Source organism: Peromyscus maniculatus, chromosome 13, assembly GCF_049852395.1.
Source record: "Peromyscus maniculatus bairdii isolate BWxNUB_F1_BW_parent chromosome 13, HU_Pman_BW_mat_3.1, whole genome shotgun sequence".
NCBI classification, from domain to species: Eukaryota; Metazoa; Chordata; class Mammalia; order Rodentia; family Cricetidae; genus Peromyscus; species Peromyscus maniculatus.
Genome location: NC_134864.1, coordinates 15,094,306 through 15,238,484, shown reverse-complemented (window position 1 = coordinate 15,238,484; position 144,179 = coordinate 15,094,306). Strand labels below are relative to the sequence as shown.

Here is a 144,179-nt window from a genome sequence, read left to right as displayed (position 1 = left end):
AGCCCTTTAGTAGAGACAGAAGGGCCTGGTAGGTTTTGACCCAGGCTTTCCTGAGACCATCCTGTGTTCTCTCTCTCTCTCTCTCTCTCTCTCTCTCTCTCTCTCTCTCTCTCTCTCCCCTTCTATCTACCTATTTCTCATTTCTCCCTGCTCAACAGTACCCTGTGGGAGTAAGAGGGAGCATGTATCCCTCACTCCTTATGGAGTTTGCTTTCAATGTGGCAAGGTTAACCATTTGGGCAAGAAAATGGACTGCTTAACAATATGCTGTATAAACTAGACATGTAGGACCTACAGGAAAGTGACTGCTAAACTTTGACAAAACAAGACAGGATGGTCTTTCAGGTTCCTGCTTCACAGAAAAAACTACTAGACATTCTGCAGGACACAGAGAAAAGCAACTGATGAACTTTTCCAATATAGGCAGGACAGTCCTTCAAATTTCCTGCTTCACTAAAAAGTGTGCCAGAGACTCCAGGCCCATAGGCTGAAGATGGATGCCCCAACAATACAATGCGTAGCTGTTCCTATAGCCAGATGTCCTTGCCATTTCTAGAATTTTGGAAGTTGCTTACAATGCACTTACCATTTACTCAGGTAATTTTATATCTTTTGATAGAGTCAAAGACTAGATAGTTATAATTTGTTTTCCTTAGTTATAATAAAAGGTAAATTAGATATGAAACTTTAGACTCACAAAGATAGGATAGATGATAGAGCATTTTCTTTAATTTTGCCAAATACATATAGACTAGATATTACAACTATGATTCTTACTTGATAACTGTTTTTGTTGTATATAATTTTACTATGTTAAAGTTAAAATCTTTCTTCTTGATTAGACAGAAAGAGGGAAATGCTGTGGGATGGTCTTTCTGTGTGATGTAAATAAGTGTTGCTCTCACTGGTTGATAAATAAAGATGTCTTGGCCAATAGCCAGGCAAAATAAGGTTAGGTGGAGCATTCAAACTGAAGACAGAGATGAAGGAGGATGGGGTCAGGGCAGACGCCAACCAGCAACCCAAGGAACAAGATGCCAGAGAACTGGTAAGCCACGGAGCACATGGCAATAAATAGATTATTAAAAATGGATTAATCTAAATGTAAGAGCTAGCTAGTAATGAGCCTGAGCCATCAGCCAAACATTTATAATTAATATAAGCCTCTGAGTGGTTATTTAGGAATTGGTGGGCAGCATAGAACTGTCCATTTGCAAAGTAGAATGAGTGTAAGAGCCAGAAATGGTTGATGACTAACTAGGAAATAGTTTCCTCTGGACACAGCAATGCACATATGAATTCATAGAAGGTGCAATAGCAATCACAAAAGCTATGTGAGGCCCAAGCCAGGCCAGTCAAACCCAAGTGAGGTCCAAGCATTGGGACGGGACTGGAGCACAAAAATACTACTCCTAGCCATTGAGCTATTGGAAACAGCTTCTGAGAGAGGGAGAGACAGCTTTCTCTGAGTGTAGCCACTAGTAAGTTGACTATGCTCCAATGGATGAGCATATATCCAAGAATATTTGTGTGGAGGAAACCAGTCTTGATAGACATAAAAAGTGAAAAAAGACTTAAAATTGGGTGGATAGGGCAGGGGGTTGGATCTGGGAATGGTTGAGAGACAGGGAGTAAACCTGATGAAACACATGATAACAAACCACTGAAAGAACTTAAAAATCAATTAAAAAGAATAAATAAATGAATAAAAAATTCAGAGATAATAGATCTAGCAGAGCAAAAGATTCCCCAAGTTACCCCTTTGATCTCACACAAGTCACAGAATCTTCTAGTTTGTTCCTATCTCAAGACCATTGCATCCATTTGCTCTTGTGTGCTTCTACTGAACTTCTTCTGTTATAATCCTTACCACTTAGAGAGATAATTATTTATTCATGCTTTTCACTATATCACTTGGCCTTTAGCAGTATGCATGCTGTTCTATTCAGTTTGTATACATAGCACTGGATATGGTCTTAGAAGACAATATTATTGACATTAACACTGGATGAATAATGTGCAGACAAATAACACAGTCTGGATATGGTATTGAAGGTGCAGTATTGAAGTCTAACATGATCCCAAATACTCGGTCCAGCTCAGAAGAACTACCTTTTTTTCCAAGGGAACTTTTAAAAATTGTTTTTAAAATAACTCTTTTAAGCAGCTAGGAATGATTCATGCCCAAACTTAAAATTAAGAAATACTTTTTCAAGAGCTGAGGAGATGGTTCAGTGGGGAAAATATTAACTGCTGAAATGAAGGGACTCAAATGCGGATCCCTTGCACCCATATACAAAAGACAGGCAGGCATGGGGAACAACTGTTCAGTACCAGTGCCAAAAGAGGGAATCCCTGGGAACAAGCTTGCTTGCTAGACAGACTAGATAATCAGTGAGTTATGGGCTCAGCAAGAGACCCTGTCTGAGTAAATAAAATGGAAAATTATGAGGAATTCACCTAAGGTCAAACTCTGGCCTCTTCATGCATGGATACACAAGTGTCCGTGTACTTATACACATGTACATCCACATATATGAGAAAATGCATACACAAATGCACACATACCACACATGTATATACTGTACCTCACATTGTTCTGTGACCTCTAGATATGCATGCACATGTGAGTATACAAGCATGTACATGTGCATGCGCACACATACATATATACATATATATATATGCATACATATGCACACACACAATGAAAAAATGATTTTTTGTAAGAAAATCCATGAAAGTCTGGTAAGAAGGGTAAGAAATGAGATTGTTTCATTTCATTCTTCTCATATTAAAAAGATGCTGTTCTTTTTTTGTAAATCTAGTAAAGAGCAGAGAGATCCTTTGTATCAGTCATATCAAAGGCTTTCTGCTCTTCAACACTTCACATTCTTCCTCAGCCACTTGTTGCTGCTGATTTGGTGTCTTCTCCAAACACCTCTTCCATTCTATTCATGGACTTAAGAGTCTCTTCAGAGGTGAAGCCATGGGAGTTCTGGAGTTTGGGAGCATGCCTTCTTGAGGCAGTTGCATGCCAAAAGAAGTAAGCCTTTCAGGGAAAGGAGCTATTTATAAAAGACCACTTAAAATATGATTCCATCATATGCAAGTCCAGAATAGCTTAGTATTTGCATAGGCCTGAGAGGTGGACTCAAGGATATGAAGAATGATGACTGTAGTATAAAGCATTTTTAAGTGATGGGGTATTCTAAATTTTACCTTGATTATTGTATATCTCTGAATAAACCAAAGCTAATAAATTGGGTTTCATTTAAGTAAAGCTGTCTAAAATAAAAACAAAATCAAAATATGAACAATCTATTAGAATAAATCTAAATGTGAAGCTGCTGATTCATACAGGAACTGCTAGATAGTCCAAGATACTATGGCTTTATTACTATTATCCTCCTTTGTAATTCAGTTACTTTATATCCTTGTACAATGCTGAAGATTATAATTTTATTGCAAACCAAAAGACCAAGTTTCCATCAAAGATGTTTTTATATTTTGTCATATTGTTGAAGCTCTTCTACCAGTCTTCTTTCTTCGCTACATTAGAGTGTCAAACTCTAGATTTTTCATTACATGAATTAAATATGAGATTATTCTGTGAATATGTTTATAGTGCCAACAATAAAAAAATTATTTAAGACATACTGGATATTATCCTTTTAAAAACTCTTCATCTATTTATTCTACATGAAATATAGGTGAAAGCTTCTAACTAGTATATTCAAAGGAAAATTATTTATAAATACTGAGGCATAAAAGTAACATTAGAATTATATTTATTATGTAACTTCCAAGTATAGATTTACTTTCATCTGACTTACAAGAAATATGTAACTTATACATATGCATGTGTATGCTTATACACAAATTATAGCTCTGAATGTTCTTCTAATAACAATATTTTTTCTTTAATATTTAATAATAAAATACTATTTACCTGTGTACAAAAAAAGAGACAATGTCTATATCTATACTCCACTTGATCCTGACCAAAAGTAAGAAAAGTGTACCATTATGAAATAATAAGATATGTGGATATTTGATTTGTGAAGATCACCATGTTATTTCACAGCCTTTGCTAGAGCTATTCATCATGAAAACAAACATTATCTTTGGCATATTCATATAATTGAACCTCTCACATGCATATAATTTTATTGGAAAATCTTATCAATATACATCCTTAAAAATAGGACAAGAAACCAAGTTTCTGTATACAGGATTAATTTAGTATTAAAACATTCAATATGAAGAATCAAAGGTCCTATAATAATTCAACAATGAATTTGACTAAATTCATCCTTTTAAAAAAAAATTTATTGATTGTGTATACAGAGGTATACATCTCATTATGGATGAAGTCATTCATTTTTAAACGTATAGTTAATTACTTCTCAGAAATGTACTGTATTAGTTTGCTACCTGATGCTGTGATAAAACACCATAACCAAAAGCAACTTGAGGAAGAACTCTATTTGACTTATAGGTTACAGTTCCTCATTAGGGTGAAAGACCCCCACTCCATTATGAGGATATGGGGCGTTGGGCCGATGAAATGCCCCCCCCCCCCGTCCCAATAACTTAGCCTAAGAAATGCCATTCTGAAGGAATCAGAAAAACAGGAGTTCACAGCTGTGGCCAGCCATCCGGCCTTGAGAGAGACATAACTATGGCCAGCCATCCGGCCTTGAGAGAGAGAGATAACTGTGGCCGACCATCCGGCCTTGGGAGAGAGATAACTGTGGTCGGCGGCCTTGGGAGAAAAACAGTTGAGTCAAATCAGGATATTTTATGGCTGGCCCCCTGGCCTTGAGGAATAAGCAGCTGGGCTGGAAAAACACCCACTATACCCTGGGCAAGGCCAAGTCAGCCACATATCAAACTTCTGAGAATTAAGAATACGACCCCAAGTTCACCCTGGCCTTCTTTGAAACAACCAATAAGAGCCCCTGTAACTATGCTTCTCGCTTCTGTAACCGCGCCTCTGCCCCTGGGATCCTATAAAAAGTCCCCCTTGCCCTAGGAAGGGGCACAAGTCCTCCAAGAGACTTCGCCCCAGGTACCTGTGTATCTAAATAAACCCTCTTGCTGTTTGCATCTGATCTGTGGTTTCGGCGTGTTCCTTGGGTTTGGGGTCTCTCCTGAAGGAAGATCTCCCCTGGGGGTCTTTCAAGGGAAGTCAAGACAGGCAGTGGAGGCAGGAACCTAGAGGCAGGAACTGAAGCAGAAGACATGGAGGATTGGTTTGCTGCTCATACCTTGATCAGTTTGCTTTCTTTAACATTCAGAACCACCTGTCCAGGGCTGAAACTCTCCCTTTCCAACAAGTGTGGTCCTCCTGCATTAATCATTAATTAAGAAAAGGCTCTTCAGACTTGCTTACAAACAATTTGGTGGAGCATTTTCTCAAATGATGTCTCTTTTCCCAGATAACCCAGGCTGGTGTAAACTAGCCAGGATATGTGCAGTTGCGTAACTATTATAAACCTGCTATTGGATACTTAAGCCTTCCCCCAAATCTATCTGTGCCCTCTTTTATTCAGTCTCTTCTTCCTAACCGCCGTCAAACTTCTGAAGTCTCTGTGTATTTTTTAAGAATGTCATGGACATCTCATAGCGTGCTGTCTTGTGTGTCTGATTTCTTTCTCTCAGCATTGCACTTTGAAGATTCATCCTGTTTTATGCAATTCCTTTCTTTCCACTGCTGTTACTGTTCCATGCTGTGTGTGAAGCACAGTTTGCTCTCCAGCTGATGTGCAATTTTTAGTTTGGGTGCCTATAAATAACGCTGCTAAAAACATGTGCACATTGATCTTTGTGTAGACGTATGGCTTTATTTATCTTGGATACCCACAACAGACTGGAATTTCCATGTATTATAGTAGTAAAAGAACTTGCACGACTCGACATTAAGAAACAAATTAGTAAATAATAAGCAAAATATTTGGACAGGTAGTTTGGCAAAGATGATATAAAGTGAGCTAAGAAGCATGTTTAAAAGAGGTTTACCATTATTAGTCATTAAGGGAAGGCAAAAACTATAATGATTGATGGTCTAGGGAGATGTCACATTCGGAAAATTGCCTGTTATGCAAGTATGAGGACCTGAGTTGTTATCCTCAGCACCCAAGGAGGGGGGGGGGAACAGTTAAGGCTTGAGTCTGTAACACACTTGAGCATCAGTAATGGTGGAGTCGGGGTGGGGTGGGGTAGGGTGGAGAGGAATGAGACAGGGATAAGCATATTCCTAAAGTTCATTGGCCAGCCAAGCTGAATTATGAGCTTTAGGTTTGGTGAGAGACCCCATCTCAAAGAACAAAGGTGAGGAGTGATTGAGGGAAGAAATCCTTGACCCTTGACCTCCACATGTGAGTGAACATGTACCTGCATGCACAACGGCATCCGCCCACACAAACAGTACGTCTCCTTCAAAACATACACACACACACAATAAGTAAAATCTACTACAATGTGCAACTGTATGGCTATTAGGACGAGTAAAGTAAAAAAGTAGCAAAGCTCCAACCAGGCGGTGAATGAAGCCTGCTGAATTTTCATGGGCAGAGCCCATGGGTGGAGCCAAAAAAACAGTTTCACAGCTTCTCAGCTACTTTAAGCAAATGGCTCCATCTAGTGTATACTTGGGAGGGAAAAAAAATCAAAATAAAAATGTTTTTGTCTTGCAGTTATTAAAGCATTTTCACTTTATTTTGAATCTTTCTAAATAGCAGTTTATGATTTTGTGGTAGAAAAAGACAAAGAATACTTACGTAAAATGAAATAAGCATCTTACTAAATACTGTTATTTTGATCGATGACAGAATAGGAAGGAAGTACTCTATAATGTGGGGTAAGTCCCAGAGGCTGACCACTGAAAACACTTGTTTTCTCTAAAGTAAAGTGGAAAGTTGAAAGAGAGTTCCATGAAAGCAAGGGACATCACTGCTTCTGAATTCACAAGGTCTTATTTTCCATTTTTTTATGTTAGTAATAGTAGTAAATGTTATGGTTGGGATGTTGAATGTGCTCTATGAGATATATATCAAAGGCCTGGGCTCCAGTTGATGCCCTTACTAGGCACTGGTAGGAACTCTAGAAGGTGAGGCCTTGGTAGGTAACACAGGTCAGTGGAGACATGGTCTATAAGGGCATTTCTTGTCCTCTACCCTTCTTCCATCTCTTGGCTTCTTTCTCGACATGAAGTCAGCCACATTATGCTGCCACTGTTCTAGCTGAATGATGTTCTGTCTTGCCCCAGGCCTAAAAGCAATTGAGCCACCTGATTGTGGATAGAAACGTTTGAATCTAGGAGACAAAATAAACTTTCCCTCCTCTTAATTTGTGTTCTCTCTCAGGTATTTTGTTACTGGAATGGAAAATTGAGTAGAACAATATAAAAATGAATGGGGAGGAGGATGATTTGTAGCTCTTGTTAAAAATATGTTATTTTATTTTTATTTTTTTCATTTTACATACCAACCACAGTCCCCCTTCTCTCCCCTCCTCCTGCTCCCATTCTCACCCCCTTCATCCTCAGAGAGTGTAAAGCCTCCCAGTAAGGAGTCAACAAAGTGAGGCAGGACTAAGCCCCTCCCCACTGCATCAAGGCTGAGCAAGGTGTCCCACCATAGGGAATGGGCAGCAAAAAGCCAGTTCATGTACCAGGGATAAATACAAGTCCCAAGGCCAGAAACCCCACAAACAGACTAAGCCACACAACTGTCACTCACATTAAGAGGGCCTGGTTCGGTCCCCTGCAGGTTCCCCAGCCATCTATCCAGAGTCCGTGAGCTCTCATTAGCTTGGGTCAGCGGTCTCTGTTTCCCCATCATGATCTTGACAACCCCACCCCTGCTTGTGCAATCCCTCCTCCCTCTCTTCAATTGGACTTCAGGTGCTGAGCCCTGGGCGGGCCTAGCTGTAGATCTCTGCATCTGCTTCCATCAGTCACTGGATGAAGGCTCAATGATGACAATTAGGGTAATCACCAATCTGATGATAGCGGAAGGCCTGTTCCGGTACCCTTTCATGATAGAGGCCCTTAAAGAGGAAATAAAAAATTCCCTTAAAGAAATCAATAGATTTGTAGCTCTTTGACCCCAGATCCTTTATTCAACTGCTCATTTATTCCTTGAAGTTTAGTTTAGCATTTAGCATATGCCAGATACAAAACCAGGCCCAGCACATAAAGACTGTTAAAGCACAGAGCCTATGTTATAGAAGTTCACTTATATTTTGGTGTGTGTGTGTGTGTGTTGTGTGTGTGTGTGTGTGTGTATTCAAGCTGCAATAAGTGTGGGCACAGATATCTGTGTGTGCCTGCAGAGGTACATGTTAATATGTGTTTGTATGAATATGAGGGTCAAAGTGTCTTTCATGATCACTCTGCATTTTCCTTACCATGGCAGGGTCTCTTGGTGTGGCATTCACTTCATCCACCATGCCATCTCCCAAGGCCTCCAAAGTTAATTATTGATAAAGTCTCATTGATCTTATATGAAATCCATGTCCTATCCCAAGTGAGCAAAGACAGGAAGACCTTCATTAATTAAGAAAGGGGTGAAGTTTTCTTTATACAATTATTCTTAAATTACCTTAAGAAGTCACTATTTTCAGGTACCTTAGTACCAGCAGTTCCCACACACTTTCACATCACGTGAAGCACTGGGTACAGGAGTGCTGACTGGTGGAAACAAAGTGGAATTTGATCCTCAGTAGTCTGTAATTCGAAAAGAAACTCTAAAATTAGGTGGAAGGACTTTAAGGAAAGTCTCTACTTAATGGATAGAGAATATATTCTTAAATGGATGCATACAGTGAACAATACCCCAAGATCCAAAATGTTGAAGGATGTAGAGTATCCTAGAATTAGTTCCCCTGAGATCATGGTATCATTTTCTCCTGTACATACTCTGAGAAGTAAATTTTTTTTTTGGGGGGGGGGGTTTCGAGACAGGGTTTTTCTGTGTAGTTTTGCACCTTTCCTGGGACTCACTTGGTAGTCCAGGCTGGCCTCAAACTCATAGAAATCCGCCTGCCTCTGCCTCCCGAGTGCTGGGATTAAAGGTGTGCGCCACCACCGCCCAGCGAGAATTAAATTTTTGAAGGGATCTACATTAGAAAAATAAGCATTTCTATAGTCTCTACTACACAGAGTTTTAAAATACACAGTGTGTTTATATTTTGTAAATGAGACTAAATAATTTACTGAGATGATCAGGACACAATCATCTCCCATGTAAATGCTGGACTCGGGAGGGGAAAGTCCTCACAGCAGGTTTCAGAAATCCATTCTTTGTTCTGGATGTGCATTTACCACTGGGCAGCTGTTTTACTGTTTTTTAAGAGACATTGTGACTTGGGAATTGTTTTCATGCTCTGTTTAGTATGGTCATCCCAAATGGTTGGAAAGCCTCATGTTTCTGTTTCTTAGCAGCATCTGTCCCTAAAGACCAGTACTGGCCAACATCATGATGTTATTCCCACTGTGGCCATGAGTATTCAAGGGCTAAATTGTTCCTCATATAGTTTAAATATGTAGTGTTTGAAATGTTGGATACACTGCTTATGTTTAATATTATAGGGATACCCCAAGTATTCGTAGCATATTAACATACATTGCTTGCTAATTTATAGATTGCTTTTTTTCTGTAGTATGCCAATTTGCATAACAAAACATTCAGTGTAATTTTGACTAAAGTATTAAAATAGTGAACGACAAAAATATGCAACTCTAACCTCTGTAAGAAGTAGTTTATGTGCTCTATTAATAGAAGAAAACCTCCATGTATTCCAATAATGCTTAGCCATAAATTACAGGAGATTTTAACTATAAGCCTTTACCCTATTGTAAATATTAGTACATGTACATTTTTGGTAAAACACTGTGCAAAAACACTGAATAGCTTCTAATGGGCAGCAGCTCCCTGTGTGACTGCATCCACAGTCTCTTCTCTCCGTGGTGTAGTCAAGGTTTCTATCCTGCTTCAAGTCTTTTAGCAGGCTTTGTTTGAAATGAATTCATGTGTTACACATTTCCTCCCAGAAAGGAAGTCAAAGAACATTACATGAGGACACCCTTGCCACATCCTCATAATCTAAGAAGCAAAAGTTGCTTTCCTGAAGTTAATGATGAGGAAAGTGATGCCTGGTGAAGTTAAGTGGCTGAATAGAAGTTCTTTAGTGTGGTGATATTTGATTTGTGCTGAATTGTGGTAATATTTTATTTGTGCTTTGCTAAATAAAGTTTGTTTGGAGATCAGGGAGAAAAGGCCAGCCAATTTAAGTAAACAAAGTCAGGCAGCACATGCCCTTAATCTGACCACTTATCAGGCAGGGTCTCTGTATGTTCAAGGTCATACTAGAGAATAGAGCCAAGTGTAGTGACACACGCCTTTAATCCCAGTACCAACCATTGAGACCCCGGGATCTGCACAAACAGGCAGTGACAAGGAAGTGAGGTAGATGGACTAAGAGCCAGTGAGAGGGCAGAAAAGCAAGGCATATAAAGGCATGGGTAGACAGGAAGTAGCTCAGTTAGCTGTGGCTTTCTGTATTTCCCTGATCTCTCTAAGGCTTTAACCCATGTTTCTGGCTCCGTGTTTTTTTTTATTTAAAAAGACCATTTAGAAATTCGTCTACACTTCAGTGGTGCAGATCTGACTCTCTGCCTCCATTGCTTAACAGGAACCAGAGGGTAAACAGTTGTGCGACCACAGCCACAGCTTCCACTTCTGCAGGTCGCAGCGCGGGACCAGCACTGATGCAGGGGCTGTGTCAGGCACCTGAGTTTACAGCGCTCTGGAGCAAATCAGCATTTCTCCACAGCTCTCTGCTTAGATGCCTCTTGTGGAGCAGGATTCTTAAAACTGTGTCTGTTTGCGCCATCAAATTATTGCCAACTCTTTTCTAACCAGGGATCAAGGAAAGACATATGAGGAGGATCAACAAGGATAACTCTTTTGTAAGAATTTTATAGGAATTTACTTCCACAGTTTTCTGATAGTGATATAGCCCTCAAAAAAGATGTTCACACAGTTGATAACCCAAACTCTTAAAAATTTGTTTTCAGACAAATATATTTTAATCATATTTTCCCTTCCCTCAGCCCCTTCAGATCCTCCCCACCTCCCTACATACCCTTTGTCTTATTGGTAACCAGAAGTCCTACTGCTTTTTGACCACAGAAGATTGGGTTTATCAAGACTCCTCATCCCTATTCTGATTATCCAGCAGAGGGCACCATGGTTCACAGTTAAAAAGAAGAGAAGAAAAGCTGAAGCCTGCAGGGATCTGGAAAGGAGACATTTCTTGCATGATTGACATTTTCATTGAAGAAGGGAAGACTGCAAATTAATGGAAAATTATAGATTAAACAGCAGTAATTTTATTCATGTTTCTCAAAATAGATACATTATGAAATTTAAAGTAATGAGAATTTCCACTGTTCAGTATTGTTCTAAAAGCTCCACATTTAAAAGTATACACATGCATGTGTGCATACACACGCGCACACACACACACAGACACACACACACACACACACACACACACTTTAATCATGAAGTGCAGCCTTTACATGTTTATCCCTCTTCAACAAACATTTTATAGGTGTAAACTCCCATGCACAGTCTGACTCGGGACCCTTGTCTTTGCTACTCATCCACAGTATCTCTCCAAGACAAGGCCCAGGCAGGAGCCCATCTGTGAGATATGTTAGTGAGTCTAACTCAGTTTCCTACACCCATGTGGTTACCCCATAGGACCAGCCCTATCTAAAAGCCCCATATGAACACCCTCTTGGCTAATCTCACTGCCCTGTGACCCCAAGCCACTGCCACCAACCCTCCTATATGGATCTCCAGGCTCAGACCCAAGCAGGCATTGCATCCCCCAGGGGAAATGAAATTATATAGACAATACAGGATTTGCAAGCTGAATTCAATAAAGAGATACAAATAGTGAATTAAAAGGTTTTATAAGAATAACTGAATAAGTACTTTAAAAAACAGAGAGTATGTATTATGTAGTTAAATTCCATCTAGTATATTAGAGAACCTAAAATAACTTTCAGCTTTTTTTCTCACTGTCCCTTGAAAAGGGTTTGTATACTGACCAGGTATCATCTGATGAACATGGACCTTTAATAATGTTCTACAAGTGTTTATGGGGCAATGGCAAATGTAATCCATTATCCTGAGAACTTGGGTTGTTGTGGAATATTATTTCAACTATGTAAATATGTGTTACATTTGTGTATGCTGTGGAATATTGTTTTAACTGCATAAAGATGTGTTATATTTATTTATGCTGCATTTATTTAATGATGTAAGGTATGCTACATTTGTATATGCTGCAGTGGTTTAATTATGTAAAGATGTGTTGCATTTATTTTACCTTGCCTGCCTAACGTACCTGATTGGTCTAATAAAGACCTGAATGGCCTACAGCGAGGCAGAGAAAGGATAGGTGGGGCTGGTGGGCAGAGAGAATAGGTAGAAGGAGAAATTTAGGCAAGGAAGAGAAGGAAGAGAGAATGAGGGAGAAAGAGAGGGACAAGCCCAGGTCCAGAAGCCAGAGATGCCAGCCAGACATGGAATAGGACATGTAGAAAGAAAGAAAGGTTAAAAAGCCCTGAGGCAAAATGTAAATGAAGAGAAATAGGTTAAAATAAGTTATAAGAGTTAGTGGGACAAGCATAAACTAAGGCCAAGCATTCATAACTAATAATAAGTCTCCATGTCTTGATTTGGGAGCTGGTTGGTGGCCCAAAAAAGGAAAGCCTGGTATACTTGGGTTATGGAAAACACCTTTAATAGCCATGTGCAGGAGGCAAGGCAGGTGAATGGGTTGGAGATCAACTTGATCTACATAGTGAGTTCAAGACCAACCAAAGCTAAATATGTAGTAAGACACTGTCTAGGAAAATAAGACCGTAAAGTAGTAAAAACATAGAATAACTTTATCAAGATACATGCAGTTCTAATCTGATGAATTTCCAACAAAATGGCCAGTTAGTCAAACAAATTAGTGCAATCTCACCTCAGGACCTCTTGCCTTTTACCACCCCTTCCCTCCTCTCTCTTCCCCTCTCCTCACAGACTCTCCTGATCTTCCCCATGTGTTATCACATTGTCTGACTGAATTGTTAGGCTATTTTCAAGAAAGTAGTCAAACCGGCCTGCCACTTAGCTTGTTTCCGCTGCTCAGTACCTTGTGTCTCACTTCCTCCCTGTCCAGATGGCGAATTTCCTGCTGTTCAGATTCATCCCCTGAGTTCCTTTCTCTCCCTGGAAGTCCTGCCTGTCCTTTCCTGCCTAACTATTGGTGGTTCAGATCTTTACTAAACCAATCAGAAGGTGCTTTGGCAGAGGCACATCTTAAGAATGTATGAAAAGATTATCCCATAATATCACATGAATGCTAAATAGAATCAAAATGTGGAATTTACAGTTGAAAGCCACACAGAATTAGTGAATTACTGAAGAGTTTGTGTAAGTTAGTATTGAATTTAGAAACCATACTGCATGCAGAGAAAGAAAGGAAGGAAGGAAGGAAGACAGGCAGACAGAAAGAAAGGAAGGAAGGAAGGAAGGAAGGAAGGAAGGAAGGAAGGAAGGAAGGAAGGAAGGAATGTGGGGGTATTGTGTTCCCCAAAATATTGTGTACCTTAATAAACTTACCTGGAGTCAGAGAACAGACAAGCCACTAGTTAGGCAGTGATAGCACACGCCTTTAATCCTAGCATTCCAGAGACAGAAATCCCTCTGGATCTCTGTGAGTTCAAGGCCACATTGGAAATAGCCAACATGGTGACACACACCTTTAATCCCAGAAAGCCAGCCTTTAATCCCAGGGAGTGGTGGTAGAAAGTAGAAAGATATATAAGGCGTGAGGACCAGAAACTAGAGGCTTTTGGCTGGTTAAGCATTTGGCCTGGTTAAGCTTTCAGGCTATGGAGCAACACAGTTCAGCTGAGATTCATTCTGGATGAGGGCTCAGAGGCTTCCAGTCTGAGGAAACAGGACCAGCTGAGGAACTGGTGAGGTGAGATAGCTGTGGCTTATTCTGTCTCTCTGATCGTACCAGCATGGACCCCAATAACTGGCCTCGGGTTTGATTTTATTAATAAGAACGTTTAAGATTCCTGCTACATCTGGCGCCCAACGTTCGTGTTACGAATTCATGAAAAAGCTGTTTGCCTGTGGCCTTGTGAGCCGCAGCTCAGGCCCAAGCTACACTCAGGCGGTTGTGGTGGCGCACACTGGTAGGATTTGCTGAAGGAGACAGAGGCAGGAGGATCCCGAGTTTGAGCCGGCCTAGGAGGCTTGGGAGAAGCTTTGGCCCGGATTGAGCCACAAACAGTGGTGGGACCATGGAAACAGTGGCTACTGCTCCACGTTGCCAGCTCCTTCTCATCGTGTTGGTGACTGCGGTGATGCTGCTACCTGGGACGAAAGGTTTACTGCTGCTGGTTCAGAGAAGAATTGCCAGGACCATCGTGTTACAAGAAAGCATCGGCAAAGGTCAGTTTGGAAAAGTTTGGCAAGACAAATGGTGGGGAGAAATTGCTGTGAATATTTCCTGTACTAGGGAAGAATGTTCATGGTTCCGAGAGAGAGACATTTATCAGACTGTGATTGCTCCAAACCACAGAGGAGGCACAAAAAAAAAAAAAAAAAAAGTCTGCAGGAAACCATGACCATGCCTAACAGTGACTGAAATCTTCAAAAAGATGACAGGATCCTACAATGATGATTCCACACGGACTATGATAAAGCCATTAAGCCGATTAACACCATGGAAAAATCGACTTTGGACGACAAACTGGTCAGAACAATTTCGAGAGGACTAGTTGAGATGATCCAGCCTGACAGACTACTCAAACAGGGACTTGAAACAAGCCCTGAACTTTCCTATTATCCAGAGACTGGACAAACGATACAGGACTTGATGATTAACCCCAAAATTTTCTTTTCAAGATTCCCTAAAGATATCTTCACCCCTAGAAAGCAAAAAGAAAAAGAAAATATAGATATGAGATAGATCATCGAATCTACTCTGAGAAGAAGGATAAAGAAATAATAGGATAAATAGGTGGATCATTGAATCTACACTGAAGAAAAAGGGGAAGATATAAAAATGACAAAAGGTAGACTACTGAATCTATTATGAAAAGAAAAAAGAGAAAATATGGATATGATAAGATAAAAAGGGAGATTATGGAATCTACTTTTAAAAAGGAACTACTTGTTTTAAATAAGATAAGTAATGAAAATTTTTTGGTCTGAGTTTATCAGATGTTACTGGACTGGACATTGTTAATATATATAATGGAGTTTTTTATCTGAATCTGTTAAATGTTAATGGACTAGACATCATTAATGTAATTTTTGGCTGTATATATTATATATGCTTATTGGATAGTTTTTCTTGTATTAGTTATAAGCTTTTTTAATTTTAGACAAAAAGAGAGGAGATGTGGGGGTATTGTGTTCCCCAAAATATTGTGTACCTTAATAAACTTACCTGGGGTCAGAGAACAGACAAGCCACTAGTTAGGCAGTGATAGCACACGCCTTTAATCCTAGCATTCCAGAGACAGAAATCCCTCTGGATCTCTGTGAGTTCAAGGCCACATTGGAAATAGCCAAGCATGGTGACACACACCTTTAATCCCAGAAAGCCAGCCTTTAATCCCAGGGAGTGGTGGTAGAAAGTAGAAAGATATATAAGGCGTGAGGACCAGAAACTAGAGGCTTTTGGCTGGTTAAGCATTTGGCCTGGTTAAGCTTTCAGGCTATGGAGCAACACAGTTCAGCTGAGATTCATTCTGGATGAGGACTCAGAGGCTTCCAGTCTGAGGAAACAGGACCAGCTGAGGAACTGGTGAGGTGAGATAGCTGTGGCTTATTCTGTCTCTCTGATCTACCAGCATGGACCCCAATAACTGGCCTCGGGTTTGATTTTATTAATAAGAACGTTTAAGATTCCTGCTACAAAGGAAGGAAGGAAGGAAGGAAGGAAGGAAGGAAGGAAGGAAGGAAGGAAGGAAGAAAGAAAGAAAGAAAGAAAGAAAGAAAGAAAGAAAGAAAGAAAGAAGGAAAGAAGGAAAGAAAGAAAGAAAGAAGGAAAGAAAGAAAGAAAGAAGGAAAGAAAGAAAGAAAGAAAGAAGGAAAGAAAGACTAGGAACCAAGGAACAGATAAAACCTCCACAAGCACACCACTTGAGGCCTACTTCCTCTTATTGGGCCATGCCTGTTACATTTCCCACAATTTCTCACAGTAACTCCACCTGGGAACCAAGAATTTGGCACATGGGCCTTTGGTGAGCATTTGATATTCCAAGCATAATAATCCCCAAGTCTGCTTTTGAGAGCAAATCTTAGCCATCCAGAACTTTATCTTTTGTAGAACAGCAATAAATGCTTAATGGATTACAATAAGTCTACATGGTCAGACTAATGTAGTCAGAAAAATGTTGTTTGATTTCTAATCTTTGAAAGCTGTGTTTTTCTCCTTAAGGTCACCTGAAAAGTCAACCGATGCCTAGGCAGTTGCTTATTGCTTTATCCAGGTACCAAGTAAATAAAGAAAAATCTCATTGTCTTGTACTCTGCCTTCTCCTTTACCATCCACTGACTTTAAAGGAGAAGATCTTCTTTAAAGAAGAAGTACTATTTTTATGAATAGTACTTGGGGGATGAATATGTGACAGGGGAAGTACTGGAGAAGTCAAGAGGAGGGGTGTGATAGATACATCTACAAAATGATTCCATATCTAAGGCTCGGGGAACATTGTATAAGAGGGGGTCGAGAGATTGCAGCAGCCAGCACATCAGGAGTTTACTTTGAGATTGTGTCTCCCTATAATGTCAGAAGCTACACCTGTCAATCCTCACCAACATGACCACCCAAATGTGAGGCAAACAAACACGACACTAATGACCATGCTAAGCTTGATGGGGAAAAGCCAACGAGACATCAACCCTATAGAAAGAACTATAGGCAACTGGGGAAATCTGGGAGCAGGAGAGGCTATCACCCTAGGGAGAAGCACAACCAATTGGTTACTCTGTTCCAAACATTCAGCTCTGAAAACATACACACAAGTAGCATTATAGGGACTAAACAGGTTATATTTAGTAATGTATATAACATATACATATATGCATGCAATAAGAATTAATTACAAAGAATCCATGAATTTGAAGAACAGAGAACGATATAGGGGAGGGTTTGGAAGGAGAAAAAAGAAGGGAGAAATGTTGAAATTAAATTATAATGTCAAAAATGAACAATTATTTGTAAATTCTTTATCAATTATGACACTATTTGAAATTTTCAATAATATTTTTATTTGAGGAGAGGACTATAAAAAGAGTACTTTGCTTTACATTACTATAGAAATGCAACTAAAACAAAATAAATCACAAATGTGGAAACTCAAAAGAGACTTTTTTTTATTTATTTATATTCAGAGATGTAGAAACAACATTTTGCATCAATGCTGGGCAAGCACTCTGCCACTGACTTATATCCCCCAGCCGCATCACATTACTCTAACAGGACTTGACACCATATATTTATGCTAAGCCATATAGAAATCTTTGAGTTTAATGGGAGAAGAATTACATTATTTCATAAGTAAAAACTTTAACATAGAGAGATTATGTACTTTAAAAATGTTAAAATTGACAAGTTGCTTTTCAGTTTTTAAATGACAATTAACCTACCAAAACAATTTATGAATCCCTGGCTTAATTACAGTAGACAACTACTTGCCTACTTACAGTGCTAATCTAGTAGCTGAATCCTTGTTATTGATTTTGCTGTTGAAAACTGGGTATAGTCAATTGTCCTCTGTGGCAGTGCATTGTAGAAGGGACAACATAATTATCTCCACTAACTTCTAATTTGAATTTAGTTAGTGACTTATGTAGTCTTCTTTCAAGTTCATAGACAGCAACTAATTTATCAAATCAAGCAGATAAATCATGCACATTTGAATGTGCACTGTTTTCAAAACCAAGAAAAGTACACAGAATAATGAATATTTCAAATAGCCAGTTCCATGAACTTTGTGAAACAACCATTTATAACAGAAACATCAGTGACTACAATAATTTAACAAAGACTATTCGTATCATTTGTTTATTGAATGAAAAGTACATTGAAGTTCTAACCCATACACTAAAGCACATCAATCATATATTCTCTTCTGTAATGTTCACATCTTCAACGGTGTTCTCAACTGCCACTAACCCATTTAATACTCATAATATCTTAAGGAGATGGGAACAATTATTATTTCCATTTCACAGAAGAAAAACCCAACCTAGGACTACCTTCCTGAAGCTGATTGGGACCTCTTCATCAATTATTAATCAAAACAGGCTCCTAAGATATGTCTACAGATCAGGTTGATCTATTCAGTTTATCAAGTGAGGCTTCCTTCTTGGATGACTCTAGGATATGTCACGAAGACAAAGTTAAATAGGACAGGGCTGATAAAGTGTTATATTATTTAAAGAAAGGGAGATATGCTCCAAAACCTTTAAATGTTACCAGAATTTAGGTGCAATTCAAAGCTACATGACTAAACACAAACCCTAAAAATCAAAATGTTATTGTATTCTTCTGTGAGGGTATTAATGCATTTCAGGTTTAGATTAGCATTCTCATTCAACTATTCTTTAAGTCAGAATAGGATGTTTTTCTCAATTATTTTTAATTATTAATTAATTAATTTTTAGTTTATTCTTCTCTCATATACCTCCTCTTCTCCTCCCAGCCCCACCTCTTCCCTATAAAGCCTCACCCTCAGATCCACTCCTCTTCCTTTCCTATCAGAAAAGAACAGGATTCCCAGGGATATCAACCAAACATGGCATGTCAAGTTATAATAAAACTAGGCACAACCCCTGTAAATGGAAGTTTCTGCCCAGCCAGCAATTCCAAAATACCTAGCAGCTGCTTCCCAGATTACCACACAGAGGCTTATATTAATTATAAATGCTCAACCTGTAGCTAAGTCTTATTACTAACTAGCTCTTTTTTAAAAATTTAATTTAATTTTACAGTACAATGCAGTTCAACATATCAGCGACAGATTTCCTTGTTCTCCCCCCTCCTGCCCCCCTCCCCTTCCCCCCAGCCCACCCTCCATTCCCACCTCCTCCAGGGCAAAGCCTCCCCCGAAGACTGAGATCAACCTGGTAAACTCAGTCCAGGCAGGCCCAGTCCCCTCCTCCAAGCGACCCTGCAAAAGCCCCAGGTTTCAAACAGCCAACTCATGCAATGAGCACAGGACCTGATCTCACTGCCTGGATGCCTCCCAAACAGATCAAGCCAATCAACTGTCTCACCCATTCAGAGGGCCTGATCCAGTTGGGGGCCCCTCAGCCATTGGTTCATAGTTCATGTGTTTCCATTCGTTTGGCTATTTGTCCCTGTGCTTTATCCAACCTTGGTTTCAACAATTCTCGCTCATATAAACCCTCCTCTTTCTCGATAATTGGACTCCCGGAGCTCCACCTGGGGCCTAGCCGTGGATCTCTGCATCCACATCCCTCAGTCGTTGGATAGGGTTTCTAGCATGACAGTTAGGATGTTTGGCCATCCCATCACAAGAGTAGGTCAGTTCAGGCTGTTTCTCGACCACTGCCAGCTGTCTATTGTGGGGGTATCTTTGTGGATTTCTGTGGGCCTCTCTAGCACTTTGCTTCTTCCTATTCTCATGTGGTCTTCATTTACCATAGTCTTCTATTTCTTGTTCTCCCTCTCTGTTCTTGATCCAGCTGTGATCTCCCACTCCCCCAAGCTCTCTTTCCCTCGACCCTTGCCCTTCATTACCCCCACTCATGTCCAGGCTGTTCATGTAGATCACATTCATTTCTCCATCTTTGGGTGATCCCCGTGTCTTTCTTGGGGTCCTGTTTTCCAGGTGGCCTCCCTGGTGATGTGAGTAGCAGTCCAATCATCCTTGTTCCACATCTAGTATCCTCCTATGAGTGAGTACATACCATGTTTGTCTTTCTGAGTCTGGGTTACCTCACTCAGGATGATTTTTTCTAGATCCATGCAATTGCCTACAAACCTCATAATGTCATTGTTTTTCTCTGCCGAGTAGTATTCCATTGTGTATATGTACCACACTTTATTTATCCATTCTTCAGTTGAAGGGCATCTAGGTTCTTTCCAGGTTTTGGCTATTACAAACAATGCTGATATGAACATAGCTGAGCAAGTGCTCTTGTGGTGTGATTGAGCATTCCTTGGGTATATGCCCAAGAGTGGTATAGCTGGATCTTGGGGGAGATTGATTCCCAATTTTCTAAGAAAGAGCCATATTGATTTCCAAAGTGGTTGTGCAAGCTTGAATTCCCACCAATAGTTCAGGAGAGTCCCCCTAGCTCCACATTCTCTCCAGCATAAGGTGTCTTCAGTGTTTTTGATTTTAGCCATTCTGACAGGTGTAAGGTGGTATCTCAGAGTTGTTTTGATTTGCATTTCCCTGATGATTAGGGATGTTGAGCAATTTCTTAAATGTCTTTTAGCCATTTGAGTTTCCTCTGTTGAGAATTCTCTGTTTAGTTCTATAGCCAATTTCTTAATTGGACTGTTGGGCATTTTGATGTCTAATTTCTTGAGTTTCTTATATATTCTGGATATCAGCCTTCTGCCACGTGTGGGGTTGGTGAAGACCTTTTCCCATTCTGTAGGTTGTCGCTTTGCCTTGTTGACCATATCCTTTGCTCTACAAAAGCTTCTCAGTTTCAAGAGGTCCCATTGATTGTTTCTCTCAGTGTCTGTGCTACTGGTGTTATATTTAGGAAGTGATCTCCTATGCCAATGCGTTCAAGACTACTTCCTACTTTCTCTTCTAGCAGGTTTAGAGTAGCTATATTTATGTTGAGGTCCTTGATCCACTTTGACTTAAGTTTTGTGCACAGTGACAGATATGGATCTATTTGCAGCCTTCTACATGTTGATATCCAGTTATGCCAGCACCATTTGTTGAAGATGCTTTCTTTTTTCCATTGTACACTTTTGGGTTCTTTGTCAAAAATTATATGTTCATAGGTGGGCAGATTAATGTCAGGATCTTCAATTCGATTCCATTGGTCCACATGTTGGTTTTTATGCCAATACCAAGCTGTTTTTATTACTGTATCTCTATAGTAGAGCTTGAAGTCAGGGATCGTGATGTCTCCAGAGGTTGTTTTATTATACAGGATTCTTTTGGCTATCCTGGGTTTTTTGTTTTTCCATATGAAGTTGAGTATTAATCTTTATAGGTCTGTGAAGAATTGTGTTGGTATTTTGATGGGGATTGCATTGAATCTGTAGATTGCTTTTGGTAAAATTGCCATTTTTACTATGTTAGTCCTGACTATCCATGAGCATGGGAGATCTTTCCATTTTCTGACATCTTCTTCAATTTCTTTTTTCAGGGACTTAAAGTTCTTGTCATATAGGTCCTTCACTTGCTTGGTTAGTGTTACCCCAAGGTATTTTATGTCATTTTTGGCTATTGTAAAGGGTGATGTATCTTTAATTGCCTTCTCAGCTTCTTTGTCCATTGTATATAGGAGGGCTACTGATTTTTTTGAGTTGATCTTGTATCCTGCTATGTTGCCGAAGGTGTTTATAAGCTGTATCAGTTCCTTGTTGGAATCTTTGGGGTCACTCAAGTATACTATCATGTCATCTGCAAATAGGGAAGGCTTGACTTCTCCCTTTCTGATTTGTATCTCCTTAATCTCCTTATGTTGTCTTATTGCTCTGGGTAGAACTTCAAGTACTATATTGAATAAATATGGGGAGAGTGGACAGCCTTGCCTCGTTTCTGATTTTAGTGGAATTGCTTTGAGTTTCTCTCCATTTAATTTGATGTTGGCTGTTGGTTTGCTATATATTGCCTTTATTATGTTTAGGTATGTTCCCTGTATTCCTGATCGCTCCAAGACTTTTATCATGAAGGGGTGTTGGATTTTGTCAAATGCCTTTTCTGCATCTAGTGAGATGATCATGTGTTTTTTTCTTTGAGTTTGTTTATATGGTGTATTACATTGATGGACTTTAGTATGTTGAACCACCCTTGCATCCCTGGGATGAAGCCTACTTGATATGGTGGATAATTGTTTTGGTGTTTTCTTGGTGTCTGTTTGCCAGTATTTTATTGAGTATTTTTGCATCAATGTTCATGAGTGAGATCAGTCTGTAGTTCTCTTTCTTTGTTGTATCCTTTTTTGGATTAGGAATGAAGGTAATTGTAGCCTCATAGAAGGAGTTTGGTAATGTTCCTTCTGTTTCTATTGTGTGGAACAAATTAGGGAGTATTGGTATTAACTCTTCTTTGAAGATCTAGTAGAATTCTGTGCTGAAACCATCTGGTCCTGGGCTTTTTTTGCCTGGGAGACCTTTAATGACTGTTTCTACTTCCTTAGGGGTTATTGGGCAAGTTTTCTTCTATGATCTTATTGAATATATTTTCTGTGCCTTTGAGTTGGTATTCTTCTCCTTCTTCTATCCCTATTATTTGTAGGATTGGTCTTTTCATGGTGTCCCAAATTTCTTGGACATTTTGGTTCGTGTCTTTGTTGGCTTTAGTGTTTTCTTTGACTGATGAATCTATTTCTTCTACCGTATCTTCAACACCAGATATCCTCTCTTCCATCTCTTGCATTCTGTTGGTTATACTTGCATCTGAAGTTCCTGATAGTTTACTCAGGTTTTCTTTTTCCAGTATTCCCTCTGTTTGTGTCTTCTTCATTTTTTCTATTTCCCTTTTCAGGTCTTGGACTGTTTCCTTCAATTTTTTTTCATTGCTTTTTCATGATTTTCTTTCAGTGCTTTATTGTTTTCTTCCAGGACTTTATTTGTCCTTTCCTCTAGTTTTTTATAGCATTCTTCCCATTTTTTTTTGTCTTTTCCTCTATAAAAGCCTCTACCTTCTTCATGATGTTATTCATAAGGCTGTTTTCTTCTGCTTCTTCCAGTTTTTGATGTTCAGGTCTAGATGTTGGGTGAGGGCTAGGTTCTGGTGATGCTGTATTGCTCTTCATTTTGTTGTATGTACTTCTGCCTTGACATCTGCCCATCTCCTTGTGGTAAGTTCTTGGTTTTATCAGGGCACTTGGTTCAGACAGAGCTGACAGATTCAGGAAGTCTCTCTCTTGTCCAGATGGGAGCTCTCTTGTCCAAATGGGAACTCCGGGGCAGGATGGGATGCTGTGGGATGTTCTGTATGGCAAAGGTGTTGCTCTGATTGGTTAGTAAATAAAACATTGATTGGCCAGTAGTCAGGCAGGAGGAAGTATAGGTGGGACAAGGAGGAAAAGAATTCTGGGAAGTAGAAGGCTGAGTGAGAGTCACTGCCAGTCACCAGCAGGACAAGCAGCATGTGAAGATGCCGGTAAGCCACAAGCCACATGGCAAGGTATAGATTTATGGAAATGGATTATTTTAAGATATAAGAACAGTTAGCAAGAAGCATGCCATGGCCATACAGTTTGTAAGCAATATAAGTCTCTGTGTTTACTTGGTTGGGTCTGAGCGGCTGTGGGAATGGCGGGTGACAAAGATTTGTCCTGACTATTGGCAAGGCAGGAAAACTCTAGCTACAATGGGAGCTCTTGTCCAGACAGGAAGTCGGGGGCAGAATGGGAGCTCTTGCCCAGACAGGAAGTCCAGGGCAGCATGGGCACTCTTGTCCAGAAGGGAAGTCCGGGGCAGGATGGGAGCTCTTGTCCAGAAAGGAAGTCCAGGGCAGGATGGGAGCTCTGGTCCAGAAGGGAAGTCTGGGGCAGGATGGGAGCTGGGGGCCAGTCTCTAAGTCTCTGGAAGTGGCTGGGGTCTCGGGTGGATGGGCGTGGAGATTGCAGGGTCTGCGGGGGATCTTGGTGAAGGGAAGTCTTCCCAGTAAAGCTAGAAGGGAACCTGTCTAGTGGCCAGAACCTGGGACCCAGTTGGGTAGGTTTCCCTGGAGTGGCTGATGCCCAGGGATGGGGTCTAGGCTAAGCCCAGACACTCACCTCTGGTCCAGAAGGGAAGTCTGGGGCAGGATGAGAGCTGGGGGCCGGTCTCTAAGTCTCAGGAAATGGCTGGGGTCTAGGGCGGATGGGCGTGGGCGCAGGGTGTGGAGATTGCAGGGTCTGTGGGGGATCTTGGTGAAAGGGAGCCTTTCTGGTAGGGCTAGAAAGGAATCTGTCCAGTGGCCAAAACCTGGGGCCAAGTTGGGCAGGTTTCCCTGGAGTGGCTGGTGCCCAGGGATCCTAACTAGCTTTTATACTTAAATTAACCCATAACCTTGTCTATGTTTAGCCATGTGGCTTGGCACCTTTTCTCGGTAAGGCATTCTCATCTTGCTTCCTCTGCATCTGGCTGGCAGCTTCTGACTCCACCCTTCCTCTTTGTAGCATTCCTAGTTTGGTTGCCCCACATGTACTTCCTGCCTGGCTACTGGCAAATCATTGTTTTATTAAACCAATTCAAGTGACAAATCTTTACAGATTTGTGTACAAGATGATTATTCCACAGAAATCCCCTCATATCAATGCTGATGAGGCAACACAGTATGAGGAAAAGGGTCCCAAGAGAAGACAAAAGAGTCAAATACAGCCCCTGCTCCCACTGTTAGGAGTCCCACAGGAACACCAAGCTACACAACCAAAGCATATATGCAGAGAATATAGGTCAGACCTATATAGGCTCCCTGATTGTTGGTTGAGTCTCTCTGAGCTCTAATGAGCCCTGACTAGTTGACCCTGTGGGCAGATTTGTTATGATGTCTTGACCCCTCTGGATCTTTTTTTTTTTTTTTTTTTTTTTTTGGTTTTTTGAGACAGGGTTTCTCTGTGTAGCTTTGCGCCTTTCCTGGAGCTCACTTGGTAGCCCAGGCTGGCCTCGAACTCACAGAGATCCGCCTGCCTCTGCCTCCCAAGTGCTGGGATTAAAGGCGTGCGCCACCAACGCCCGGCTCCCTCTGGATCTTATAATCCTTCTTCATCCTCTTCTGCAGGATTCCTCAATCTCTGCCTAATGTTTGTCTGTGGGTGGTTGAATCTAGTACCATCAGATCTTGAATGAAGCCTCTCTGAAAATGATTATGCTAGGCTTGGGTCTACAAGTATAGCATATTATCATTAAGGATCATTTAACTGACTTTTTTTTTGCCAATTGTGTTTGGTTCTATCCTTGGTCTCTGGGCTAACCAGACTCTGGTTCCTGGCCCTCCAGGAACCATGTCTGGCATGGACTGTTTCTCAGCATGAATCTCAATTTGGACTAGTCATTGGTTGACTGGTCCCACAAGTTCTGCACTACCTTTACACTAGCACATCTTGTAGACAGGACCAATTGTAGGTTGAAAGTTTTGTGGCAGGGTTGACATCCCACTCCCTCCTCTGAAAGTCTTGCCTGGTTACAGAAGATGATCAATTCAGGTTCTATATCACACATTACTAGGAGTCTTCACTAGGGTCACCCTAGTGGATTCCTGGGTGTTTGTATTACACTAGGTTTCAACTACACATTTAAAATGTCCCCCAATTCCAGTTGTCTCTCCCAGTAGTTTCTCCCTTAACCCCACTAACTAATTCATCCTGTTTCCATCACCACCTGTCCCAGTCTTCCCAAAAAATCTGTTCTATTTCCCCTTCCTACAGAGATCCACACATCCCCCCTTGGACCCTCTTTGTTACTTAGCCTCTCTGGGTCTGTGGATTGTAGTATGATCGTAGTATCCTTTACTTTACAAGTAAGAGCCAATTATAGGTTAGTATATACCATGTTTGTCTTTTTGGGTGAGGGTTACCTCAGTCAGGATGATTTTTCTTTTCTAGTTTCATCCATTTCCCTGCAAATTTCATGATGTTATTTTTTTAACATCTGAGTAACAGTCAATTGTGTAAATGTACCACATTTTCTTTATCCATTCTTTAGTTGAGGCAAAAAAAATCTAGCTATTGCAAATAAAACTGCTATGAACATAGTTGATCAAGTGTCCTTGTGGTAGGATCGAGCATCCTTTGGGTATATGCAGAAGAGTTGTATAGCTGGATCTTGAGGCAGATTGATTCCCAATTTTCTGAGATTTCCAAAGTGCCTGCACAAGTTTTCACTCCCAGCAGCAATGGAGGAATGTTCCCTTTCCTCCACATCCTGTCCAGTATTAGATGTCACTTGTGATTTTTTATCTTAGCCACTCTGACAGATGTAAGAGGGCATCTCAGAGTTGTTTTAATTCCCATTTACTTGATAGCTAAGGATATTGAACATTTATTTAAGTGCTTCTTGGCCATTTGAGATTTCTCTGTTGAGAATTCTCTGTTTAAATCTGTACTCCATGTTTTATTTAGATTATTTGGTTTGATGATGTCTAGTTTTTTGAGTTTACATATTTTTGGATATCAACCCTCTGTCAGATGTGGGATTGGTGAAGATCTTTTCCCATTCCCATTCTCATAGTCTAAAGGTAGATTTTTCTCTTGATAAAGGAACAAAAAAAGTGAACATCTTGTTTGTAAATAGGTATCTAGTAACTAGTGGTAAACTTGAAATGGTAGAATTCTTTAAAGCCTAATTCTAGGTAGCCTTAAGAAAATGTATCTTAATTATTTTTGAACCTGTATTCACTTTGCTTTTTTCAAATATCTTAAGTTATATTTTCTTTTTCAGAGCTGCTTCTTATTTGGGGCTACTTTTTTTTTTTAATTGAGGCGTAATTCATAAAAGGATATATTGTTTTGATGAGATTTTTTACAACTGTGGCTGGATGCTTTCTTTAGTCTTCCAAGAAAGGCCATTTTACTTTTTTAGAGTTACTTTTTAAAGTCATGAGGTCAACAACTTGGACTACTATGCATGTAAGTGCTAATGCAAATTAAAGCCCAAGTTGACCTCCAGCAGCAGTTCATTCTATGTTGACAGTGAGAGAACACTTTGCCTGTTAGGATACTGTTACTCGTGGACTGAAATGCTGAAGAAACCCCTCCCCCTATTTTGTTTTTTGCAAAAATCAAGGTATATTCTAGGGTTTCCTGGTTGACCTCAACAGATAAACTGAGATGATAGTCTTAGTTCAGAAATGATCTGAATGTAGATTTACAGTCTACGCGTACAGCTGGCTAAGTGAGATTGCTTTCACAGTTCTGCATGTATCCCATCGGCTCCCCATTAGTCACTGAACTCTTAAAACTGGTATTGTAACATTATCACAATGTTTTGCGCCAATTTTTTAAACTTTACAGTGCAATATGTGTTCCTTTTCTGAGGCAAACCAAAGGTATATTTCTCAAGGTTCTGCTGCTATCAGCAGCGTTGATGGAGGATTTTTTTATACATTTGTAATAGATAGAAATAAACCAGAAAAAAAGAAGAAAAAAAAGTGGTGGAGGAAAAGGTGAACACTGCAAGAATACTCAAAAGGGCTGAGAGTTGCAAACACCGAGAATGGCTTTGCATAGTAAATGGAATAGAAAAGCTCTGAACTATAGCTTACTTTTCCTGGTTTGATCTGACAGAATGATTGAATGCTTTTGTACAAAAATCAAAGCCTTAAAAACAAGGATTTGGTGAGATTGTAAAATGGTGTGCCACTTTGGCAAAACAGTTTGGTGGTTGGTCAAAATGCAAAACATTGTTACTCTGTTACTCAACAATTCTACCTTTAGGAATATATCCTGAAACTACTGAAAATGTGCACCTATGAAACATGTATATGAAGGTTTACAGCAGTGTGTTGCTAATAGTAAAAAAGTTAAAACAACTCAAATAGCTATCAAATACTGGAGAGAAATAAAACGCGGCTTATTCATACAATAGAATATTATTAAGACATAAAAATGAATGGGAAACTGACAGATTAAATGACTTTGGTGAACCTTCATAATTTCATTTGTAGATCTTTCCATTTCTAATTTATAAATACATTTGGGGTTATAAATTATAAGTGTACTGCCTCCTGTCAACATTGTATACTTCTATTTGATGATTTCTGTGTCAAACATTATATGGAAATGTTTCCAAGTATTTTCTGTATTAACTGTGAATGAATAGAACAAAATAAATTGCCTGTGATGGAAAAAAAAATATTGTGGATTTACTTCTGGGCTTTGATTCATTTCTACAGATCAGCCTGTTTTTATGCCAATACCATGTGTTTTTTTTTATTACTATTACTCTGTAGTACAGCTTGAAATCAAGGGGGTGGGTGATACCTCTGGGAGTTCTCTTATTATACAGGATTGTTTTACCTATCCTGGGTTTTTGTTTTTTCATATGAAGTTGAATATTGCTTTTTTAAGGTCTGTAAATAATTGTGCTGAAATTTTGATGGGTCTTGTGTTGAATATGTAGATTGCTTTTGGTATGATGGCAATTTTGCTATATTAGTCCTACCAATCCATGAGCATGGGATATTTTTTCCATATATCTTCTTCAATTTCTTTATTAAAGACTAGAATTTTTATAATATAGTATCCAGCCACTTGACTAAAGGTGTTTTTTAGCTATAGGAGTTCCCTGGTAGAATTTTTGGGTTGCTTGTGTATACTATCATATCATCTGCAAATAAAGATACTATAATTTTTCCTTTCTATTTTGTATCCCCTTGATCTCCTTTAGTTGTCTTATTGCTCTAGATAGAACTTAAGTACTACATTAAATCAATATAGAGAGAGTGGACAGAGTTGTCTTGTTCCTAATTTTAGTGGAATTGCTTTGAGTTTCTCTCCATTTTAACTTACAGAAACTCAATTTGATGCTGACTATTGGCTAACTGTATATTGCCTTTATTATGTTTAGGTATGTTCCTTGTATCCTTAATCTCTTCAAGAGTTTTAACATGAAAGGATGGTGGATTTTGTCAAAAGCTTTTTCTGTATCTAATGAAATGATCATGTATTTTTTCTTTCATTTTATTTATATGGTGGATTACATTGACAGATTTTTTTATAGGTTGAATCATCTCTGCATCTCTGCAATGAAGCCAAATCATGGAATAATGATTTTTTTTATTTGGTCTTGGATTCTGTTTCTGAGTATTTTATTGAGTATTTTTGCAAAAATGTTCATGAAAGAAACTGGTCTGAAAATTTCTTTATTGAGTTTTTGTGTGGTTTGGATATCAGGGTGAATGGCCCCATAAATTGACTTTGGTAATGTTCCTTCTGTTTCTTTGTTTCTGTTACTTTGTGATTTCATCTTAGCTCAGTATACTCAGAATAGTAGATAACAAACAAATGCTGGTGAGGATATGAAAAGTAGAGAACTCTCACAAACTTTTAGTAGCAGTTCAAATTGGAGCAGTCCCTATGGAAATCAGTTTTTCTGTTACTGAGAAAAATATTAATAGATATATCATATTGTGGGGCATACATGGGCTGCAAAGAGGGTGCTAAGAGAAATGCAGACAAATAAAGCTTAAGCTTTAAGCTGTTTACAAACAGAGTAGATACAAAGGATGATGTGGAGAGGAAGTTAGTTTAAACTGTGCAGAGAATAGATTCAAAGGATGACTAAAAGAAAGTTAGCTTGGGTTGTTTGTATGTAGATTAAAGACAAATGATAAAAAAAAGTTAGCTCAAGTTATTTATGCTAAGATAAGATACTAAAAAACAAGAGATGGTGTCAGGACATAAACAACTTGTAAACAGGGTGACCTTTAAAATGATTGGTTGGTTCCTTGTGGGGCAGGTCCCCACATCAAATGACTCCTAGGATTACACCCAAAGGATTAAATTTTCTACAACAGAGACATGCTGATCCATGTTCATAGCTGCTCTATTCCCAAAGCTAATGCATGGACACAGCCTCGATGTCCATCAACTGATTATGATAATGAAAATGTGGTACTTATATACAATGGGATTTCATTCAGTTACATAGAAAAATAAAATTCTCAAGTAAATAGATGGAGCCAGAATACTGAATGAAATAATCCAAACCCAGAAAGATAATCGTCACATGTTCTCACTCATATATGGGTCTTAATATCAAATCTTGACATGGTGTTTGATTTGGAGTTCCTGTAGAATCCAGGATACTAGAAAGGGATTGTTGGTGGGAGGCAGGAGAAAGAAAGACTTTAAGTGAGGGGATGATATGACACAGATGATATAAAGGGGACAAAGGTAGGAGTGAGGAGGGAGATTTACATGAAAAAATGCATCCTCCAGACTGGGAAAGAAATTTTGCCAGGTGTTCAAAAGATATTAACATCCAGAATAAATAAAAAATTAAAACACTTGAAAACTAAAGGAATATATAATCCAATAAGCAAATGGGTGAATGAGTTGAGCAGGCATTTCTCAAGATACTCAGAACCAATAATTAATAAATGAATTAAAATATATTATCCCCCACATTATCACCAGCACTTGTTTCTCTTATATTGGTGTTAATTATTTTGACTAGAGTGAGATGAAATCTCAATGTAGTTTTTGTTGGTAGTTCCTTAATGAATACAAATATTGTTTTTCTTTATGTCTATACCAATATCATGCCCTAATTCACATTACCATATCATTGAAGGAAAATATTACATTTAATCTGAGGATTTAACAGGACCATATTATCTATCCTATTCAAAGGAATTTTAAGAGTCAGTGCAGTCACTACAGAAAACCAAGAAAAATCTGCATAGAGCTATAAAAACAGTATTAAAAATCTACAGAGACTGTCCCATAAACCTACATAGCCCTAAAAACCTTGAACAAAAAGAACAAAGCAAGAGATATATCTCCTGTGTTCAAAATATAATAAGTTATTTTGCCATATAGATGCTTTTCAGTTTCATAAGTTTCCATTTATTAGTTGATAGTTTTAGTGCCTATACTATCATGCTATTCAGTTCATAAAGTGTTCCTGTGTCAATGAGTTCAAAACTATCCTCTACTTTCTCTTTAATTAGATTTAGGGTATCTAGACTTATGTCAAGGGTCTTGATCCACTTGAATCTGAGTTTTGCTCAGGGTTATTCATGTAGATCTATTTGGATTGTTCTATATGCAGCCACCCAATGTGGTCAGCACTCTTTATTGAAGACATAGTATTTTTTCTAGTATGTACTTTTCGTTTCCTTTTCAAAATCAGATTTCCATAATTGTGTGAATTTATGTCTTGCTCTTCAATTAAATTCCATTGATCAACAAGTGTTTTATGCCAATACCAAACTGTTTTTTTTTAATCATGATACCTCTATAGTACATCTTGAGAGTGGGGATGATGATACCTTGAGAAGTCCTTCTGTTATTCAGGATTTTTTAAATATCCTGGGATTTTGTTTCTTTGTGAAGCTGAAAAATTGTCTTTTTAAATTCTGTGATGCATTAGGTTAGAATTGTTGATGGGGATTGCATTGAATAAATAGATTGCTTTTGGTAGAATGTCCATATTCACTGTATTAATCCTATCTATCCATGAGCATGGGAGAGCTTTCCAACTTCTAAAGCCTTCTTCAATTTTTTTGTTGGTTTTTTTGTTGATGATATCATTTTGAATATGATATCCATATTCACTGTATTAATCCTATCTATCCATGAGCATGGGAGACCTTTCCAACTTCTAAAGCCTTCTTCAATTTTTTTGTTGGTTGTTTTGTTGTTTTGTCTAACCACCACAATTGTTTTGTGGTGGTTAGACAAGATTCAGGGTGTTATTTCAATTTCTGTGTATCTTCTTATGCTTTGTGTCTAAGTATGTGGTCAGTTTTGGAGAATGTTTCATGAACGGATGAAAAAAGAATTTTTTTTTTTTTAGTTTGTTTCAAATGTAATGTAAATATCTTTTAGTTTGTTTGCTGTATGATGTCAGTTAGCTCTTGCATTTCTATGTTTAGTTTTTGTTTTGATGACCTGTGTATTAGCATGAGATTGATGTTGAAGTCACCCACTACCATTGTGTGAGGGGCAATATGTGATTTTAGCTGTATTAGTGTTTCTTTTAGGAAGTTTGGTGCCCTTGAGTTTAGTGCACAGATGTTAAGATTTGCAATATCTCCTTGGTTGAGCTTTCCTTTGATGAGTATGTAGTATCCTTCTCTGTCTTCTGAACAATTTCAATTTGCAGACTATTTTGAGTTATATTTAAATGGCTACACTGACTTGATTCTTGAGCCCATTTGATTTTAATATCATTTCCCAACATTTTACCATGAGGTGATGCCTAACTTTAATGGTTAAGATGTGTTTCTTGGGGGTAGCAACAAGATGGATTTTGATTTCGCGTCATTTTATTAGTCCGTGTCTTTTGATTGGGGAATTGAGATCATTAAAGTTAGAGTCATCAGTGAGTGAGTAGTCTCCACTGATTTCTGTTACTTTGAGCTATTATGTTGGCTCTTCTCCCTCTTCTGGTGTAATGGTTTGAGACTGCTCATTTTACATTATTTTGTTTAGTTTTGTTTTCTTGGGTGTAGTTAACCAGTTAAAACTGAACTTTCACTTATAGGGCAGGATTAGTAAATAGATTCTGCTCAATTTGGTTCTATTGTAGAATGTTTTTCTTTCTTCATCTACTTTGATTGACATTTTTACTGGGCATAATAGTCTGGGCCAGCATTTGTGGTGCCTGCAGAACAATCAGCCACGACCTTCTTGCTGTTAGAGTCTCTATTGATTAGACTTATGTTATTCTAATGCGTTTGCTTTTCTGTGTTACTTGGTCCTTTTCCCTTGCAAATTTTCACATTCTTTGTTCTGCACATTTAGTGTTTTGATTATTATTTTTCATGGAGAATTTCCTTCCTAGTCTTTCTATTTGGTGTTCTATATACTTCTTTTAGTTTGGTAGGCATCTCATTTTTTCATTTTTTTTTTTTTGAAAATATTTTCTGTGCCTGACCTGTGTTTCTTCTCTTTCCTGCATTCCTATTATTGGTAGATTTAGTCTTTTCATAGTGCCCCAGATTTTCTAGTTATTTTGTGTCTGGACTTTTGTAGCTTTAACATTTTCTTTGACTGGCAAAATTGGTCAAAACTTCATGAGTTTTGACAACATATCTATGTCTTAAGAACAAAGATCATCTGTGCTGGAAAGTCACCCTCTGCACATACATGACGCAGGTTCATCCTAGGAAGGAAGCTGATCTGAAACTGTGTTTTTATACAAACAAGTTACATAAACCTTCTCTCAAATAAAATTTTTACCCCCAGGAATGTAAGTTCTGATCTGTGCACACTTCCTTCATTTAAAGTGGAATATAGTACTTCCTTCCTGTTTTTGGATGGGGATGAATTTTTCAGGACAATCCTTTCTCACTGTTATAATTTTCATTCTAGGCCATTGTTTGATTCCTTGTATTAGGATTCTCGGTTGTTATTCCAGCTCTTCCAGCACGGGAGATATAGATATATCTTCCCATGTGTCCTGGTTTTATTATTTATTTAATATTTCAAAAGATTTGTATCAAATGAGATTATCCATTTGTAGAGACAGCACAAAGAAGCAAGCCTGGAGATACTGGAGTTTCTCCTCTCCTATGCTTAAACATTTATTTTTCCTTGTTTCTTTTAAAAATATTTTTATTTCAAAGAGTCATTGATCTGTTTTGAGGCCCCTGGTCTCCACTAAATAATTGATGCTGGGCCCCCACTAGGGCTTCCTGCACATCCTGCTGCTATCCTGTGTAGTGGAGATCTTACTGCTTTGGGTCTGCAGGTCAGGTCCCTTCACGTGCTCCAGCAGATCATAGATGGGGTTGATGTTGGGGCAGGCCAAGTCACAACCCTGGGTTGGGGCCTGAGCAGCTGAATTTTTTGTCTGCCAGATGAGAAATGGGGGATAGTGATTCTTTGCAATGGACACTTGCAAGTAGAGATGTAGGTACAAAGGGGGACAAAGCATGACTTCTTGGGTCGCACGGCGGCTTCAATAATGAGATTTTTAATTCTTTCCCTTTTAATTTTTTTCATTTTATTTTCTTCCTTTTTTTCTCTTAAATTTTGTTTTATTTGGGGGAGGGTGCAGGGGCAGAGGGCAGATGCGAAGGGACAGGGGATGAATGGGATCAGGATACATGATGTGAAGGACACAAAGGATAAATTTAAAAAAAATGTTTTATTAGTTAATTGAACATTTCGTCCAACATGGTTTGATTACACTCACCTCCTCTCTCTTTTCCGCCCCCTCTCCTTTCCTTTTTTGTTTTCTTTCCTTTTCTGTGATACAGAGAAGACAGAATACAATCTTGGAACTTTGGCCACGTCAGTCAACCCTGCCGTAGGGACGTTAACTTCCTGCACCGGAAGTAACGTTCCCTGCAGAGGTTAGAGTGTCAGCAACAGGGTTAGTCACTTGAGCCCACGGTGTGCACAGGTGCCTCGAAACACACCTGCGGTCTCCACGGAGCTGCGTTAGATAAGTCATGACGCAGGACCCGGGAAAAATGCAAGGTGCCAAGAATAAGGATCAGTTGGAAGAAGGCCTTGGCACAGACAAATTGGAGGTAGAAAAAATCAGTAAAATAACCCCCTATCTGAAAACAATTCCAAGTGCCATGACGAAGTTCAAAAATCTCCAACTAGAGAAAAATCCAAGTCCCCCCACATTATCAGATCCAAAACACAGTGCTTCCCTGGAGGGGCCATTTGGCGTGGGACCTCTAGTTTTTCCTTCTCTTCAACGTTTCAACAACATTGACTTCTTCCTGTTTTTGTACTTTGTGTTGGTCGTAGCTCATGGTAAGTTGGTGGAGCAGAGTTGCTCTTAAGTAGTAGACTAGGCTGGCATACTGTGTGAAGGGAAGGGTGCATGGCAGAGCATGAATGGAATCAGAATCAGTTAAGGCAATCCTCCTGTGCCCTTGTCTCCAGTCCTTGGCCACATGCTTTGGCAGGGTGCACACCACGCTTCTGGTCTCCAGATACAGAGCTGAGAAGGTGGTATTGGTAGTTCATGTTATTGGATGACCAACTTGAGTTGTGGGTTCAATTTCTTGGAGATTAAAGCGGAAAACAGCGTAGCCATCATGAGGTGGTTTCTGCTCACAATTTTGAAACTCTGACAAGGCAGCTTTCTGTCTGGATTTTGTGCCTTCATCTTTAAAAGAACGTGGAATAATTTACATGGAATGTATACTTTTTTGTAAAGATTTAAGATGCTCGGAAATACTCAAGTTCAAGCACAGAATCCTAGCTATAGAACAAGGTTATATTTAGAAATCCAAGCTGGGTTCCAAATGTCTTTCTAGTTTCAATTAAAAATATGTAAACATCCACTGTATTATTTATTATTTTTTTGTAATTGATATATAATGCATTTAAAAAGAGAGATGAGATGATAAAACCATAATTGATCTTTAATAAGCTACTAATAGAGGTAGTTAAAATAGCTTCTAATATTGAAATAAAAATATTTCATGGGGATTAATGAATTAATTCTTGTCTACAGATTTTACTCATTTATAGTATTATAAAAATTATATCAGTGTAAAGTTTTCTTTGAATGATTATAATGATGATATGTTTTGTCTATTAAAATACATTATATTGACTTCTGTCATTATTTTGAATTTTTAGGTATTGCATTTGCTATGGTTGATCTGAGTTTTAAACATTTGGAGAAGAAATTTTCTCTGTCAGAGGAAGAGAAATACATAATGGATTTCAGTGATTATATTGCATCCTTCCTGGTAGCAATAATCGTGGCATACTATGGGGGCATAGGAAACAGGTCAAAATGGTTGGCAGGTGCTGCCCTCATGTTAATAATTGCTTCAATTATTTTTGCTGCCATTTTCTACAAGTATGAAATTATAAGACCAGCAGAAGAAAGTGAAGGTGATATCATATATTAAATCAATATTTAAATAATTGGTTCAAGGAATTTAAAATAAGTCATGATGTATGTCTGTGTTTCCTTCCTTGCATATGTAACCATGTTTATTGACCAACTTCTGTAGATCTCTGATTTACCTTACAGAAAAGATTCCTAGGGTAGGAATATTGTAGGGTAATTTGTAAAATTATTCCTTTTATACAATTTGATGTGTGTTGAAAATCTCTTGAGAAATCTGGTGGTTCATTTTATCTTCCACAACCTGCTTTAATTACTCCCTTTATTCCCTTTGTAGCACAGACCCAATAAGTTCAAATACAAGAATAAGCCTACACATACAGAAAGATTAACTTTTCCAGTTACTCTTACCATTGCAAAAGTTGGACGCTACTCTGATTACTATTTGAATCTGTAAAGATAGTGACTTTGTCAGGTTGTTTATTGTTTGCTCTGCAATCATTTCACTTTTCCTAGTAAATAAGATATACTTGAAATGTTCTTGGAGTATATTTCTAACACTATTGTCCCAGATCCTTCCTTATCATATACAGTCTTTTATGTACATGTAAGGCTGGGTTTTAGCAAGACATGATGAATAAGAGAGATGTATCTATGTGTGTATGTATATAAATGTTTTTGAAGTTTACAGTGTATGATATATTTATGGCATTTATAAAATATTAAATTTAAAAAGTGGTTAATATGAAATGCAACTATTTTAATATTAATATAGTTATATTGTATATAATGCATACAGATGTAAGAATTATATATTACACATATGCTTGTAATATGTCTCTTATATTTATAGAACTGACATTAGTTTGAATGAGAAGATGACATGAAAAAAAGGGATTGAAAATCATTTCATTTTTTTTTCTGAGACAGGGTGTCTCTGTGTAGCTTTGTGCCTTTCCTGGAACTGACTCTGTAGCCCAGGCTGGCCTTGAACTCACAGAGATCCACCTGGCTCTGCCTCCCAAGTGTTGGAATTAAAGGTGTGTACCACCACCACCCGGCTTTGAAAAACATTTCATTCCTTTGTTCTTTTAACCATATTCTGGTCAGAAATGATGGGATCCTCAGGGACACAGCTGTCTTGATTAATATTAAAATTCCTATCAGTGCTTAAGAGCATGTACTACCCTTTTAGAGGACTTTAATTTGGTTCCAGACATACATATCAGGAAGCTAGGAACCACCCATAACTACAGCTCTAGGGCACCTGGGACACTCTTCTGGCCTCTGCTAGCATTGGTTTACACACACACACACACACACACACACACACACACACACACACACACACACACAAAGATTAAATATAAATCTTTAAAAGGTGCTAAAAATTGGTGCTGAAAAGGAGTCACAGCAGTAACTATTTTTTTCTTCCACTTGAATCTTTTCCATGTCATTTACATTTTGTTTTATTTGGGATTACAGGCATAAACCAGAGAGCTTCTGCATTTGTTTATTTTATCTGCCCCTCTTCTCTTATTGACATGTTTCCTGATTTTCTTTTATGCTCTTCCTTTTTTGTACATTCTTTATTAGATAGATACTGGGCTCATCTTCCATTAGAAGTTCTATGAATCTCTTTGGTATCCTCCATCCCTTCCCATTTTCTGTTTGTTATCTGCTCCATGATTCCATCTGTTATCTTCAAAAATAACTGGTTCAACTCAACCTTGTGCCTCAACACACACGTAGACATCATACTTCACCACACCTTGAAATAGCCAACACAACATTTTTCCACAAATTCCTGAAAATACTCATACTACATTGTCATCTTTGTTTTCTAGAACTTATATAAAGTGACCATCCACATATCTGTCTCAGCAGGCATACTGAGCTAAGCTTTATGGTGATGGCTATGAGTGCTTACAGCTTACTTAGAATAATGGCAAACTTTTTTCACTGGCGCTTGAGGCTAGTGGCACCTGCTCTCTCTGATTCTCCTAGTTGCTATTTCCCTTCCTTTGTAGCTTGTTTTCTCTCTGCCAAAAAGACAAAACCGTTCAAGCCTCCTCCAGTGAGTGCTGCCTTCAGCTCTCTTCTCTCATTGTCCTTAATCTCCTGCTTGTTAACCTTGAGAGTGAATCATGCACCTTCCCTTTACTTAATGCCAGGCTGCTGCTGAGTTCTGTGATACATCTGCTGCTGCCAAATGGAAGTGCTAGCTTCTTCACAAATGGATCTATTTACCTGAAAACTGTCTTAGTGCACACTCTATTCTAACCTTTAAAGGGAATTTAAGTTTTCTTACTGAACTTCTACTATGTCCTGTCTTGGATGGAAAATGATGTTCTAGAGGAAAATTCCCTTATTTTCTTGACATTGAAATTTTAATTCAGCTTACACTTTCATATTAGTATTCCTCATTTATTCCCTCTGGTTAAAATGAATGAGGTGTCCTAGAGTGATCATTCTGTGTGCTCCTGTCTCATACATTGTCCCATTACTGATCCTCTTCTACCGCTATCTATAAGTTACTCTTCTTTATCAGTTCTCACTAACACTTAAATGCAACCAAAAACTTTTCATTCCATTTTAAAATTTCAAATGCTGCCTTATTTGTTTTTTTATTAAAATAAAATGATACACAAGTGTCAATGATAATTACAGAAGAAACATAAGGAACAACTGTGATAGTAATAGGAACATTCTAATAAGATTTTTGTGTATTATTTGGATCAATACTGAAAGACCTTACTTGGAAAGATTAGAGGAATACAAACTAAGAATTGTGACTGTTGCATGCTTAGCCATAAATAGTTCCTCTAAAGCCCACTAGAAGAATGAAAGAACCAGATGAAATGGAGGGTGTGGGAAGTAGTGTGAAATGCTACACTTAGGCACAAAATGGTCATTGTAATCTTGAACTCGTGGAAGCTGTAAGTATCTTCACACAAATTATCCAATATAGTGTCTATAAACACCTTATCATAGAGGAAAAAGGAGATCACAAGTCCCCTTGCAATCCTGGAGATTTATATATAGCTAGATGTTGGAGAGAGAGAGAGAGACAGAGAGACAGAGACAGAGACAGAGACAGAGAGAGACAGAGGGAGAATTCAGCAGTGGAGTCCCTGCCAAAGTGCCAGTGCTTCTACAAGCAACCCTTCTCCCACTATCCTGTAACCAATTCCAACATAACTCATTGAGTCATTAAAAAAGAAGAACATGATTGCAGAAGAAGGTTCTTGTTAGGAAGAGGAAGCCAATCAGAGGGAGAGTGAGGCAGACAGAAAGAGATAAAGAGATGAAATGGATCAGGACACATCATATACATGTATGAAAATTTTATAAAGAAACTAATTGAACACAGTATGTATTATTTAAAAAGAAAATGATGAACATGATGAGTTAAATCATAGTTTTAGGGACGTCTTCCCATTTGCTATAGAGTTATGTATTATTCCATAGAAACTAGGTAAAATATATTTTAATTAATGTAATAGGTTGTAAACCTCACTTTAAAAGTTATTGGTGGCACACACCTTTAATTCCAGCACTCAGGAGGCAGAGCTGGGAGGATCTCTGTGAGTTCGAGGCTAGCCTGGTTTACAAAGTGAGTTCCAGGAAAGACACAAAACTACCCAGAGTAACCCTGTCTCAAACAAACAAACAAAACAAAAAACAAAAAAAGTTATTCTACAATACTATTTCAACAACATGTATTAAATTTCACCCAAGATGGTAATGGTGGATATGGTTTAGTATCAGCTACTTAGCTCTACCAATCTACTAGCCAGTATAAATGCAAAATCCTTATAATCATGTGAGTAAGAAAAATGAGAAATAACATATCATCCAAAGATTTTTAAAATGGATAGATGACCACATATTAACAAAGGAAATCTTTTTGACTTAATGTCTTATTTATGGTTCCATATGTACTTAGATGTTCTGTTGCTGTGAACAAATGCTGGACATAAACAACTTAAATGTAGGAAAGCCCTGCTTTAGCTCATGGTTTCAGAGTGCTCCCTTCATGGTGGCTAGACTCCAGTGACTCTGAGCCCATACCAGGCAGAAAACTGGGAGTGTGCAAAGAAGGCTGTTTACCTCATGGTAGAAGACAAGCAGAGTGCAGACAGGAAGGGGCTAGGACAAGATATTCCTGTCAGAGACCAAGTGGTGTCTTTTTCGTACAGTTCTAGGAACCTCTCCAAATAATATCCACAGGGAATTATGCATTTGGTGTTTGAGACGTTAGGGAGGTATTTCATATATAAATCATAAGAGCATATATCATAGAAGCTTGTGGGTCTAAAATAAGAAATTATTTAACCACAGTAGCACACGTATAATTTAAAGATTGCCAAATAAAGGACCATGAAACTAAACTCAGGTGGTGAATTTTAGCAATTCAGATCATCCAGGGCACTGCAAGTACTTTTATTCTGGAGACAAAAGTCAGAAGAACAGGATTCAAAGTATAGAAAAAATAAGTGCATATATATGCATAGATGTATATGTATATAAGCATATCTGTGTACAGGTAATTGTAATCCTATGCATATAAACAATCACATTGTTTCATTATATTGTGTGTGTCTCTTCCAGTGTTCCCTCACATCTTCTTTTATTGTGCTACTTCCATTTAGAATATGATAGTTGATTATATGACTACACTCAAAGCAAAGATATTAAGTAAAAGAAAAAAGTGTGGTGGTAGCAACTGCAAGTTATTTGTACATTTAATTTCAAATTCAATTCAGTAAAATGTATTTCTTATCTTTCAAAAGAGTTGTGCATAGAAGAAGAAGACAGGACAATGACAGACTGTGGCGGAGTATGGATACCATACAGATCAAAATTTATCTATCTCTTCGTCTTTGCGCAGTGTCTCCATGGAGTGTCAGGGATGCCTCTTTATATCCTTGGCGTGACCTTCCTTTATGATCATGTTCCTACATTCTCTGCTGGCCTCTATCTAGGCAAGTTTGTTTTTTTTCTAATATACATGGACCAATTTGAATATTCATCAGGTTTCTGTATGTTTCAACTGATACAGAAGTACTACTGGCCCTGTGATGACACCACTGTACCGAGTAGTGAAGACTTGTGTGAATCACTTCAAAAATTACATTAATCTTCCTAATTTTGAGATTTGCAGCACTAGACAAATCATCTAAATGTCTCTGAGAAGACTTAGAGAAATAGAAAATACATATATTTTAAGTGACAAAATTTTCTCTTTTTTCTCTGTTCCTCTTTTCCCTCTGGGAGAGAGGGAGGAGGGTGGGGGAGGGGATTACCTGGGAGGGGAGGGTGTAATGGGGGCTGGGGAAGGAGAGGGCTAGATAGTTGAATATAGTGTCATCGTTTCCACTTACAATGTCTTATGCAAACTGTGTTCTTAAGTAAACATTGATTCATCCCCAAATAATTTACTTAATAGCTAGTAATGGACTCTGGTCCTGGTAGGCCAGAATAAAGAGGTACTTTCATAGATATATCTAGTTATCATTTTTTAAAATATAAACTTAGTTTGTACTTGCTTTGAAAATGTCTCTAGTGAGCTATTAGAAGAAATATAGTTTATTTATGTTCATACTGAATATAAATGTATTTACTACATTAAATAAGATACCATTAAGTTCATAATTAAATTTTCTGAGTATCTAGTACTTGATTACATATGAGGATATTCCACCCAGTTGTACTGTCAGGTAGTAGTCTATATGGCTCTCTGACATTGACCTAGGTATGATTAACATTCACATTCAGACACTGAATAAAGCAGATGGCCTTTAAGAGCAAGTGTTTCATGCAAGCAATGTAAAGTCCTAAACCTGCAGACTGACTGTTCCCAAAGAAGCGGTGACTGTGGCTCAGGACCAGCATCAACTATAAGACTAGGATCCATTCTTACATGAATTTCCCACCAGCCTCCTTCCCTACTAATTTGGGGTTTGTTAGAATCAATTCCAGAAAGTAGCTCCAACATTTCTCTTTCCACTACTTTCTCCCCTACTTCTTCCCCTCTTTTCCTACCCACCTTCCCTCTCTTAAGTAATAGAGAATAGCATGAAAAACATTCAGCTATCACAGATTATTCAGTAGTATTTTGTATGACCAAGTTATGAAGCTGTTTGGTGCTGTGTTCATTTTCAAGCTGTCAGTGATGCTGCACAAGTCCTGGGATACACGCTGGGTTTTGCAATAGGAGCGCGTGGTGTTAAACGTTCTCAGAACGAAACTTTGAGTGGACTGTAAGTTGTACTATTTGCTTTTCTATTTAGTTTAGGTTGTATAGAATATTTGTTGAATAGATACCATACTTCATAAATAACGCCCATTTAATAGGTAAAGTTTCAGAAAATGTATGTAACTATGGGTGGTGTACATTTATAGTGTACATTTGTATTTTTTACTGTTTGAAATGTAACTAAAACCATTACATAAAAGTTCACTAACTTTTCATGTGTTGTTAAAACATGCATTATCGCCGGGCGTTGGTGGCGCACGCCTTTAATCCCAGCACTCGGGAGGCAGAGCCAGGCGGATCTCTGTGAGTTCGAGGCCAGCCTGGGCTACCAAGTGAGCTCCAGGAAAGGCGCAAAGCTACACAGAGAAACCCTGTCTCAGAAAACCAAAAAAAAAAAAAAAAAAAAAAAAAAAAAAAAAAAAAAAAAAAACATGCATTATCCATTCAATACAATAGTAACAATTATATGCAGGATATATAGTAGTTTTAATCTTATTCATTTTATTATTTAATTAAAAGTTTTTTCATATCATATATTCTGATCATATTCTTCCCTTACACCAAACTCCTCCCAGATACCACCCCTAGGCACATGAGATGCTTATATTATTTCTATTTCATTCATTGAAAAAACAAAACAAAGATGAAACAATCCTCACATAAACACACAAAAATGAAAATCAAAATAAATAGGCAAAAGACCATTAAGACAAAAAGTAAATGATAACACAAAACAAAATGAAAAAACGTTAAAAAAAAAAAAAAAAAAAACAAAACCTTGAGTTCATGAGCCCGGCTCTGGAATGTTGCTGTTATACACAGTGACACTCTAATGTAGACAACGTATTGTGCCTTTGCAAATGGGCATCCATTGGAAACAATCTCATGGTTAGGACTGGGACCTCATGTCTCTTTCCCCGTCTCAGTGCTGGGACCCCATCTTGGGCCAGTGCAGCTCTTCTGTGTGTTACTACAGTCTCTGTGATTTTTATCTGTGCATCCGTCCTATTGTGTCTGGAAGATGCTATTTCCCTGCAGTTATTCATCCCTTCTGGCTCTTACAATCTTTTCACCTCCTCTTCCATCCAGAGTCTTGCAACCTAAGGGGAGGGGTTTGATGAAGGCATCCCATTCAGGACTGAGTGCTCCAAAGTCTCTCTCTCTTTTCACATTATCCTGTTGTGGATTTCTGTGTTAATTACCCTCTACTGCAAGAAGCTTCTTTGATGTGTGTTGAACAAGGTACTTATCTACAGGTACATGATGATGTTATTAGGAGCCATTAATTGCTATAGTCCTTTAGCATAATGATATTATTAGGTTTTCCCCTAGGTCTATGACTGATCTTGTCTCAGGTTCTTGGCCACTTTAGCAGTGTCAGATATGGGTTCTATCTTCTGGAGTAGACCTTAAATCCAATCAAAAAGTTTTTGCGTACTCCCCAAACGTTTGTGACACTATTGCACTAATACAACTTGAAGGAAGGGCAGTGTTGTAGGTGACAAGGTTTATAGGTTGTGGATATTGATGATTATGTTTCTCCTTTGATACCATGCAGAGTACTTTCCAGCACCATGAATGCAAGTCAGTAGGGATAAAACCTCTAGTTAGGTACAAGCTCAACTTTTCCATTATTGATGACATAAGCTAAGTGCTGCCTTTTGCAATTGGGCCTATCTAGTTGTGGAGAGCAACTAGTAGCCTTGGTAATAACTTATGATGTATGGGGGTTTCATGGCATGCCTTTTGTAAATGGATTGACAAGATTTAACTTATTCCTAGGACTTGATGGGCATTGTTTCCTCAATTATTTGATGACTCCTTTTGGATTCCTTTCATATATGTATATATTTTAGGAAGCTTCTAGAGTAGTAGGTTTCTATATGTGATTTGAATGGCCGTTAGCATTAGATGTTTCTTCCCATATTTCCTCCTTTATCCATCTCTACCATCCCCTTCCCTATTTAACCCTCCCATTCTAGTTTCTTTCTTACCTATCCATTACATTTTGTTGTAGTTCACCTGTCTTGGGAGATCCTCTCCTCCCTCCTGATCCTTTAGTAGGTACCTAACCTCTGAGTTATTGTTATTGAAGCACACATTTCAAATGCTTGAGGGCTAATGTCTACTTATAAGAGAAAATATATTGTACTTGTGTTTTGGGATCTAGGTTATCTCACTAAAGATATTATTTTTCTGGTTCCATCTATTTATCTGAAACTTTCATAATTTCATTCTTAATGGATGAATAATATTCCATTTTGTAAATGTACCAAATTTTTTTGTCTGTGCATCAATTGATAGACATTTAATGTTTCCACCTTCTGACTGTGATGAATACAGTAACAATGCACATAGATAAGAGCACATTACTATAGAGACCTTTGAGTATATGCCCAAGAGTGATATAATTGGATTCACATAGATTGACCACCAGTTTCCTAAGAGAAACACCACCCTAATTTCCATAATGGCTTATTGGTATACACTCCATCATGTGCTGTCATTTGTTTTATTGATCATGACAGCCTGAATGGTGTGAGATGAAATCTCAAAGCAGTTCTTATTTGCATTTCCTTGATAAATACAGTTGTTGAGAATTCTTTAAGAGTTTTTTCCAACCATTTGTGTGTTTCATCTTTTAAGATTCTCTGATTAGATCTGTACTCCATTTTTAAAATGAGTTAGGTTTTTGATGATCAGTATTTTAGTTCTTATATATTTGTAGATACTAACATTCTATTAGACATAATTGGTAAATATTTTTACTTAATCTGTTGACTGTTGCTTTGCTTGAATGATTGTGTGTCCTTTGCCAAACAGAAGCTTTTCAGCTTCATGTGGTCCCATTTTTATTAAAGTTTGTTTTAGTGACGTAGCTACTGGAGTACTTTTCATGAAGTTCTTTCCTGTGTCAATGAGTACAAGCCTATCCCCCCTCTCTCTTCTGTTAGGGCCAGTATATCTGGTCTTATGTTGAGGTCCTTTTTCCACTTGATGTTGACTTTTATGTAGAGTGACAGATATGAATGTATTTGCATTCTTGTATATGCAACTATCAAGTATTACCACCAGCATTTTTGAAGACACTATCTTTTCTGCAGTGTATAATTTTTGTTTCTTAGCAAAAATTCCAGTGTGGGTACATGTGTGGAATAATGTCTCGGTCTTCAATTTGATTTCATTGATCAGTATGTCTATGTTTATGCCAATACCATGATGTTTTTATTACTCTAGATCTGTAGTACAACTAAAAATTAGAGATGGTGATATCTTCAGCAATTCTTTCAGTATTCAGGATTATTTTACGTGTGTGTGTGTGTGTGTGTGTGTGTGTGTGTGTGTGTGTGTGTGTATAAAATTGAGGTTATTTTTTAATTGCAAAGAATTGTGCTGGAATTTTAATGGTGTTTTTGTTGAATCTGCTGTTTGCTTTTGGTAGGATGGCCATTTTGGTAGGATGGTCATTAATCCTGATCCAGGAGCATGGGAGCATGGAAGATCACATCTTCTGTCTTCTGTCATTTTTCTTTATTTATTTTTATTAAGAAATTTTTTATTCATTTTACATACCAACTACAGATCCCCCTCTCATCCCTTCTCATGACTCTGCCCCAAGCCTTCCCGCCATCCCATGCTCCATCCCCTACAAAAAGGAAAGGTCTTCCATGGACAATCAACAAAGCCTGGTACATTCAATTGAGGCAGGTCCAAGCCCCTCCCCTTGTATCAAACCCGTAGGTAATGGGCTCTAAAAAGCCAGCACAACATGCACCAGGGATAGATCCTGATCCCACTGCCAGGGGCCCCTATAAGATGAATTGCCAAATGGTCTTATTAATAAAAAACACAGAGCCAGTTATTGGGGTTAGAACAGAGATCAGAAAAGCAGAAAGAAGCCAGTCATGTTCTTACCACTTGGGAATCCTCAGCCAAAGAAACCTACTTCATGTATACCCATGCCTATATGTCTTTCTGTTCTGCATCTCACTTCTTCTCTTCACCCAGCTACATCACTTCCTGTCTGTCTCTACAGACCTCCAGACCTCTATGGTTAGTCCTGGGATTAAAGGCATGTGTTACCATGCCTGACTCTGTTCCCCAGTATGGCTTTGAACTCACAGAGATCCAAATGGATCCCTACCTCCTAAATGCAAAGATTAAAGGCATGTGCTACTATTGCCTGACTTATATGTTTAATATAGTGGCTGGCTTTTTCCTCTGATCCTCAGATAAGCTTTATTATGGTGCACAATATTTTGGGGGACACAATATATCACCACTTACATCTGGTACCTCTACCTTTATAGCAAGAATTTACAAAAAAGCCACTTGTGGCCTTACAGGCCCTTGGCTTAGACCTGAGCTGCATGACTCAGGCCCAAGCTACACAAGGCCAGAATCTCTACCCCATTAGGGTTTGAGTCTCTTTGCCTTATTTTCTCCTGGTGGGTAGTGGGCTCTCTCTGGATTTCCACCCCAGACTGCTACCATACTAGGTAGCTGTTTTGAAACTCTCTTGGACTTCTACTATTCTACTCAGTCAGCAGATTTGTTGAATCAATTAAGATATCTTAAAGGGAGAAATTAGTTAAAAGAGAATTTTTTTCCCACATTAAAAAATGGGAAACATTTTTACAGTGGAGGGATTTTGCCTCTGTTTTATAATACATTAGGCAGTCTAAAAATGGAACAATTATGAGAGGAAAATTAATATTGATGGAATTAAAATAACATCAATTGTGAATATTGTTTGTTTGAACATTTTTATTTTAACATTGAAAAGGATGGTCAATTTTCTAAAATAAAAATTTTAGAAAAACTTGTTAAAACATATTATAGAGAAATTCAGACCCAGAAAGAAGAATTTCAAGGTGAACCTATCTCAGCTTTGAATTATATGGTTATAGAGAAACATCTTAAGGTTACCAGACAGCAAACATTAATCTACCTGGTAACCTCACAGGAACAGCCAAATGCTCAAGGCTATGTACAAGCTAACTGCACTCCAGTGGAAATGTTAGATTTAAGGAGAATTAAAGAAGCTATAGTATCATATTGTATGCACTCTACATTTGCAAAGCAGATGTTAAACTTGTGGTCAACTTGTAATAGAATTATCTCTCAGGACTGGAAAGATTTGTTTACAATCATAGAGCATACATCAGCAATCATAGAGGCTGAGCCAGAGTTACAATGGATGACCTGGTGGAAAGAGGAGGCAAAGACTATAGAACAACAATGTAGACCTAGAGGTATGGAAATTTCCCAAGATGAACTTCTTGGAGAAGGCGATTACACTGATCTACAAAGACAATCTTTATATGATGTCCACACCCTAATTCTATGCTGCATGGCAGACATGAATGTGTGGAACAGAATTGAAGAAGCAGGGAAGAAAATTGAATCATTTACAAAAGTTATATAGTGCTCCAGAAAAACCTTCACAGATTTCTTACAAAGGCTGTCTTCAGCAATAAATAGAATGATACCAAATTCAGAAGCTGGAAAAGTAATCATTGAATCTCTGGCTTTTGAAAATGCTAATGCATAATCCGAAGAGGTAATTAGACCGTTAAAGGCAAGATCAGCATCCTTGGAGGATTGAATCACATATACAATTAATATTGAATCTCATTACCATGATGATATGTGGATAGGAGAGGTGATTTCCAGAGGTTTGAAGAAAAATAACAATGTCAGATGCTTTAATTGGGGTAAACAAGGCCACCTAAAAAGGCACTGTAAACAGGGAATTCCTAGAAAAAATGTTTCTTAAAGGAACAATGGCAACAGAACAGCCCTCCCTTCTGGATTATGCAGAAGGTGTGGTAATGGCAAACATTGGACTAATGAATGTAGATCAACAAGGGACAGACAAGGTAATCCTTTGCCTGTGCCATTGGTAAACTCCCAGAGGGGCCTCTTACACATCCCCATGGCAAATTAAGGTCTGTCCTTTCCTGCCATCATAGAAGAAACCCATTCCCAGAGCAATTAAATCACCAAATGGCTATTGAAAAAAACAAACAAAGCAAAACAAAAACAAACAAACAACAACATACTGCTCAGGTTGATAGAGCAGTTATAGCAGAGAGGACAGAAAATTCAGGAGAAATCATAAGTGACTCTTGGCAAACTTCAATAAATGAGCAAAGACCAAAATTAAAAATACAAATAAATATTGTTCTCATGGAGAGACTTGTAGACACAGGTGTGGTGTCACAATAATTGTGCCAGAATCTTGGCATCCAAATTGGCCTCTTCAGAAGGTAAATATTTAGCTGTTAGGGATTAGAACATTATCTCAAGTGAAACAGAGGACAAGATGGATCAAATGTATAAGGCCAGAAGGACAGAGAGGAAAATTAAAACCTTATGTGTCTAATTACTATAAATTCATACTATTACTATGAATTTATGGTGCCATGATCTATTACAACAATGGAATACCCAGATTAACATTCCTCCAAACTCAGAAACAATCCATAAAGTATCAAGTGTTTCTGAGAAAAATATTAGAAGATATTATAAAGAATAGTCACCAGCCATTCAGATTGTACAAGACCGTGGCCCAATAGCTGCTGATCTTTTGAAGACAACAACAGCTCTACCTTTAAAATGATTAATAGACAAGCCTGTATAGCTTCAGCAATGGCCTTTAACAACAAAGAAACTAAAGGCCTTGGAAGAGCTGGTACAAGAGAAGTTAAATGCTCAGTATATTGAAGAACCAACCAGCTCTTAGAATTTTCCTATATTTGTTATTAAAAGGAAATCTGGTAAGTGGACAATGGTAAAAGGAGTAAGAACAATTAAGAAGGTAATTCAGCCAATGGGATTCCTACAATCCGGGAATTCCTTTGCCTACTCTGTTACCTAAAGAATGGCCTCTTACAGTTGTCATTTTAAAAAGACTGTTTATTCTCAGGACTTTTACAAGAAAAGGACAGAGAAAGATTTGCCTTCACGGTGCCTACTTATAATAATTCTCAGCTGGTTAAGAGGTATCAATGGAGGATTATAGATGTAACCAACCATTTTATTAAATAAGAAACACAGAAATAATGCAAAAGAGAAAGCCGAGAGGTCAGAGCTCAGAGCCAAAATCTCACCCTTCCGCCTGCGGTGTCCCAGCTTCCCGAATGAGGGCCCCTTTTCCTGTCTGTTAGTCTATTTAAAGAGACAGAACAAGCCACAGCTATCTCACCTCACCAATTCCTCAGCTGGTCCTGTTTCCTCAGACTGGAAGCTTCTGTGTCCTCATCCCAATAGCTCTCAGCTGAACTGTGTTGCTCCAAAGCCTGAAAGCTTAACCAGCCAAATGCTTCTAGTTTCTGGTCCTCACGCCTTATATATCTTTTTGCTTTCTACCACCACTCTCTGGGATTAAAGGCTGGCTTTCTGAGATTAAAGGCGTGTGCCACCACCGCCACACTTTTGCTATGGCTCTAATAGCTCTGACCCCCGGACAACTTTATTTATTAACATACAATCAAAATCACATTTCAGTATAATTAGATTACCACCACAGAGGATTCTCCCACAGCGAATGTTGAATAGCCCAACCCTGTGCCAATATTTTGTATAATAGCCATTAGAAGTAATATGTAAACAATTTCCTAAATCTACAATTTATCATAACATGGATGATATTTTACTAGCTGATTCAAGTGCAGATACTTTAGGAAGAGTGTTTGAAGATGTAAAGAAAATTTTGCCTTGTTGGGATCCTGAAAAGGTACAAAGAAGAGATTCTATTAATTGTTTAGGATATGAAATAGATCTACAAGAAATTAGCCCCCAAAAGGTGCAAATTAGGAGAGAATGATTATGAACTCTTAGTGACTTTCAAAGATTATTTGAAAATATTTCCCATCTATGAACTGTTGTCAGGTTAAAAAATGAGGAACTGCGTAATTTGTTCAAAATCTTAGAAGGTGACAAAGACTGAAATAGTCCAAGAGAATGATCAGATGAATCTGAGAGAGAATTGGCCTTGGTGAAAAGAAAGTACAAGAAGGACCTGTGGATTGTGTGCATCCAAAGCTTGATTGCATTTTGGATATTTTATCCTCTAAGCATTCTCCTACAGAAATTTTAATGCAGAGTAAAGATACTGGGTATTTCTACCAAATTAACCAAATAAAAAATTAAAAACTTATGTGGAAAAGGTCTCTGACTTAATTTTAAAAGGAAAATGGAAACTTCTTCAACTAGCAGGAATAGGCCCAGCAGAAAGTTTTGTACCTTTAACTAAGGAGGACATTGAAAAATTATGGTCAGAAAGTGAACTTTGGCAAAGAGCTTGCATAATTTTGGGAGAGATTAATGGCAAATATCCAAAAAAGCAATAGAATTGAATTTATAAAGAGACCTGATGGGAATTTGCCTCACATTGTATGGGAAACACCAATATCTGGAGCTTGTACATTTTATACAGATGTAAACAAATAAGGAAAGGCAGGTTACAAATCAGAAAATTTAAGTAAAGTGATTCAAAGTCCTTATAATTCATTGCAAGAATTAGAATTGTATGCTATTCTTTTGGTATTAATGGATTTTTCAGAAACTTCCAACATTGTTACTGAGTCTCATTATGCTGAAAGAATAGTATTACATATTGAGACTGCAGAATTTATCCCTGATGAGTCAGAATTACTTTACTCTTTATTCAGTTACAAGATATAATCAGGTTTAGTAAGCATCCCTTATATATAACTTACATCTGATCCCATATGGGTCTGCCAGTTCCTCTAGCATGAAGTAATGATGAGATCAATAAACTATTGATAGAAAATGTACTGAAGGCCTCAGAATTTCATAAAAATCATCATGTTAATAGTAAGGTTTAAAGAAGATTTTTCCATAACCTGGAAAGAAGCCAAGGATATTATAAGGAAATGTTCTACTTGTTCTTTTTACCATCAGACTCCACTACCAGCAGGATGTAACCCAAAGGGTACACAGAGGAATGAAATCTGGCCGATGGACGTGTTTCACTTTGTAGAATTTGGAAAACTGAAATATGATCACCATACCATTAATGCCTATTCAGGATTTCAATGGGCAACTGCTTTGAGTTCTGAAAAGGCTGATACTGTAATCACACATTTGCTAGAAGTTATGGCCATCATGGGTATACCTGCAGAAATTAAAATCTGACAATGTTCCAGCATATGTCTCTGTTAAAATGAAACAACTTTTTGCTTATTACAAAATAAAGCATATTACAGGTATTATGTAAACCTACAGACCAAGCAGTTATAGAAAGATCCAACAGAACTCAAAAGGATATGCTAAATAAACAGAAAGAAGTAACAACCCCCTAGAAATAGATTACATAATGCTGTATTAACTTTGAATTTTCTCAAAGGAATAACAGCTGCAGAGAGACATTGGATAATAGAAAAAAACTACAGAATTAAATCAGCCTATATACTTTAAGGATGTGCTGACCTCAGAATGGAAACCAGGATATGTATTATGTTAGGGATGAGGTTTTATTTTCTACAAGAGAAGAAAAGCCATAGATACCATCAAAATTGATAAAGGTTCAATTTGAACAAGAGAGACATCTTAATTAGAAGAGGTGATAGTTAATCAACCAGCATGACCATTCTATTTGAAGTAACATAACACTAACAAATGGTTTTCCTTTAGTCAGGTATAACTTGCCAAAAGGGAAATTTCCCAAAGTTAGGGTTGGGGAAGGGTTTCTGTTTTTGTCTTTCAGGAGAATGAAGGCAATGGAATCTGAAGAACACTGGACAATTGAGACATCTGAAGAAAAAGGACAAATCATCCAGAAAAAAATGACTCGAGAAAAATAATAAATTGGTCTAGTGGTATATCACATACAAATTTTATGTCTTCCTAAATGTTTGTTTCTGATCTTCTTTATAGACATTTAACACAAATGATCTTTATGTAGTCCCAGTTCAATTAAAAATTAAAGCTGACTTTGGAGTTGGAGAATTGCTCCTTCCTTCTCTAAACCGAAGCATGTTTGTGAAAAGGAAAATGCAAAATCTCTGTATCATGTCAGAAGAGCCATCTGATATTAGACAGAAGAAAACAAAAAAAAAAGGGCGGGGACTATTCTATTGCCAATAATCTCACAGTTTTTTGGTTATATTTTGACTCTTTAAAACTTTTCCTAAGGTATGAATTTTATATCAAAATTTATAAGATTTATATATATATGTATATATATATTAAACTTGTGTTATGATATTAATCGTCATATAGAATACTAACTAAAAAGCTCCATCATTTTGTTTTTGAGTCTCTATCAGTTATATGCAGGGAATCATGACCATGCCTAACACCAAATTTGAAGTCTCCCAAAAGATGATGTTGCCCCAAGATAATTCCATAAGGATGATGATAATACCACTAAGCTGGCAAATACCACCCAAAGATCAGTTTTGGACTACAAACTGCTCAGGAAAATTTTGAGATGGCTAGCTCAGATGATCCAGGCTCACAGAATACTCAAGCAAGGACTTGAGAGAAGTCCTCCACTTTCAGATTATGCAGAGACTGAACAACAAATGATACCATTAACTCTCCCAGAACTTGACCATTAACTCAAAATTTTTCTTTTTAGGATCCCCTAAAGATTCCTTCACCCCCAGACAACAGGAAGTAATTTAAGAACATTTCCAAGAGGCGGGGTGGGTGCTTTTTGGATTTTCAGTGGGTTTTGGCTATTTGTCATTGTTTAGGAAGGCTATTTACAAGTTGATATTGTTAATGGTCAGAAAAATGTCTAAACAAAGGAGATTTAAGTTATTGTTTGAAAAAAAAAGAAGATAGAAGTAGATTTTGAATCTACTCTGGAAAAAAATATAGAAATGATAGAATAAAGGGTAGATTATTGAATCTACTCTGAAAAGAAAAGGGAGAGGATATACATATGATAAGATAAGAAGGTCGATTATTGAATCTACTTTTAGAATGCAACTACTAGTTTTAAATATTTTACACTGGATTGAGTTTTTGTATATTGTATACAAATTATGTAATATTGCTATAAATTTGAGATTGATTTATATAGATATGATAAGATAAAGAGGTAGATTGTTGAATCTACTTTTGGAAGGCAACTACTAATTTTAAATATTTTACATTGGATTGGATTTTTTATATTGTATACAAATTTTGGATATTGATACAAATTTGATATTGATTTTGTTAGAATATATTTTACATATATTTCTAATCTTGTTCAAGGTATTGTACCTATACAGTTCATTTAACAATGTTATGCAATTTGCTAATCCTTGAAAGTTATTATTACCTACTAATTAGAATATAAAGAAATGAATGGTAGTAGTCTTCATTACAATCAAACTTGTAGTCATTAGGTATGTTTTCAAGGTCAAGCAGGGATATATTTTAGATAGACAGGTCATCTTCAAACACTTCAGAGATCTGCAGAATATGGCATTTAAGATATTTTAATAACACAGTTTTTTTTTTCTTTTTTTATGACAATGAGACATGTCTGCTCCTGGTAGCACCAATCTACTTCAGAGAAGATACTGGGTACTGAGTAATCTCCATATGGTATTTATTTTCACTGTGGCAAGAGTTAGATACTGGGCAAGAAAGTGCCCTCACATGGGCTGCTGACAGTATGCTGTCCAAAATGGACAAGCAAGACACAAAACAAATGACTGCCAATCCTTGCCAAGACAAGGTTGGAAGGCTCTTTAGAAAATCCTGCTTCACAGATGAGTCTGTCAGATATGCTAAGCTGTAATGATAATGTGTCCACCAATATATTGTGCACCCTAATAAACTTATCTGGGTTCAGAAAACAGAATAGCCACTAGATAGACATAGCCAGAAAATGGTGGCACACACATCTTTAATTCTATCACTTGGGAAACAGATCTGTGTGGATCTCTGTGAGTTCAAGGCCACACTAGGAACAAGGATAAAGGTGTGGTGGCACGCACCTTTATCCCAGCATTTGAGATCTCATGTCTTTGCTTAGGAAAGATACATGCCTTTAATCCCAGGAAGTGATGGCAGGAAGCAGAAAGGTATATAAGGTGTGAGGACCAGGAACTAGAGGCTTTTTAAGCTTTTTGGCATTTGAGCAGCAGTTCAGCTGAGATCCATTCAAGTAATGACCCAGAAGCTTCCAATTTGAGGAAAAAAGATCAGCTGAGAAGTTGGCAAGGTGATATTGGATGTAGCTTGTTCTGTTTCTCTCGTCTTTCAGTGTTCACCCCAATACCCGGCTCCAAGTTTTTTTTATTATTATTAAGACCATTTAGAGATTTGTGTTACACTAAGCCTGTAGGCTGAAGATGATGGCCTAACATTGCAGAGAAACCTTGGGTGACTGTCAAGGCAGCTGGATGTTTCCATTATAACTCACACTTTTTTGGAAGTCGCTTGTTTGCATTTCCTTCTTACTCAGATAATATTATTTCCTTCTCAGGTTTCTGAGGGAGTTGAAGATTAAATAGATATATTTTCCTTGTTAAGAAATTCAGAAAAGAAACTCACTAAAGAGGTATAAGTTTGAAAGACATCAAAAGATAGTTTTGGTTATGTAAATTAGGATAGAAGGTAAATTAGATACAATCCTTTGGATTCACAAAAAATAGGATAGATAATGAAACATTTTCTCTGAATTTTTCAAATGCAAATGTACTAGACATTGTTGATGTATTTATTGCTTGTATATATTGTATATGGTTATTGTACTTACTGTATATAGTTTTTCTTAGTTTTAATTTTTTAGACAAAAAAGAGGAAATGTGGTGATATATTGTCTTCCCAAAATATTGTGCACTATAATAAAGCTTATCTGAAGAGCAGGGGAAAAAGCCAGCCACTACATTAAACATAGAAATCAGGCAATGGTAGCACATGGATTTAATCCTAGCATTCGGGAGGCAGAGATCCATTTGGATCTTTGTGAGTTCAAGGCCATACTGGGGAACAGAGCCAGGCATGGTGGCACATGTCTTTAATCCCAGGACTAACCATAGAGGTCTGGAGGTCTATAGAGACAGACAGGAAGTGATGTAGCTGGGTGGAGAGAAGAAGTGAGATTCAGAACAGAAAAGCATATAGGCATGGGTATACATGAAGTAGGTTTCTTTGGCTGAGGATTTCCAAGTGGTAAGAACGTGGTTGTCTTCTTTCTGCTTTTCTGATCTCTCAGTTTTCACCCCGATATCTGGCTCCATGTTTATTTTTTATTAATAAGACTGTTTAGGAATTTATCTTAGAGGCCCCTTAAACAGACAAAACTACACAACTGTCTCACTTGTGCAGAGGATCTAATCCAGTTCCATTTTAGGTTTCACCTGTTGGTTTAAAGTTTGTGAATTCCCATTAGCTTGGTTCGGTTGTCTCTGAAGGATTCCCCGTCATGATCTTGATACCTCTTTCTCACTAAATCCTCTTTCACTCTTTTTGACTGGACTCCTGGAGCTCAGCTTGGTCCCTGGCTCTGAATATCTGCATTTTCTTCCATCAGTTACTGGATGAAGGCTCTATGATGACAGTTAGGACATTCACCCATCTGATTATTGGGGTAGGCCAGCTTTGGTACCCTCTCCACTATTGCTAGTAGTCTAAGCTGGGGTCATCCTTGTGCATTCCTGGGAACTTCCCTTGCACCAGATTTCTCTCTATCTACATGATTTCTCCCTCTATCAAGATTTCTCTTTCATTGCTCTCCTACTCCATCCCTCCCCTAGCTCAACTATCCTGTTCCCTTATGATCTCATCACCTATCCCCTACCCATTATTGCCCCACTCATTCCCATTTACTTGGGAGGTCTCATCTATTTACTCTTCCCAGGGCAATCCATATGTTCAGTGTATTAAGATTTTAATTACACAAGTTGTTAACTCACTAGGTTTGATAGAGCTCAAGATATTTTGTGAGGCTATTGGGAAAGGTGTTGTTTCCCTGATTTCTTTCTCAGTCTGTTTGTCATTTTCAATTAGAAAGGCTGCTGAAATTTGTGTGTTAATTTTGTATCCTGCTACATTGCTGAAAGTGCTTATTGGCTGTAGAAGTTTTCTGGTGGAGTCTTTAAGGTCTTTTATTCATAAAATCATGTACTCTCCAAATAAAGATAAATTTAATTCTTCCTTTTTTGTTTGTGTCTCTTTCATCTCCATCAGTGGTCTTATTGCTCTATGTTGGACTTCAAGTACTACAATGAATAGGTATGGAGAGAATTCTTTGTTCATGCACTTAATCTTAGTGGAAATGCTTTGAGTTTCTCTCCATTTAGGTTTATATTAGCTGTGAGCTTGATGTAAATCATCTTTGTTATGTTGAGGTGTGTCCCTTATAGCTCTAGGCTCTCCAGGGCTTTTACCATAAAGTGTCATTGTATTTTGTCAAAGGCACCTTCTGTATCTAATGAGATGATCATGTGGTTTTTGTCTTTTAGTCTGTTTATATGGCTAACTATATTTATTGATTGAAGTATGTGGAACCATCCCTGCATCTCCAGGACTAAGGTTACTTGAGTATGGTGAATGATCTTTTTGTAGTGCACTTGTATTCAGGTTTCAAGTATTGTATTGAAATTTTTTATATTAATGTATTCTTTGTAACACTGAAAACCTACAGTGCATTAACAGTAGCATCTATGCAACCTGATTCTAGGATGCTGTATAACCTTTATATAGTAAAAATGACTACAGGCTCAGAGAAAATAAACATCTTGGTTAGAATTTATGAAAAGCAAACTACAAAGACAGTGATATTAAGAAGATTAGAATTGCCCCCACCCCTTGCTCATTGCTACAAGAGATGAGTTATCCAAGGCAATGCTGGAGAGCTCATACTTGTGTTGAGGACAGGGGAGAACTGGTGGGTGGACCAACACTGTAGCTGCCCAGGCCCAGAACCAGGGTTATGTTTTGGCCCACCTCAACATCCACCCCATCAATGGTCTGCTAGAACATGTGAAGGAACATGATCCACAGACCCAAAGCTGCAGGATCTCCATGACACAGGGAAACAACAGGATATCCAAGAAGAGTCCCAGTGAGGACCCAGGATCGACAGTGTAATAGAAATGAGAGGCCTCATACCAGACCAAGGAGTCTTTGCAATGAACACTTGCAAGTAATGATACATGGACAAAGTGATTGACATTCTACCCACATAAAAAGCAATATGAATGAATTCTTAAATAAAGAATTTAAAATGTCTGTTTTATAGAAGCCCCAATAATTTTTAAGAAGACACAGAGAGGGCTGAAGAAATGATTCAATTTGGAAAAACTCTTGTCAAGTTTTACAACCTGAGTTCAATTCCCAGGCCCCTCATGGTAGAACTCATCAATTTACTCTTGTTATCTGTCCTCTGGACACCACACATGTGTCATGGCACATGTTTACAGTGCATAGTTGTCTTTTACAAATGAAGTATGCTTTGGAATTTGTTACAGTGACTTACAGGCTGTGGTCAAGCTAGTCCTACAGTGGCTGCCTATGAATGGGATGTCAGGAGCTTTTCAGTATGTTAGGCTGGGTGTCTCCACTGGTCTTCAGTATATCCTGGAATCTGGAAGAATTGGTCTCTAATGCCAGTGAAGGCATGGATTGCTAGTGAAGGCCAGAGCAAGCAGGCAAAGAGCAAAAGTGGCCTAATGGGAAGATTGAGCACTCACTATTAGAACATATGTTAAAAACTCAATTTGTCAGTTCTTAAAGAAATACAAATGAACAATGAATATTTGAAAAAATTTGACATGCATTCTCATTAGGGAAATACAAATTAAACCTTCATTGAAATTTTGTCTCAACTTGGTCAGAACAGCTGTTAACAAGAGCATAAATGCTCATGAGAATGTGGGGGAAAAACTTTTATTCACTGCTGGTGGGAATATAACCTTGTATAGTTACTGCAGAGGTTTCTAAAAAAAGTTCCTGAAAATAAGGGTTTTGAAAGAAGTCTTAAAGTTAAGAATGCATACCATAACTTCTAATTCTGTGAAGAATGCCACTAGAATTTGATGAGTATTGTGTTGTATCTAAGAACACTTTTTGTAATATATCCATTTCCTAATATTAATTCTTCTAACTAATGTACATAGTTGCCTCCCCAGTGAATAACATTGTGAAAATTTCCACTTTTTTAAGTTTTTTTGAGACAGGGTTTCTCTGTGTAGTTTTGGTGCCTGTCCTGGATCTCACTCTGTAGTCCAGCTAGCCTTTAACTCAGAGGTCGGCCTGCCTCTGTCTCCCGAGTGCTGGGATTAAAGGTGAGTGCCACCACCACCCGGCATTTCCACAATTATGAAGGAGAAAATCTAATGAACTCACTAAGTCTTGTGGGAACACAGGTCCTCTAAAACAAGTTTATATGGAAATAAGCATTTTCCTGGTATATATAGCTGGTTAGGGAAGAATTTATTTATTTATTTTTTTAAGATTTGTTTATTTGTATTTTATATGTGTGGATATTTTTTAGCATGTATGTGAAGTGACCCGAGTCAAGAAGAGGGTGTTGAATCCTTTGAAAATCAACTTAGAGATGATGGTTAGCCATCATGTGGATACTAGAAACTAATTTTATTTTATTTTATTTTTTTACAAAGGCTTCCAGTGCTCACAATTTCTGGCTAAATTATCGTTCTAGCTCCTGGCTAAGATTTACCATGGGTGCGGAGCTGAAAAGATTATTAGCACTGTATTCACTTAATTCTGTAGATCTTATCCCTAAATAATAAAAACAAACAAACAAAAAACCCTTGGTAACTTTGAAAGTTATTCTAGGTGTCCTCAGCCTTAAGTAAAAACTAGAGACCCTGATAGTTCATAGTCACTCTGTGGAAGAGAAACTCAGCAAATCTCAGCACAGGGTCTTTCATGTCCGGTCTCCGCCTTGCCAGGTGCTAAGCTCCGTGATAAGCGAAGGAAACCTTAAAAAGAATGCAAATGGACCCAATGTGGAAAATGGAAAGACCATAGAAGAATCAAAAGCACTTACACAAGAGACCTGAAGGAAGGGATTTCAGATGATCTGTCACTCTAAGGGTCAGATGCCATATACAGGAGAAGCTGTATGACTTCCAGGGAAAGGCTTCTTGTCCCAGATGTCCAGGTGCAAGATTCAGAGGACCAGGATAAAGAAGGAGACTTGGTTTTCCAGGGGTACAACTCCTAATGGAGATAATTTTCACTAGAAACAAACAGGAGCTTCTGCTACCTGAGTAGTGTCACTGAAAAGGGAAGTGGAAAAGTTAGGCTCTGACAGGAGCAAAGTCACACCATGCAACTGAATATGAACAACTGACCCATGTCAGCAAAACCTCCAAATTAATAGTGACAAGTTACAAATGAATGCAAATTAACAGGAAATTTTCTTTCTATCCTTGCTTATTATGGTTTGTTTTTTATATGCCCCAAATTGAAATTTCCTATTTTTCTCTCTTCAAGTGGAAATGAATTTCAACTTTGGCAGAAAAATTGGTGGAGTGGTTTTTTCTCAATTGCTGTACTCTCATTTTGTACACTATTACCATTCTTATGTTTTCCACCTAGGTTACCCGGTGAGTATAAAAAAATAATTAATTAGAATAATTCTTACCCCCACCTTCCATTCTCAAAGCACAAACTACATTTCCTTATAAATATGTTTCTCCTACTTGTAATGTTCTGAAATAAAGAAATAATATAGTTTTTTTAATCCAAATCAATCAACATCACATCCAAATATATTTGTGTACTACATTTTCATTAGTATATATTTGTATACCCCATTATTTCTTTTTTAATACCCTTTATATTTAAAGTATATAATTGTCTTTTAAAAGTGAAGTATTTGCAAATCTATTTACCTAGTGGGTTATTCGGGATTCTCTAGAATAACAGAAAGTATAGAATGAATCTTTCATTCTCTCTCTCTCTCTCTCTCTCTCTCTCTCTCTCTCTCTCTCTATATATATATATATATATATATATATATATATATATATATATATATATATATATATATATGTATAATGTGTGTCTATGTCATATGTATGTATTTTAGGACTGTGTCATCAAATATTAATTACTAAATGTGGCTATTTATTTCTACATAAAATTAAGAATTAATTCATTCAGCCATAGTAAGCACACTTCCAGCAGTTAAAAGACATACATAGTGGCCAACTACAGGATTGGGCAGTGCAGCTGTAAGAAATTTTCATTATCAAGTAATTGTCTTTTGTGAAGCACTCCTGTAGAAGCATTTGCATTCTGAAATATACATTGGTTTTAGTTTGTTTAAAATAACTCACTTGTCTTTCTATGACAAATTGGGATTATTGTAACATATACAATTGCGTGATGTATATTTTCTTACTCACTTGGACATATCAAAAGATTATTTTGCTTGTGACCTGTAGGTGCACACAAGATAAGTCTTGAGAAAGAAAAGGAACCTCGTTCCTTTGACAGAAGACTTAAAAATGAGGAATTTGGACCTAATTTGAAGGATTTGCTTCATGCTCTTAAGGTAAAATAAAATAATTTTGTTAATAAGCTTGTTAAGTTGACCTGTTTAATTTTCTTATAGAGTTAAGAAAAATGACAGTCTTTAATTTAAATTTTGGTGAAACTTTTAGAGTCTCTTAATTAAAGTACTCATTTTCCTTGTAATGGAAAGGAAGATCCCTTTTATTATTTGGCATTGCTAGTGAGCTGTCTAGTGTCAGAGACTGATGCTGCACAAATGTAATTTTTATTTTTCATTGCTTTTACATTGTTTTGTGTTTATTTCCTATGAAGAAATAAACAAGACATTTAAAAAGTTCATAAATTGGAAGAATTCTGTTTGTCAACACTTATTCCCCCCACACAAAAAGAGTCACAATCTTGAATACAAAATCTTGTGTTTCTATAGATGTTAAAGGACTATCATAGTAACAGATACCAGGATGCAGGGGAATCCCCTTCCAACACTCTAGTCTTCTTGTGAATGCTTTTTTTTTTCTATTTATAACATTATTCTTGGCATATATATTGCTTGGTTGTAATTTTCACATACATATTTCATTCATTTTTAGTGAATTTTACACTCTGAATAAAACTTCCAAAAGTTTTTGAAATAACATCAGTTGAATTTTCCTAACTCACATTAGAATTATATCTCCGTATTCCTGATTTCCCATTATTTTCTCTTTCCTGGAAATAGTTGTTGTTTCATTTCTCATTGTTCAACTCAAAACATTCTGTTCCTTTTAAAACATATTTTTATCTCAATATTAAAATAGACTATGGACTTTCTCCCCTCCTTCTCATTCCATGTTCCCCCACACCACTTGAATCTCTCAAAGCTGTAGAGAAAATACTAGAGTCAGTGAAGAAATACTATTGAGAGCAAGAAATAACCTTCACTAGGGAAGAGGCCCCTGTTCCTTTTAAAGTACTTATTAGCTATTTGTGTCCTCCACCCCCAGCTCCCTTCCTCTACACAGAATCCCTCTGGGTCTATGAGTTGTGGATTGGTTGTCATTTATTTAATTCCCAGCATCTACATATAAGCAGATACTTATCATATTTATCTTTTGGGTCTGGGCTACCTCACTCAGGATGATTTTTTTTCTAGTTCCATCCACTCTCCTGCAAATATCATTATGTCATTTTATTTTAACAACCAAGCAAAATCCCTTGTATAAGTGTACCACAAGTTCTTCATCCATTCTCTGTTGAGGGACATCTAAGTTATTTCCAGTTTCTGGCTGTTATGAATGTAGCATCATTGAATATGGTTGAGCAAGTGTCTAATGGCAGGAAAATGCATCCTTTATCATGAAGGGTGTTGTCAAAGGCCCTTTCTGCATCTAATGAGATGATCATGAGCTTTTGTCTTTCAGATTGTTTATATGGTGGGTTACATTTATTGATTTTCATAATTTGAACTATTCTTGCATCTCAGTGATGAAGCTTACTTAATCTTAGTGGATATTTTTTTTTCTGTTCTTGTATTTGGTTTGCAAGTACTTCGTTGAGTATTTTTGCATCTATATATATAAGGGAAATTGGTCTGTAACTCTTTCTTCTTTTGGATATTTATGTGATTTGGGTATCAGGGTAGTTTTGCCCTCAAAAATGAGTTGAGCAATGTTCCTTCTGTTTCTATTTTGTGGAATAGTTTGAGGAATATTGGCATCAACTGTTCTTTGAAAGTCTGGTAAAATTCTGGCCCTAGGTTTTGTTTTATTTTATTTTTGGTTGGGAGACTCTTAGTGAGTGCTTCTATTTCACTAGAGGTTATTGGTCTCTTTAAATTGCTTATCTATCTTGGTTTAACTTTGGTACATGGTACCTTTTGAGAAAATTATTCATTTCTTTTATTTTTCCTGATTTGGTGGGGTACAGTTTTTTTTAGGTATATCTTTATGATTCTCTGGATGTCTTCATTGTCTCTTGTTATGTCCCCATTTCCTTTTATTTTTTTCTGTCATTTTAAAGGTTTTATTGATTCTTTGTGAATTTCATATCATATACCCCAACCCCACTCATCTTTCCATATAGTCCTCTCCCCGTAAAAACCTCCCCTCAAAAAAAAAATAAAAATGATAAAAAATAAAAAGTTAAAAAAATAAATAAAAATTAATCAAAACAGAAACATCTCTCTGTGGTGTGTTATAGTGTATCACCCAGTCTACTCTTTTGCCCAAACTGCTTGATTTGCAAATGGTCTTTGTAAGAAGTCATTGGCCAGGTTTGTGGCCTCTGGTTTCTGCTACACTATCAATACTGGATCCTCAACATGACTCCTCATAGATAACTTGTTTCCCTGTGTCATGGAGATCTTCAGCTTTTGTTCTGCAGGACCAGACTCTTCACATGCTCCGAAAGTTCTTAGATAGGGTAGACGTTGAAGTGGGCCAACTCAAAGCCCTGGAACTGGGCAATGGGTGGTTACTGAGTTGGTCAGCCCACCTGCTCTCCCATGAGCTCAACATTAGGGCCAGTTCTCTTGGTTTGCCCAGGTGGGTGGAGTGGCCACCTGCCTGTGGTAGCTGGCAAGGGGCAGGACTAGCTCTCCTGAGCTCCTGTCATCAGGACCAGCTCTCCCACACCCACTCCACCAGGGCCAGTTCTTCCAAGTGCCCAGGTGATGTGCAAGCTGCAGCTGGTGAGGGCCAGGGCCAGCTGACTGGAGTGCTGCAGCTGGTGAGGGCAGGGCAGACTCTAAGCAGCACTGAGATTTCAATGTGGCTCCAGGTGATAGCCCAGACTAGGGACATTCCCACGGCTTTGGATGGTAACATAGGCCACAGACATGGACCCTGACTGCTCCTGCTGCAGGGCTATGAAGCCAGACATGACACTTGGATGTGGCAAATTAGATCCTGTTTTCATATCCATTCTTTTAGCCCATGTCTTTTTATTGGTGAATGGAGACCATTCCTATTACTTTGTAGAAGTAGTAGTAGTAGTAGTAGTAATTGTTGTTGTTGCTGCTGCTGCTGCTGCTGGTGGTGGTAGTGTGTGTTTGTGTGTGTGTGTGTGTGTGTGTGTGTGTGCTGCCCATCTTTTGGTTTGCTGGTGTGAGATTAGTTATTCCCTATGTTTTTATGGGTGCAGTTAACCTCTTTAGGTTGCAGTTTTCCTTCTAGCCCCTTATTTAGGGATGCATTTGTAGATATTTTTTAATTTGGTCTATCAAAGAATACCTTATTTTCGACATCTATGGTGATTGAAATGTTTGATGGGTATAGTAGCCTGAGCTGGAATCTGTGGTCTTTTAAAGTTTGTAGCCCAAGCCCTTCTATTTTTTATAAACTTCTTGAAAAGTCAGGTATAATTCTAATAGGTCTGCCTTTATATGTACTTGGTCTTTTCCTCTTGCAGCTTTTAATATTTTCTTTGTTTTGTATGTTTAGTGTTTTGACTATTAAATGCCTAGGGGACTTTCTGTTCTGGTCCAATCTATTTGGTGTTCTGCATGCTTCTTGTACCTTTGTAGGCATCTCGATGTTTAGGTTAGGAAATTTTTCTTCTATGATTTTATTGAACATATTTTCTTGGGCTTTAAGCTGGATTTCTTCTCCTTCCTCTATTCCTATTATTCTTAGATTTTTGTCATTTCATAATATGTCAGATTTCCTGGATGTTTTGTGTCAGGAGATTTAACCTTTTCATTGGCCAGTGTATTCATTCATCTATCATATCTTCAATGTCTGAGATTCTTTCTTCTATCTCTTGTATTCATTTTGTGAAATTGGCTTTGCAGATTCTATTTTAATTTCTAATTTTTTCATAGCCAAATTTTCCTCAGTTTGGGTTTTCTTTATTGTTCTTATCCACTTTAGGTCTTGAACAGTTGTATTCACTTCTTTCCCTTGTTTGTTTTTGCTCTCTTGGACTTCTTTAAGGGATTTAATTATTTTCCCTTTAAGAACCTCTATCATCTTTATATACATGGGGTTCTTTAAGGTCTTTTGCTTGTGCTTCAGCTATCTTGGAATACTCAGTTCCTACAGTGGTAGGGTTGCTGGGCTTTAGTGGAGATATATTGCCCTGGATGTTATAGATTATGTTCTTATGCTGATATCTAGGCATCTGGGATTGGGATGATTATAGATCTAGATACAATTTCTCATTTTTTTTCTGCATGGGTGTTCCATTTCCTTGGTCTTTGTTTCCTCTGCAAATTTCAGGAAAGTATGATGGCTATGTTGTATGGCAGGAAATTTTCTGTGTACCTCATAGGTGTGGCCACTCAGGGTTCCAGTTAAAATAAGTTTCTGGATATTGGGAGCTGACTCTTATGAATGGCTAGGGTATGGAAGTTGTTCACAGGAGGGAGGAGGGCATAGTGTTCAATCAGGATCTGCTTATTTAGTCTACTTAGAATAAGGGTAGATGGTGAAGAGAGGTCATCACAGAAAGTCTTCTAAAGTGCTGGGGATGAGAATGAGGGAATAGATCTGTTTCTTCTTTAGAGAATTTTCAGTACAGTAGATTAGAACTTTTGTTAATTGGGTTGCTTGCTTTCTTTAGGTTTATTTTGTTCTTTGTATATTCTAACTATCTGTCACATTTATATTGGGAAGTTTTTTTCCCCCATTTACTAGGCCATCTATTCATTATATTAATGGTTTTCATTATAGAAAAGAAGTATTTTAATTTCATGAGATTCCACATGTCCATTGTTTACATTTTTCCTCCAGTCACTAGAACCATATTTAGAAAGCCCTTTATTTATCTTTAAATGTACTTCCTACTTTATCCTCCAGTAGTTTCAGAGTTTTGTATGTAATACTGGGGTCTTTGATCCAATTGTAACTAATTTTGTGCAGAGTGAGAGACAAGGATGAAGCTTGAATCAATATCTGTAGCTGTTCAATTTTTCTAGCATCATATGTTGAAGAGGCTGTTGTCTCCAATCTGTATTTTTGGACTTCTTTGTCAAAACTCAGGTGGAGTGGGTGCATGGCGCTATGTCTGGATATTCTCTTCCATTGATTAATTAGTCTAATTTAGTGCCAGTACATGTTTTTTGTTATTATTATTATTATTATTATTATTGTCGGTAGTGTAACTTGAAACCATGTACTCTGATACTTGTAACAGTGTTCTTATTGTCTAGGATGGTTTGGCTATCTTTGGTCTTTTGCATTTCCATGTGAATTTTAAGAATTTTTTAATTTTTTTCTGTGAAGAACTGAGTTGACAGCATTGTGTGGATTAAAGTAACTTTATAAGAGTAGATGTGAGCAGGAGCTAGTGCTTGAGCATGGAACCTCATTCATGATATGATTTTTGCTATCTATCAAAGCTAAATGTACTAAGATATACTATGTAAGATTTATTTTCACAAATTCCTATTCTCCAAGTACTTCTTTGTATTAAATCACGAATCTTTATAATACTTGATTGTAGGTCATCAAAAATTTAATTCTTTTTAAAGTTGTATTATATTGCTCAGGCTACTCTTGAGTATTTAACCTTTTTTTGGCCTCTGGAATTCCAGGGTTTCAGGAATGCAATACCACAGCTGGCCCATTTAATTTTCATTCTATACAAAGATTACATGTGGGTATTATTTAATAATGCAGAATCTAAACAATTATAACTGCTTTACATTGTTAAATGTTAAGCTGAATTTTTTAACAATATTTTGTAAAATTTAAGAATCAGTGTTTTAAAGTTTGTTATCATTTAAAATTCTTTGAACAAAATGAATTAACTATCTATATTAATGGGGATCATCATGGTTTCTCACACACTGAAGATGGCAGACACTGACTGATTCATGATTATTAGTGTTTCTTCATCCCACCCTTATAACTATTTTGTATTGTAGTATTTAAGGCACTCTTTTGAAAATCCTTATAAAATTACACAACAGATTATTGGAGACCATGGTCATCCCACTGCCCAAAACACAAAAGCTCATTCATTCCTTGCATGGTTTTGTACCACTTTTTATCCTTCCCCAATCTTATTTCTATGCCCAATTATAACCAGTGTTCTACCTGCAGATAAACTGTTTCTTAGCACCTAGATACAGGACAGAGCATTTTGTGTTTTTCTTTCTATGTCTAACTTACTTAATCTATTTCTCATCACTTCATGTATTAAGTTACAAATGATGAGATTTCATTCTTCTTTACTGCTGAATTATATTCTATTACATATACATGCTTTTATGTATAAACAGATAAAAATAAAATTAAGATAAAATTCTAAAAAGATAAAAAAATAAATAAATAAAAAGATACCACACTTACAGTTTATTGATTAGTAGGTAACTAGTTCAAATATGAATTATAGCTTTTGTGACTATTATAGTAGTTAATTTGTTGTACAGGTATTTCTTTGGTATGCTGATCATTTTTCATTGAGATCACTGTACTTTCAACAGTTCTTTAGTGTGCCCTAAAGTTTAGTATGGTAAGAAGGGTTGTTTTTTTTTTTCCCCAGAAAAAAATATTAGGATGCTTTGGGAAATCTAAGAGATGAGGCCTAACCAGAAGTCCTTAGGTCATCCTGAATAGGACTGTGGCAATCTGATTCATTATTTTCTCTCTATTTCTGTCCTTACCATGCAGGAAAGGATTGTATGAGCATGTACTGCCTGAGCCAAAGTAACTGAGACAATCAACCATGGTCTGATTCTTAAAACTATGAGGAATATAAATGCTTATGTTTTTATATATGAAGTAGCCCAATCCGCTCCTAATTTTTGAGTAAAATTAATTTCTTTTTTCATAATAGCCACATCCCCATTGACAATGTATAGCAGTTTCTATTCCTCCACCTTTGGCAGAATTTTTGGTTGTTGTTGTTGAATTTTGGACCTTTCTGATAATAGCCAATTGTTATCCCTGAGGCAGAATGCTGAGCTGAAGCAGCTTAAGAGAGGGAGAGTTTAATTTGACTCAGCATTTTGGGTAGTGCTGTCAGTTATGGCACAGAAGGCATGGCTATTGGCAGGTATGGGGGGGGGGACAACAGGTGGCTGCAACTCTCTCATCACCTCCTGTCTTGTTAGAGTAGAAAGCAAGGGGGAGAAAATAGAGCCAGGGCATGATGCTCACAGCTGTCCTAGCGGAGGCATGCTCTTTCCAGGTTTCTGCTTCTCCTGACAAAGTTTCCAAATCCCCACAAACAGGACCAAGCAGCTACCAACTAACTGAACTTGTGGGGAGAAGTTTATATCTAGACCATAACATCACTCTAACTGGGATAAGAGGTATTTCATTGTAGCATTAATTTGCATTTCCATAATGGTTGATTGTTTTTATACATTTTTATATCATTTCTCAGCTGTTTATATTTCTTCTTTTGATACATATTTGGATCATACATCCATTTTTACATTGGATTACCTTTGTGTTGTTTAATTTCTTCAGAACCACACCTGTTTTGCGTGTTAATCCTTGGACAGACGAATATGTGGCAAGCATTTTCTCCCATTCTATGGGTTATCTTTCCACTCCAGTGATTGTTCTCTGTAGCACCATGTAGCCACCACCACTCATTCACCATGTCCGAGTGAGGGGCTGAGGATCAAAGAACAGAGACAAGAACAGCGGGTCATTTGTCTCAGCAGAATGCTGAATGCCATTTATTGAAGGAGGGAGGAAACCTTAAATACAGGCTTACAGTGCAATGGGAGAACCCCAGAGGGCAGAAGTTCACTACAAATGTTTTACAAATTTGCATATAGCAAATTCAGGATACATAAACAAAGAACCTCCAGTAAGCATTTAGGAGGAAGGAAACTGGCAGGGAATTAGCCTAGGGAGGACATCTGGTCAAAGTCAGCAAGCAGGGCAACAGCTACTCAAAAACAAAGGAGACCAGGGCCCAACAGGTCCCCCCTTTTTACTAAAAAATGAGCTTCTGTCTTAGGATGCTTGGGACATCAGCATGTCACCTTACCTGTCATAGGGAGTACCTGCCCAGGCCCTACAGGTCCTCTGCCTTAGGTTGGTGCATGCCCCCCAGACATTACCCTTCATTGAATACTCATTGTCATATAGGCTCAACCATGTGTGAGCTGTAGAGTCAACTACTGCCAAAGATCTCAAAGTGGCGCTGGGCTTGCAATCTGTGTATTTGACACAGAAAAGACCAACAGAAGTCCTAACCCACCCATAGCCAGTAGGCTAAAGGCAACTGAGCCTTCCTTAACAAGCCTTGCTGCAAATTAGAGCCCTCATAAGATGGTATCTTAAAAGCCAAGTAGAACTTGAGTTTTATAATTTTATAACTTTCAAAGCCAACTGAAATGTATATAACTGTTGAATTAAATGTATCATGTCCAATAGAATGAAGGATTAATTAACTGTAGTAGTTACTTTTGCTGCCAGGGTCTCTACTCTGCTAGCTGTAGTAACCAACTGTGAAAAAGTAATCCCAGAAACAGTAGCAGTTGTAGCTGCCACTGCTATAATAGCAACAATGGCAGCAGCAATGTCAAATTCTCTTCTGGAGCATGTGAGCACCATCTGTGTCTTACTGCCATGATCCACTGGCACGGATACAACTCCTGGATCAGAACTACTAAGGCCTGTTTTTCTTGATCCCAGCATGACTTAAGCTGGCAGCTCTGCAAAAGAACAACTAAGAACCACAAAGAAAAACAGTGATAGCACACAAGGAGCAGAACTAATGGTCTCATAATGGCTATATTCAGGCTCACAAATTTTAAGGTATCTTCAAGGGGGGGGGCTAGTTGAATTTCAGGAGGCCAATAAATGTTGCACAGAGCCATTCCTGAAAAGTAGGTACTACACCAGCTTGAAGAGGATTGTGAAAATGAAAAGGCTTAGCTAGCATGGTACTATTAACAAATGGAGGTCAGTGACCATGCTACCAAATGTCGGTTACCCTTTAATCTCCAAAGTATCTGGGTGACACATTCTCAAACATTCTTGGAAAAGCAGTTAACATACATTATCTTTTGAAGAATCCAACCACATGGCTACAGTTCCTAGGCTTATGTTGATGCTTGTCAAGGCCAGTCATATTGGGCCCTCAGTCTCCACTGGCATCAGAAGGGGAGACTTCTTTACAAAGGCCCAATAGGTCTCTGCCATGTTTGGATTTGGCAGCAGCCACAGGGTACACACAGCACTCAGGAACCCAAAAAGGAACCTCATTGTCCTGTGGAAAGACACAAACAGAACCCCCGGCCCACACCAACACTGGATTGGGTCCCCTCCAAGTGCCAATAGAAAGATCACACCAGAGGATGATTTGCAACAGGAGCCCTCTAGGGCTTATCTGCAGGGGATATTCCAGCAGAATCCACTGACAAAAAATTTAAAATATATAAAACAAGGGAAAGAATAGAATGTGGAGAGGAAAGATGAGCCCCTAGCTCTCCCCTTTTTACTTGAGCAAAATATGTTCTTAAGGTACTATGACAGCATTCTACTATAAACTGTCCTTGAGAATTATAGGGAATACCAGTCTTATTAACAATAGAAAAATCTTGGCAGAATTTTGAAAATCCCGTATTGCTGTAGGCGGGACCATTATCAGTCTTTATGCATTTTGGCACTCCTATATAAGCAAAAGCATGAAGACAATGGTTCTTTACATCCTTAACCTTTTTACCTGAATGGGCAGAGGCAAAATTTAAAATGGAATATGTATCGATAGATACATGGACATATTGTATTTTTCCAAAGGAGGGCATGTGTGTGACATCCATTTGCCACGTGTGATTAGGTAAAAGTCCTCAGGGATTAACTCCCAAATAAGGAACAGGTAAAAATTCAACACAAATAGGACATGATTTAACTATCTCGATGGTTTGTTCCCGGGTTATGCCCATATGATGATGAAGAGATCTAGCATTAAGATGATAACTTTGATGCAATTGAGTAGCCTTTTCAAAAGCAGAACAAATTAATGTGACAGCCATATGAGTAATGGCATCAACCTTCTAATTACCTTCACTTAGAGGTCTAGGTAATTGATTATGAGCTCTAATATGTCCCACATTATTCCTTGCACTTGCAATAAATATTCATGAATGGGAGAGATGGATGGTATGTAGGCTGTTGTCTCCGAAGGCACAATGGCACGTGGCACATATTGGCTATCAGTATAAATGTTTACATGTTCATCAGAAAACATCTGTAAAGCAAGCAACAGTGCCTGTACCTCCACCATCTGGGCAGAAGTGCCCTGGACTTTCATTCTCTTTACTATGTTATTAGAAACTACCATAGCAAACCTACATGAAGTGCCATCAGTAAATACCACATGGGCCTGAGGAATAGGAGTCATTTGTACTATCTTGAGAAATATAACAGGATGCAATTAAAAAAAATTGACACACATCATTGGAGGGGTAGTGAGTATCAAACTGACCCTGCATGGAACATGTCAATATAGCCCAGTCATTATCATTAGCTTGCAACCATGCTATATGAGACTGAGTTTATGGGGTCACCACAATATTTGGCTCCTTACCAAAAGTTTGAACACTGATCTTGATTCCTTTAAATATAATCTGAGCAACAGCCTGAGGATAAGGAGTAATGGTTTTATCTGGAAAAGCTGGGGAATGTACCCATAGAATAGGACCTGTTTGCCAAAACACTCCAGTAGGTGAATGAGAAAAACAAAATATCAAATACAATAAGGGAAAAGAAAGATCTGTATAATGCACATGAGCTTGCTCCAGGGCCTCTTGCACATGTTGTAGGGCTGTACGCCCTTCAGCTGTTAATTCACAGGGAGATAAAGGCATACAAAGGACGAAATTGACCTGTTTGAACCTTTATAGTGGGCAGAAGCCATTGAATATCTCCCAGAAAGTTTTGGAAATCATTAAGCGTGCGTAGCTGATCTGTACACAGAGTAATCTTTTGTAGATGTATGCCTGTGTGTAACAATTCATGACCTAAACAATGATAGGGAAAGGATACTTGTACCTTTTCTGGGGCTATTTGTAAATTATCCAGGCTAAGAACCTCTTGTAATTTAGAAAAGGCATCAAAAACAAGCTTTTTGCCTTCAGCAGCCAATAAAATATCATCCATACAGTGAATCATATAAATATCTGGAATAGCTTTTCAAACTGGAGCTATGGCCAAAGACACATAAATTTGACATATAGTAGGGCTATTGGCCATTCCTTGGGGCAAGACCGCCCACTGATATCTCTGATGAGGTTCTTTGAGATTTTCTGATGGAACACTAAAAGCAAAGCAAGGACTGTCCTCGGTATGTAAAGGAATGGTGAAATCAATCACAATTAAATGCCAATGTTTAGGAATTGCCACATGGGCAGGCAAACCAGGCTATGTTGCTCCCATGAGAAGCATGGTTTTATTTATAGCTCTAAGATCCTGTAATAGCCTCCATTTTTTGACTTTTTTAAAATAACAAATACAGGTGTGTTCCAGGGTGAAGTGGAAGAAATGATATGTCCAGCATCTAACTGTTCCTTAACTAATGTGTTTTCAGTCTCCAATTTTTCTTTAGTAAGGAGCCGTCAATTATAAAAGCATTAAATATAATCTCTATAGGATTTGAAGAGGTAACTTTAGGTAATACTCTTCTAGAGTATTTTTATAAAATCTTAAAAAGAAGATCCTTTTTATAGATCCCAAGTAACACATTTATGTAAATCACCAATTATTAACAATGTGGATCAAACAATTTATCTGTATTTTATTTACTGGAAAAATAATTGTATAACCTTTTCATCAGTAAGAGATTATTTTTTATGGGTTTTTAATCTAAGCAACAACATTATTTAATAAGCTGACAACCTAATCCATTTCAGGTGTTATATTTCTATAGAATTAAACCAAGAATTTCTAGAAAGCAACTTAAAGAGCAGAGCCAAATTTTTAGTAGTGATCAACAGACAACAGCACACCTAATATATAGTTCAGAATTATGAATCCTGTTCCTTTAGTTTATCTACCATGAAAATCAAACATTCATCCAAACATTTATTAAGACAATCAAAAGAACAGAACATCCTTTATACAATGAATGATTAATATCCCTGGAAATTTAAATAGCATTGACTTAGCATTCCATGTCCTGACTGAAACCATTTTTTACCAGAAGTTGGGCCCGTTTAAACTTTTAGCTCTGGTCCCTCCCTGGGCCTCTGCTCCCTTGCCCGCCCCTGAGTCTGTTCCCCTCATCAGCCTCACAGCTAAGCTTCCCACCAGCTTGTACCTACCTGTCTGTCCACCGCTCTGGGCCATCTCCCATGCTGCCATACACGCCTTTGTCCACCACACCGGGTGTGCACTCCCGCTGAGCACTCTGGTTTAACTTCCTCTTTCTCCCATGAAGGGACTACTAATAATGAATCATTCCCACCATAAGGGAAAACCAGAAAACATTTCCCATGAAGGGATCTTTAATGTTGAATTATTCCCATTCCAATGGAAAAATAAAAAAAACATTTAAACCAAAGTTAAGCAAAGAGACAACCATATTTTTTTTTAATTTTTACTTTTATTTATTTAATTATTATTATTATTATTATTATTATTATTATTATTATTATTTTACAACACCATTCAGTTCAACATAATAGCCACAGATTCCCCTGTTCTCCCCCTCTCGCCCACCCCTCCCCCCAGCCCACCCCCCATTCCCACCTCCTCCAGATCAAGGTCTCCCCCGAGGACCGGGGTTGACCTGGTAGACTCAGTCCAGGCAGGTCCATTCCCCCCTCCCAGACCGAGCCAAGTGTCCCTGCATAAGTCCGTATTTTTAACCTCTGTGCTTGCTTGCTTGTTCAGCCAGCAGCAGTGAGGCCCACCCGTTGATTCTTTGTAATTCAAATGCTGCTACTCTGTACTGGAAGGCAGAAAGAGCTCAGAGTTTTAGCTATCCTGAGATTTTTATATTGGAAAGAGCCTTTTCTTTTTTTATTAAGACTGGGAAGAGGCTTTTTTCTTTCCTTTATTTTTCTTTTACAGGGCCTTAAAATCTTTAGGCCTAGTTTCAATATTTTTCCCCTTTTTACTGGGAAAATCCTTTTTTTTTTTTTTTTCTTTTTTAAATTTTCTCCCTTTTCTATTGGGAAATTTCCTTTCCTTCCCTCTTCTCTATTGGGAAGATTTTCTTTTTTAATTTTTTTCTTTCCCTTTAATCTGGTATATTAAATCCCCCAGAGACCAGAAACCAAGGACTAACATTTTGGAGGATCTGAATGAAATCTTCAGCAGTCCAATTAACTGTCCCTCCAGTAACGACTTTGAACAACCTGCACCCATGATAATTTATAACAATTCACCCCACCTTTACCTTCTCTTTTCTTTAAAATGCTGGCCAGCCTTCCTTTCAGGTGTCCATCAGCAGCATTCCTTCTTTCTCAGATCTCAGTGGAACCTCCACTTGGAGCAGTAATGCCTGAGCTACCATCACCTGTTTACCATGTCCAAGTGAGGGGCTGAGGATCAAAGAACAGAGACAAGAACAGTTGGTCATTTGTCTCAGCAAAATGCTGAATGCCATTTATTGAAGGAGGGAGGAAACCTTAAATACAGGCTTACAGCACAATGGGAGAACCCCAGAGGGCAGAAGTTCCCTACAGATGTTTTACAAATTTGCATACAGCAAATTCAGGATACATAAACAAAGAACCTCCAGTAAGCATTTAGGAGGAAGGAATCTGGCAGAGCATTAGCCTAGGGAGACCAACTGGTCAAAGTCAGCAAGCAGGGCAACAGCTACTCAAAAAACAAGGGGGGCCAGGGCCCAACAGTTCTCTTTCCTGAACAGAAGCCTCTTGTTTTTGTTTTTTTTTCTTTAAATGATCACATTTATCTACATTGCTTCTGTTTTGTGTACCTTTGGAGCTGTAGACAAAAAAATAACAAACTTGCTCATACTGATATAGTGCAGCCTTTTTGTTACATCTTAGGAGATTTGTAGCTTCTGGTCTTATGCTTACATTTTAATCACCTTTGAGTTGGCTTTTTCTACAGAATGAGAGCAGAGGTCAAAGTACAGTTTTCTGCGTGTGGACATTTATTTATGGAAGAAGTGTCTCTTTAGTGTTTACTTTTGACTCTTTATCAAAAATCAACTGGCTATAAATGACTGATTATTTCTTGGATAATTGCATAGCTTTACCCTTGGCTCACTGGGTAAAACTGTTTCTGTCTATGTCACGCTTCTTTGTCTACTGTGGCTCTATGGCATGTCTTGATATCAGATATACTGACACTTCCAGCTTTGTTGTGGCACATGTTAATTCAACTTATTGGTGTCTTTTTTCTCTACCGTATAAATTCCAATATTGTTTTCAAGAGTGTTCTGAAATAACATCACTGGTGTTTTGTTTGAGGTTGTATTGAAAGTATAGCTCACTTTTTCTTTTTCTAGCATTTATTCTTTCATGATCATGTATGTCTTTTCCTTTTGTGTGTGTATATATATGTGTGTGTGTGTGTGTGTGTGTGTGTGTGTGTTTGTGTGTCTACTTCAATTTCTCTCATCTGTGTTTTACAACTTTAATTATAGAAGTACTTCATTTCTAAGGTCAAACTTAATTCCAGGCATTTTCTCTACAGCTGTTTTGATTGTGAGTGTTTCCACAATTTCTTTCACAGCAAGTTCATCTGGCTAATGAAATGTTACTAAGATTCATGGTTTGGTTTTTATATGCTACAAATTTCCTGAGTTAAGGTATTCATTTTAATATTGCTTTAATATTAACTTTAGGTTTTTCTGTACACGAGAGCATATAATCTTTAAACAGTGATAATTTGACCCTGTCTCATGCCTTGCCATTTGTATATCTTTTATCTAAATCTAAAATTGGATTGTAGACTGAAACATTATCACAAAGTTGTAAATAACTCAGAAATTCATTCAACAGCTATGTCTAAAACTTTCATAAAGAAAATTGAATGCAACCAATCTGTATTAATAACATTTTGGGAAATTGACAGATGTATAATGCTAATTCATAAAAAGGCTATGTTCCTGTATAAAATATTTAGTCTAATAATCTATAAATTCAATGTAATAATAAACAATCATATGGCATGCATTTTATATTTTAAAGAATAACAAATTTCTTATGCACATCTAAATAAATCATAGTTATAGAGTAGACAACTTAACAATTGGTTGTCTCTCTGTGTGTCTATATACATATATATTAAAGAAGTATTTTCTATAACATAAGCAAGGAGGATAATATTGCTCAGTGTATTCTATGATAAATATCCAAATTCCTATATCATATTATATAAATAGATACTTTCCAGGTTTATAATGTTCTTTAGGTATAATAAGTAAATGTTGAAAGAGAATACATGTATAAAACAAAAGTGAAAATGTGCTCTAAGTAAGTTTTAACCAATGTAAAACACAAAGTAGAAGGTATTAGGTGAGATAATATAAAGTCAAAAATGTTTATTCTATGAATGAATCTGTATCCAGTACAGTAGATAACTAATGGCTACCTAAATTCAAGAAGTTAATATTTGGAATGAATAAGGAATTCTTAGGAAAATTATCCAATCCATAAGGAGGTATAGTACATCACACACAAACTGAACTTCTAAATTATATGAAGAAACACACAGGTTTGCATGTATTTGCATGTATGTTATGTAGGTGTTCACATACGTTCAGGTTCACATGCAAATGAGTACACATACGTGTGGAGTTCAGATGACCTCAAGTGTCATTCCTCAGGGACTATAAATGTTTACTTTCTTTTTTGAAGTACACACTAGCCTGGTACTTGCTATGTAGGCTAGACTAGTTTATCATCCCTGCCATCATCATCTCTCAGCACTGATATTATGAGTGTGTGCCATAATATCATTTTGATAAGGGTTATGGGGACTGAATTCAGGTCCTTGAGCAAAGCAAGTACTTTGCCAACTGACACATCTCTCCATCCTCCAAAACACACATTTATGCTTGAAAACATAGAAACACAAAAGAAATGCTATCTTGTGTGTGTCTGTATGACAAAGTTTTGGAAGCCTACGAATGTTAGTAAAGGTTATCAAGTGTTTCTAAATATGTGCTCCATGTCCCTTAGCTATTGCTGTATGGCAAAACTTAGTAGCATGACAGTAAATTGTTTTCCTTATTAGTGCAAAATTTGTAGGAAGCTTATTTTTCTCAGCTGTGTGTGGGGGGACTAAAGTGCTCACAGTCTGAAGGATGGAATTATCTCAAGGCTTCTTTGCTGTAATGTTGGCAGTACTACTGGCTATGTTTTAGAACACTCACACACGGCCTTGCTCACAACTGGAAGACCTTCCCACACTCAGTGACGTTCCAATGCCATGGTACATTTCTGCAAGGTCCTGATGAACCTGAGTGAGATATTGTTCTGATGAATCTTAGCGTATAAGCTGCATCATTAGGAAATGAGACTCTCTGATATTAAGGTGTTATTGTAAAAAGGTACAACTTGAAGAACAGTTTGGACCAAAAAAATGAAATAAATTACTCATAAATCCCAAATGTCCCCAAGCCCCTTACAAGGGCACACAATTCTAAAGATGCTCTGTTGTAGGAGATCAAGAGTGCATGTATGGGGTTTTCTACTCTAACCATGTGTGTGACAGTGGGGAGTAGACGGTGGCATAAGTATTTGATCATAGAGGAATCAATAAATACTTTGGAATCAAATGGTGCAAAATTATAGAGCACTCACCAGCTGAGTCAGGTGAATGCAAAAATATGAGTGTATCTAATAATGCACAAAGAGATACTTTCAAAAGGTAACACATCCAGAGATAAAAGCTATTTTTGCTGTGTAGAAGAACCAAATGCAGATCTCCTATGGAATGTGTCTATTCTGGAATTCTGTAGTTTTGTTTGCATCACTCTGTTTAGACTGTAGGAAGCTACTTCTGCAGATTGATTGTTGGCATATGAAGAGATGAAATGATTGTGATGTGACCTGTTCTGTTTCAGTGTCTGTTGAGGAACCCGCTGCTGATATGCTTCTCCCTGTGCAAATCCACAGAGTCCCTCACTTTTAAGGGAGCTTCGAAATTTGTGCCCAAATATTTAGAAAATCAGTTTTTGTTAACGCCCTCACTTGCCACTATGCTCACAGGTAGAATTTTCTTTTTACTGTGCAGATTTGAAAATTTCTACAATATGTATATTTAAGTGTGATATGTATATTTAAGAAGTATGTCATGTAAACCGAAGATAGAGGGTGAAGTGTACTTGAATGCCACTTACTATAACTATAAAAACATGAACATTCTATACTACATCAATATTTTTAATGTTGTTTTTATAGCTCACTATCTTTCAGCCTCCCCCTCTAAATACCTGCCCATTTCTTTTCCTCTTCTCTGCAGGAAACGTGTCTTCTCAAGCCACAACGTGTTCTTCCTTTTTGTGCTTTTATACCTTTCTGCTTGTGGGTCTGTACCCAATGATTTTCTAAAAAATTCACATAATTTCCTACTGATTATTCTATTTATTTCACCAGAAATTATATTTTTCAGATTCACAATCATTTGAACTTAATACATTGTAAATCTTCTGTGGTATTCCTCATTCCTTAACTGCCAGAGTCATACAGCTGTTAATATACATGCAGTTATATACTCAATATTATAATAAGAGACATGAAATTAGATTTAACATTAATTTCTCTAAACAATTTCACAGTGCATAAACCCATTGGTATCCCTTCATTTGTGTTTGTAAATGTTGTTCTACGTTTTGACACTAAACAGGAATTGCTATTGTTTACAGTTTAATCTTAAAAGTGTATTGAGAATTTGACTCTTTAAGAGACTTCTCAACAATACTTCTAAAAGGAGGTATTAAAAGGTTCTAGAGTTAATTGAAAGTGATGAACAAAAAAGTTCATTTTAGGCTGTAAAAAAATCAAGCAGGTTTCCAGGACAGGCAGGGATACACAGAAAAACCATGTCTCATATAACCAACCAAAGAAGCAAACAAATAAAAAATAAAACATAACAAAACCAAACAACAATGAGTCAAGCAGGCATGTTATAGCATTTAGTGTAACCTGTGATAGAATAGTAAAAATAATATTTACATTAATCTTTAATTATATAGGGGCCAGAAAGTGGTAAGAGAAAAGAACACAAAGCATATGGGGAAAAACAAATGTTCCCAAGTACAGAAGCCTTGATCATAAGCAGACTATTGAGTAGATTTTCTTTTCTAGTGTTAGGTTTCCTCATATGTTTACATACTGAAGTCTCAATGAAGAAGACAAAATGTATATTTTGCACTATTACTAAGCTGAAAACCTGTGTCTGGACAGGTCATAGGCCCTAGGTAAGAACCTATTACTATTATTCTGCTAGTTGGATATAGTATGAAATCAATTTCTAGCAATTTATTATTATTCCATAGATTAATACATGTTTGGTCTTTAATTAATGGTCTTTTCATACATCCTGAAGCATCAGCCTGGGTATAATAGATGTACTAACAATTGTATACTCTACCGTGACTTGTAAGGATGACCTTCCATGCAATTGTGGTATCAATAGTAATGACTTAGACTCATCTAATCCTGTCATTCTACAGAGTTTTCAAGCTTCTCTGCCAAAGCTTTGATTTTTCAAGTGTCGTAGAGTAAGTTATATTATGTTTTGAGATGCTCCCTACTTTAGAAAGTCATTGGCCTGTAGTTTTCTGAGAAAGTCTCCTAGAAAATCCTTCCTCCATTCTTATCTGTAAAACCACCTTTCACAAAGTCTTATCTGTAAAACCACCTTTCACAAAGAGCTGGAACTGAAGGAAGTAATCTGATGTCTCAAGGTAGACTCTTTTTTTAAAAAAAAAATTTATTTTATAATTAATTCAATTTTACATATCAACCAGGGACTCTTAAGAGAAAACTACCGATAACTTAAGGCAGATGTGTAAGAGAAATGCTCTCTCCCACTCCAAGCAGCTAACAGTTGCCAATAGCTCCATGGCTCGGCCTTGGCACTTTTGCCCAACTCCTATTGTCATGCTGGGATGTGGTCTCACTAGGGCTTGCACATGTGGTGTGGACACAACTGTACCTGCGGTGCCTTCATGTGTGCCTCTGCCTTGGTGTACAATGCTGTTTCTTTGTAGTTATCCACTGTCATCTGACTTTTTACACTCTTGCTTCTTCCTCTTCCCCAGTGATCTTCCATGCAGACCTGAGCATTCTTCAATTTCTGTCTCTGGATCTTGGCCATTGTGGGCCTCTCTGCTAATCATCATCTACTGGAGATAGATTCTTATCAGATGATTGCTGAGAAATGCATTAATCTATGGAATAATAATAAATCAATAGAAGTTAATTTTATACTATATCCAACTAGCAGAATAATAGTAGTAGGTTCTTTCCTAGGGCAGGTTTTCAGCTTAGTAATAGTGCAAAATATAAATTTTGTCTTGTTCATGGAGACTTCAGTACATTCAGAAAGTGGCTGTTTCCTCCTCTAACATTCATCTCACTGTTAGAGCAGTGGATACATCTTGCCATGCCAGTCATTATCATTGTTCTCAGGGATAACACATGGGTATGACTGATAACTACTGTTCTCTTCTAGTAGTGTGTATAGATCCTTCCACATTATGAAAGCTAACCAGTGAGGTTGAAGCATCCATGTGAGTACCAGCCTGATTTCTCCATGATTCATACTTCATTGCCAATAATCTATGATGTTAGGGGGGTTCATGAAGCCTCATTGTCCAACAATTCTAGAAGAAATAGCCCATTTTTCTGAGGCACAGTTCCCACAAAGTGATATAAATAGGGACCAGTTAATATATGTACTCATAGTAAATTGTAACATGGAAAACAAAAACAAAAACAAAACAAAAAAAACAAAGCAAACAACAACAACAACAACAAAAACAAATCCAAATCCTAAATTTAGAGAACTCAAATTTTGTATAATGGTCACTAGTTTTCCTTGTTCTTTGCTTCAGAGGAAGACATTATTACCCCAGATAACACATTTCTTCTCTTAGTTTTTGAATAAATATTGTCTTTGTCATCTAAAAATCATAAGCTAACTTGTCTCTTCTCAGAAGGCATAGATATAATCTCTATCATCTATGCCTATTTGCACTACAAAGGAACATGTTAGCAAAGAGTTTAGAACAAAGAGCAGCATGCTTTGGTATTTATATGCATCAGATTAAAACTTCTAGGGGAAAAATCACCTGATAACTATTGTTGTATTTGTATGCTGTAGGAAGAGACTAAACATTGGCATAATGGGAAGAAATTGCTAACTGAAGCTTTCCCTAAATATGGAGACATTCAAATGCTGGAAGGAGGAGGATGCAAAAACGTATACTATGTGAACCCCAACCAGAACAAAAGCTGGTGTCACTATAGTAATTTTAAATGCAATGACATTTCAAGCAAGATTTAATGGTATGAGTCAATAAGTGATGTATATCATAAAATTGTAAGTTGACATTACTCAATAACATTGTTTTTAAAACATATAAATCAAAAATCACATTAAATAAATTTAAAGACCTGGGCGGTGGTGGCACACGCCTTTAATCCCACCACTTGGGAGGCAGAACCAAGTGGATCTCTGTGAGTTCGGAGGCCAGCCTGGTCTACACAGCAAGATCCAGGACAGACACTAAAATTACACAGAGAAATCCTGTCTCAAAAACCAAAAATACAAAAATAGTAATAATAATAATAACAATTAATTAATAAATTAAAAGACCCTCTAAGAACTTCTGTTTCTTCTCTACCTCATCTTTTCTTTTAGTTGCTAGTGTTCTTCACATCTGAAATTCTAAAGTAAAATGATTTTCTCACTAGAGTTCTTACTCTCCACTCTTCTGAAGTCCATCAAATTAATACTAATCCATAATATTTACTTGGAAATTTTTGCCCACACTATATATATTTCACTATATATAGATATAAATATATCTATAAATGCCTATATAAAATATCCAAATACTTACTTTTTCATGACATTTTTCCAAACACAAAGCAGTAATGCATTTAAGTCTACTAACAAGTTTATAATGGATGTGTCATTATTTATATACTTAATTCAACAACATCATAAGTTTCTAGAAATGATATTAACTTTTATACATTATTATTTATTCACTATTTATTTTTTCCTTTGTGTATACCTGCATGATCTTGCAATAACACACATGCGGAAGTCACTAGACAACTTGGGGGAGTCGTTCTTGCATAATACTATTTAGGTTTCAGGAAATGGTGGCATGCATCTTTTCTTATGGAGCCATCTTGCTGGCCACATAGTGACGTTCTTCTCTTTAGCTTGAGTTAATCTATTGGTAAGGCATTTGACTAATTTTGTTTGATGAGATGGGGTAGGATGCAGCCCAGACTGATCTTGCACTTGAACTTGATCTGTAGCTGAGGTTTCAAGTCTTCCACCTACTTTCAGGTGTGCTCTGCCATACCCAGTTTAATTGATTTTGGTTCAACTTATCAAGCTTTTCATTTCTAAGCTTTGTATTATTTTTCAGAATCTCTCTCTATTGAGTTGTTTTCTCTTATTTTTAATTATCTTCATTAACTCATACTGTTCATCCACTATGTATCGCTACTTTTCATATTTTTTTATATTGAGGTTTCCACATGAGTTCACACATACAGTTCTTTACTTTTGTATGGATGATATTCATAATATGTTGAATTCTTCCTGTGTAACTTGGAATAATTGGTTTATTTCTCATGTGAAGTTGTGTTCATTTACTAAATAGTTTATAACACAATGTGTTTATATCTTCATTGATTGTGATCACAGTTTTACAGCAGAGATTACCCTGTCAAGATCATTGTAAATCATCATTTCTGCAATTCTTATAGAGTAGAAAAACTGCCATTTCAAGCAGATGTGTAGACAGCATAAATTTTGGTATACATTCTCAATTTTGACTCTTCCTGGAGTCATAACACTGGTAGGATTTATAGACTTCTAAAGAAACTGTTGATAGTAACTCTGTTATTTAAAAGTGATTCTTAGGTGGGTTGCTGCATTCATGTCGCATAGTCTATGGACTGACTGAAGATATTTCATGGTGAAGATTAGCAATTAGAATCATAGCTTATACTTTGTGACACTCCATCACCAGAGTCAACCAGCCACATGAAGTCTGCCTTGCTGCAGCCTTGGCTCCTGTTGAATCAGATATAGATGTGATCTCTCCTACCATAATGTTTTGATCTCTATTGCTATGGTATGGATATTTGCCCTGGATTTAACCTCACTCTCCTCCCCCACAACCTGTACTGGCTAACAGGTGGAGTTGTATGCTTTCTCCATTTCATTAAGTAGAAGGTCCACTAGGGTTCAAGAAAGACTGGGCTATGACTGGAGCTAAGTTAATTCTTCAGAAAATGTAACTCAGGGTATAATGTACACCAGGCCCTCGAGTTGATGTCCAGTTATTGTGGGATGGAGAAGAGAGAAAGGGAGAAGAACTTTTTAAAATAATATAAATAGATAAATAAAAAGAAATTGAAAGTTTGGAACTGTCACTCAGTGCTGGAACACTTGCCTATGATACATGAAAATCCCCATCATTTAAAAAATAAAAGAAGAAAAAAGAAAAATTAAAAATATCAAATGACAAGAAATAAAAATCCATATTAAAATGATAATAAATGGAGGAAAAACATCTTCTTGGCTAGATCTCTCTGGATCTCCTAGAGCTGAAATTCTCAAGAAATAGGGTGAGAGTAGTAGGTTGTATTTTCAGATTATCCTCATTCTTCTCAATGGTCACCAAACTAGTTGGAGCAGAAGCAGGCTTTGCTTGTACTAGTGGTGTGTACCCTCAGGAGTCTGCAATACACTGCACATGGATATTGATGGTAGAGCAGTGAGACTGTCTTACCATAGGAGCTTAGGAGGGATAGGCCGCTTTAAGCATATCTTCACTTAAGATGTTTTATTCTGTACAATGGATATGTAGACAGTATTGGGGTTGCAGCAGGATCTCCTCATTGAATAGGAAACTAGGGCAGATATGAGTCATGCTGAATGGATACCTTTGCTTTTAAAGGCTTTTTGCAAGCTGGAGCACAAGAAGCATATAAGACATAGGACATGCTTGGAATGCCTTTCACTGTGTGTGTGTGTGTGTGTGTGTGTGTGTGTGTGTGTGTGTGTGTGTGTGTGTGTGTGTGAGCATTAATTTGTCAGTATATTGTGTCAGAGAAACTCACCCAGGTATAACTGTCTTGACTTTACCTGTGACTGCTGCTTGCCCAGCTCTGCACTGAGATGTCCATGAGAAGTCTGAGCTGTGACTGTATCTCAGTGTAGCCGAGTCTCTGACAACAGCCTTTCTAGCATTAAAATTTCACCGAGCTTCTTGTTAATTTCTTTTGTGAAGCAAGCTTGTTTTCAGATGCCAGGCCAGGGATTTACTTAGGCTTCTTGTCTGCAGGATGCAGTCTTCTGTGCCAACTCACCATCACTTTATTACCTAGGAGCAGAGGGTCCACTTCTCAACTAAATTTTGTATTCCAGGAGCCAGGGTATTGCTTTATCATTTTCCTTAGTCTATGGAATGTGCCATGTTTTATTTACTGTGCAGAAAACTTCCAGTGCTCACCCGCCCTTCCTTCCACGACAGGTTTCAAGTCTATTGTTTTGTTTTCATCCCATGAAAGAGAGAACTAGTGCTGAGTGTCCCTCTTCCATCACCTCAGACCTGAACTTGAATTTTTATTTTCTCTATTAAGTGTTTTCTATCCACTCTTCTTGTTTTTCAAATGTTACATTTATTTCTCCCTTCTTGTTTTTTTTTTTACTCTTACTCTTTGCTCTTTGGGGGCCCACAACTGACCTCCCAAAGAAATCACACAGAGGCTCATTCCTCATTCTTACTTATGAATGCCTGGCCTTAGCATGGCTTGTTTCCAGACAGCTTTTTTTTGGGGTGTGTGTGTGAATGAATATTTCTTAAATTTTTAAAACTGTTCTTAACAATATCAATAGAATTCTGAAAACAAGATAGTTTTATAGTAGATATTTGACATGAAAATAATAAGAATGATTAATCACATATATATATGATTATATATAAATATATTTATTTATTTATTTATAATATATATATATATATATATATATATATATTTGGCATAAAGCCAAGCCAAGTCTTTTTTTTTGTGTGTGTATTTTATAATTTAATTTAATTTTACATACCAGCCACAGATTCCCTTGTTCTCCCCCCTCCCCACTTCTGCCTCCCCACCTTCCCCCCAGCCCACCCCCCATTCCCATCTCCTCCAGGGCAAAGACTACCCTGAGGATTGAGTTCAACCTGGTAGATTCAGTCCAGGCAGATCCAGTCCCCTCCTCCCAGGCTGAGCCAAGTGTCCCTGTATAAGCCCCAGGTCTCAAACAGCCAACTAATGCACTGAGTACAAGTACCCGGTCTCACTGCCTGGATGCCTCCCTAACAGGTCAAGCTAATCAACTGTCTCACTTATTCAGAGGGCCTGATCCAGTTGGGAGCTCCTCAGCTATTGGTTCATGGTTCATGTGTTTCCATTTGTTTGGCTATTTGTCACTGTGCTTTATCCAAAATTGGTCTCAACAATTCTTGCTCATATAAACCCTCCTCTTTCTTGCCAATTGGACTACTGGAGTTCCACCTGGGGCCTGGCCGTGGATCTCTGCATCTGTTTCCCTCAGTCATTGGATGGGGTATCTAGCATGACAATTAGAGTGTTTGGCTGTCCTTTCACCAGAGTAGGTCAGTCCCAGCTGTCTCTCGACCATTGCCAGCAGTCTATTGTGGGGGTATCTTTGTGGATTTCTGTGGACCTCTCTAGCACTTTTCTTCTTCCTATTCTCACGTGGTCTTCATTTATCATGGTCTCTTATTCCTTGTTCTCCCTCTCTGTTCTTGATCCAGCTGGAATCTCCCGCTCCCCTAACCTCTCTTTCCCTCGACCTTCACCCTTCATTACCCCCACTCACATCCAGGTTGTTCATGTAGATCTCATCCATTTCTCTGTCATTGGGTGATCCCTGTGTCTTTCTTGGGGTCCTGTTTTCCAGGTAGCCTCCCTGGTGATGTGAGTAGCAGTCCAGTCATCCTCGTTCCACATCTAGTATCCTCCTATGAGTGAGTACATACCATGTTTCAGACAGCTTTTCTTAACTTAAATTATGCCATCTCTCTTTTGCCTCTGGGCTTTTATCTTTCTCTATTTCTGAATACATTTCCTTACTTCCTACACCATGGCTGGTTGTGTAGCTGGATGCCTGGCCCCTTGCATCCTCCTCTCCTCCTTTTCTTGTTTCTTGATCTCCCATAACCCCAGATTTCTCATATTCATTCTTTCTGCCTGCCAGCCTCACCTATCCTTTCTCCTGCCTTGCTATTGGCCATTCAGCTCTTTATTAGACCAATCAGGTTTTTTAGACAGGCACAGTCACAGCTTCATAGAGTTAAACAAATGCAGCATAAAGAATGCAAAACATCTTTGCATCATTAAAAAAATGTTGCACAGCATAAACAAATGTAACACATCTTTAATATTCCACATCTTTCCTTTCACTTTTTCCATTTTTATGGAACATTTTATTTAAATGTATTTATTATGGAATGATTAAATCTTGTGTTTTTGTTGTATTGTTTTTTTTTCTCTACCCACTTCTTCTGCACATTGTGGGCTACATTTGGATCTGATTGGATTGCAATATTGTGTGAGTTTACTTTGCTATTCTGAGTGCTATCTATTTTTCTATTCCTCCTCTTCTTCTTAGTTTTCCAGCTCATATTCTTCCTGTAATTTTCCCTTTCTAGGTATTTATGCTAAAGTAGAAAAACCATAGCTTATACTGAGTATTCTGGAGTTTTCCATTATAAGACTGTTCATGTTGACTTTCTATGAGAGATCTCATTGAGTTGGTTGGTCTGTTTATTGATCACAGAATGGTTTAGACAGCCTATTATTCCAATTAAGTCTCTTGAAATAAGCCATACATTCAATTACTTAAGTAATAATATTTCTCAATAAGACAGCTCATAACTTCTATGTGGTATGGACTAAGTTCCTGGCTTGAACTAGATATCTAGTGTATAGGAACAACACATCACCATCCCTACCAGAATTCAGTAGATCTATAATGGCTCCGACCCCAAGCACAAAATTTATATATTATGAAATCTAGATTTATTCAGTTACCACATCTTCTAGGTTTTAGGTTTTGTTTTAAAATCTGTACTGATTAGAGGGATTGTCATCTATGTGCAATTTTTTTGTACTCCCAACAGGTTGCTTTTTAACAGTTTTTTCTTTTCCTTTCCTCAGGAATGATTATCCTTCCAGGAAGTGCAGTTGGCCATTTTGTGGGAGGTTTAATTGTCGACAGATTGGAGATGTCTTGTAAGAACAAGATAAGATTCATAGTGGTGACATCTACTGTAGCACTTGTGCTTTTTATGTTAATCCTTTTTGTAGAGTGTGAAACAGTGGAATTTGCTGGAATCAATGAAGATTATGATGGGTAAATATAAGTTTGTATACTAGATTTTTAAATTATAATCAAGGAAATATTTTCCAGAAAACTAATCCAGTAAATATATATATTTATATAAGTCTTGGAATTATTAAACATGTAAATGAAGTATAAAAGACAGTTTTACTCTTCATATTAATGATACCAATCTCAGAGAGATGTTTATCATGTATTCATGATAGAATCAAAATTAAAATTTTGTGTTAGGGTGTATAGCAAGTGCAAGATGGTGTTAGAATATGTATAAAGTGGTTTGATCTCATGTTCTTGAACTGATCTGTCTGCATTCTTGTGAACATCAAGGATGGGTTTAATGTATGTATGTGCATGGACATGGACATTTTAATTTAAATATGTAAAAATTCAAAAGGCTTGGCATGGGTTAATATTAAATATTGTACAACATAAATGCAACTGAAAACCAAAGGATTAAGCAAATGAAATTCTGAAAGAGAACAATAGCACTTTTAACTACAATTGGCAGTGATAGGCATTTAAGAATGTATCCAATTGACTTAGCCACAAAACTTTAATTATGTTCTTTTAATTTCATCTAACATGAAAGATAGGCACTCATCGAGGCATTGCTTTGATGAGCAGGAGAGGAGAATGTCCTCCATATACTGAATGACCAATAGCTCAGGAAATTTAATCAGCACCAGGTTAAGGGATTTATGTCTTTTAAATATTTTTCTCTCATGAAGGAACCACTGAAACTTAGTTATTCCTGCTATGAAGGAAAAACAAAACAAAAATAAACAAACAAACTATGCCCTGTGACAGTCTAGCCCTAGCTTATGCTACAGGTGGTGGAGATCCATCTGCTGTTCCTTGGAACTCTGGTGTTGCTGCTCTGAACTAGTAGGCTCTGGGCTGGCAGGAGGCATGCAGAGAGAGAACTCTGAGTTCTGGTCAAATCATGCAGGAGGGTGAGCCCCAAACTTGTATGGCTGGCCTGGAATCTGAGTCCATTCTGCCTGCCCTGACAAGATGTGTATGACAGAAAATCCCCCCTCCTCCCTCTCTCCCTCCCCATCTTCTTCCCCCACTCAATTTTTCTTAAATAATTGACATGTATTTTATCTCTTTTCTCATGGGATTTCTTCATATCTGTTCCTAGGCATATAAAGTTGCAAAGCTATACCTCTGAATATTTTGTTTTTCTGGATCTTAACAAACATTTCAATAATTCTACAAAATGGTATGTCCCAAAGACTAAGAACAGTCCATGCTAGTACCACTCTTTCAAGGGTTGAGATCCCTTTTCAGTGAGAGGTCTGAGTTTCCTGAAACCCTAATATCTATTTAAAGAAAACTTTCCTTACCTTCTCAGAGGGTCATGTGCCCCATAATTTGGCATTCTTAGGTGTCACTGCAGGTAGCAAAATGAACCAGAAATAAATGAGAATGAAAACCCAATTCAGATTGATTTTGTCAACCTGGATCAAATTTTGGGGAGTCTAAAGCCAGGAGATATAATGTCAGCATATTTAAACACAGTATAATTTTGAAAAACATTTTCTGGTGTAATAAGATCCCCAGTGCACAAGGAAGCATAATTACATTGAAACTCAACTCAAGGTCCATGACATTTCTTCCAAGAAGATGAGTTATCTGTTTTATCTTTAATACATAGGGAAGCATTTGGCATGGTTATGGTCATACATATAGAGTGGAGATCATATAGTCTATTAGCTACCTATGTCCTTATTGTAGGAGCTAGGGAGAGGCCCTAGCTGTACAGGTAATGTAAGAATCATTTAGATACATCCCGTCCTGGCTATAAGAGCTTGCTGTTGCCTGCTCAATGGATAATGCAGATCACAAGGCTGTTAATCACTTCCACTTTTTTTCCCTTTGAGATGAAAATCCTGTATTCTTAGCATTTCTGTTTTCCCTGGTGATCTTTGAGCACAAGGAACTTTGTGCTCCTAACAATAAACTACTTTGGAAAACTGATAGTTTCCTAAAAAGTTAAAAAAAAAAAAAGGTAGGGCTAGAGAGTTGTTTCAGTGTTTAAGGACCCTTGTTCTCCTTCCAGAGGACTGGTTTGGCTGCCAGCACCCACACTGAGAACCATAACTATCTCTAAGTCTAGTTCCAAGGGATTCAATGACACAATTTCGCTTCCATAGTTGCTTCACTCACAAATATACTTTTCAACAAAACACACATATACGTAAAATAATTCTAAAATAGTTACATGAAACCTTTCAAACAATTTAAATATTCTTTTCACACTAACACAAGAATCATGGAAACATATGTCCATGTAAGAGCAAATAAAGAAGCTGGGCGGTGGTGGTGCACGCCTTTAATCCCAGCACTCGGGAGGCAGAGGCAGGCGGATCTCTGTGAGTTCGAGGCCAGCCTGGACTACCAAGTGAGTTCCAGGAAAGGCGCAAAGCTACACAGAGAAACCCTGTCTCAAAAAAAAAAAAACAAAAACAAAAAAACAAAAACAAAAAACAAAACAAAACAAAAAAATAGCAAATAAAGACCATTTGCATGTATTTATATGAACCACTTACATGCCTGGTACCTGTAGAGACCATAAGAGGGCATCAGATTCCCTGGAACTGGAGTTACAGGTGGTTGGGAACTGCATGGTGAATGTTGGAAATGGAGTTTTGGTCCTCGGGAAGGGCAGGCAGTGCTCTTAAGAGCTAAACCATCTCTCCAGGACTCTCAAATGGTACACACGTAAATGTGCATTCCATTGTTTTTAGACCTTAGTAAACTTGTGAAAAATTTAATTAAATGAGCACATGTGTGGACCTTATTGATATTTTGATATGTGCAATGATAATGTAAATGATGGTGCTATGATTGTATTTAATCTCAACTTTGCAGGTCAGGTATATTTGGAAACCTCACAGCTCCATGCAACGTGCAGTGTGGTTGCTCAAGCTCCATTTACGCTTCTGTATGTGGAAGAGATGACAAAGAGTATTTCTCTCCCTGCTTTGCAGGCTGCAAGGATTCTAAAAACTTATATAATGAAAAGGTAAATTTTATTTATTATGCTTCTAGCTCTCCAGTAACACGCTCAATTTGTAAGCAGTGATTAGATTCTATTCCCACTGCTCTCTAAAATTTTGCTCTTATATTTTCCGTATTTTTCTACAATTTAATTTAATTTTACATATCAGCCATGGATTTCTCCTGTCCTCCCGTTCCCCTGCCCCCCGTACCCCCCTGCCTTTCCCGCAGCCCACTCCCCATTCACATGTCCTCCAGGGCAAAGACTACCCTGAGGATTCAGCTCAACCTGGTAGATTCAGTCCAGGAGGTCCAGTCTCCTCCTCCTAGGCTGAGTAAAGTGTCCCTACCTAGGCCCCAGGTTCCAAACAGTCAGCTCATGCACTAAGGACAGACAGGTCCAGGTCCCACTGCCTGGGTGCCTTCCAAACACTTCAAGCTAATCAACGGTCTCACTTATCCAGAGGGCTGATCCAGTTGGGGGCTCCTCAGGTATTGGTTCATAGTTCATGTGTTTCCATTCGTTTGGCTATTTGTCCCTGTGCTTTTTCCAATCTTGGTCCCAACAATTCTTGCTCATATAAACCCTCCTCTTTCTCACAGAAAGAAAACCCAGTTTATGCTTTCTGAGTTCCCTTTCAGCTGTGCTCACTGAACTTTGAACACAATCTTTCACACACCCAAAGGTTTCCAGGTGCTATCCTGTGAGTCAGCTCTCCTTCAAATCTGCCTTCTGCTGGGATTCAAAATGCCTACTCTGTATTTTCCTGTTGTTTCTCTATTTCTGCTCCACAGTAACTCAGATATGGATGAGATTTTTTTTTAGAGGTATTGAATCCAGTGCTCTACCCCTGAGCTTTTATCCCTGGTTCCTACTTCTTTGACTGTGCACTATTTCAGAAAACATATCAGACATTCTGGAAAATGGAGAGCCATACAGAAATCACACGAATGAGAGAAGTATGGCTTAACTGAATTGAATCTTCTGAATGGGGGGCGGGATTGGGAGGGAGGAAGGCTTGGGGTCGGGAGGAGAGAAGAGAGGGGGATCTGTGGTTGGTATGTAAAATGAATAAAAAATTTCTTAATTAAAAAACCTCTAGTTACATATCTCATGGCATGTCCATGAAATTTCTTATTTCTTTGCTTGCTGATAAAGCCTACAACTGGTTTAATTTTTTTTCATAGTCTTTGTTCTGTTATAAAGAGCAATTGACTAGTCTATCACTTGTCTGGGTTTGTGGGGTTCTCCTTTTTTGACTTTCTGTGTATGCACATTTTGATGAATGTCTGCATGTGTGTGAATATGAAGCACATATGAACAACTATGATAACATTTGATACTTAAAAATGGAAAAAGTATTCAGTCTCAAAATATGTGAATAAAGTAATGGTCAGAAGACAATTCTGATGTCATTCCTTAAGAGAGGTCCACCTTGGTTTTTGAGGCAGTCTTTCACAGATTGGAGCTTTCCAAAGAAGGACCCAGGGATCCATACCTTTCTGCTTTTACAGCAATGAAGTTACATGTACACCACCAACCTGGGATTTTTATGTGGATTTTGGTGATCAAACCTAAGTCCTGATTCTTGGTACTTCAATGACTCAATTATCTGCCCATGAACATTTTATAGTGGCTAATAATGTTTTCTTCAGTTTCTATCTTTTAAATAGTAAAAAAAAATATGGATCTAGGTACTAAAAATCCTGTGCCTTTCCCCCCTCAGTTTCCTAGTTTTTGAAGGGAAGAGAGCAGTAAATAGGCATATTTACTGATTCATATATATACACCTATATATTAGATCAATATCTTTAGTAGCATTTATGATTTAGTATCATAACAAGGTTTTTTAACAAGCATTAGTATACAAGCATGACTATAAAAAAGATTTTTGCCATTTATAACAATCATTCTTCTAAAGTGCTCTATGTTAAAATAGTATTTAAGTCTTTAAATATAAGGGAAATATAAAAGGAATAGAAAGGTATAAAGAACTCTCATATAAAGTTTTCCATCTTCAAACACTGACTAAGTTACTGTAAGTTCTTGCTTTATATGTGTACCCATTTCTTCTCCTTACTATGTGAAAATATGTAAATGCAGCTGCAAATGCCCACCATGCCACCACACAGCAAATGAACATTCACTGAGAGGCTAAACGCAGTATCACTATTGAGCTACTCTCCTTTGCAGGAAATCCTGCTTCGGAACATTCATCTCAAGGAATTCTTTAAAACTTTCTTATATTTCTACAGGTCACAATTAATTCATAATGCACAGCAAATATAGACAGATTCCACAAAATAGCCACACACAGTGTACGGAAACATTTGATACTTAGAAATGGGAACAATAGAGCATTTCCAGTGGAGAGTATGACTGCCAACTGTTGTTTAGAAAGACAATAATCTTTGATGGGAATAATTGCTCTGAATGCAAAACTGACAAAAACAATGACTGTATGGTTAGACAAATTTGATATGAATGGAAGTGAAGACTGTGCAGAGTCAGCATTAGTGTCACGTAGGAAAGAACTGAAATAACACCCAGACTAATTTTGATAAAACTGAGGGAAAACACTGTTTTTATTAAAACAGAAGTCTTTTCTTCATATTAATAATCTAGACAGTGAGGGCTCTTTTAGGCCACACCTTATGCTCCTAAAAGATGCTCACTCTTTTTGTTTTTAATTATTCATATCATAAAACCACTTGGACATTTCTTTATGAACTTTTATCTTTGGCTGGTTGTTTTTGCTCTCTTCTGTAGCTCTTGTCATAAGACAGCCGGGCTGAGAATGTCCATCAGCAGCTTCTTAGTTCAACAGAGACCTCATTCTTATTATCAGTGGAGGAGCCAGTCCACATCTCAGTCAAAGCATTAAGGAATCTCTTTGGTGCCAAAGGACAGTAAAGACGTTCTGTCAGAGTTCATGCTCTGATGGAAAATCAAGGCAAATCAAAGCAAAAATGTGTCTCAGATAGGTGTCTCTGTTAGGGTTTCAATTGCTACGATGAAAAAAACATGACCAAAAAGTAAGTTGGGGAAGGAAGGGTTTATTTGGCTTTCACTTCAGCATTACTGTTCATCACAGAAGGAAGTCAGGACAGGAACTCAAACAGGGCAGGATCCCAGAGGCAGGAGCTGAGGCAGAAGCCATAGAGCAGAGCTGCTTACTGGGTTGCTTCCCATAGCTTGCAAAGTCCACCTTCTTATAGAATCCAGGACGAATAGCCCAGGGATGGCACCACCCACCCTGGCCTGGCCCCTTCCCCATTGATCACTAATTGAGAATGCCTTACAGCTGGATCTCATAGAGGCATTTTCTTAGCTGAGGCTCCTTCCTCTCTGATAATGCCAGCTTGTGTCAAGTTGACACATAAAACCAGCCAGTACAGATAGGACAGCATACAACAGTAAACAAATGGACTTCTTTTTCTTTTACATCTCAATTTGTAACATAAAACTACATAAGAATGTGATATTTTGAGTCATACAAACATAAAGCATCTGATAAAGAATCCCAATGAGGGAGGTACCATACAAGTAAGAAGCTCTTAGTAAGTATCTCATTCACCAAAACATTTATTGGCATGTAAACATAATAGATAGTTTGAAATGAATTCTGATTTTTCTCTTAAGTGGCCCCAGGTGAGTAAGTGTTTATAGAAGCAGAGGGGAGCCCTTAGGGTCTCCTTCATCAGAAATATCCTTAAACTATTCTATGTGTATTTTTTACATACATCTTATTTATTCATTTATAGAGTCAGGGTTTGTGTGTGTGTGTGTGTGTGTGTGTGTGTGTGTGTGTGTGTGTGTGTGTGTGTGTGTGTGTGTGTGCTAGAAGCTAGCACTGAATGTCCTCCTCTGTTGCTCTCTGCCTTAACTTTTGAGTATGAGGGTGAGTGTCTATATCCGATTTTAGAGCTGGTCACACTGGCTGGTCTAGCCCTGTGCATGCTTTTACTCTGTTTATGAGTTCATTTGTATACCCGTTCTGTTTTGTCTAAAAGACCTTGTTTTCTGAGTGAACTCCATTCTCTCTAGCTCTTAAAATCTTCCTCTTCTTATACAGAGTGCCCTGAATCCTTAGAGGAGGGACTTGATGTAGACATCCCTTTTAGCAGTATATATTCTCAGGGTTCTCACTTTCTGCATACACTTGGGTCTCTGCATTTGTCCCTATCTACTGCAGGAAGAAGCTTCCATGATAATGCCTGTGCAAGACACTTAAATTGATTAGTGGATTTTCATTAGGAGTCATTTAGTGGCTATGTTCCTTTAACTGAAGAGTAATATTAGGTTTTCTCCTGGGTCTGTGACCTATGTGGGCACATACTCTTGGCCACTAGAAAGTGTGGGGAATGGGTTACATCTCATAGAATGGGCCTTAAATCCAGTCAGATATTGGTTGGTTACTCCCACAAAATGTATGCCACTGTTGCATCAACATAACTTGCAGGAAATTCACTATTGTAGATCACAGGAATTACAGGTGGATTTGTGTTTACCTTTCTCCTTTGGTAGAGTACCTTATAGTACCATGAACACTAATCCTAGTCTGTAGGGGTGAGGGCTCTAGATAGGCACCAGCACAATTCTCTACATTTCGTGAGTTACAGAAGTGTTGTCTTCAGCAAGAGAACCTTGTCAGTAGTTTGTGGAGAGCAAGTTATCACCTTGGAAACAGCCTGAGTTGTTTGAGAGTTTTCATGGGGCCTCTTTGGCCAAAATTTCCTTGTGTAACCAATTCCCTGAACTGGAAGTTTCATTAGGTGCTGAAAAATATATAGGCAGGGCTTTTTCTCCCTTGTGATTTGGTGATTACATTGAGATTTCTTTTATACATGTTTATATTTTAAGAAATGTATATTATGTTTCTGCATGACATTTCAAAATTCCCTAAGTATTATCTGTCCTTCCCAGTATCCCTCCCTTTATTCTCTCTTGACTCCACCTCCCCATTTGACCCTCCTACCCCTGTCCATTCATAACTATTCTGTTTCCCCATCCTAGGGAGATACATCTCTTCTCGTAGTCCCTGACTCTGTATCTAACCTCTGTGATTCTATAGACTATAGCCTGCTTGTCACTGTATTAACAGCCAATAACCACATATAACATAACATATTTGTCTTTTGAGGTTAGGATTAACTCACTCAGGGTGACTTTTTTAAATATACTTTTATCCTTTTAGTTGCAAATTTCGTGAATTTTTTTTATCACTGAGTAATATTCCATTGTTTAAATGTACCATGTTTTTCTTAACCTTTCATCTGTTGATGGACATCTAGGCTGTTTTCTAACTCTGGCTATTATCAATGGATCAGCGATGAATATGTTTGAGCATGTGTTTTGTGGCAGGATGTAGAGACCTTTGGGTATAGGCCCAAGAGTGGTATAACTGGATCTTGTGGTAGATCTATTCCAGCTTCATGAGGATCTGCCACACTGATTTCCACAGTGACTGTACAAGTTGGCACATCTACCTGTTCATATACTTTTAATGGGACACACTATTACCAGCTGTGTATTATTTACAGTCAAGGCTTGCACATTATCTTATATTTTTATGTTTTCTGATGGTATTATTTCTTTCTACCTGAAGAAATTCTCCATCATCTCTGAAAACTTTTCATTGGGCGTGGGATGTCAGGTTGGATATCTTCTTCACCTAAACATTTAAAGAACACAGTTTTAGCAAAGCTATACAGAGAAACCATGTCTCGAAAAACCAAAGGGGGGGGGGGGAAGAACACAGTTTTAGCTGGGCAGTGGTGGTGGAGGCAGACCCAGGCAGATCTCTGTGAGTTTGAAGTCAGCCTGGTATACAGATTGAGATCTAGGACAGGCACCAAAACTACACAGAGAAACCTTGTCTCAAAAAAACCAAAACCAACCAACCAACCAACCAACCAACCAACCAACCAACCAACCAACAACAAAAACAACAGAGTTTTAAACTTTCTATACTGTGACAAATACCAGAGAGAAACAATTTGAAGGAAAATTTATTTTTCCTCATGCTTTCAAAGTGTTAGTCCATTGTCATTGTCGCTTGCTGCATTAGTTTTGAGTCTGTGGAGGATCACTAATATGGAACATTTCCCTTGCTGCATTCAGAAAGGAGAGAGGAATAAGAGAGTGTGTCGCCGGATCCTGTTTTTTCTTTTTGAGTTGGGAGACTTTTAATGATTACTTCTATTTCACTAGAGGTTATAGATAAGTTTAAATATTTTATGTGATCTTGATTTAACTTTGATAAGTGGTGCCTATCATGAAAATCATCCATTTCTTTTAGATTTTCCAGTTTGGTGGCATACAGGTTTTTAAACTCTGTCCTTATGATTTTCAGGGTTTCCTTGGTGTCTGTTGCTATATCTGATTTTATTAATTTGGATATTCTCTCTTCTTCTTTTATTTAGTTTGGATAAGAGTTTGTCTATCTTGTTGATTTTCTCAAAGAACCAACTATTTTTTTCATTGATTCTTTGTATTATTCTCTTTGTTTCTATTTCATTGATTCCAATCCCTGGTTTGACAATTTCTTGCCACCTACTCTTCTTGGGTATGTTTAATTTTTATTCTAGAACTCTCTGGTGTGCTCTTAAGTTGTTAGTATGAGATCTTTACAATTTTTTTTTATGTAGGCACTTAGTGGTATGAACTTTCCTCTTAACACCACCATCATTGTGTCCTGTAAGTTTGGGTCTGTTGTGTAGTCATTTTCATTGAATTCTAAAAGTCTTTAGATTCTACATTTCGATCTTGACTCATTCTTCATTTAGTCGAGAGTTGTTCAGTGTGCATGAGTTTCTAATCTTTTCCTTCTTTCTATTGTTAATACTCAGCTTTATTCCATGGTGGTCCGATAGGATTTTTGTATCTTTTGAGACTTGCTTTGTGTCTGAGTATGTGGTCAGTTTTGAATAAAGTTCCATGAGATACTGAGAAGAAGACATATTCATTGTGCTTGAATAAAATATTCTGTTATTACCTATTAGGTTCATTTGATCTATAAGGTATGTTAGCTCCAGTATTTCTCTGTTTAACTTTTGTCTGGATGAACAGTCCATTGGTGACAGTGAGGTACTGAAGTCTCTCTCTCTCACTATCAGTGTGTGAGGATCATTATGTTTTTATTTTTTTATGCTGTAGTAGTGTTTCTTTTAAAAAAGCAAATTCCCCTAGGGGTGTGTGTGTATATATATATAATTAAAATGTCATTTTTTTTATTTTTTTCCTTTGATGAACATGTAGTATATTTTTCCATCGTTTTTGATTAATTTTGGTTTGAAGTCTTTTTTTTCAGATATTAAAAGGGCTATACCAGTATGCTTCTTAGGTCCATTTGCTTGTAATATCTTTTTCCAACCCTTTACCCTAAGATAATCTCTATCCTTCATGTTGAGGTGAGTTTCTTCAATGAAACAGAAGGATGGATTATGCTTTTAACATCCATTCTGTTAATCTGTGTGTAGTAATTTGAAAGAAAATTGTCCTCAAAGGGAATGGCACTATTAGGACTTTTGGCCTTGTTGGAGTATGTGTGGTCTTGTTGGAGGAAGCGTGTTACTGTGAGGATAGCATTTGAGGTCTCTTTCTCAAGCTTCACTCAGTGTGATAGTCAACTTCCTGTAGCCAGCAAGAAGTAGCACTCCCAGCTCTAGTACCATGTTTGCCTGCATGCTGCCATGTTCTTCTTTATGATTATGGACTGAACCTCTGAAACTGTAAATTAAATAAGCCCTCAGTTAAATGATTTCTTTATAATAGTTGCCATGGCATCTTTTCACAGGAATGAAAACCCTAAGACAGAAGTTAGTACCAGGAATAATAGGCCTGCCCATGCATTTGTCTGGAGGGATTTGGGCTTTGCTACTTTGGGTTTGGAAAGCAATGGAATGTTTTAAGCACTGTTTAATGGAGCATACTAGGAAGAACATGAAAGACAATGGTCATGGTAATGATTTGAAGTATTGGGAGTTGGCTCAAGAGGTTTCAGAGAAGAATTTTATTAAGTTGCCTAGAAATCATCCTTGTGAGATTTTGGTGGAGAGTATGGCTGCCTTTTGCCCTTTTCTGAAGAGTCTGCCTGAGGCTAAAGTGAAGAGTTTGGGATTAATTCTCATGGCAGAAGAAATTTCAAAATAACCTGGTATAGACTCTGTCTTGTGATTTAAAAAATTATTATTTTTTTAATTTTTCAAGACCATATTACTCTGTGTAATAGTCCTAGACGTCCTGGAACTAGATTTGTGGACCAGGCTGGCCTCAGACTCACAAGAGATTCATTTGCTTCTGCCTCCCAAGTACTGGGATTAAAGGCATGCACCACCACCACCTGGCTGTCTTGTGATTTTTAGTGGTAACTCGAATGAAAGTTTATAATGAAAAATAACAAGTTAAGCAGGATAAATTACAAAATGTAAAATTTAAAGAAAAAAAGAGCACCAGGAAGTGGAACAGAGCTTAATCCTATGTTCAAGGAGATAAATAGATTAAGATTTCCAATAAAGAGAGCTATGATCTCAGTGAAAGACCCCACAGCAGCTAAGTTTCCAACTTGTGGAATGGAATTAAAGAAAAGTTCAGAGCCAGATGTGTCAGTGCTTAATCCCAGCACTGGGAAGGCAGAGGCTGGCAGATCTCTGAGTTTGGGGTCAGCTTGGTCTAAAGATCAAGTCAAGGACATCCAAGCATAGGCAGTAAAGAAAAACAGAAAACTCATGAAAATGCCATTAAACAAGGGGGCCATGTTCCAGTCCCTGTATGCAGCAGAACTTGGCAGCTTTGGCCATGTGGTTTGGCTTTAGAGTCAAGACTGGAAGAAATGGGTTACAGAAGTTGCCTCTGTACATAAGGACAGCTGCCATGGCTAGGCATGTGTCAGGGGTGACCCTCAATGGAGGCCTGGTAGAGGGACCCTTGTGTGAATCTGTGAAGTTGAAGCCTGGACTGCCTTGGAGAGCCCAAGATGGCAGAGATACCAGAGTTGTGGAATACATGCTGGGGAGAGCTACTAACAGGGAGTGGAACAAGCCCAAGGGAAAGAAGTGTGTTGCAGCCAAACCCAAATGGAGCTGGAGATCTGAAGAGCATTTTGACATCAGACTTGGAGGTGCAGAGTTTGGAGTTTGCCCAGCTGGTTTTCAGTCTTGCTTTGGTTCAGTATTTCCTCTGTTACAGTGTTTGTTGCAAAATTCTGCTGTTACACCTATTTTCTGAAATTTTAATTTCACTTTTAGATTAGGATGCTATGATTTCACATAATCCAAATATCTAGCAATATGATGCACACTCTATTCTTTTTCTTGTAGTTTCTAGTACATATACCTTTTCCTGATACTAACCCCATCAGCCATAACAAAACCTGTCAATCACAAAACAGTGCAAAATACTTAAAATGAAGTATTCTGAGTTCTCTTCTGTGGAGGCTGCTCTTGCTTGATGTGTATTGCAGACATAGACTAACTCGCTTAGTTTTCTCTTGATGAAAACACACTAGTGTCTGTATTTTTGATAACACTATGACTAATAAGCTTTCTTCAGTTTCCAGTTCTCACCAAAGTTCTAACCTTTCAGGTAATTCCTCATCTCCATCCCCATGTCTCTGACTTTGTGTGTCTCATCATTTGATATTATTCTCCACCCATCACTCCCACCGTGGAACTTTCTACCTTGCCCTCTAAAAACAGAAGGAGTTTTCTTTCCAGGCACTACTTCCTTTTTATTTTATCCTCTGACCAATGTCTATGTACCTACTCCCACCACCCACCTCTTACTTCCCATTAAGAGACCACAGAAGTGGTAAATATCTTCTTGTTCCTCTGATGATTCAGGGAGCGTTCTCCTCTTCTTCTCCCAAGTCCCTCCCATTGAGACTTTTCTCGGTAGGATATATTTCTATTGTGTCTCCTTATTTTATTCCAGTTCAGCTTAAAGATATTTCCTCTCATTCCTGGCAGAGTGTTTAGAGCTTGGGTCACTGATGCTCTGTCTAACATGTCTGAAAATTTTGAAATTCCTCTTGAGGGCCTAATTTGCTACTTTTATATTTCCTTTACTCCTTCTTTCCCTATAATATTGCACGAATCCCACTCCATTTGACATAATTTTGTGCTTCTATTTAATAAACCCTAGGTAATTTCTCATCAGAATCTACTCTGTCCATTATTTCAGCATGAATTTTCTCACACAAAAGTAAACCCATTTCTTCCAGCTGTTGCTAAAACATGTACTTCTCTAGTTTTTTAATCTTATAGAGTGTAATATTCTGAAATCTTACCAAGTGACAAACTTTATTTTCAGTCTTGCTCTCAGTCACCTTAGTTTCTGTGCTTTATAGACAATTACTGCACTGCATCGTGGTCCTTCAATTGGCTCAGCACACTTCTTTACATGTGTTCTGTTTCAGAAGTCAATCATAATACTAAGGGCCTATAATACAATCCTTTGAGCATATCAGGATAATAGAAAAAGAGAAATGAAATCAATATGCTATTTTCTTCTGCTGCCGCTCTGGACTGGATCTTCATTTCTCTTAGAAAAACTTCCTCTGTGATTTTCTTGTTTTGTTTCCAATTATACAGAGCTTCCAGAAAAGTCTTTCTCTGGGTGGTGGAGGTGCATGCCTTTAATCAAAGCACTCGGGAGGCAGAGGCACACATTTCTCTTTGAGTTTAAGTTCAGCCTGGTCTGCAGAGCAAGTTCTAGGACAGTTACACAGAGAAACCCTGCCTTGAAACATCAACAACAACATAAAACCTTTCATATCTACTTTCTATATAATGGCCTATAGGATTATTTTCATTATTTTCCCTTACATAACTCATTTCATCAGCACTGAATTTTGTTGTGCTTTATTTTATTATCTTTTAAGCTGTATATCAGCTTTTATCCTTGTCTTCGTAGTTCAGTAATCTCAGCAACCAAAGTGTGTAGTGGAAGTGTCTCAGTCCAGCCCTGGCCCACTGGTCCAGACAAATCTCTCCCACCTGCAGTCCCACAGCTGCTTATAAAATACTTAATCAGAGGCTTATATATTAATTACAAGCTGTTTGGTCTATGACTCGGACTTCTTGCTAGCTACCTCCCACATCTTAAATTAGTCTATTTCTATTAATCTGTGTATCCCATGTGTCTTGTGGCTTTACCTGTGTTGCTTTACATCTTGCTTCCCCCAGGGCTCTCAGCATTTCCCCTGACCCCGCCTTTCTCCTCCTAGTATCTCTGCTTGGATTCCTGGCCTGCCTCTAAACTGATTTGCCTTAGGCCAAAGCAGCTTATTTACTAACCAATGGTAGCAACACGTATTAACAGTGAACAAAAAGACCATCCCACAGCAAGAGTGCCTTCTAAGAACAAACATCAAAGTTCCTAAAACTACTTTTGCAATTACCAAATTCTGCACAACTTAATTTCTTATCGCATCTTGGTTTTTGTTGCTGTTTTTGGCTTTTCAATACAGGATTACTCTGTGTAGCCCTGGCTGTCCTGAAACTCACTCTGTGGACCAGGCTGACCCCAAACTCACGTAGGACCATGAGTTTGCTTCCTGAGTACTGGGATCAAAGGTGTGTGCTGCCACCACCTGGCTCCATCCTGGTTTTTTGTTTAATTCTTTCATATGTGTTCTGCTCTAGCCCTCACTGTGCTTGGTCACTGAACTTGTTAAGCATGTTCTGGCTTGCTGCTTTTCTTCTCATATTTGTAATATATTGTTTTTATGTGGAACTTTCTCCTGTATGTTTCTCAATTTTTTTTCTCAAATACTACTCTATCATTTATGCATTCTCTGATCCTGCTAAGTATAAGAACATTTCCACAGATATTGCTTGCAATTCTGCCTTGTCTTTTTTTCTTCATAGTAACCACATATGCATTATATAAAACTGTTGCTTTTCTGTTGTCTAATTGCTTTTCTTCCTAAGTAGAATGTTCTGTAAATGGCAAACAGATATCTGTTGTATTGTTTACAATATATTTCCTCCAATTAAACTGTTGTTTGGCACACATTTAAAAACTTTGGTATAAAGACATTTTAAGCTTGGGTATTTGTATATCTATGTTATTTAACTTATCTGCTAATTCATCAACTAGGTTGATATGATTTTATACTTTTATTTTCTTAACCACTCAGGCCCAGGCCATCTTTAAACTTCCTATTAGAAGTATACTTACTTTGTTGTTTCTATTACAAGTATTGTTTTGTAGCTCAGGATATTTTAAATAACCCAATAAATTCATATATGATCTCTTCATCTCAGTGGTGGTTTGAATGTAATTGACCTCCATAGGTTAGTAGGGAGTTGCAGTATTAGGAAATGTGGCCTTGCTGGAGTAAGTATGACCTTGTTGGAGGAACTATGTCACTGTGGGGGTGAGCTTTGGTCTCTCATATAATCAAGCTGCTCTTGGGTGGGACTCAATTCACTTTCCATTGCCTGAGGATCAAGATGTAGAACTCTTAGCTCCTTCTTTAGCACCATGTCTGCTGCATGCTGCTATGTCTCCCCATGATGACAATGGACTAATGGTCATCGTGTCTCTCCACAGTAATAAAATCCTAACTAAGACAATCTCCAAACACTATGTAAGTATTTTTACTCTCTCTCTCTCTCTCTCTCTCTCTCTCTCTCTCTCTCTCTCTCTCTCTCTCTGCTTCTGCCTACTAGTACTGGGATTACAGTTGTTGTTCTGTGTGTTCTTGAAAACATTTGATCTCAGAAACAATATACCTACTGTGCTTAACAAAAATCAACTCTGTCATGATTATACACAAAACAAAGTATTAACATAGTTGTGCAATCTTTCATCATTGGGGTATTGTCCATATTTCAAATCTGAGTTAAAATTTAATTTTATTCATTACATACTTTTATTTGCTCTTAGTTTATAGACCTATCCAATGATAAAACTACCATAATATGACTATTATTTCTTAAATTGGTAGAACTCTTCCTCCTTTACAGCAATTATACACCCACAAACACCTACACATATAGTAATTCATTGACAGGTCAAATACTTCAGATTTTTCAACTAATATTGCATTTCTAAATAAGGTATGGCAAGTCTAACATGAGCATATTCATTAAAACTAGGCAGTCTAAGCTGAATGTGATTGCAAATGCTTTTGACTTCATTACTCTCTCTTTTTTTTTTTTTTTTTTTTGAGACAGGGTTTCTCTGTGTAACTTTGCGCCTTTCCTGGATCGCGCTCTGTAGACCAGGCTGGCCTCGAACTCACAAAGATCCACCTGTCTCTGCCTCCCGAGTGCTGGGATTAAAGGCGTGCGCCACCACCACCCGGTGACTTCATTACTGTTGAAGCAGAGGCAACTAGATCTCTGTGAGTTCCAGGCTGCTGGGGCTACATAGCGAGACCCTTGTCTGTGGAATGCTGAGAGCAGGAGAAATAGTCTTCTCCAGGGCAACACCTACTAACTGGTTATCCAGTACCCAATCGTCAACCCCCAAAATATACATACAAATAATCTTATACAGACTGAGCAAATTGCATTAAGGAAAAGTGTAGCAGGAATCTTAGAGAGTAATTAATAAAATCAAACCTGTGAGCCAGGTATTGCGGTGAAGCTGGAAGATCAGAGAGACAGAACAAGCCACAGCTACCTCACCTCGCCAGATCCTCAGCTGGTCTTGTTTCCTCAGACTGGAGGCCTCTGAGTCCTCATCCAGAATGGGTCTCAGCTGAACTGATGCTCAAAAGCCTAAAGCTTAACCAGCCAAATGCTTCTAGTTTCTGGTCCTCACGCCTTATATACCTTTCTGCTTTCTAACACCACTCCTTGGGATTAAAGGCTCACTTTTCGAGATCAAAGGCTTGAGTCACCATGCTTGGCTGTATCCTTGAACAGATGGATTTCTGCCTCTGGAATGCTAGGATTAAAGGTGTGTGCTATCACTGCCTATCTTAAGTATCTAGTGGCTTTTCTGTTCTCTGACCCCAGATAAGTTTATTAAGGTACACAATGTTTTGGGGAACACAGTACCACCACATTTCCTCTCTTTTTGTTTAAAATTAAAAAAGCTTATAACTAATACAAGAAAAACTTTCCAATAAGTATATAAAATATATACAGCCAAAAATTATATTAATGATGTCTAGTCCATTAACATTTGACAGATTCAGATAAAAAACTCCATTAATATATAACAATGTCCAGTCCAGTAACATTTGACAAATTCAGACAAAAAATTTTCATTACTTATCTTATTTAAAACAATTAATTCCTTTTTAAAAGTAGATTCCATAATCTCCCTTTTTATCTTATCATAACCATATTCTCTCTTTTTTCTTTTCATAATAGATTCAGTAGTCTACCTTTTGTCATTTTTATATCTTCCCCTTTTTCTTTTCAGCGAAGATTCAGTGATCTACCTATTTATCCTATTATTACTTTATCTTTTTTCTCAGAGTAGATTTGATGATCTATCTCATATCTATTTTCTCTTTTCCTTTTTGCTTTCTAGGGGTGAAGATATCTTTAGGGAATCCTGAAAAGAAAATGTTTGGGTTAATTGTCAAGTCCTGTATCATTTGTCCAGTCACTGCATAATGAGGAAGTGCAGGGCTTGTTTCAAGTCCTTGCTCGAGTAGTCTGTCAGACTGGATCATCTCAGCTAGTCATCTCAAAATTGTCCTGAGCAGTTTGTAGTCCAAAGCAGTTATTTCCGTGGTGTTAATCAGTTTAATGGCTTTACCATAGTCCATGTGGAATCGCTGTTAGGCATGGTCATGGTTCCCTGAAGACTTGTTTTTTTTTTTTTTTTTTTTTTTTTTTTTTTGGTTTAGAGCAACCACAGTCTGATAAACGTCTGTCTCTCGGCACCATGAACATTCTTCCCTAGAAGGGAATATCTTCACAGCAGTTTCTCCCCACCATTTGTCTTGCCAAACTTTTCCAAACTGAACTTTGTCGATGCTTTCTTATAACATGACAGTCCAGGCAATTCTCTGAACAAACAGTAGTAAACCCTTTGTCCCAGGCAGCAGCATCACCACAGTCACCAACATGAAGAGAAGGAGCCAGTAACTTGGAGCAGCTGCTGCTCCTTCCTTGGTCCCACCACTGTTTGTGGCTAGGTCCCGGCTGAAGCTTCTCCTTAGCAAGCCTCCTAGGCCGGCCTCAAACTCGGGATCCTCCTGCCTCTGCCTCCTTTAGCAAATCCTACCAGCGTGCTCCCCCACAACCGGCCAAATGTAGCTCAGGCCACAGGCAAGCAGCTTTTTCATGAATTTGTACCACAAATGTTGAGTGCCAGATGTAGCAGGAATCTTAGAGATTCTTATTAATAAAATCAAACCTGTGAGCCAGGTATTGGGGTGAAGCTGGAAGATCAGAGATACAGAACAAGCCACAGCTACCTAGAAAAGGGGCTATGAATTTGAAAGGGGGACACATGGAAGAATTTGGAAGGGGAGAGGAAGAAGAAAATGACATGATTATATTTTAATAATGTTTTAACACAAAAACAATGAAAACACTGTGCAGTCTCTTTGTGGATATTGATTTAATTTTTATGTTTGTAATAATGAACTTATTTTCTCCTGTCTGTTTATGAAATACTAGTTTTTGTGTTCAATATTCATAGACATACTACAACTGTTCTTGCATCAAAGAAGGATTGACAACTGTAGACACCGAGGGTGATTTTGTTGACGCCATTTCTGGAAAATGCAACATGAAGTGTCACACGTTACCTTTGTTTTTTGCTTTTTTCTTTTGTTCAATAATTTTTTCTAATTTGTCTAGCATACCTGTCACCTTGATTATCCTCCAGTAAGTATATAATTTTCATAATTATTATTACTAATACATACATAAGAAGGATACATTTAGAAATAGTTCAAATTATTACAGTAAATGATTTCTTATGTTTTGTACCTGTAAATATAAAGAGAAAATACTTATATTGATGAAATTCCTGTGTAAGTATAATTTTTTTCCTTTTACTTGTTCATTATTTTCATAACATGTGTAGATGTTACATTTCGTTTCACTTTAATTTAAAAATAAGTACACACAATTTTGGAATTTTCACATAATATTTTCTAATTTTGTAGAAAATGTAGATATTTATTCACTAATAACAAAATAAACTTAATAGAAAACTTAGATTACATTTATTATGTATAACACATACAAAAATCCATAAACAGGAAGATTTTTAATTGTAACATAGATATGACTGTAAAGTTGATTCACTGGTATGGATATTAAACTCTAGTTCTACATTAAAAACTCAGCTATGAGAAAACAGTGTCATTCACAAAAGAATGCAGTAACTTTGCAATTTCAATTTATTATTCTAAACTGAACCAACATTTGTCATTCGTGTGTCCTTCCAGAATATTTTAAGTCTACCTAACATTCATTTTTACTCTAGGAACAGAACAAAAACTATTCTAAACATTGTTTTTCAAGAGGTTAACAAGTATATTTGCATCCTAACTATCCTGTAGAATCTGAACAATAAAATGAAAGAAACAATAGCTTATTTCTGGCATGATCTCGATTAGCTGTGAAGTGAAAATAGAGACAGAAATGGGTGGCATATCACAAGTATGTGGTTCTGATGTGGGGAAAAAGCATGATGGAGAATAAGAAGGAAATATAGGGGAGGGAAAATAGAGGTGGGTTTGGTTAAATGCATTATATCTATAATGAAATTCTCTACAATAGACAAGCAAAATTGATGAGATGCATTTTTTTAATATTGTTGTAGTCAAGCATTTTGTTTTGGTTTTGGTGGACAAGGTCTTCCTATATAACCCAAGCTTGCCTCAAATATGTGATCCTTTTGCTTCTGCCATTCCAGTACTGGGATTACAATCAGATGGGCATCTTGATAGGGTAGTTTGAAGAGAGTAAAGAAAATGGAGCTAAAAGAGGAATCTGGAGAAAAGAAAGGGAGAGTATAATAGTGATATTTAGAGATAATATGGTAGAGCATATTTAGAAAGTACCTAGCTTTGTGAAAAGGTTGAGAGTTATAACTTTGATAGAATATGCAGAAACATAGGATGATGTTCACACTTCCCATTTGTGCAACTAAAAGAATGATAATTCTGGAAACTAAAATATAAAATTAGAGGAAAAATGCAAAAGAACACTTATTTGAATGGATGAAATTCCTCGGTGATTAAAGACACTTTTACCAGGTCTGAGGACCTGTACTCAATCCTCTGAACTCACATGGCAGAAATAAATGATCACTTCTTAAAAGTTTTCCTCTGACTTCTGCAGCGTCCCCTCTCTCCCGCTTCTCTCCTTCTCTCTCTCTCTCTCTCTCTCTCTCTCTCTCTCTCTCTCTCTCTCTCTCTCTCTCTCTCACACACACACACACACACACACAATGATTAGTAAATAATGAATATGACTTCTTTAAAGTTTATATGAAATATCCCATCCAAGTGTCCTCTTCAGAGAGACATGATTATAATATTCCTGAAATATGATTTTCAACCTTCTCATTCTTATTGTCACTAAAAAGAATAAAACAGCACACTCCCACACACATGCACTTCTATAAATTATGAGATAAACGAAGCAGACAAATGAAATAGCATAATCAAAACTGAAGCAATACTGGAATTTCAGCTAATACATTAACAATGATGTTCATAAGGAACTGCAAATGTTGCATGACTGTTCTGACCTCAGCCTTCTGGGTACTGAAGCTGGAGCATCACAAGTTTGCAAACATCCGTGGTTATTCAGTGATACCTGTTCAAAAGTTAAAAAAAAATGAATTGTGAAGAAAACTAAGAATTCACAGATGCCATGTATTTTCTGCATATAATTCTGTTAAGAATGTGAGGACTTTACCTTGATAAATGTTTTGGAAGCAGAGCTGAATGCATTAGACAAGGCAGAGGCTCTTGAAAATGATGTCAGAAAACAGAAAATGCCCAGGATGTCCATGATGTAACAAATTTCTGAATGTGAAAGAAAATTAAATGTTCAACAAATGAATGCCTAATCTTTGAAAGCATGACATTTCATGAAGTCTCAGAAACTTTCGGGTGGCTGTGGGAGTTCATTGAAAGTAGCAGAGTTGGAGAAGAAGTTTTTATCATCATACACTGGGAACTAACTGTAGTTTTCTACATCAATAGGGAAGAGAGTATTTTGGTTTTGAATCTACTTCTCAGAAGATTTTAGATATAGCAAAAGCCAGTTCAGGAAAGGAGGTTTACAATTAAGAGCACATGCATTAAAATATCAAAGCAATCTCAATAAATGAATTAATGATGCATTTTAAGGTTCTAGGAAAACAAAACAAAACTAATACGAAACAAGTAGAAAGAAATGGAGGATGAGGATACAGTGCCATTTGGAGAGTACTTACTGAGTAGTCACAAAACCTAGGGCTTGATTCCCAGCACCACATAAACCAGGAGTGTTGTTATATGCCTCTACTACCAGCATATGCAAGGTGGATACAGGCAGATCAGAAGTTCAAGGTCAGCCATAAAGAGAGTTAAAAGACAGCCTAAAACAAACAAAATCAAACAACAAGGAGAGAAAAAGAGAAAGAACAATGGAAAGAGGGAGGATGGAAGACAAAAGAGAAGTATAGTAAAGAAAGAAACAAATAAATAGTTCTGAGTTGAAACTAATGAAAGAGAGACAGAATAATTCAAAAGATCAATAAAACAGTGTTGGCTTAAAAAACAGACTGTTATGAATAAAGCTGCTATGAACAGAGTTGTACAACCAGATTGCCTTATCCAGCCTTAATAGAAGAGGAGATGCCTAGTATTACTGCAACTTGATATGTTGTGGTTGGCTGATATCCATGGGAGGCCTGCCTTTTTCTGAAGAGAAACAATGGGGGAGGAGTGGATGGGATGGGGGAGGAAGGTAAGGTAGCAGGAAGAACTGGGCTGAAGAGAAGGAGGGGAAATTTTGGTTGTGATGTAAAAACTAACAAACAAACAAAAAGCTGCATAGACAAGATGGATGAGCTCTCATTCAAAATAACAGCATTTGAGATGGGTAAAATGCCTAAGAAAGAGACAAAAAGGAAATATTGCAAAACATACACCAAAATGCAGAGGATCATTAGGGGACACAGAATACTCAAAACATGAGGGAAATACAGATGATATTAATAAATTTCAAGGTATATACTACTTATAAAGATTAGGAATATTTTAAATAATCTGGACAGATTATTGATAAGCAATGAGATTTCCCCATTTAAAAATACAATAGACCATTTCAGGCCAGTTTCATTCATAAGATACAAGGAATATTTTGTATATGGGAATCCATAAACATAATATAAAAACACAATCAAGGATAAAAATCATGATCATCCATTAGATGAAGAAAATTGTAGTGACAAAATAATAAATAAGCAAATGACCCTCAGTATTACATCTGAATAAAAAAGCAGTAATATACAAAAATACACAAAACCAGTGAGTTTGGGCAGATTGTTAATGAATGAGATAAATACCTTGGAATGTATCTCATTCATAGTAGCTTCAAAATTAGTGAGCTATCAATGGATAAACCTAAAAAAAAAGATGAAATGTCTTTCCAATGGTAATTATAGAAAAAGAAAGAAACCAAAGAAGACATTAGAAGATATTTCATGATTACAGATCAGTAGAATCAATATTGGCTACATGAACATACTACCAAATTCAAAATACAAATTCTTACAATTTCTATCAATGTGTTCTACTGGTATTCTTCATAAGACAAGTGAAAATCCTAAAGTTCACATGTAAATATAAATGATTCTGAATAGCCAAAACAGGAATAAACACAAAAGCAAATGCTTGAACTATATATAACTTCAAACTATATAACCAAGCCATAGACACACAAACACTGTGGTACTAGCACAAAAATTAATATTGATAATGATGAAAGAGAATACAAGACCAGGAACAAACCTGCCTAGCAACAGTCCTCTGATTTTAACAAAGGCATTCCAAATTAAGTTGCAGAAATAGATGTTTCTATTGAATACAGCCTCTTCAACAAATGGTGCTGGAAAACTGGAAGTCCACATGCAGAAGAATGAAACTGGTTAAAAAAACAAAAATAAATGTGAAATGAATCAAAGATCTTTATATGAGATGGCAAGCCAATAAATAATGACATTATAAGGTAAAAAAATAACTGAAATATTTTTAAAGGCACCCCAAGATATAAACATAAGCAATGTCTTTCTGAAAAGGCCTCCAAGAGTTCAGGAACCAGGAAGAATTTGGCAAGTGGTATTGACCATATTAAAAAAACCCACATCTGTCAGTCAAGAAAATAATTAAAGAGAAAGAGGCAGTCAACAGAGTAGGAGAAAATTGTTTCCAGCTATATACCTGGCAGTAGATTGATACACAGAATATATGAAGAACTCGGAAAAATGAAGCACAAGTAATTCAGGGGACAAATGGAGAAATATAATGCACAGACAGTTAAAAAAAAAGAAGTACAAATATCCAATAAATAAAAAGTAGAGCTATCCAATAAAAACTAAAGTTATCAAGCATTTTAATCATAAGGTGAATGAAAATCAGAAACCCATTCACATTTTGTATTACCCAGTAGAATAGCCACATTTAAGTAAAACAAAAATAATGTCTGGTGAGGATGAGGGAAAGACATCCTCTTCAGCTGATGGAAATATAGCTTCATATACGCACCATGAAAATCAGTATTGAAGTTCTACAAGAAGATTGAAAATATAATTATTATATTATTCATTTATATCACTGTAGGGTACATATTTAAATAATCAAAACACAAAGTAGTGACAGTACCTGGATACCATGTTCACTGAGCAATGTTTACAATGTATTCTGTTCCCCTAAGACCCACTCTGCCAACCTACCCCACCCACCTCATTATCCTTCCTATAACCAGCCCTCACCCACAACTTTAGCAGACTACATAGGCACAGGCACAACTCACAAAAAGAACAGGTGATTGACTGGCTTCCAAGCTAAACTGCCCCACCTTCCAGACTCTAAGCCACAGGACACAGCCCATGCTCTTCCCCTTCCATTCTCAACCCCAGCAAAACAGCTGGGCCTTGCTGTCAACCTCTCTTTGTGGGCAGCCCTCCCTGCAACTCCAGCAGATTACATAGGCACAGGCACAACCCACACCAGTTGGTAGAACAGACTCCACAGGCACTGGTAGATTCCCACATCAATCAGAAGGACAAGAGAATATGCTGAATCATGGGAACTGAATGGCCATGAACCTTGGCTGAGACAACCCTACAGGACCAGAAGAATTGCTAAACACCAGAAACCTTGGTCATTCTGGCCAAACGACAATAAAGGAAACAGAAAACAAATGAATAAATCACTCATCCAATAAGACAAAATAAGAATCCACACCCATACCTATAATCATCCCAAACCCAGATGCAGTAACACTAGTATAAGAATATATTAAATGACAGAAAGGACAGTATGGTACCACCAGAACCCAGTGATCATACAATAGGAAGACCTGAACATTCCAATGCAGCTGAAGCACAAGAAAATAAGCTCAAAAATAACTTGACGAAGATGATAGAGGCCCTTAAATAAGATGAAAAATTCCTTCAAAGAAATAGATTAAAAAAATTAGAAGAAATCAATAAATCCCTCAAAGAAAACCAAGAAACAACAATCAAACAGGTGAAGGAAATGGTTCAAAACTTGGAAATTAAAATAGAAGCAATAAAGGAAACACAATCTGAAGGAATTCTGGAAATGGAAAATCTGGGTAAGCAAACAGGAACTACAGATGCAAGCATCACAAACAGAATGTAATAGATGGAAGAGAGAATCTCAGGCATTGGAGATCCAATAGAGAAAGTAGACTCATTGGTCAAAGAAAATGTTAAATCCAAAAAATTCTTAACACAAAATATCCAGGAAACCTGGGATGCCGTGAAAAGACCAAATATAAGAATAATAAGGAGAGACAAAGAAGAAGAATCCCAGCTCAAAAGTACAAAAAAAAAATATTTAACAAAATCATAGAAGAAAACTTTCCCAACCTAAAGAATGAAATGCCTATAAAGGTAAAAGAAGATTACAGAACACCAAATAAGCTGGGCCAACATGTCCCCTTACCATGTAATAATCAAAGCACTAAACATACAGAATAAAGAAAGAATATTAAGAGCTGCAAAGGAAAAAGGCCAAGTGACATATAAAGGCAGACATACCAGAATAATGCTAGACCTCTCCATAGAGGCCCTAAAAGCCAGAAGTCCTAGACAGATGATTTGCAGACACTAAGAGATCATGGCTACAAGCCCAGACTATTATACCCAGAAAACTTTCAATCACCATAAATTGAAAAAAAAACAAGATATTTCATGACAAAACCAGATTTAAACAATACCTATCCACAAATCCAGTCCTACAGAAAGTACTAGAAGGAAAACTCCAACCCAAGGAAGTTAGCTACACCCAGGAAAACATGGGCAATAGATAATCTCACACCAACAAAACTCAAAGAAGGGAAACACACACACACACACACACACACACACACACACACACACTGCCACCACTGCTATAAAAAATAACAGGTATTGACAATCACTGGTCATTAATATCTCTTAATATCAATGGACTTGGTTTACCTTTTAAAAAGCCACAGGCTAACAGAATGGATATGAAAAGAGGATCCATTCTTCTGATGAACACAAGAAACACATCACAGTTTCAAAGATAGACATTATCTCAGAGTGAAGGGTTGGGAAAAGATTTTCTTTTCTTTCCTTCCTTCCTTCCTTCCTTCCTTCCTTCCTTCCTTCCTTCCTTCCTTCCTTCCTTCCTTCCTTCCTTTCTTTCTTTCTTTCTTTCTTTCTTTCTTTCTTTCTTCTTTGTCCTTTTTTTTTGAGACAAGGATTCTCTGTGTAGCTTTGCACCTTTCCTGGAACTCACTTGGTAGCCCAGGGTGGCCTCAAACTCACAGAGATCCACCTGGCTCTGCCTCCTGAGTGCTGGGATTAAAGGCATCTGCCACCACCGCCTGGCCGGGAAAAGATTTTCTAATCAAACAGAGCCGAGAACTAAGCTGGTGTAATTATCCTAACATCTAACAAAATAGATTTCAAACTAAAATTAATCAAAAGAGATGGAAAAGGACATTTCATATTTATCAAAAGAGAAATCCATCAGGATTGAGTCTCAACTCTGAGCATCTATGACCCAATTACAAGAACACCCACCATTAAAAAAAATTACTAAAGTTTAAATCACACATCAAACGGCACACATTAATAGTAGGAGACTTCAACACCCCATTCTCACCAATGGGCAGGTTTGCTAGGCAGAAATTTAAGAGAGAAATAAGGGAACTAGCAGGTATTATGATTCAAATGCATTCAACATGTACAGAATATACCCCCCAAACACAAAAGAATATCCTTTTTTCTCTGAACCTCAAGGAATTGTCTCTAAAAATCACCACACACTAGGTCATGAAGCCAATCTCAACAGACAGAAAAAATTGGAATAGATCTTCCTGTTTACTATTGAGCACTTTCATTTTAAAATATATAAAATAAATTTTAGCTGTTTTTTTTACCATTTAATCTGTTCTTTTCTTCTTCCCAACAAACCCCTTCTTTAGCTTCTTTTTGTGACTTGCTAAACTAATCAGAGTTGTTTGCATCATTGTGGATGAGCACCCCCTATTTAAAACGATGTAAAGTTCCTGGTCATTTATTTAAATATTGAGTAGCAATATAATAAGGGTACCATAGAAAAGAGCAAACACTCAGAAATTAGGACTGTCTAAGTAAAGTTGAATAAAATTTCAACTAAATGTAGGTTGGATGTAAGGAATGTCATTGCACAGTGTGACATGCAGCCACCTCATACTCAAGGGACTGAGAAAGAAGCACCTGTGAGGAAGCCACCATTCTGTGGCACTCAGTCCCCAGAGTAGGAAGGAGTCTGAAGACACAGACTTGACTTCACCTTTCTTCTTCATTCAAGGTACCATTACTGATATCACTTCTAGAGTGCAGAATCCATAACAAACAGCAAACTAGAAAAATGTGGAGTGCATGTCACAAAGGTGAAATGGATTCTAAACAATACTGTCCCTGACATTGTGAGGAAAGATAAATTGAAAGACAGAGAGCTAAGTCATTTCAGGAGGCTCAGGGGAGTTTGATCTATGAAAGTCTTTCTCCTGTAGTTGGTATGTAAAATGAATGAAAAAATTCCTTAATTTAAAAAAAAGGAAGTCTTTCTCTTTGGAAAAATGAAGATCTGGGAAACATGAAGAAGTGGCAAAACAGAAATATTTATACTATGTTTTTAGGTCAAATTGAACTTTTGTCAACCAGCTGAAGATTTGTAATATATATATATATATATATATATATATATATAAACATGAACCTAGCTTATGTCACCCATAAGTAATACCATTGTTATTTGCTTTCAGAAATTCACCTCCCAATTTAAATTCACTGAGTTTGGGTGTGGTTTATACAATTTGGAGAATAAGTGGTATGTATTTTCAATGTAACAAATTGTTCAGTTTTTATATATAAATTTACCTATGTATGTTTTTAGCCTAAAAGTAAACAATAATGTAAAATAATAGGAGATTGCTTTGAAAAAATTAGGATCCAGTTAAATACAGAGAGAAATTATATGAAATAAAAGCCATCCTGTTTAAAAAAAAATAAAACTATGCACCAATTTTATTGCATCAGTTCGAGCCATGCATTGGGACCCCAAGTATCTTCATTATTTCATACAAGTAACTCTGAAAGATCATAAACAACATTCACATACTCACAGTAATTTCACACTTCTTGTATGTTTCTGAAGTCCCAAAAGGAAATGAGGTCTTTAAAATGTTTTCTCTAGTCATGATTTTTAATCTTGTTTACAGCACTAGTTGTGAATTCCCTTCTTCACAGAAGCCTCAGATTCAATCAAGAGAGTGGTTTGTTGTCTCTATAAAAATTCTTGCAACTTCTGCTCCATAGGCACTACCAGATTGGTAGGTTGGTACTGTAGCAGGGTCTGGTGCTAGATAAGATCTACTTTTTCTTTTCCATCAGACTGCACAATGACTTTTAGCAATACAAAACTAGCTAGCTGGGAGCTCAGGGTTGTTTTCTCTGTGTCCTGTATCCAAAGCATGTGGTGTCTTCAGAAATAGGGACTTATTGAGTTGTGGTGCTGCTATAATCACTGGCATTAGACTGTATTGTTTCAGGTGTCTCTAAGTCCTCCTTACCAATAACCAAAGAAGAGGAAAACTATGTTTGTCACTGAGATTTTTCACTTAATAATACATGTCTTTATGGAGCAGTATTGTTTACTAATGTGGCATAACTCTGTTCACACTCTGAAATAGATTTACCACATGACAGATATACCACTACTGGGCATATAACCAAAGGAACTTACATGTAATTCCAAAGATACTTGCACACTTATGCTTATTGATTTTATACCCATTATAGCTTGGAATGAAGTCAATTTAGATGATTATCAGCTAATGAAAGAACAATGAGAATGCATATATATACATATGCATTATATATGTATTATATAATATATATGAAAATAAAAAGTGGCACTGAGAAACTTTCAGGCAAATGGATATAACTGAAAGAAATAATACTGAATGAGGTCATCCAGGTCCTAAGACACATTCTGAATGTTCCCTCTCATATGTGGATCCTAGCTTCCAATCATTTGGATGTTAACCTAAAGTACATGTGGAAACTAGAAATGGTCCATTGCTTGATGGGATGCATTCGTGGAGGAGAGATGTCAGAACGTAGCTGAGATGAAAGTGGAAGGTGAGAATATAGGAATGGAAGGGTTCAGACAGGAAATGAAATAATGGAGCAGCCAAAAGAAGAGCCAGGGGAAGCCTTAGACAAAATGAAATCTTCGTGAAGAAATTACATGGGCAACAGCGATCTTTCGATCTAAGTAAAAGCATAATAAAAGGGAAGAATAAAACTCATGTGATATGAAAGAACAGAGGAGGATGCTTAGGTTTTGTGAGGATGAAGATGAGATGGAAGAGAGGAGAGGTAGGGGACGGATCCAAAGTGAAGAATTACTGAAGATTTATGAAATCTCACCAGTTACTAAGCTAAATGGAAATAAAACACAGGAATAGATAATTTGTTTTAATTTAATTGACAGCAGCATGCTGTACCAGAAAGCAATGTGAGTGTGTGCATGTTTGCGTGATTGCGCAGAGTTTAGTGCCATGTAGTGTTTCACACATCTACTAGAGAATCTTGTAATATATTCCCCAGGAATAAAGGAAGAATACTGTAGAGATATAAACATCAGAATGCAATCAGAAAACACTAAGTCATTTTCAGTCGTTAAAAATCTCATAGCTGTGTATTTTAAAGATACAACAGCATCATGTAGTTTAGTTCCTTTGTTCTAAATATGTTCTCCTAGATATTCCAAGTAAATTCAACAACTGCTTTAAGATACCTTGTAAACAACCACATATACAGAATTCCAAAATAATTTCAAACTACTGACCTTTGTATACTTGCAGTCTTCAGGATATAGATTGCCAGGGTTAATGAGCCAATCTATAAAAGACTATTACAGAATTTTAAATAATGTGTTTAGAGGATCGTGTGTGTGTGTGTGTGTGTGTGTGTGTGTGTGTTTGTGTTTGTTTTAAAAAGAAATTATTCTAATCCTGGCCAATAGTGTTCTTATGAAGAATTTATAATCATTGACTATTTCATAGGATCCATCCCTGGACCACTAATTTTTCACATATCAATACAAGAGTCTTGCATTTACTGGAATGTTAATAAATGTGGAAAGAAAGGACGTTGTTGGATCTACAATAAGTCAAAAATGGTCTACATATTGATGGGACTATGTAAGTGATGTGAAGTGTATAAAGTCAAGTAAATAAAATTGTTGTTAGAATTTGTAATTCTTTATAGCAGGGTAATAACTATTCATGAATAAATATTTTGTTAATTAAAGGCTTATACAATTGTATAGGAAATATTATATAAACTTGTCCTACAGTATTTATGTAAATACTTGTAGTTTTGTGCTAAATACACTAAAGTTCTTTGTTATTGTTTAAGAAAGGGTGACAATGGTATAATTTCAATTTGTTAACAAATTTTGGTAACACATTTATACAGCCATATTTATTTCTCTTATGAAATTTTCAATTTAACAATATTAAATGTTAGATAATTTTGAGTAAAAATTGTAGTTTTAAATAGCATCATCAAAATCTCTTTGAAGGCTAAACTTCATAATTTCTCCTTTCATGGTGATACTAGACATATATTATTTTCTTTTTCAGTTACTAAAAGTCTCACAAAATTACTTAGTATCTTTCTTTCAAATGTATTTCCACATGTCATTGCAATGCATACAGAGTTGGTGTCTGTCAAATAAATACAAAGCAGAGGGAGTGATCAGATGTGGGACAAAGATATGAGTTCTCAATAGCATGAGGAAAAATGCAATCCTCTTTTGTTCCTCCCAAAATGCAAATCATCTCTTTATCCCAGTATCTCATCTATCTGCTAACTAGTCAGCCACCATCTTGGTTTTAATGTCAACTGCTGTGGTACCCCAAGGCTTGTGTTCAGGTAGCCTTTTAATTTACATGACAACTGCCCTGAAAGTGTGAGAAATGATGCATGGATATAGTGGAAAAGAATCACTGAGTGATTCTTTACAGTGAAATAGGAATAAACATCAGTGCTTTATCAGAAAATATGATCAGATCATGCGCTAACAATCAACAATGAGGATATATCTACCCATGAAACTACAACAAAGGAAAAAAGAAACCCATGCTGATTTAGATATTTTACCTAAAAGGTCAATAATGATGAGCCCAGAACAAGACAAATGTTTACATTCTAGAAAAGTATTTGTAGGTAAAATACATGAGTAGGAAACATGTTTAATTTAGTTGATAGCAGCCTATTGAACCAGGAAGTTATGTCTGTGTGGGTGCATGTTTGTGTGTGTGTAAGGTTTAGTGCTATGTACACTTTCACACAACCACTCCAGAATTGTGGAATATATTTCCTTGGGATAAAGGAATACTGTTCTAGAGACATGAGCAACAGAATACAATCAGAAAATAGTATATTAAAAAGAATATAAGTTCAGCAGAAATAAAAAGAAACAATAAACAAATAAGTACCAAATAGAAATTAGAGGCTAATGAGTAGAGGTAAAGAAGGGAAAATTTTATAACTTCAATGGCAGGTTTAGACAAACACAAAAAGAAACCAGTAAGCTGAAAAACAAGTCATTTCAGATTATCAGGTCAAAGAAACACAAAGCAAAAGAGAAGATGAAATAGTGAAGAAAAGCTATAAGAATTGTGGATCACCATCTTGTAAGTCTAGAAATATCATAGAGAAGAGGCAGCAATCTAAACAATTGATGAATGGATAAGGACAATATGACATTACATGCCAAAGACACTATTCTGCCCTGAAAAAGAAGGAAAAAATTGTTTGTCTGACTATAGGGATAAACCAGATAGAAATCATATATATTATTATTCCATTTTCCATTTCCATAAAATAGTTGAATCCTGTTACTTTATAAAGAATAGAGGTTTATATAGTCCATAATTGGGTAAATTGCTTAAAATATCTAAGTATTCTGGCTGTCTATTGTTGACTCCAGAGGTCCACCTCCAAAGCTAAACTTGGAATTGCCCTATTAGGCCTGTTCATTGTGGGCTACAACCTTGCCCAGATTTTGGGCTGGTCTCCCTGGATTTCTTTTGAGAATTTTGTTGAAACTGTCAGGATCCTAATACACTTGCACTCTGCTCCCCTGGACAACCAGGACCACTTAGTAAGATCTGCTTTCAACATGAGCATTGGTACTTAAGTCTGAGCCAAGGCTACTTAGTGGTACTCACTTGGAAGCAAGAGGGAAAGTTCCGCTAAGCAGCAAGCCTGTTCTGAATTTTGAAGGTTAGCCATTGAAGAATCCTTCCCTGGAAGGAGAAGACTTCTCTCCAGAGACTTCTGAAATATTCTGAAGGCCTTTTTTCATTGTTCTGATACACAATGATTCACTCCTGTTTCGTCACACTAATCTCACTAGCAAATGCTTACTGGGCCACATTTATAGTTTCTCTTTCCAAACATTTGGTCTTGCTCTTTCCTGACCAGGCTATGAACTCACCAGCTCTTTCCATGGTGGTTCCTTTTGTTCAATTGTGATTCTGAATAAAAACAGCCAATACTACCCACAGCATAGTCTTACTGTTTTATTGTTTAAACTTATGCCCTCTGAGCATTAAGCACATATCTTCATATTTCTTTGCACTCTTGGTTCAACACAATCATTCCATTTCAGTCTTTGTAAGACTGCAATGTTTAGTCACAGGTTATTCTGGGATAAAAGTGTGGTTCTACTCCTCTTGATCCCATCTGCTATGGAAAATGTACTCAAAGCAGACTCCATGCCACTACCCTGATGTTCTCCTCCACACTGGGTGTTCATTTTTTATTTCTTTAGCTAGTAAACATAGAAAAGTGTAATGTGTTGTCTGGAGAGTTTGTGCTGATGTCAGATGAGATTGTTACTAGCACTACACTCTTCTTGGAGGCTCTACTGGATGTATTTTTCATAATTTCTCATTCATTTCTCATACTCTGTGCTTCCAGAGGAACATTGCAGTCATTCACTATATATAATTTTCATGATAATATTACATCTATTTCACAAGTAATTATAATTTTCAGACGATATCCCTTAAGACAGATGAAGTATTTCATAAATGGAAACGAGTCATTAATGTTTCTTGCCTTATGACATGGCTGTTAGATAACCGGTATGGTTTTGCTACAATACTTTGACTCTAATTAAAAGGTTATTTGCTTTGAAGTTTAATTACTTTTATGTAATATAATTTTCAGAAATTTGAGACAAAAATAAAAACTGTAAAAGTAATTATATTTTCTATAAATTAGTTTTTATGTGTAGAAAATGATTAATATTTTAACAACAAATCTACATAAAGGTTTAAGCAAGTTGTACCTCCTGCACAGAGTTAAATTTTGAAAATGTAATTCATTTATGTATTTGTATATTATCACACTTCATAAATTTGTTAAATATTACACATTGTTAGGAAGTTATCTGATGAATATAAAAAAATTGTAAGATTTTAAATACTTAATTTGGCATAAGTTCATAATATTAGTTAAACTTGTAATTGGAAAATTAATGCTTTTACAAATAAACTATATCTTTTCTTCAGATAAATAGAAGTTTTTTTCAAAAACTTTTATTAAAGATACAGTTACACTCTGACTATTAATTTCTTTTTCATTCAGGTCTTGTTTTCCAAGCAGCCTCAGCCTTTTTTGGTCTCATTGCACTTTGCAATTATGATAGTGTGGTAATGAAAAGCACTGAGAGTCTGGTCCAGCCTGTAAAGAAAGAAGGAGAAGAAAAAGTTTAATTTCTAACTGTTTTTTTCATTGGGTAAGAATTGTACATTTTCCCATTTTTAATGGAATATGATATTGATAACTTTTAAAACAATAACAGTGAATAGTTACATTTAAAAATGTTTCCTATAACCCCACCATTTTTTTATGAACATAATAATATAATGTGTTAAAATTATTGAAGATATTATGAAACATGCACTTTTATAACTCTTAAAAGATGTTGTAGGTCTTCTTTACTCCCCCCCTTTTCTTGAAAATAGTTTATTTTCTCTGTAATCTATCCTGACTACAGTTTCCCCTCCCTCCATTCTTCCTAGTTCTTTCCACCTCTTCTCCCCTCTACATGAACTCTATTTTTGTCTCTCAATAGAAAAGAGCAGGCTTCTGTGAGATAACAACCAAACATGACAAAACAAAATGTAATAAGATAAAAGAAAAGCCATCACATCAATGCTGGGCAAGGCAACCCAACAGTAGGGAAAGACCCCCAAGAGCAGGCACAAGAATTAGAGATCCATTCCTTCAGACACTCGGAGGTCCCATAAATATATTAAGCTGAAATACAGATAGGTGTTTCCTGTCCTGACCGCCCGATCCAAATACCCGACTCAGAAGCTGAATATTACTTCTAAATTCTCGGCCAGTAACTCAGATTATTACTAACTAGCTCTTACATTTTAAGCTAGCCCATATTCCTTATGTATGCTCTGCCATGTGGCAGTACCTTTATTAGATGGCACATTCATCTCCTGATCCCTCTGCATCTGGCTGGCGATTCCCAACTTTGCCCTCCTTCCCATCATTCTTAGTTTGGCTGCCCCTTCTATACTTCCTTCCTGGATACCGGCCAATCAATGTTTTATTACACCAATCCAAGTGACAAATCTTTACAGCATACACTAGGGTTATTCCACAGAATTTCCCCTTTTGGTTTAATTAAAAAGAAAGATTTTAATTTTAACATAGTAAGGTTATATACAACAAAAACAATTATCAAGTAATAATTACAATTACGATATCCTCAGTCCACTGGACGAAATCTGTTCTATTTCCCCTTCACAGAGAGACCCATGTGTACCAAGAACCCAGATCCTTCCTCTATACATAACCTCTGTGGTGGTTTGAATGAAAACCACCCCAATTGGTTCATAGAAAAGTGGTACTATTAGGAGCTGTGGCATTGTTGGAGTCATTGTGGCATTGTTAGAGGAAGTGTGTCACTGGGGGTAGGGTTTGTGGTTTCAGATGCTCAATCCTGGTCTAGTGTCACTCTCTCTCTTACTGATCCTGCTGATCAGGATGTAGAAATCTCAGCTACCTCTCCAGGACCATGTTTGCCTACATATCACCATACTTTCTGCCATGGGGATAATGGACTAGACCTCTTAACTGTAAGCCAGCCCCAATTAAATGATTTTCTGTGTGGGAGTTGCCATGGTCTCTTCACAACAATAGAAATCCTAACAAAGACAACCTCTCTGGGTCTACAAATTGTAGGGTGGTTAACATTTATTCAATGGCTAATATCCACATATATGTGAAAACATGCCATATTTATCTTTCTAGGTCTGGATTATCACACTCAGGATGATTTCCTTTAGCTCCATCCATTTGCCCACAAATTTCATGCTGTCATTTTTTAACAGCTGATTTATACTCCATTGTGTAAATATACCACATTTTCTTTATTGATTCTTCAGTTGAGAGATGTCTAGGTTATTTACAGTTTCTAGCTATTATGAATAAAGCCACAATGGACATGGTTGAATAAGTGTCCTTGTGGTAGGATGAAGCATCTCTTAGATATATATGCTAAGGTGGTTTAGATATATCCAGATCTTGAGACAGATTGATTCCCAAACTTCTATGGAATTGCCATGTTGGTTTCCATAGTTTCTGAAGAAATTTTCATTCCCACCAGAAGTGGATGAGTATTTTCCTTATTCCACATCCCTGCCTGCATGAGCCTTCACTAGTGTTATTGATCTTAACCATTCTGACAGGTTTAAGATCAAGTCTCAAAGTGGATTTGATTTAGAATTTCCTGAGGCCTAAGGATTTTGAAGTTTTCATTATGTGTTCTTCATCCATTTGAGTTTCTTTTTTAGATAATTCTATATTATATTTATATTCTATATTTACCCATTTTTTAGTAGGATCTTTTTTTTTTGTTTTCTTCTTTTATTGATTCTTTTGAATTTCCTATCATACATTCGATCCTACTTATCTCCCTGTCTTCTTGTTTCTGCCCTCTGTCCCTGCAACCTTTCCCCAAATCACCCCCCAAAAGACCCAAACAAATCAAAGAAAAAATGACAAAACAAAATCAAAAGCAGAAAAACAGAAGGATCTTGTTGTGGATGTTGTAGTGTGACCTGTTGAGTCACACAGTTTACACTTTAGTCCATTCATCTTTCCTTGCAAGTGTTCATTTGCTGTGAGTCATTGGCCTGACTTGAGGCATCTTGTTTCTGATACACCACAAATAAAGTGCTTTTGCTAGGGCTCAATTTTGGATATCCTGTTGTCCTGTGTCATAGAGATCCTGCTGTCTTGGTTCTATTTGCACTCTTCTATATGTAGACATCCAGTTTGAGCACTACCGTGTTTTGAAGATGCTGTCATTTTTTCCAGTGACTGTTTCTTGTTTCTTCATCAAAAATCAGATGTGCATAGGTGTGTGGATTTATGACTGGGTCTTCAATTTGATTCCATTGATCAATATGTCTGCTTTTATGTCAATGACATTTTGATTTTATTGCTGTATCTTTGTACTACAAGTTTAAATTGGAAATGGTGAGATCTCCAGCAGTTCTTTTATTGTTCAGATTTGTTTTAGCTATTCTTGTTTTTTTTTTTTTGTTCTTCTATGTGAATCTGAAAATTGTAGTTCAATAAGTGTGAAGAATTGTGTTGGCATTGTGATTGGGATTGACTTGAATCTGTAGACTGCTTTTGATGGGATGGCCATTTTTGCTATATTAATTCTACTAATCCACAGTCATGGGAAATCTTTTGGTCCTTTGATATCCTCTTTAATTTCTTTCTTGTGAGACTTGAAGTTTTATCATATATGTCTTTCATTTTCTTGGTTAGAGTACCCCAAGGTATTTTATATTATTTGAGGCTATTGTGAAAGGAGTTATTTTCTAGTTTCTCTCTCAGTCTCTTTGTCATTTCTATGTAGGAGGGCTACTGATTTTTTTTTTTTTTTAGTTAAGTTTGTATCCAGCTACTTCTCTGAAAATGTTTATCAGCTGCAGGAGTTACCCAGTTGAATTTTTAGGTTCACTTATGTATACTATCATATCATCTGCAAATAAAGATTCTTTGACTTCTTTCTTTTCAATTTATATCCCTTTGATCTTTTTTCAGTTGTCTTATTGCTCTAGCTAAGACTGAATACGTATTGAGTGTACATACTTATATTGTTGCTGAATTCAGTGGAATTGCTTTGAGTCTCTCCATTTAACTTGATGTTCGCCGTAGTCTTTTTTTTTTTTTTGAGTGATTTTGCTTTTATTTCCTTCATGTAAAGCCAATCATGAAATTTCACAGTGATTTCTGGGGTGGGGCAGAAGGAAAGTGTATTCAGAATGATGGAGGCCATGGCCTGGTTGGACCGAGAAAGTGCGAGCAGGGGAGGCCTCACTCGGGAAGCTGGAGGAGCACCGGATGGCAGGTAGGTGATATTCCGAGAGCCAGAGAGCTGGTAAGCAATATCCTCTGCAGCCTCCAGCCTGCGAGCTCAATCAGGCCATCTGCGGTGGCCAGTGAGTTGCCCGATCAGCTCAGCTGCCTTGGAGTCACCCTCAGCAGAGATGATGGCTGCCTTCTGCTGCTGCTCAGCCTTTTCCACCGCAAATCTGGCCCTCTCTGCTTCCTGCTCAGCCACCTGTTTGGCTTCCACTGCCTCTGTGAACTCCTTCCTGAAGGTCAGATGTGTCAGGGACATGTCATCAGGATGAGCCCAAACGTTGCTGCTCTCTCTGTAAGGTTATCGCTCACCTGCCTCGAGACCAGCTCTTGCTGGGTGATCAATTCTCCAGCATCAAAGCGAGCCACTACTGACTTGAGGATCTCTGTGATGATGGATGGCAGCACCCACTCATCATAGTCCTCACCGATGCTGGTATAGATACGAGGAAGCTGGCTGGCCACCGGCTGGAAGAGGATGCGTAGTGTGATGTTGACATTCTGCAAATCTTTGCTACCAGTGATGACGGGTTCATTCCGGGGTCGCGAGCGGCAAAGATAATAGGTTTCTGTACCCAAGGGATGAAAAAGTGAGTCCCTTCCCCTACCACAACGTCCTGCACTCCACAGAATCGGTCAAAGATGACAGCTCTGTCCCCAGCATCCGCATTATATAAGGCAGAGTTCACCACGCCTCCTGCGACTGCTAGCGTAAAGCCGAACTTTGCGATGGACTCAAACATGTTGGCAGCCATGATTCCTTCTGTTGCACTCACTCACACCTGCTTCCACTCGGGCCTCCACATGAATTCCCCCACTGTAGTCTTATTATAATCGACCTTTCTTGTGTTTAGCCATGTCTCTTGTATCCCTACTCTCTCCAGGACTTGTATATGAATGGTATTGGATTTTGTCAAAGGCCTATTCTGTATCTAATGAGATGATAACATAGATTTTTTTTTCCTTTCAGTTTGTTTATATGGTGGATTGCATGTATTCATCTTCATATATTGAACCATTCTTCATCTCTGGGAGGGAGCCTATTTGATCATTGTGGATGATCTTTTTGATATGTTCTTGGATTTGATTTGCAAGTATTTTATTGGGTACTTTTGCATCTATGCTCATAAGGGAAGTTTGTAATTTTCTTTGTTGGGACTTTAAGTAGTTTGGGTGTCAGGGTAGATGTGGCTTCATAAAATGAAGTGGGCAAGTGCTAATTCTGTTTCTTCTTTGTGGAATAATTTGAGGAGTATTGGGATTAACTTTTCATTTGAGGGTCTTAAAATTTTGCACTGAAACCATGTTGTACTTGGGTTTTTTATTGGGAGATATTAATGACTACTTCTGTTTCATGAGGGGTTATAGGTCTGTTCTAATGGATTATTTGTTCCTGATTTAACTTTGGTAAGTGGTACCTATCCAGAAAATTATCCATTTCTTTTATATTTCCAAGTTTGGTGGAGTACAGGTTTTTTAAAGTATGTCTTAGTAATTCAATGGATTTTCTTGGTGTCTGTTGTTAGGATTCTTCTTTTGCTTCTGATTTTGTTAGTTTGGATATTCTCTTTCTTCTATTTTGTTCATTTTGATAAGGGGTTGTCTATTTTGTTGATTTCTTCTAAACACCATCTCTTTGATTCATTGATTCTTTGTATTGTCTTTGTTTCCATTTTATTGGTTTCATACCAGAGCTTGATCATTTCTTGCCATCTACTCCTCTTAGCTATGATCTCTTCTTTTTGTTCTAGAGCTTTCTGATGTACTGTTAAGATGCTAGTATGAGCTTTCTCCAGTTTCTCATTTTTATATAGGTGCTGAATACTATATGAACTTGCCTCTTATAACAACTTTCATTGTGTTTCATAAGTTTCACATTGTGTATAATAATTCTCATTGAATTCTAGAGAGTTTAATTTCTTTCTTTACCCATTCTTCATTACTTAGAGAATAGTTCAATTTCCATGAGTTTTTAAGCTTTCTGTAGCTACTATTGTTGTTAATATCCAGCATTAGTCTGTTTGGATCTGAGGAGATGCAAGGAGTTATTTCAATTTTCTTGTATCCGTTGAGACTTCCCTTGTTTCTTGAGTATGTGGTCAATATTTGAGAAAGTTCCATGAGGTACAAAGAAGGTGTATATATGCATGTGTGTGTGTGTATGTGTGTGTGTGTGTGTGTGTGTGTGTGTGTGTGTTTAGGTCAAATATTCTATAAACATCTATTAGCTCAATTTGGTTTATGATGTCTGGTATCTCCAGCATTTCCCTTTAAGTTTTGTCTGGGTGACATCTTGGTGAGAATATTTAAGTCCCTGTGAGGGTCAATATATGATTTAAACTGTAGTGATATTTCTTTGACAAACATGGATGTCCTTGTGTTTGGGGCATAGAAATGTTATCTTGCTTGATTTTTTCCTATGATGAATATGTAGTATTCTTCCCCATCTCTTTTGACTAATTTTGGTTTGAAGTCTATTTTATTAGATACTAAAATGGGTACACTAGCTTGCTTCTTAGGTATATTTGATTGGAAAAAAATTTCCCAACCCATTGCCCTGAGGTAATGTCTATCTTTGATGTTGAGGTATGTTTGTTGTATGGAGCAGAAGGATGGATCCTGTTTTCACATGCATTCTCTTAATATGTTATTGTTATTAGGGAGTTGAGGCTGTTGCTATTGAGAGATATCAATGACCAATGTTAGTTAAATCCTATTTTTTGGTGTGTGTGTGTGTGTGTGTGTGTGTGTGTGTGTGTGTGTGTGTGCGTCTATGGTCCCCTTTCTGCTTTTATGATGTGAGATTATTTATTCCTGTGTTTTCATGAGTGTAGGTAACCTCCTTAGGTTAGAGTTTTCCTACTGGCATTTTCTGTAGGGCTGGATTTGTAGATAAATGTTGTTTAAATTTGGCTTTATTCTGCAATATGTTATTTTCTCCATCTATTGTGATTGAAAGGTTTGTTAAGTTTATTAGCCTGAACTGGCATTTTTGATCTTTCATAGTTTGCAGTACATATGTCCAAGTGTTTCTGGTTTTTAGAATCTTCATTGGGAAGTCAAGTGTAATTCAAATAGGTCTATCTTCCTATATTACTTGATCTTTTTCCTTTGCAGCTTTTAATATTCTATTTTTGTTCTGTTTTATTATGTGCTGAGGGGACTTTCCTTCCTGGTTCTATCTCTTTGGTGTTCTGGATGCTCTTTTACCTTTATAAGCACCTCTTTCTGTAGGTTAGGAAATTTTTCTTCTATGATTTTGTTGCAAACATTTTCTGGACCTTTGAGCTAGGTTTTTCCTTCTTCCTCTATACCTATATTTATTAGATTTCATCTTTTCATAGTATTCCAGATTTCCTGAAAGTTTGGTATCTGGAATTTTTTTAGATTTATCATTTTCTTTGGCCTATGTATCAATTTCTTTTATTGTATCTTAAACACCTGAGATTCTCTCTTCCATCTCTTGTATTATGTTTGCAAAGGTTGCATCTGTAGTTTCTTTTTAAAGTCCATCATTTTTCATTTCTAGAATTCCTTCAGTTTGGGGTTTCTTTGTTGAAGAATTCCAATTCCTTCTTGAACAGGAATTCATTACCTTTTTATTCATTATTTTATTTTATTTTTATTCATTACCTCCCATTGTTTTTATTTCTCTGGGTTTCTTTTAAGGTTGTATTCATTTCCTGTTTTATTCACATTCATAAGGCTGTTTTATGGTCTTTTTCTTGTGCTTCAGGTATGTTGGAAGATTCAGGGCCCTCTGTGGTAGGGTAGCTGGGCTATAGTGGAGACATACTAGTCTTGCTATTATTGTTTGTGTTTTCATCCTTGCTTATAGAAATCCGGAATTGGGATGAATATAGGTCTAGTGGCTGGTTTCTGGACCTGTCTTTCATCAGGTGAGGTGTTGCTCTTTGGTTTCCTTTTCTGCTCTGGGTTTTCAGAGGGCATGATACCGCTGGAGGAGGAGAAGGTCTTGGTGATCTGTTGTGGATGGAGTCAGAAAGGAATGGGAGACTGCAGCAGGTTTTCTGTTTAGGAGCTGGGATAAACCTAGCTGATTGGGTCTGGAGGAGAAGACAGAAGTAAGGCTCCATCTCCTGTCTACTTGCTGCCCTGAAGAGAGCAGCCTTTTGATTTGCAGGTGATGCCTTCTTGCCTTGGGAGCTGGGTGAGAGCACCAAGTGAGAGAAGGAGGTTAGAAGGGGAAGATGGGGGATCTGCAAGAGATGGGAGAATGGAGGGGGGCAGGGAAGGCTGCCACAGATGTTCTGCTGCAGATCTAGGGATGAGACTTGGGGATTTGGGCTGGGGTAAGAGAAGAGAAAGATCTGCAGGAGTCCTACCTCGTTTTCTTAAAGAAGTGGCCTCTGGATTAGTTGGGGATGTCTGTTGCATTTGGGTGCTAGTACAAAGCAAGGAGCAGGAGGAGAGAGGTTACTAGCGGAAAATCTGTGGGATCCACAGTAGATGGGAGCATAGGGAGCCGGGAAAAGAAAAAACAGGTTCTGCTGCAGAGCTGAGGATGAGACTGGGGGATTGGATCTGGGGGAACAGAGTGTACACTTAATGCTTTTAATATGAAGATACACTTGAAAGAAGAGGTTGAGATGAAAATGTGAAAATATACACAGTTTAACCTTGCAAGGTTTCCTTATTAGTTATGGGACATAGGAAATTCATGAGTCTATTTAAAAGGTTCTACTTCATTTTTGAGAATTTCACACATATGTATAAAATAAAATATTATCATATCAACCCTTCATTCCCCCAACTCCTGTCATGTCCCCTCAGCATATACCATTCTCAACTTCATTTGAGTGTGTGTGTGTGTGTGTGTGTGTGTGTGTGTGTGTGTGTGTGTATGAAATTGCATATATGTGGCATGACATGTATGTGGAGTAGAATTGAACTATGCTCACCCATCTTGGTAGCTAGAGCCTTTACCTCTTGAACCATTTCTCCAATCCCTGTCTATTTTGTTACTTTTTATTAGGAGTATCAATAATAGTTTCCAATAATCCTATAAATTAAATTGGTCTTTCACTATAGGTCATATCATGAATTTTTAAAAATTCCAATCCTGTTAAATTTCCAAAATGGATTATTTTAGCCTTTTAAGAGTCAATATTACATTCATTGATGATTTGACATAGATAACTCCAGAAAATTTGCAGTGTACATTTTCTGCTGTTTTTTATTTTAGAAGACATAAAATTTAATGTCATCACATACCTCTACATTTTACCTTAACCTGAATTTTATTAACAGTGCCTGATAACCTGAATCAATTGCCTGTTTTTACTTTATTCTTCAGTTTATATTTAATTACAACTATTTCTTTTGAAGAAACATTTGCATTTGAATATAGAATATGTGGATATCAACATATGGAATTTTTCTTATTAAAACGTTCTAAAGAAATTTTACTTTTTTCATGTTATAATACAATATTTCCTTATATTTGGAAAATACTAGATAAAATGATTTTTTTATAGCAAGAACACATAAGCCAGTTTTCTCTGCTGTTTCTATGGAAGAAGGCACTACATTAATGTGACCCTGCATGGAAGAATAGCTCCATCCATGACCATGGCCGGCAGACAAGAGTATGAAGTATGAAAAAAAAATCACTGTACTGACATTCCTTAAAATGAAGATGCAATATGAAAATCTATAAACTAGTTTTATGTGAAAATTTACTGACTCTTTTTGGTTTTAACCCACAGGCCTGGAGAACCTGTGAGGATCTGAGTTCTAAGGACAGCAGTCTATCCTCTGAAGATACCATAAGATTTGTGGCCAGGGTATAATTCAGAGGAGAAAATATAGCAGAAAAGTATCTATGTGGATCTTCATTTTCACAATAAAGAATGCTGTTTGAAACATTTTTGACTGTGTTTTATGAATTAGGATTTTTTTTCTTAGTTTTATTGTGGGAACAACATGTGTTCCTGCCATAGTTATGGTTAAAATCTTCTGCAATTTATAGCTAAGAATGCTTGGAGTATGTGGAGATTTTTTTCTATCAATGTGGTACAGGAAGTGTTTCTTAAAGAGGTTAGAGTTATATCCTTTTATTTTTAACTATTTAAATCTTTAATCAAACTATACTACAACTAAACTATATTTGTTTTGCAAATATCACACTATAGAAAAAAAGCAACATAAAAATTAAAAATCAAGAAAATTTTGTTATTGTGCTATAAATACTTGAGATAACCCAATAATAGTAAACATAAGCACTATATCCAATATTTCAAACACTACATATTTAAACTAGATGAGAAACAATTTAGCCCTTGAATACTCTTGGCCACAGTGGGAATAACATCATGATCTTGGCTGGTACTGGTCTTTAGGGACAGGTACTGCTAAGAAACAAAAACATGAGGCTTTCCAACCATTTGGGATGACCATATTAAACATAGCATGAAAACAGCTGTACATATCCTGGCTAGTCTACACCAGCATGGGTTATCTTAGAAAAGAGACATCAGTTGAGAAAATGCTCATATTGCCTAGATGCAAGTCAGTAGAGCCTTTTATTAATAATTATGTAGGAGGACCACACTTGGTGGGAAGGGAGAGTTTCAGCCCTGGACAGGTGGTTCTGGGTGCAAAAGAAAGCAAACTGAGCAAGCTACGAGCAGCAAACAAATCCTCCATGGCTTCTGCTTCAGTTCCTGCCTTCGGGTTCCTACTTTGAGTCCCTCTCCTGACTTCCCTGATGAGGTTCTGTAATATAAAAGCCAAATATAGTTCTTCCTCAATTTGCTTTTTGGAGTGGTGTTTTATATCAGCAATAGATAGCAAACAAACACAGTCCATTTCTGTGAAGTAATTAATTACACATCTAAAAAGGCTGACTTTGTTCAATGTCATTGTCAAAATATTATCGGACCTTTGATTGCTTCATATTGAATGTTTTAATATTAAACTAAGCCAATATGCAGAAATTTGCTTTTTCTCTTGTCATATTTTAAGGATATCGATTAATAAGTTTTTTCAATAAAATTGTACACATGTGAGAGGCTCAGTTACACTAATGTGCCAGGGATAGTATTTGTTTTCACAGAGAATGGCTCAGACAAAGTCTCTGAAATAATATGGTGACATGTACAAATCAACTATCCACACATCTTGTTATTTTATAATAGGACACTATTCTTACTTCCTTGCTCTTGGCCAAGATCAAGTGGAGCATAAATTGATACTCTCTCTTTTTTTGTATTCAGGTGAATATTACTTTATTATTAAATGCTAAAGAACAGAAAAGTATTGTTACTAGACTGAAGAGCATCCCAAGATATACTATGTGCATAAGCATACACATGCATATGTATGTTACATATTTCTTGTATGTCAGATAAAAGTAAATCAGTACTTGGAGGTCAATAATAAATATAGTTCTAATATTATTGTTATGCCTCAGTATTTATAAATAATTTCCTTTGAACATACTAGCTGGAATCTTTCATCTATATTTCATGTAGAGTAGCTAAATGAGGAGTTTTAAAAGGATGATATCTATTATATCTGAAATAAACTTTTATTGTTGATAACCAGAAATTTTGTTGTAAGACTGTGTCTCCTTGGCTAGAGAGAAGTCTCAGACTATTAAGAGCACTGACTGATCTTCCAGAGGACCTGGGTTCAATTCCCAGGACCCAATGATTTAATAATTGTCTGTAACTTCAAGATCTGACATCGTCACACAGACATAAATGCAGGCAAAACACTAATGTAAATAAAATAAAAATGAATTATCTAAAAATGACTGAGTCTTCTAGTAATATCCGAAGCTATATCCATAAAGTCTTATCAGCATGATTATCTAAACATGGGCTGAACAAAGACACCAACAATAGACATGCTAAGGTGGATGGGGAAGGCCTATAAAGCCTCAACCATATTCAAAGAACTACAAGCAACTAAGGAATGTTGAGTGTGGGAAAAATAGTCTTATACAGAGATGAGTACACCAAGGGGGTAAGCAATACCAGATGGTCAGTCCTGAAAACACATGTATGAGAAGCATTACGCAGACTGAATTGTTTATATTTTACACACACACACACACACACACACACACACACACACACACACACACATGTGTTTAGTATATTCATGTACATATTTTTGTGTTTATATATAAATAAACATGTATAAGAAGCATTAATCAGATTGAACAGGTTATATTTTAGACTATATATATTTAGACTATATATATAATATATACATATGTGGATTTAACAACAAACCCAAAAGAGGCCATAATTTTGAAAGGGAGCAAGTATGTGCATGTTGAAAGAAGTGAAGGGAAGGGGAAAATAATATAATTGTAATATAAAAATTAAATAATTAAACATAGATAAGATAAATATTTTTAAAAAATATTGGCTAAATGAATCCAAGAACACATCAAAAATATTGTTCACCATGATCAAATTGACTTCATTTGAGAGAAGCAGGGATGGTTCAACATGTGAAATTGTAATCCACCACATGAACAAGTTGAAATGCAAAACTACAATATTGTATCTTTATATAGAGAAATGTCCTTTGGTATGATGGATACAAGAGACATGCATATTGCTATACCCATAGATCAGTGCATTGCTCAGAACACATCAGAAAAGCATCTTCTTGCAGTAGATGGCAACTCACACAGAGACCCACACCTGGGCAATGGACAGAGAACAAGAGCACTCAATCCAAAATGGGGTATTTTTATCAGAACCCTCCCCTTAAGGTACAGGGATGTATATAGAAGAGGAGACAGAAAGAAAGACTATAAGAGCCCAAAGCAGTGAATGATTCCAAAGAAATAGGGTCTTCCAGACACACCTGGACTGATACATATGTGAAGAGACTGTCACAGCACATGTAACACCTACACAGTTTGAACCAGACAAAATCCCAGCAAAAGAAAGGAAAGTGGACATACAATCTCATCTCTAAGAAGTTATTTCTATTAAAACCTGTTGGGAAAAGGAACATCAGTATTCTCCAAGGGAGTACCAGGTATATTAACCACTCCACAAGGTTGACCCATGCTCAGGAGTAGATGACCAACACAAAATGGACTTTATGTAGTTTTTCATTTTGTGGGCTTTTTGCTTCATTTTGGTATTTTTGTCTTTCTTGTTGTTTTGTTATTTTTCTTTTTGCATTTTTTGTTTTGCTTTAGTTTTTGAGAAAGAAACAGGAAGTTGGAGCTGCCCATGCCTGCCATCAGCTGCAACTTTTGGGAGAGCAGGCCATGCACCTTGCCTGGGCAGCACAATAGAGCCAGCCCCACTGGCAGAGGTATGGGTGAGCCAGCCCAGATGTTGTAAAGGTTGTGAGCTAAGGAGAGCTGTCCCCATTACTCACCTGTCATGTGGCAGCATGGACCAGAGAGAGATGCTCTCCCTTCCCCCACCCATCAATGCCTGTTGCAAGTGAGAGCACTGGCCTTGAGGTCATCAGAACAGGAGAGCTGACCCTACCCACCACCAGATGCAACACTTAAGAAAGTAGGTCCAGCACCTCACCTGTACAGCACTGTACGGCCAATCCTGTTGGTGGAGGTGTGGATGAGCCAGCCCCATAGTTGAGAGCATGGGAGAACTGTTCTCATACTCATCTGTCATGTAGCAGCATGGTCAGGGGAGAGAGGCCTCCCCCTCTTTCCATCAATACCTGAGGTGGGTGGGAGAGCTGGCCCTGAGGTTATAAGAGAGGGAGAGCTGGTCCTGCTCCTCATCAGCTATAGCATTCAGGAAAGTGGCCTCTAAGCCATGCCAGGTTTACACAGTAGAGCTGACCCTGAAGGTGTAGGGGTAGGTGATCTGACCCTGAGGACATTAAAGGAGGAGAACTGACCCCACCCTTTGCTCGTAGGTTCAAGGGGTGAATTCACCAGGACGATGCAGGAGAGAGAGCACACCCTATTGATGGCAACAAAAGAGAGCTGGCAGGCTGACCAACTTGCCACAACCCAGGCTGAGAACCAGGGTTTAGTGATCTGCTGGAACACATAAGGGACGGGCCCAACAGACAAAAAGCTGCAGAATTTCCACAACACAGGGTAACAGCAGGATAATCCAGAGGAGTTCCAATGAGGGCCCAGCATTGATAGTACAGTAGAAACCAGAGGCCTCAAACCACACCAATGCCTCTCTGCAATGAGCACTTGCAAATAAAAATATATGGATAAAAGGATTTACTGTGTGACTCAGCGTGTCACTCTACACTTCCATGATGAGACTGATTTTTTCCTTCTCTCTCTTTTTTCTCTTAAATTTCATTTTATTTTATGTTAGAGAGAGAGGTTGCAAGGGCAGAAGGCAGTTATGAAGGGGCAGGGAAATGAATAGGATGGAGACACATGATGTGAAAGCCACAAATAAATAAATAAATAAATAAATAAATAAATAAATAAATAAATAAGGAGGGAACAAAGAGAAAATGAAGTTGGATGGATAAGGAGGTGAGGGGGATCTGGGAGGCATTGGGGGATGGGAAAATATGATCAAAATGTAGTGTATGAAATTTTTTAATAAAAACAAACAAAACAAAACAGAGCATTTTTTTCTCATATTCCTAAGTTGCTGTGACTTCAGGAGTGCATCATCAGCTTCAGCTTTCTTGAGAGTTTGCTAGCATAAGGTTAACAATATCATTTGGTATGAATAATTGATGTTTTCCTAATGTTAACTATTAAAAATCTTTCTATTTTTACTATATGTACCTAAATAAAATCTGAGAAAACCACATTAAGCAAAAAACAACCCATCTTTTCCAACCTCATATTTTTTGGTAATTTCAATTTTGGGTCTAAAAACTTCTTAGACAGACACCTACCCCTATTTGTAGAGGACAGAACACAATTCCATATTTTCATGACTTTGGTTATAAGGAAAAAATGAGTGAGAGACAAGAAACATGCTTTCTGCTGTAGCACTTCTGGATTGGCATCTCTCTGTTCTTTTTTCCGTGTTCCTATAAACATTCTCCCTCTCACAGAATCAGCTGAAGAAACTTAAGTCCATCTTGTTAAAAAGGAGGAAAAATACTATTATTTGACAAAAGGTATAATAAGGGAGGGAAAGCAGAATCTTGCCTTTCCCCATCCACTGAACCAGTACATGAAGCTGTAATTCTGATTGAAAACCCACAGTCTTAGCTTAATCGATGTGCAAGCTTAGGTGGACCAGACTTGTGCAGAGCAGAAATACTTAAACCATCATGCATGGTTTTATCCAAAGAGCCTGGGACTACTGAGGTAATAGGTGGAAAGTCAAGGATTATTAGATGCCCAATACACAACATATGACTGGGATCTCACTCAAGTAATGGGAAATATTCATTCTACCCTTCACAGTCTTACTTACCTTCAAAATTTTCTAAGGCTAGGATCGACCTGATAGACTCAGTCCAGGCAGGTCCAGTCCCCCCCCTCCCAGACCGAGCCAAGCATCCCTGCATAAGTCCCAGGATTCAAACAGCCAACTCATGCAACGAGCCCAGGACCCGGCACCACTGCCCAGCTGCCTCCCAAACAGATCAAGCCAAATGACTGTCTCACCCATTCAGAGGGCCTGATCCAGTTGGGGGCCCCTCAGCCTTTGGTTCATAGTTCATGTGCTTCCATTCATTTGGTTATTTGTCCCTGTGCTTTATCCAACCTTGCCTTCAACAATTCTCGCTCATATAAACCCTCCTCTTTCTCACTAATTAGACTCCCAGCTCTCCAGCAGGGGCCCAGCCGTGGATGTCTGCATCCAGTTTGCTCAGTCCTTGGATGGGGTTTATGGCACAACTATCAGGGTGTTTGGCCATCCCATCACCAGAGTAGGTCAGTCCCGGCCATCTCTCGACCATTGCCAGCAGTCTTTTGCGAGGGTATCTTTGTGGATCTCTGTGGGCCTCCCTAGCTCTCTGCTTCTTCCCCTTCTCATGTGGTCTTCATTTACCATGGTCTCCTATTCCTTGTCCTCCCTCTCTTTTCTTGATCAAGCTAGGATCTCCTGCTCTCTTTCCCTCTTGATCTGGAGGAGGTGGGAATGGGGGGTGGGCTGGGGGGGAGGGGGAGGGAGGTGGGGGGTGGGGAAGAGCAGGGGAATCTGTAGCTATTATGTGGAACTGAATGGTGTTGTAAAATAAAAAATAAATAAATAAATAAATAGATAAATAGATAAATAGATAAATAAATAAATAAAAATTTTCTAAGGCATGGAACCAACAAGATACAAAAATGCATGCACACACACATACACATAATCCTAAATTTATTGTATTCAGGCACCTGATCTATGATGGAAGCTTCTCATGTGATAAAGATGAATTCTCATCACTGTGTACACATTTAAACATAGGTTAATTGGGAAAAAAAACTAGAATGATGGATAATGAGGTTACAGAGAGTGTCTACTGCATATTGTGCTCTTTACTGAGATGTCATCATGGACCATCATTCTCCTGAGACTCTATGTAGTCTTGTTAAAAATAATTGAAAAAAAAAATGCCAGCCTATCATTGTCTCATAGGACTCACAACAATGCTACAGTTGTAGCATCTTTTTTTGAATTATGTCAGAATCACTGAACTCTCCTGGCATCAGGTTCTGAAAAAGACAATATGATGAACAGAGAGAAAAGGAAAAGAGGTGTGGTTAACTATCAAAAGCACAGGAACATAACTCTCTGTTCTGCCTTTAGTCCCAGCACTCAGGGAGCAGAGGAAGGTGGATCTCTCATTTCAAGGCCAGCCTGGTCTACAGAGCAAGTTCCAGAACAGCCAGGACTGCAGAGAGAAACTCTGTCTTTAAAAATAAAGAAAGATGCTCAAGATAATTATCTTATGGTCCCAATAAGAATGTTAAGCAGTGAAGGTGACTTTGTCCTGGATTAAGCCTACTATGCTTAGTACTAGCTCAACCAAACATTCCTTTCTAGAGTTTGCAGGTTATTATCAGCCAAACGTATAATATAAATTTATGACCATTAAACAGAGAACCCTATTAGGATAATCATTCTTAAAATGACAAAAGAAACTCAAATTTGTACTTTCAAATTGTCTGGGAAATAATAGATATAAAGTTGTTTAGGGCTGGCAGGTAAAGGTGCTTGTTGACAAGCCTAAAGCTCTGATTTCACTTCTCTCCCCATACCCCAATATGGAGAAAAAACTAATTCTGATGCTCCACAGGATGGGTGGGGCATGCTACTCCTCCCTCAACACAAAATCAGTAAGTAAATATAATAAAATTTTTAACTAATTTAAAGATTTGCTAATGAGCATCTAGTAATAAGGCCTTACACACTATTGTTACTGGCAGTTGCCAATATAATGTACTTTAGGCTGGGGATACTGACACACACCTATTGTGGGAATTCTCGGTTCAGCCAATGTCTTTGGCCTAACAAGTCTTAGGGCATGGTGTTGTCTGTGAATGTGACCACTTAAGAGCTGAGGGAGAGAGGTCACAAGCTCTCTTGTGTGGTCAGAGCCTGATGGTGGAGAGTGGCTTGTGGTGGAGAGATGGAGTCCTCATCGCCCTTGGGCAGAACAGCAGCTGGATCAGGAGCGGTGTGTCTACTTGTTCTGTATGAGTGAGTGTGATCCCCATTTTATTCCTTAATAAATAAGTCTTCTTCCCAGACTTCAGTGGATTTCTTGCATTATCTGTTACCCAATGTGAGGCATGAACCTAAAACCCTGAGATTAAGAGGCTCATGCTCTCCTGACTGAACTAGATAAGAAATAAATAAATAAACAAAAATCTGGTGCCCATGTGGTCTAATCCATACAGCCTTTAGGCCTTCCTCCCTCCCCTGACCATGGAGGCCAGCACACCCAAACTCCACCTTTTGAAATTCCTACTCTACCAGAGACATGCAGCTGTGTGCCCCTCCTGGCCTGTGCCTGTGTTTCCTGATCAGGGCACCTAACTCTACGCAGTTTAATGTGTCCAAATTCAGGTTTTTAAAATTCTCGCTCCTAACTTGGAATGATGCAAGCATGCCTGGCTCCTAGCAGCCTCGGGTGTCCTTCTTCCCATTCCGGGCAGCATCTGAGCCCTGTATGCTTGAGTGTGCCAGTGCTCCATCAGTGGTCCAGTGGTTTGCTCCTCATCAGCCATTTTCACGTGGTGTGTCCTTCTTACCCTCTAATACAGGTTCTGCTCTCTGCAACCAAATTTGTTCAGTGTAAAATAATCTGCTACCAAGTTGCTAGCCTGGGTAGGACCTTAATTCACAGGAGAGTGAAATCCAGGAGCCTAAGATAGCCTAAGCTGACCTGCTTTGGCACCAAACCTGTGACACTTGCTGCCCAAACATCTTATTACATCCTAAATCTTTGCATGCACCAACCATCTGTATATTGGATCTATCTGTGAATTAATCAAGATTATTACACCTATGACAATCTTCTGAGGATTTTAACTGAGGAAAATGACTTGATAACTTTAAACTTTACAAAAGAACACTAACTTTTGGAAGCAATTTGCAAGCCATACAGATAGTCACTAAGACAATACAGCCTTCATAGATGAGATAAAAGCTTTAGAATTATATACAAATTTAGAATTATATACAAATGAAGAGAACAAGAAACTGATTTAATGAAGGTTTTGGAAGAACTCACTGTTCAGGAGGCAGACCAGGCCATCTAAGAAGAAATTGTAGACAGGGTGTTCCTAGAAACAATGCTTCCTCTAGGGATGCAGAAGATGTAGTAAATGCCAACATTGGCCCAATGAATGCAGATCAATAAGAGACAAACAAGTCAACCGTTTACCATTGGGAAACACCCTGGTGAGGGCCTCTTGCAGCCCCCCATGTCAAACATGGTCCATTCATTCCTAGGCACTGTGGAGGTAACTCCCCAGAACAACTAGAGGATCCAGTGCCTATTGTAAAAAACCATACTACTCTGGTTTCCAGGAGAAACCATAAAATAGATGTTTTGATAGACTTCTATAAATGATCAAAGACCAAAGCTTAGGGTACCTATAAATGGCATTGTAATTAAAGGTCTATTGGAGACAGGGGCAGATGTGAATATAATTACACCAAAATCATTGGCCTCTTCAGGAGGTAGATGTTCAGTACTTAGGGACTAGAACCCTATCTCAGGTAAAACAAAATATGAGGTGGGTGGAATGTACAGGGTCAGAAGGATAGAGAGAAAAATGGAGGCCATATGTGGCTAATGTTGCAGTGAATCTATGGGGTCATGAACTGTTGCAACAATGGAATACCCAGATTCATATTCCTCCAATCTCAGAAACAGACCATAAACCAACTTATGTTTCTGGAAAGAATATTACAGAACACTGTAAAAAACAGACACCAACCATTCAGGTTTAACAAAAACAGGGCACAATGCTGTTGATGTCACAGAGTTACCAATGGCCCTACCCTTAAAATGGTTAACTGATAAACCTGTCTGGGTTGGGCAATGACCTATGACATCAGAGAAACTACAGGCCTTAGAACAGCTGGTTCAGGAGCAGTTAAATGCTCAACATATTGAAGTATCAACCCGCCCTTAGAATTCTCCTGTACTTGTTATTAAAAAGAAATCTGGAAAATGGAGAATGCTGACAAATCAGAGAGCCATAAGTAAAGTAATTCTGCGTATGATCTCTCTACAGCCTGGAATAACTTTGCCTTCTTTGTTACTCAAAAGATAGCCTATTATAGTTACTGACTTGAAAGACTGTTTTTTTTTTTTCACTATACCTCTACAAGTAAAGGACAAGAAAAATTTTGCCTTCATGGTGCCTACTTATAATAATTCTTAACCTGTTAAGAGATATAAATGGAAGGCTCTCCCACAGGAAATGTTAAATAGCCCTACCCTGTGCCAATATTTTGTTAAAAAATATTGGAACTAATTTGTGTAGTTTCCACAATCTATAATTACCATTATATGGATGATATCTTATTACCCAATTCAAGTGTAGATGCTTCTAAAAATGTTTAAAGAAGTAAAGAAAATTTTGCCTCACTGGGGTTTACAAATTACTCCTGAAAAAATACAAAGAGGAGATTCTAATAACTTCTTACGTTATAAAATAGGTTTATAAAAAATTCAACAGTCCAAGAGAATTATCAGCTGAAGCTGAGAGAGAAATGGTTCTGGTGAAAAAAAAATTATGCCAGATAATAAATTCTTTTCATATTATAATATGAAGCATGTTCCAGGAATACCACACAATCCTACAGGACAAGCAGTTGTACAAAGATCTAATTTCACTTTAAAAGAAATGCTTAATAAACAGAGAGGGGGTGATAAATACCCCGAGAGATAGATTGCATAATGCCTTATTCACTTTAAATTTTCTAAATGCTAATGAGAAAGGAACAGCCACTGTGTAGAGAGATATTGGACAATGGAATAAAACTGTTTTTGTCTTTATAAGAAAATATAAATACCCACCTTCAAGAACTCAAAGGACCTTGGACATCTAGACATCTGAAGAAGAAGGGAAAGCTATCTGGAAAAAATTAGCAACAAAGAAAAATCTGACCTAATCATATCAATGTTCTCTACATGGTAAAATCTCATTATCTAAACATCAATATCTCTTTATTTCTCAAAATAGTTGAAGTCTCGACTCAATTAGAAATTAGAGCTGGCTTTGGAGTTGGAGTGTGGCTCTCTCCTTCTCTAAATACACGCATGTTGTTAAAAGAAAAATTCAGTGTCTCTGTCTCATAACAGAAGAGCCACCTGGCATGAGACAGAAAAAAAACTGTTGTAGTCATAATTCTCTTTCTCCTCATACTTATTTTTGACTCTTTGGAACTTTTATTTAGATATAGTACTATCTTAAAACTTACACTTTCCATTTTGATATTAATAATGCTTAATTTTTCCATGGTGAATAATAAATTTTCCTAACAGCAATCTCTAAAATCTCCAGAAAGATGATGGGGCCCCACAGTTATTCTACTTGGTCCATAATAATGCCATTAAGCTGATCAACACCATTCAAAGATCATCTTTGGACTACAAAATGTTCAGGATATTTCCAAGGTGGCTAGCTGAGATGGTCCACCCTTTCACATCACTAGCCAGAAGTTCAAATAAGTCTTACCCATTACACTGAGACTGGCTACAAATGTTACAGCTAGTCCTCATGATACTTAATCATTGTTTTAGTTATTTAGAGGATCCCAGAGATACCACCACTGCCTAGAGAGCAGAAAGTAATTCTAAGGAATCAAAACCCCCTCTCCCAACAGGTTTTTGTTCTTTCAGGGATATGGACAATTGTCATATGTAAAGTGTTGGTTATAAGTTGTTATAGGATTGGGGGTTGAACAATAAAAATAGAGTCAGGAATCCCATTTGAAATAGAAAAAAGGGGATAGATAGGATAAGATAATAAGATAGATTAATATAACTACTTGTAAAATAAAATAGCACCTATCAGTTTTAGATAAGATGCATTGATATGGATTCCAGTATATTGATATAAATTTAAAATCATTTTCCTGTTCCTATTTAATTTGTATATTGATAAAAAATCAAAATTGTATTTGTTATATTGTATACATGTTTATACTTATGTTTAAAATATTTATGTACATTGATGCAAATATAAAATTATATTTATCCTACCATATATATGTTTCTACTTCTGTTTAGGATATTTTGTATATTGATGAAAATTAAGGATACTTTTGTCATATTGGACTATACATTTCTACCTCTGATTAAGATATCTTTGTATATTGTCACAACTTCAAGGTCATTGTCCTTAAGCTGTACATCTGTTTAGAGATTGTTTATTTTATTATGTAAAGCTTTAATCTTTTATTTATATAGGTTGATTACAATTACAGGTTATTTGTCACCCATGTTTGTCAAACTTATCAGGTTAGTTAGGTTTTCTAGATATACAGAGATATATTTCAGATGGATAGGTAATCTTCAGACACTTCAAAGACCTATAGAATATGGCATTTAAATGTTTTAATAACTTAGAATTTTGTTTAAAAGAAACAGAACTGCTCCTGGAAGTACTGATCTACTCCTGAGGGGATGATGGGCATCGAAGACACTCCATATGAAGTTTGTCTTCTTCTTGGCAAAACTGGCCTATTGCGCAAAGAATTGATCTTGCCTTGAATGCTGATACTAAGTGCATTGTCCAATCTGGACAAGTGGGACATAAAGAAAAGTGACTGCTAAACCTTACCAAACAAGGGTAGGACAGTCTTTCAAATTTTCCTGTTTCTGAAAATGGTCTGTCATAGCCAAGTAGGATGTTCTAATGTTGCAGAGAAATGGTGGGTGACTGTCCAGACAGCCAACTATTTTTGTCACTTCTTGCATTTTTTTTGGAAGTTACATGGTTGCTCTTTCTGCTTACTGGGGTAATATTATTTTCCTTCTCAGGTCTTTGATGGGGTTGAACACTAGATAGTTACAGTTGAAACTCTCATACCTTAGCTAAGGGCATATTAGGTACAAGACTTAGATTATTCAGGATAGGACAGCTATTCGAGTAATCTCTGTAATTTGCCAATTTCCGATGAGCTGAACATTAAGAATATGTTTCTTGCTTGATTTTGTTCTTGTAGGTTGTAGTTCATGTTATTACCTTTTTATGTTATTACCTCTTCTTTCTTCTGGACAATACTTGACACTTGTTCCTATTGTATATTTTTGTATTAAGATTAGAACCTTCTGAGCCGGGCGTGGTGGTGCACGCCTTTAATCCCAGCACTTGGGAGGCAGAGGCAGGTGGATCTTTGTGAGTTCGAGGCCAGCCTGGGATACCAAGCGAGCTCCAGGAAAGGCGCAAAGCTACACAGAGAAACCCTGTCTCGAAAAAAACAAAAAACAAAAAACAAAAACAAAAACAAACAAACAAAAAAAAGATTAGAACCGTCTTATTTAGGTTAAAAAAAAAAAAAGGAAGTGTTGTGGGAATTTGCTCCATTCAGCCAATGGATTCAGGCTAACAAGCCCTAGGGTGTGGTCTTATCTGCATATGTGACCACTTAAGAGCTGAGGGAGAGGGATCTAACTCTTTGGTGATTAGAGCCAGATCAGGTGGTGGAGAGCAGCTTCGGGTTGGTCTCCATTGTCCTTGTGCAGAAAGGCAGCAGGTGTCTAGCATGAGACTTTAGGTGTCTACTTGTTCTGTATGTGTGTGATCTTTATTTTATTCCTTAGTAAGTAAGTCTTCTTCTCAGACTTCTGTGCATTTCTTCCATGACACACATGTAATTTCAGAAACTAAGGCAAGAAGATTGTGAGTTTGAGGTCAACCTAGGCTAAATACTGAAACTTTGTTTAATAGAACAACAAAAATAAGAATAATAATGTAATGCACTCTGACACTCATAAGGAAAATCCCATTTGTTATGAAATAAATATTTGTATTGCACAACCTCAAATAGCTTCTGTTAAACTCTAACTTTTGAAGTGATACATTAGGAGGCAGGGCCCTTGTGGTGGTGTTAGTGACTTTATGAGAACAGGAAAGAGAAGCAAACAAGTCTTAATAAGTGATTCCAATCTACTGGTATCTGGATCTTGAACTTCCCAATTCTATTCAAAATGTTCTAAGTGGATTGAAATTAGGCAGTACATAAAAGAGAGTGGGAAGGACCCAGAACTGGTCTTCAAATCACTGAACAATATTTTTCTAAGCTGAGCCACAAACATGTGGGTACAGAGCTATGTTCAATGTTTCCCATTCATGGTTTCTCTAAATAAGGCAAATTCTCAATAAACAGTCACTTACAGCTGGCATTACACTTGGGATTTTGGCCATCTTTGCTTTTTATTGTTAGCATATCAAACTGTGGAACATCTTCACAAAGCTACCCAAGTCTTTTGGAAACTGAAGAGTCAAAGTTTCTTGTGCACTGTGCTTATAAACTAGCCTATTAGGTCTTCATTATAATACAGCAAGCAATGTCTAAGTGTTGACTAAATAAAGGAGGCACTTACCACAAACCATTCAACTCAGAGTGAAAGGGGATTAATGTGTATCAGCAATGTG

The 144,179-nt window shown here is 37.4% G+C and overlaps 1 protein-coding gene and 1 pseudogene across 2 annotated transcripts; one reads left to right on the top strand and one right to left on the bottom strand.

Annotated features, from left to right (window-relative positions):
- The first annotated feature begins 34,217 nt into the window (after positions 1 to 34,217).
- Positions 34,218 to 130,044, top strand: LOC102907246 (solute carrier organic anion transporter family member 6C1-like). Of its 2 annotated transcripts, XM_042259911.2 has the most exons (14): positions 34,218 to 34,700; positions 35,538 to 35,798; positions 40,551 to 40,742; positions 41,924 to 42,020; positions 59,459 to 59,571; positions 60,415 to 60,524; positions 77,420 to 77,564; positions 86,784 to 86,979; positions 89,845 to 89,998; positions 105,593 to 105,780; positions 114,433 to 114,497; positions 116,740 to 116,877; positions 120,341 to 120,491; positions 129,886 to 130,044. In XM_042259911.2, the coding sequence occupies exons 1-13, from the start codon at positions 34,385 to 34,387 to the stop codon at positions 120,466 to 120,468; spliced, it is 2,103 nt and encodes a 700-aa protein (XP_042115845.1). In that variant the 5' UTR covers positions 34,218 to 34,384; the 3' UTR covers positions 120,469 to 120,491; positions 129,886 to 130,044. The 2 variants fall into 2 exon arrangements, with proteins under 2 accessions (XP_042115845.1, XP_076405805.1); XM_076549690.1 differs by lacking the exons at positions 116,740 to 116,877; positions 120,341 to 120,491; positions 129,886 to 130,044 and adding an exon at positions 115,693 to 115,861 and having other exon boundaries at positions 34,267 to 34,700.
- On the bottom strand, positions 123,952 to 124,911 carry LOC102904151 (prohibitin 1 pseudogene; annotated as a pseudogene).
- Positions 130,045 to 144,179: the final 14,135 nt, after the last annotated feature.

Coding starts and splice junctions, on each gene's coding strand:
- LOC102907246 (XM_042259911.2), top strand. CDS start 34,385: ATGACGCAGGACCCGGGAAAAATGCAAGGTGCCAAGAATAAGGATCAG. Junction 40,743..41,923: donor CTCTGCTGGCCTCTATCTAG/GCAAGTTTGTTT, acceptor TTCATTTTCAAG/CTGTCAGTGATGCTGCACAA. Junction 86,980..89,844: donor ATCAATGAAGATTATGATGG/GTAAATATAAGT, acceptor TCAACTTTGCAG/GTCAGGTATATTTGGAAACC.